Source organism: Protopterus annectens, chromosome 17.part0, assembly GCF_019279795.1.
Source record: "Protopterus annectens isolate FY-2018-M chromosome 17.part0, PAN1.0, whole genome shotgun sequence".
Taxonomy (NCBI): Eukaryota; Metazoa; Chordata; order Ceratodontiformes; family Protopteridae; genus Protopterus; species Protopterus annectens.
In genome coordinates this window covers 314,907,302-315,051,480 of record NC_056751.1, presented here as the reverse complement: position 1 = coordinate 315,051,480, position 144,179 = coordinate 314,907,302, and the positions used below count along the sequence as shown (strand labels likewise).

At 40.3% G+C, this 144,179-nt stretch overlaps 1 protein-coding gene across 1 annotated transcript; it reads left to right on the top strand.

Annotated features, from left to right (window-relative positions):
- Positions 1-37,221: 37,221 nt before the first annotated feature.
- Positions 37,222-115,446, top strand: TEX30 (testis expressed 30). Its single transcript, XM_044059746.1, has 5 exons — positions 37,222-37,417; positions 74,639-74,869; positions 100,123-100,174; positions 110,494-110,699; positions 112,411-115,446. Exons 1-5 carry the CDS (start codon positions 37,400-37,402, stop codon positions 112,582-112,584), a joined length of 681 nt encoding a protein of 226 aa, XP_043915681.1. The 5' UTR covers positions 37,222-37,399; the 3' UTR covers positions 112,585-115,446.
- Positions 115,447-144,179: the final 28,733 nt, after the last annotated feature.

The window sequence follows — 144,179 nt, the reverse complement described above, 5'->3', positions numbered from 1 at the left end:
GTAAATCACAAAGCATTCTCTAGCTATGTCTGAAATCTAAAAGGGAAGGTCCAGCTTTGCGCTGAACTAGCTATGGAAGGTACCACTTATACTGAACCGGAGGACATCGCCAACCTGCTAGCTGACAGGTTTGGCAAAAACTTCACCCCCTGTCCCTTCCAGTCATACCCCATAACATTCCTGTCACCAGTCCTATGCCTAGTGTCTCCAGATAGCAGGTCATAGCCACACTCTCCAAGGCCAAAAACACAGCTTCTATGGAACTGGACAACATCCCAAGTTGCCTATTAAATGGTCTAAAACGGGAGTTAGTGGAACTGCTGAGCACGCTCTTCAATCTCAGTCTAAGCAGTGGGTTTGTCCTAGCTTTGTGGAAAACAGCAACCATAACCCGCTTCACAAAGAAGGTTCCTTAACCAACCCCAGGAATTACAGACCGATAAGCCTAACCAGCCTTATCTGCAAGGCCATGGACAGAATCATCATGGATCTTATCAACAAAGCTATAGGTGACCTTCAAACTCTTGACTCGGCCCAGTTTGACCTTGTTAAGGGCAGATCTTGCCTGCTAAGCCTAGTGGAATTCTTCGAGAATGTCACCAAGGCTCTGGATGAAGTCAAAATGTTTACACTGCCTATCTTGACCTAGCCAAGACCTTTGACACAATCTGTCACTCAGGCATCATTAAGAAACTCACCCAGTTGGGGATTAACCCTTATATCACTAGATGAGTTGCCAAGTGGCTCATAAACAGAACACATACAAAACTGGGATGCCAACTCTACTAGCAGACCTGTTACCAGTGGTGTTCCACAGGGATCTGTGCTAGGCCCCCTACTGTTTAGTATCTACTTTACAGAAATCCAGATGAAAATATATGACTTATGGCTTACAAAGTTTGCTGATGACTGCAAACTGGGTGCAATCATAGAATCCCCCAAAGATGTCAACATACTACAAGATGGGCTTACACAGACAAATGATTGGTGTCAAAGCCACAGACTTAAACTAAACACAAAAAAATGCATTATCATCCCCTTCAGCAAAGGAGAACCCCCTCCTAATTACAACATTAATAATATCCCCTAAGTTCAAACCCAGTGGTGAGAGATTTAGGAACACAAGTTGATAGCAGCCTTAATTTTGATCATCAGGTGTCCACAATAGTAAGGAAGGCCTTCTACATTGCAAGGATATAGCATCCAAAGCTAAGGAGGTTATAACTCCCCTGTAATTGGCTACCATCGGAACAATAATAGAGTACAATGCTCCTTTCTGTATGTACCTCAGCAGACATCTGCAGCAACTGGAGAGACCTCAGAGGTTTCTCACCAAGAAAATTCAGGGCCTACAACACAAAACCTACATAGACAGACTAAAGACTCTATCACTTTATTCAGTATCATACAGACTGCTTAGAAGTGACTTTTGCCTGACCTATAGAGCAGTCTCAGACTCTGCCTTGATGAAGTTGCTGAAATCCAATGGGACAAGATCCACTCACTCTAGGGATCTTAACCTAGCCTGCAATATTAACAGGAAATGCGGGAGAGACAGATATGTCTCTTAGAGGTTGCCACTCCTTTGGAACAAACTACCAATGCATGTAAAACAAAGCTTCTCAATGACCCTATTTAAGCATAACCTGGACAATTGGATGGGAAATCATACATTTACACTGGGGGTTTCACCTATGTCCAGCTTAGACAGGGGTGGCCAGTGCTGATCTTAGATTCCCTTCCAAATATAGACTATATATCTTGGTCCGTAAGGGAACAAAGGTATAACATGGCTAGGCTTGTAGAGGTCTTAGGGCCAATAGCCTAGTAACCTCCTATGATCATCCTGTGATGATATTCTACACTAGGATTACAACTAAAATATAAAACCTAGGAATATAGTAATAGTACAAAACATAGTATACAAACAGAAATAGAAAGAGATCAGAATAAGTAAATATTATATAGTTAAAGAATATAAATATGTCTACAAGGGTGGGAGGTTGACATAGTGGTGAAGGTGTTCACCTTATAGTCACAAGTTGCAAGGCTTGGTTCTCACATGGAGTAATTGGCTGGACTTGGAATGGTCCACAAGGAGAGTTAGCCTGGTACTAATTCATGAACTTATGATCCTATGAACAACTTTACACATAGTAAATAAAATAGAAAAACATATAAAATAATCTAACCTATAAATTAATAAATATGAAAATAACAACTGACTTCTTTCCTATAGTAGAACAGGGAGATCATGTGAGGTACAGGAAAAGATGATTGTAGAAATATTCAATTTGGTCAACTTATAATAAAGATTTTGAACACCTGTTTAACTTTTCTTATTTGTAATAACTCACTGACAGGCTTTTTTAAGATGAAGCATACTAAAAATATGAAACACATTAATATGTATCAGAAGCATGAGCTAAGCATTGTTAGTCTAATGGAGAGTTTTGAAAGGTAGTCTGTTCGTCTTTTTCAACAAACTATAAATATGTTATTCCATGGTAGAATGTTCAAGGTTATATCATTAGGTGATTTTTATTTGTTTCAAAAGTTTTGTCGATAGCTCAAAATTTCATATTGTTATATACAAAGTATATAATAAGTTCTGTATATAAATATTATTTCAGTATACCTGTTTTTCTCTCTCTTATATAAATGCCTGATTTTAAATGCATATCTATTAATATTAATGGATTGACTAATCAAGTAAAGAGGGGGAGTCTGTTCATATACTTGCAATTGCATAAAGCTCAAATAGTATTTCTACAGGAAACACACTTACTTAATAAAGATATAAATAAACTTTCATTAAAGAATTATTTTGTTTTAGCAGGTTCTGGCCTTTGAGCTAAAAGAAGAGGCACCCTCATTTTATGCAACAACTCACCAGTAATGTTTAAAGTAAAGAAACCTATTTTGATAAAAATGATTTGTTAAGAATTGTTATAATTGAGTGGAACAGAAAACTATATACAAGTTGGAGCTAAAGATACAAAAAATTACGTAAACACTATAGCCTATTACATGAAAGGTAAAGTCATAATCAGTGGTGATTTTAATTATATTTTATCAGACAAAGATTCCACTGCAGATAGAAAGCTGAGAATCATATATTCAGCCAAACACTTAAATCTAATGAAATTAAAGGATATATATGAGCTAAGGAAAGCAAACTCACTCCAATTTACCCATTATTCATATAGCTATGGAACACAAACAAATATTGATAACATTTTTGTCTCAATCTGTTATCGTATATCAGAGAAGTTTCAATAGCTTCATGTTCTTTATCTGACCATAATGTCATAATCTTAATATTATTTTAAAAACCAAAAATCTAACACATCACAGGACAGTACCAGCATACATTATTAAAATAAAAGGACTAAAGGATTGGCATATTAAAAAGATCAAAATGTTCCTAGAAACAAACATGAATGGTGAAGTATCTGATGCAGTCCTGTGGGATTCAGTAAAGACTTACCTAAATGGAAGAGGTACAAACAGGTATATTAGTAAAACAAGAAAATGAGACAAAGAACTGAATACACTACAGACCAAAATAGATATACTAAAGTTAAATCTAAAACCAAATGACATTATCAGACAGTCTGAACTCAAAAATTTAAATACAAAATATGTTGAAATTCTAAATCATAAGGTTTCAATAAACCTGGAAAAACTTAAACTTTAGGCATATTCAGTAAACCTTTTAAGCGTGCATAAACTTGCTCTTAGATCAAAGAAAATGAATAAACTAAATCATGTCAAAGAAATTATAACACATAAATAATAAAAATGAAAGAACAGACATTAAAGGTATTTTTGAGGGCTTTAAAATATTTTATGAAAATATAAATAATAATACAAATAACATAGATAATGATGATATAGTTGAAACTTTTCTAAAGGAAAGCATAAATAATAAAAATAACAAGTGATCAACTAAAAAATTGATAGACCATTCACTTTAACAGAAATAAAAGATCAAATAAAAAAGTAAAAAAAATAATAAAGAGCTGGGCTTAGATGGCCTTATACCAGAACTAAATAAAATACTACTGGATGATGCAGTTAAAATATTACACAAGGTCTATAGAGAAATAAAAACAACTGCTGACGTCCTCCCATCATAGAAATATTCCCTTATATCACTTATTTTAAAACAAGATAAAGATCATACAAAGTACTCATCATACAGACCCATTTCACTTTTAAATGTGGACAATAAGATGTTCATGTCCATTTTAGCTAACAGAATTAATCTACTTATACCTAACCTAATTAACAATGATCACACTGGGTTTATTTTAAATAGACAAGTACAGGATAATATAATAAGAATACATACATTAATAAACTATGCAAATAAAAATAAAAAAAACTTTCTATCATTAGTCTTGATTTAGATAAGGCCTTTGACTCAGTTAATTGGTTGTACCTGGTGAAAATCCACACAAACTGCACCCGAACTGACACAAAAGTTACCAACTTGGCTGGAACACAGTAATGAAGGCACCCGCAATCCTTAGGAAGTTGTTTTAATAAATTCCACACGATAATACACGACAGCAAGTAGAGTATACAAAACTGTTGAAAATAGATCACAAAATACACATGTAACACCCTCCGATGTTAAGCGCTTTCATTTGCTATAGGCAAACTTCATCAGAACACATTCAGTGTTACACATAATTGTATTTAAACACATTTTGGCGCCAATCTGGATGATAAACTTAAAGGAACATTGCATGCTATTAATGACCATGATAAAGATAAAACCTACTAAAATAAAAACAACTCTGGACATGTATGTATATATCCAAAACTATTATATCCAAGTATAAAACTACAATAAAACATGTGCGATAAATATATTCCACATCTTTCAATAAAAAGTAAAAAAGTGCTAATACAATGCCATAATGAAAAATCACTGCTACTGTGTGCAAATTATGGAAATGACTGAGGGACTAGCCCTAAACATCTATCCTCTGTCTATAGTGGATGACAGCTGATAATTACTGTCAACCAGTGGAATATAATTAACTAACTATAAGACAAACAATAATGGATGTACATAATAACTACTTACCGTGTCAAGGGTAAGTTGAATAAGTATTTACAATTTTAGAAACGGTTTGATACTAATGAAATCATTTAATCCTGGGGTTCTTGTGGCATCAACCAACATCTGCCATTTGCTCTCCCTACATGATAGCTTGTTTTTCCAGTCACCCCCTAAAGGATTAATGATTTCTTGATCAATGATAATAAATGTAAATACATGTTGTTCATTAGTGTCCTTGATATGTCTATATAAAGCATTCTTTAGGTCTTTGTTTTTGATTTTGTAATAATGTTCATAGATACGTTTCTTCAATTGCCTCTCCGTCTTTCCTATATAGAAAGCGGGGCAAATATTACATTTGGCTAAATAAACCACTTGTTTCGTATAACAGAAACCTCCTATGCTCTTAATTTTTGTATGATTGATATCTTCCAAAATAATGTGGGCTGAGGTGTTGATGTATCTACATTGTTTACATTGTCCACACTTCTTGGTATGTGTGAGTCTGTCATTAATAATATTTACATTGTTGCCTGCTCTTTCCAACAATTTTTTGATATTTGGGGCTGTCCTATAAACAACAATTGGATGTGAGCCCAACTTGTTTCTACATTCATCTGTAACCATTAAAAAGTCCCAATATCTGGTCAATATTTCCTTGATGTAGTGAACAAAGGGTGTATAGGTTAGCACGCAAACTCTACCTCCCTTGAATATGTTGGCTGTATGTGTTTTATTTATACTTTCATATTTTCCTAACAAGGGGATATATTTGATGTTCCATTGCGAGCTAACGTAATTGATAGTGTCATCCAATAATGCCTTGGGATAACCTCTCTTTAAAAATAATTGGAAAATGAATTTCATTTCTTTCTCCATCTCTTCTTTCTCCGATGACATCCTTGCTCCCCTGATACATTGACCTTTTACAATATTTTTGAAAATATGTCTGGGATGATTACTCGAATAGAATACATAATCGTTGGAAAATGTCGTTTTTCTATGAACTTTGGATGCATATCCTTCTGTGGTTTTGTAGATATAAGTGTCAAGGTATGATATACCACTATCATTGACATTATAGGTAAATTTTAAAAAGTCTGTGGTGTTATTAATATACTCAATAAATCTTGCTACCTCATCCCTGTCACCATTCCACAAAACAAAGATGTCATCCAAAAATCTTACATAAAACTTTATATTATCTCTAAAAGAGCTATTGAATACATACTTGGACTCCCAATCTAACATGACTAAGTTTGCAAAAATGGGTGCACAAGATGCACCCATTGCAACACCTGTGTTTTGTCTAAATATTTCACCCTCGAAATATATGTAGTTGTAATCTAATACTAGGGACATCATATCAAGTATTAATACTATTTTCTCCCAGCTTAAGTTAGAGTAAGTCCTCAAACTATTACAGAAGGAATCTAAGCCTTTTTCTTTCGGAATACAAGAAAAAAGATCACAAACGTCTATAGTCACAAATATATACTCAGATTTACATGTCATCGGGGTTAATTTCCCTAAAAAATCCCAAGAGTCAATAATGAGGTGTGGAATGTTATTGTAAATATGCTTGACCCAACTATCAATAGTACGTCCTATGTTAAAGGTTTTTGATTTCGACCCTGATATTATGGGTCTGAAAGGTGGATCAAGAAAAGATTTATGAACCTTTGGAATGCCTATGATGTGGGCCAAAATGGGAAATTTGATGTAAATAAAGTCATGAATCTCCTTAGTAATTCTGTTATCTATAAGGTATTCTTCCACATAAGAATCAATACGTCTATATCCTATGTTCACCTGATTCATTGAAATAACTTCATAATATCCTGATTCGTATAAGATTTTGTGAATGGCTGCTTTATAATCATGTTAAGAAAATATAACCACACCTCCGCCCTTATCTGGTTTCATTATTCTGATATCAGGATTTTTTATCAGTTCATTTAGACATGTTCTTTCTTCAGTGGTTAAGTTGTCCTTTGGTTTATACTCTGATTTGTGATTCCATCTCACTTGTTTTTTAAACTTGTATATATCACTACATACCATCTTTTCATAACTCGTAACCATAGGGTTATTGTTTGGTATGTAACAGCTTTTATTCTTTAAAGTATTTTCCACTTGATTATTGTCATCTTCATCACTGTTAAACTGTATAGCTAAATTAAGCTTCCTACAGAATAATTTAATGTCCCTTTTATCTTTATCATGGTCATTAATAGCATGCAATGTTCCTTTAAGTTTATCATCCAGATTGGCGCCAAAATGTGTTTAAATACAATTATGTGTAACACTGAATGTGTTCTGATGAAGTTTGCCTATAGCAAATGAAAGCGCTTAACATCGGAGGGTGTTACATGTGTATTTTGTGATCTATTTTCAACAGTTTTGTATACTCTACTTGCTGTCGTGTATTATCGTGTGGAATTTATTAAAACAACTTCCTAAGGATTGCGGGTGCCTTCATTACTGTGTTCCAGCCAAGTTGGTAACTTTTGTGTACCTGGTGAAAGTTAATTGCATTAATTTTTAAGTTATACCATAACTCTTGTGTTTATGTTAAATAAGTTATTTTTTTTCTAATTCATTTAAATTACAAAAAGGCAGAAAACAAGGCTGTCCATTATCACCTTTACTTTTTGCATTATCTATAGAACCCATTGCTACTAATATTAGATCCAATAAGAATGTTAATGGTATCAAAATTAAAGAAGGTTTCAAACTAAAGATTCAACTCTTTGTGGGTAATATTTATTAACAAAAGGAAATATAGAGAATTCATTAGAGCATATAATTAGTTCTATGAGTCAGTTTGAAGAAATCTTGAACTTAAGATTTAATCATAATAAAACAAGTACTTTACTAATAAAAAATATTCTAACTTCAACTGGTATAGCAATCAAATGAAATACCTTGGTATAACCATAACCATTATGTCTAGTAGTAAAAAAATTATACAGACAAACTTTCAACAGGTTGTTGAAAACATTTTTAAGTTTAGTCGCAAATCGGAACAAATTCTTCTTTACCATGAAAGAATGAGTAATCCTTATTAAGATGGTAATTCTCCCTAAAATATTGTTTGTCTTACAATCTTTAATACTATCTCCATGAAAAAATGAGAAAGAATATAAAAAATATTCTATTTATTTATTTATTTTTTGGCATCCTAATAAACCAAGAGTTTCCTTTGATTGGCATAGAAAAGGTTGGGATAATGGTGGAATAGGATTCCCTGATATTCAATTGTATGCTACTTCAACAATTACAAAGGTTATAGCATTGTGGATGAATTCATCTTATGATGGAAAATGTAAACAAATACATCAAGAAATATTATTAGTAAATAGTAAATATATCATGACCATTTATAAACAAATAGTCCCTAATAGTTTTATCTGGTTATTAACATTGTTTTTGCATAAATGACATTATACCATCTTCTCGAATTCCCTATATAAGTAACACAATTTCCTCTTTCCAAAGGTTCACATATTCTAACCATTGTATTAAAGACTTAATATTTTTTGTCTTTCCAGTTGCTATACAAGTGACTGCTTAGAAACTCATAACTTCAACAAAATACTAGTATTGAAACAATAAAGTAACTTAATTTATTGGCATTGGTTCTTAAATGGTACTGATATATTTATATATATTGTTGAAAATGTAAGGTCCAAATACAATCAAGATTCTGAGAACTGGTTAATTTTACAAATATTTATAGACTTTGGGAACACTGAGATTAATAAGATATTTAACCAGATAAAAATTGTTTCCTAAATTATTGGAATTCTTAATATGTATCAATTATAATGCAATGAAACATAAATCATATTTGTCAGAAATTTATAAAATTCTTAAAGTTATATTTCACATATTTAGACAATTCCTATTGAAACTACACCTCCAAAATTAATAATGAAAACTTTTCTGAAGAATACAAGAAAATAATATTAAAATCTACAGATAAAACTACCAGACAGTTTCAATAAAGCCTACATGGTCCATTTACACCCACCGTTTTGGATTCAGTAAGCGTCTCTATACTGTGTGTAGAGCTGTGCATAGCCAGGCAAACAAGGTAAGCACTATGCCATGTAAATTACAGCATAAGAAGCTGAACTGTAAGCTAATCAACTAATCCAAGATGGAGGAGCTATTCAACAAGCTATAAAGCAACTGTGTAGACTCAGTGCTGTTTTTTCCTGTAAATTCCAAAAGCTATTGGAATACAGCCACAGAAAGGAGTCTACACAGAAATAATGTAGCACATATATATAAAAATAGAATGACAGTAATGTAAGCCATAGGCATCTTGCACAGCTTCTCGCACTTATTTTCAATTTTGTTTTTTTTTGGGGGGGGGAGACAAAAGGCCAAAAACCAGGGACACATTTTAAACATTGCTTGTATAATTTTGGAAAGTTGCTAGAATAAAATGTTGTATTGCCACCATGTATTTCACTGCCAAGTCTTGAACCCAGGATCCTGTGTACTACAGTCAGAGCAGCATACCACTATGCCAAATCAGCAGTTTCCAGAAAGACAGAAAAACTGCAACTTAAATGGCCATCATTTAGTGAATTCAGTTCTCACTAAGTTCTCACCATAGCTTTCAACATCTTAGCACAAAAAATGTGGACAAAGCCAGTAATGGGGGAATACAGCCCCAAAATAAGGACAAATCTCAAATACTGATCTTATAAACTTAGAAAATTGCTAGAATAAAAGGTTTTGTGTTACCATTTATTGTCTGAAAAATATGCAATCTGAAATTCAAATGCCTGTCATTATTTAGTTAATTCAATCATTCAGTGATTTGCTGCAAAAATCATGAAAACTACAGATTTAATGAGGAATACAACAAAAATATGAGGCATAAATTCATAAGTGGTGGTGGCTAGAGACTTTAGGCTCTTTTTACTTGTACCCAAGGTACAGGATTTGAGCCTGAGTACCTCTAGCCACCAGGTGTATTCAGCTGGGGGCATTTTCACACACACACACACACACACACACACACACACACCTTATTCAAAGAAGAGCAACTTTGCAAAATGGCAGTACCAGGGCAGCAAAAAGTAGTTCACATAACAAGCAAGCAGCGAGTGATAACCCCCCCTTACAATATGACCAAAGCAGCAAAAACAGCTGATTACCAGAGCAAGCAGCAAGTCTTACAATATGACCAATGGCTGTTTACCAGTAACAGAGCAATAACAAAACTGAAAATTAATATGACCAAAGCAGCGATATGCTCAATATAAGCACTGGCAGTACCTGATCCATAAGTAAGTCAGTCCAAGCAATAACAAGCAATGAGAAACTACAGTTAACAAGTTCACAAAACAAGCCGTGAGAAAATTGAAAATGAATATGACCAAAGCGGCGATATGCCCAATATAAGCACTGGCAGTACCTAATCCTTAAATAAGTCAGTCAGTTCCTTCAGTAAATGCAGTTGCAACTCAACTCCATACTCAAGCAGTAGTACCAGAGACCGAGAAAAAGAAACAGTTATTTCCTACGAGCCACACTCACAGCCAGCCAGAAATGTGTGCCCTTGAGCTCAATTCCAACAGGCTGACGTCATCGCCCACGTGGTGATGTCAGCTCCAAAAGTACGAAAAGAAAAATTTTAAAAATAAAAATCAGGAATGAAGGGGTGCCACTCAGGAATCATGGCACCCCATTAGTTGGATCCCAAAACTTGGTAAATACCGAGCAATTCGGTGCATTTGAGAGGTATGCTCACCACCTAAGGGCCACAACCTTCCTACGCACATACATATAGTAACATTGATGCCAGACAACTCTCACAACCTTTAGCTCCCCATGTATTGGCTGTATACTGCTTTCATCAGATAGAATCAGGCCTGAACTAAAACTGTTGCAAGTGCTGGCTGTACAAGGTAACTGTTGAACCTGGAGTGTATTGTGTAATATGAATGATTAGAATACCCTTGCATTTTGTTACTTGGTAGTGTAAACAAGTAAAGGTGGGATAATTGTACAGCAATTACCTTAACATGTGACAGCAGAAACTTATTTGACTTATATGTGTCCATTATTAAGTAATAGGCCTGAAGCATCCAAGATTCACAGTCATACCTCTCAAAAGTAGTGATGGTCACTGCATTTTCTCAGTTTAGCACCATATGTTTGTACTGTAAAATCATTAAAGAGAAAAGTTAGAAAGTAATGACACACATTGCAGTTTCAGACTTCACAACTCTAACAAGACTATTCACAATAAAGTTGGAAAATGTTGATGCTATCAACTTTCTAACTTTCTAAGACCAATATAAGTCAAAAGTACAATTACCAGTTCAACATCACAATTGCAGATATACTAAGCACTAAATTGGCTATATACCCTGAGCATCAGACACAAAGTTTATGTATCCCTGAATCTAAAAGATATGGCACAGTTATCATCACTTGCCCAGGGTGTTTGGGGGGCAGGAAGCATAGGCTGACACTAAAGGTCAGTGAGCGTGTGTGAGTAAGAAAGAGAAGCAGGCACACATTTGTATAAAGCAACAAATGGCCAGTGAGACAAAACGAATTTTAATATGCATAACTTAACCATGTAACTGTTGTGTGTGTGTCTGTAGGGGTCCTCTAGTTGAAATTGGTGTGTGAGTGTCTGCATGAACACAGCCAAGCTCTGTGCTGGGTGTGCATCTTGGGATGTCAGACAGGTGTGAGCCATGCATAGTAGAGGTGGCAGTTCATAGCTGTGGTCTCTGACCATGAGAACTGGCTCTGCCAGGAGTTGCACTGACATGTCCATGCCTACAGTCAGATCGGATGCACTGCTGCTACCTGAACATGACTGATGTCTGCTGGACAAGCTCCCCTCACAAGTATGCCCAGGACCATGACCCCATTGCCTGCCAAGTCTGGGTGTGGACAGCTCACACACTGATAGAGCAGTGGAAGTACTGCCACTATGGGAGCATGATTGGGCATGGCCACATTGGTTAACAGCAGATGATGTGGCTGACCTACATCCATGAGGATGCTGTTTCCCTCTCAGCTGACATTCCATCACAGACATCATTCATTCTAACTTTCATTCATCTGATCCACTGAATTGGCAACATGGTGGAGGCAGTCATGTATGTCAGCCTGTGCCACATCTACAACCCTAAGAATTTCTCTGGAGCACCTATGGGAACATGCCTGTGCCTCCATGATGGCCCTAAACATACACTGAGTGGTACAGGAAGAGACACCTGGATCAGGTGGAGGACGGACAGCAGCTCTGACCACCCCTAACAACTCTCTTGCGTGGTACCTTGCACACACTTTGGTTATGGCCAGAGTCAACAAGCACTGAAATCACAGTAAACACACTTCCCTGATCAAATGTCTCTCCCTCCATCTGTTCAATATCTGTGGGCTCACTGGAATAGTATGGAATAGGTAGATGTAGGCCTATTGGCTGTGTCCGATGGAATTTCAGGGGATGGCTGTATGTCAACTTCAGTGTCAGATTCAAACTCTGCACCCTGACTGTGCCTCTGTTTGGCCACCATCATCATTAGAATTTGCTGAAACTCTGAAATCAGTTGGTAGAAGTCCCACACTTCTACTGTCAGGATCATCTGTGATAAAAATCAAGAATCACAGGAAAAATTAATACATAATCTACTATACTACAATTTATGCTAATAAAATAAAAGTGCTGCCAATGTTAAACAGTGCAGCAATAAACGCAACAGTCCTGACATCAACATAACACATTAAAATATATTTCTTTGAATTGCTCATCACTACTGACATACAAATGTTTTGCTTACCATGTGCAGATGATGGTATCCACTGCATGCCAGATAGGAGTTAAGTAAAAGGTAAGGGCAACATCATAACAATAAACAGTAATGTGACACCCGTGCCCTGGCCCAGCAGTCAAGGGGCCTCAATCCTCACCACCAAAACCAGAGAGGGCATCTCATATGAGAGGAAAGGATAACAAATACACACATTAAAGTGCAATTTCCCTTAAGAGCACACAGAAATCACAGTCAGTCCGGGGCTGGTTGCTCCCTTGCTCCCCAGGTCCCCAATAAGACTCCCCACTGGCACAGCTATAGGGTCCAGATCTCTGCCTAGCTGGAAAGATAAAACCTCCAGTACCATCTCTGTCCAACCAGTGCTTCGTGTCCCTGCCCAAGTAGCTGACAAACACACACACACACACACACACACACACACACACACACACACACACACACACACACACACACACACTTGGAGAAAAGTATTTATACAACTTCACAGACACTCCTGGGAAAGGCTGACACAGATTCTCCAGCTGTGCCCCTATGCCCAGACTATACGGTAATAATTCCTGCCACCACCAGCTAATAATTAGCAGCTACCCAAAGGCCCTCAAAAGGGTGTCCAATTATTACTGTGCAATATTATTATCCAATGGTAAGTGTGACTAAACAGTCCTAAGGCTTATTGGAAGGGCTTATTACAGGATCACTTATAAGCATGCAATGTACTCTAGAGCTTAATTTATCTCTACATAAACCAGCCACAGTTGAAAAGGGTTTAAAAATATTTAATAATAAATACTAAAAACACAAGACAATACTACTACACCACAGTGCTATTCAATAGTTCAGAGATCACACAGAAACCTAAAATAATTCAGTAGTGCAGTTCTGACATAACAGAAAAACACTTAGTCTAATCTTTATAGTCCTAACTATTTCTACAAGAAAACACACTTCTAAGATAACTTACTTAAGACACAAACAGTGCTGATGAGTTAGATGTCCTAGATCAAAATGCTCAACAATCTCTGGTTTTCACTGTTTAAATTGAAACTCCAGTTCTGATAAACATTACATCATCTTTTTCACCCTTCCTGGAGTTCCCAGGCTACACATTAACTGCATTTACATTCTTTTACACTTAGAGCAATACAGGACATTCCACATGTAAATTCTGGTCATTAATTTTAGCCTTAAAACAATAGGCAGGAAGCCCCCATCCAGCTGGACTGGAGCCGACTTGTAAAACAACAAAGTCAGTGATGAAATAATTTTAATTTCAAAAGAAAGATTTGAAATGCTTGACTTAGTTTTCCTTACAGCAGATGGCAACGTTGCCACATCGTTTTAAGTTCAACATTTCACATTTACAAATGACAGAATTATCTGCACAATTCTATCTGGCTAGGCTGGCCGCCTTCACCCTTCTCTACCCAATCTTCACACCTCTCCCCCCTGGTGAACTCAAGCAAATTTTTCAAGTGACCCTTGAGAAATGCCGCTTGAAAGGGTTAAGTCTATCTGAGTGTACCTCACCCCATTCCCTGTCTTGAGAGCCCATCTGCATTGGCATTGCTAATCCCACTGCGGTGCTGCACTGACATATATGCTTGCAACCCCAGGCTCCATCTTAGCAACTTGGCATTTTGCTGACTGGCTCTGTTTAACCATGTTAGACAGTTGTGATCAGTCATAACAGTGAATTTCCTTCCATACAGATAAGGCTGAAGTTTCTGCAGTGCCCATACTATGGCTAGACATTCTTTTTCTACAGCTGCATAGCATTCCTCCCTGGGTTGGAGCCTATGACTGAGATAAACCACTGGGTGCTCTTCCCCCTATGAAGAAATCTGGCTAAGTACAGCCCCCACCCCATAATTTAAAGCATCCACTTGCACAACAAATTATTTGCTGTAATCTGGACTGGCTAACACAGGGGGTCCTCCCAAAGATTTTTTAAGCTTCTGGAATGCCTGCTCACATGCTGGAGTCCACACTACCTTATCTGGCCTGATCCTCCTTATCAGGTGTGTGAGGGGAGCAGCTATGGTACTATAACTAGGGACGAACTTTCTGTAGTACCCTGCTGTCCCTAAAATGCCCTTACCTGCTTTTTAGTAACAGGTGCAGGCCATGCCTGAATGGCTTCCACCTTGGCAGGTTCTGGCCTTATCTTACCATGCCTCACTCTATGTCCTAGGTAGGAGACCTCTGCCATACCCAACTGACATTTGCTTGGCTTAATGGTCAACCTTGCCCTTTGTAGTCTGCCCAGCACCTCCCTGACATGATGAAGGTGCTCTGGCCAGGAATGGCTGTAGATGACAATATCATCTAGGTAAGCAAGGGCAAACCCTCCTGCTCCTGCTAGGATATGGTCTACCAGCCTCTGAAAAGTTGCCGGGGCATTCCTCATCCCAAAGGGCATCTTTGTGAACTCATACAAGCCAAAAGGAGTCACAAAGGCTGACTTCTCTCTAGCACTGGGAGTCAAGAGCACCTGCCAGTAACCCTTGGTAAGATCAATGGTTGTAAGATACTTAGCCCCACCCAGCTGCTCTAGGGCCTCATCTGTCCTAGGCATGGGGTAAGCATCCAACTCTGTGTGACCATTTCATTTCCTGCAATCTACATAGAACCTGGTGCTGCCATCCTTCTTTGGCACCAGCACCACTGGGGAGGCCCAAGGACTGTTGGACTCTTGAATCACCCCTAGTTCCAACATCTCATGTACCTCCTCCCTCAGAGTCTGTCTGACTCTCTCAGCACCCTATAAGGGGCCTGCCTAATAGGCCTTTGGGGTCCTGTATCCACCTGGTGCTGCACCAGGTGGGTGCACCCTGGTTTCCCAGTGAACATGTCCCCAAATTCCTGCAACACTGCTCAGATTTCTCAAAACTGGGTAAGAGATAGCTCCTGGGACATTGCTACCCCTTCCATTGAGGTGTCAGCCTGAGCCTCACTGAGGAGATCAGTCCCCAGATCTCCCTCAGACTCCTCCTGCAATGCACTGCAAATGCTCAGCAGAAGGGTCTTCCTATCATGGTAAGGTTTCATCATGTTAACATGGTACAATTTGTGCCCCTGCCATCTGCCTAGCAGTTCCACCATGTAGTTAACATCACTTACCTTTCTTACTACCTTGTAGGGTCCCTCCCAAGCTGCTTGCAGTTTGTTGTGGCTGGCAGGAATGAGAAGCATTACCTGTTGCCCCACAGAATACTCTCTAGCTCGGGCAATCCTGTCATACCACACCTTTTTCTGTTGTTGGGCTTCTGCCAGGTTCTCCTGGGCCAAGCCCATGAGTGCCCTGAGCCTTGTCCTGAGGTTTAGGATGTATGCCACAACAGACTCCTTGTGAGACTCACACTCACCTTCCCACCCATCTTGAATTAAATTTAGAGTCCCCTCTCCCTATGCCCATACAGCAACTCAAAGGGTGAACAACCTGTGAATTCCTGGGGAACCTCTCTGTAAGCAAACAACAGACGGGGCAAATATTTGTCCCACTCCCTCTTAAACTGATCTGCAAATGCCCGTAGCATGGACTTGATTTAGAGTTTAACCTCTCAACAAGACCATTAGTCTTGGGATGGTAGGGGGTGGTCTTCATGTGCTTCACCCCACAGGACTTCCACAGACAAGCCAGCAGGTCTGACATGAAATCGGCACCTCTGTCAGACAGTATTTCTTTTGGGAAACCTACCCTGCTGAAAATCTCTAACAAAGCATTTGCCACCTTCTCAGCCTCAATGGAGGATAAAGCCACTGCCTCAGGATATTGTGTAGCATAATCCACTACCATTAGGATATACTTTTTCCCTGTGGAACTTGGGGTACTCAGAGGACCCACAATATCCATAGCTACCATCTGAAATGGCTCCTCAATCACAGGCAAAGGCATCAAAGGAGGTCTCACATTGTCTCCTGCCTTGCTTACCTTTTAGCACTTCTCACAGGTCCTGCAGTACCCTGTTACATCTCTGGAAATTCCAGGCCAATAGAACTTTTGCATAATATGCCTCTTTGTACATTTTATGCCCATATGACCTGCAAAGGGAATATCATGGGCTATGGGTAGAAGTGCCAGATGGTAGGCTCTAGGCACTACCAACTGCTGTACACTCTCATCTTCTAGCCCTCCCTCAGTGCTCCACTCTCTGTATAGTAACCCTTTGTCCCAGTATACAGATTCCCCTCTTCCTTGAGAATCAGGAGCCTCCCTAGATATCTGCCTCAGGCCTTGCAATGTAGGGTCTGAGAGCTGAGCCTGTCTCAACTTTCTCCTTGTAACCCTTCCCAGCTCCCCTTCCACAGGAAGTCTGGCATCCTCTGACAGTGGTGCCTCACTGTCAGCCTAGGTACTACTACTCACCTTTACCTTTGCAGTTACCCTGTCCAAGAGAACATCAATACCCACAAGCAGCTGTGGCTCACATTCAGTCTCACTTCTTCAAAGTAGCTCCCTTCCTGAAGTAACCACCTCACCAGTCCTGGCTGCACGTATGCAGTCTGTCTGGGTCTCTCCCAGGCTACCAGACCCACATGCTTGCCTCTTAGCCTGACTGTGTGTAACTGCATAAGTACATGGTATTGCCTCATCCAAATCCTTCCCTCTCAGGACATCTGCAGGATGGTAGTTTAGTACCCCTATTGTTTCAAGACAACCTACTATTGGCATTTTGTCTTTCCCACTTACTGGCTCCTTCACCTTTGGTTCTCCACCTTGCCTCCGTGGACACCTGTATGCCACATGGCCCCACTGGTTGAATTCAAAACATTTAACCCTAGCTCCTGGATGTGTACCTGGACTAGTGGCTTCCCCTGCTACTGGCAGATTCTGTTGTGGCAGTCTGTGCTGCCCACCATGGGTTCCATTAGACCCATGAGCAGTACTGGGGGTCTCCTTCCTGTGCTGGTCTGCCCTGCTCGACAGGTATAGGTCTTCCTTCTTCCCCAACTCATCTGAAGTAGCACATTGTCTATCAGCTAACCAGATCCTCATGTCCTCAGGCAAAGTGCTAAGGGCTTGCTCCCTCACCAAAAGGTCTGCCAGCCCTTCAAAAGTGGTGACCTGACATCCACTCACCCAGCTATGAAAATAAGTGCTCAGTTCAGCAACATATTCACACACACTTTCATCTGCCTTGCGTCTATACTCACGAAACTTTTTTCTATAAATTTCAGGTGTTAGCTTAAAACATTCTAAAATACATTTTTTACAGCAGTATAATCAAAACAGACAGAGTTGGGCATTTTAGCCAATGCATTTACAGCTTTACCATGGAGTAAGGGGGTCAGGAACTGTACCCAGAGCCTTTGGTCAACACTATACTGCTTGCATACCCTCTCAAACATATGACTGAAACTATCAAAATTATACCCCTCTTTAAATTGCGGAAGAATTTTACTGACCTGTTGTGCTTCTGGTGTCCAGTTACTACCTTCCCCATTACCTCCATGACTCTGGTGAAGAGTCAGAATTTCCCTCTCATGCCTCCTCTGATGCTCCTTTTCTTTGGCTTCTATCTCCAAACACCTGACCTCCAACTCAAGTCTCTTTAGCTCCAGCTGGATTTTTAAGTCCACTGCAGAAAGGTTGAGCTGTCCATTCTCCAAGGATATTGTATCGCCACTGCCAGTCTAATTGTCCTCCTGGATGCTGTTTTCTGATGCAGCTGTAACCAAGGCTGCAATCAGGTCTGCCTTAGTCAGGTTTCCATGCACCAGTCCCATAGCCTGGCACATCACCAGCGGGCTCCTTGTCAGCTTTCCGTACTCCTGTGCTGACATGCTGCCTGCTCACCCTGACTAACTAAGCTAACAAAAGAAATAAAACAATTGTGATCTGAACTCTGAGTATTCACTGTGTGGCTGTTTTAGAGTACAAAACATCTTCAGAGATCACTGAACATAAGCTACAGGATTCACTCTACCCACACCACTACAAGCCAATTAGTATTTGCCAACTACTTAATATGTGGTGTGGATATCCCAACCACTGCAAAGCACATGTGATGCCCGTGCCCTGGCCCAGCAATCAAGGAGCCTCAATCCTCACCACCAACACCAGAGAGGGCATCTCACATGAGAGGAAATGATAACAAATACACACAGTAAAGTGCAATTTCCCTTAAGAGCACACAGATCACAGTCAGTCTGGGGCTTGTTGCTCCCTTGCTCGCCAGGTCCCCAATAAGACTCCCCACTGGCGCAGCTATAGGGTCCAGATCTCAGCCTAGCTGGCAAGCTAAAACCTCTAGTACCCTCTCTATCCAACCAGTGCTTTGTGTCCCTGCCCAAGTAGCTGACACACACACACACACACACACACACACACACACACACACACACACACACACACACACACACACACACACACACACACATATATTTATACAACTTCACAGACACTCCTGGGAAAGGCTGACACAGATTCCCCAGCTGTGCCCCTATGCCCAGACTATACGGTAGTAATTCCTGCCACCACTAGCTAATAATTATCAGCTACCCAAAGGCCCTTAAAAGGGTGTCCAATTATTACTGTGCAATATTATTATCCAATGGTAAGTGTGACTAAACAGTCTTAAGGCTTATTGGAAGGGCTTATTACAGGATCACTTATAAGCATGCAATGTACTCTAGAGTTTAATTTATCTCTACATAAACCAGCCACAGTTGAAAAGGGTTTAAAAATATTTAATAATAAATACTAAAAACACAAGACAATACTACTACACCACAGTGCTATTCAAGAGTTCAGAGATCACACAGAAACTTAAAATAATTCTGTAGTACAGTTCTGACATAACAGAACAACACTTAGTCTAATCTTTATAGTCCTATCTATTTCTACAAGAAAACACACTTCTAAGATAACTTACTTAAGACACAGGCAGTGCTGATGAGTTAGATGTCCAAGATCAAAATGCTCAACAATCTCTGGTTCTCACTGTTTAAATTGAAACTCCAGTTCTGATAAACATTACATCATATTTTTCACCCTTCCTGGAGTTCCCAGGCTACATATTAACTGCATTTACATTATTTTACACTTAGAGCAATAAAGGACATTCCACATGTAAATTCTGGCCATTAACTTCAGCCTTAAAACAACATGCAGGAAGCCCCCATCCAGCCTGACTGGAGCCGACTTGTAAAACATCAAAGGCAGAGATTAAATAATTTTAATTTCAAAAGAAAGATTTGAAATGCTTGACTTAGTTTTCCTTACAGCAGATGGCAATGTTGCCACATTGTTTTAAGTTCAACATTTCACATTTACAAATGATAGCATTATCTGCAGAATTCTATCTGGCTAGGCTGGCAGCCTTCACCCTTCTCTACCCAATCTTCACAAGTAATACAGGCGGTAATACTTTTTCCCCTTTATATGTCCATTAACTATACTTTCAACAAGAACTTGGATGACAACTCCAACATAAGTTAATAAATCAGAATGTGTTGTTAACTGTAGCAATCTTCAATCTACCCACAAAAAAATTCTTGTGAAACTGAAATAACGTGTTGATTTAAATTGCTTTACTACAACAACTGAGATACAAAAGCCTACCTGGAAGCTCCTCCTGGGACATGCTTGCTGTCCCTGAAACAGTAGCACCAGTGTCAAGGACATGCTGTTCTGCATTTTTCTGGGAGCTGTCTGTTTCCCTGACAGTGGACAGGAGCTCTTCATTAGCTGTTAGTGGTGGCTCTGTAGCAAGCCCCCTGGTACCCATCTGATCATGACCCACTGCAGCTGCTATCCTCTGTGCAGATGAGATCATGTCAGTGTCCCTATGGCACACCTAGTCATATCTCCTGCTGTGGCCACCCACTGCATTAAAGTCTGTGATTATCTGCTGCCAAATCTGCATTCTGACTGAGATATCTCTACATCCACTCTCAAGCAGGAAGGCACCATGTTGCCTAAAAGTGTCAATAATGACTTGATTCTCAGGGTCAGTGAAGGGTGGTTTTTGAGGACTAAGACAACTGTGTGGCATAGTCCTAGGTGTCCTAAAAGACAACAGAAGGATAATACACATAAGTATTACCTAACTACAAAATAACTGTTCCCAGGTAAAACAGAAAAGGTAGCATTTCAGTATTTCCCACTGGAGAAACATAAAACTGTCTGGAGATTTGAAATACAGACAACAGGCTAGATGCAAAAAAGGACAGTAACAATAGCAACATATCCTTGTTTGTGCCATAACAGAATTGCAGACACATGACTCATTTTGCTAACAAACCATCTTTGAAATGCTAAAAGTGCTATCAAATGAACTGTCCCTGAAACATGTCTACAGGTTTAACACAGAACATTGGCTAGGCTTGCTTTGGCCCTCGGGCCGATAGCCTAGTACATACCTATGAACCTATGTTAAGGTACTGCCAATCATGTATACCTGTGAAATGCCTTGACACACATGCTCATACCATCAGTACACTTCTAACTAATGCATACAGATAAAAGTGTAAAAGCCTTTGCTAATCAATACACATATATATATATATAAAAAAAAAAAATATATATATATATATATATATATATATATATATATATATACTAACTAATGCATACAGATAAAAGTGTAAAAGCCTTTGCTAATCAATACACATACATATATATATATATATATTAAACTATTATACATATTTTTCTTAATTACATACTGCGGTGGTGGTGCTGCGGTAGTGTTGTCGCCTCACAGTATGACGTTGTCCTGTTCGATTTGCAGCCAGAGTGTCTTCTGTGTGGAGACATGCGTGAATGGGTGCACCTTCGTTGAAGGTTGTGCGCCACAGCTGGCAACTCGGCACGTAAATATCTACTGCCAATCATTAGCGGACCGGAGTTCCGCTGTGGTGACCCCTAACTGGGAAAAGCCAAAAGACACAACAACATACATATTTTTCTTAATTACATTTCCGCATATGCAGTATGTAACTGACAAAATGCAAGCATACCTTCTCAAGTTCAGTAATCCTTTGTGCAGATATATCTGAAGTAATAGCCTCTTTTCTGTGTTCTACACATAAACAAGTCTCTTTGACTTCAGTTTCCCTAGCTATATGGTTGCCTTTTTATGGTGTAGATTCTGGGCTGTCAGCACGATGAAGATGCATATCAGATGTGAACTCATTAGAATTGCTGAATCACAAATACTTGGCTCCATGTATCAGATGTAATCATAAAGCAGGCCCTCCCTTAGTGATTGTTTTTAATGGATTGCAACTGTGAATGATTACTGGTTGAGAGAAGGAAAACACAATAGAACTGCAGGCTGCCTATATCCAGTGGGTATGTCAAGTTAGATTTACAAAGTGTTAGGTGTAATTTTGTCAAGGTTGGAAATATAAATAAGCAGCACACAATTCACACATTCTTTTCATTAACATCTAATCTCCACTTCATTTTTAGCAACGGCATATTATATTATTGCCATGTAATATCCTCACACATATTAAGGACAATGATATAGAGTGCCTTACAGACTGCATGCCTCAGATTACTGGTCAGATAAGAGAATGATCATCAAACGCAGAGAGGCAAGACAGAGCTGCATATTGCAAGCAGCACTCATAACTGGTTGTGCTATCACTTAGTGCACTACATCCAAAAATAATAAATGTACAATAAACAGCTGTATGATGTTGCAGTTGGTTGCATGCAGAATGATTTCAGTTCCTTGCTGCAAAGCTGTTTGTGTGACAAAGAGGGAGAAGGCACCCTTTCTGTGTACTGAAGGGTCATTGGAGTGAGAGTACAAATCCAGACCTCTGTAGAAATATCTCATGTGTAGTAACATTTTTAGTGTGTATCCATACATTGCTTTTCCTCATTTCAACTACTTGTTCCTTGTTTTTCTTTTCTTTTTTGGGGGGGGGGCAGTGTTTGTGTGATGCGCTGCTTAGTGCAAACACGGGAAACAGAGAAAATGATTATCAGGTTTGGCTCTGCTTATCCCATTTGTACAAAGTGTGCAAACTGGACTAGTGTGCCACCCAGAAAACAGATAGAACACCTGCAAAAGACTTGCAAACAGGGTGTCTTTAAAAGGGCAAAGGTCAAAAACAATAAATTTTTACAATTTCTGTATTTCACTGTGCAACTGCACTTAACAGATACATTCAATTAATTCTGTTGGGCACTGCACAAACACGCTAAGCAGCATTGTGCAGCAGTTAACACAGAAACCTTAGGAATGATTAGGAAATTAGGGAGTGTCATGTAACTAGTCCTGTGGCAGCAGGTGTAAGTGTAGGGCTAGAGTATAGATGGTCCTGGGTTCTAATACATGGTGTGCAACCTTTTGTCACTGTTGTGATAGTGCAGTTTATAGTAATGAATTGAAAAATAGATAAGTGTTATTTCAACATTCTTGTGGCAACAGGTGTAAGTGTAGAACTGCCATACACATGGTCCTGTCTTCTAATTCAGAATATTCCATACACTTTTACTGTTGTTCCACTTCCCATTAAATTCAATTTCACTTAATACACTTTAGATAGTGAAGCTGATAAAAATTATATGTATGAGGGATAGGACACCATTATTGTGTTTTCAGATGCTTGATTGAGAGTATGCTGTCGACTATATTTCTGTAAGTATAATTCTGCTATCTAAACTTGCACAGCCTTCACAAATACATAAGATACATACACAACTGCATCTATATACAATAACCTTGTCAGGTCACACACAGTAACACCTGTCATTTGTATTTATGTATAATTCCTGACTATGTCTGAGCAGCACTTCTTCTTTGGCAAAGATGGAAAATCAATGCTGTGGAAGAAAATGTTTTGTTCCTTATGCCTGGGCTTGAATCCCACAATGTAAAAATCAACTTTATCAGTGCATAAAGTCAAAAACAAACTTAACACACCTACCAGTTAACTTAAAATTTCCAATATATATTTCCAGGCTACATCAGTAGACACTCCTTAAACAAAGGTCAAGTGTCAGATTAACTTCCAATTTAAAATATCTCTTTCCTCCCTGCTTGACAATACTGCTCTCTGCTTAACATCACCCAATAACAGTTGGCATTATTGCTCAGGTTTGTGCACTAACAGTAAATGTGATAACTGGAATTTTCAGGAAAGCATCAGTTTCCATTGCTCTAGTTCATCTGGTAGACATGGCTGGCATTGGAGAGGAAGGTGCCAAGTTTAGGGCACAGAGGTGGGGTGTTCAGGAGTCCAGGATATTTATTGGGCTCCTGGTAAAGCATCACAGCCAAAGGCTTCTGCAGGGAGACTATTCTGGCTCCCAGTACAAATCTGAGGCATGGGATACTTTGGTCCAGGGTTTATCCAGTGCCACTGGTATCCCACACACTAGAGAGCAATGCAGGCACCATTTCAATGACCTATGTAAGAGAAAAATGGATACTCTCAACCATTGGTTGGATGAGTTTCAAATTGCAGACATCCCACAGCTTTATGACTACAAAAGAGTACTTGGAAGACTTAGAAAGCTAAATATAGGCAAGACCGGTATGCATAATGCTTTCCTTTTCTTTTCTGTTCTTTTCTCAGCTTCCAGTGAATGTGAGTTCAATTGGCAGGCTTGTGTTGCTCGACTGGAGAGACTGAGGAAAACAAATGGTATGTATGCAGTAGAAGAGAAGTGTTATTGTAGCTTTAAATGCTGAAGATAGCTTTTTGGGGCTTTTATACAGTTATATCAAATCGAGCATGCATATCCCAACTCTAAAGCAAGTATGCATACATTAGTATATATCACAAACCAAATGTAAGAGTCCAATATTAGACTGTAGTCAGAGGTTGTGGGTTCAAATACCATGATTTCCAATTATACAATACTGTTATTTCTTCAATAATATTTACATTAAATTAAAAATTCTATACCAATGGTACAAATGCCCTGCTGTAAACTGTAATCTATAAAATTGGAAAATGCATATGTGCAATATATGCATATTTCAAGGATTACTTTCAGCAGTCTGTAGTATAGTGTGTATCTGTTAGGACGTACAGTTAAATATTATACATTAGATAAAAAAATTGTATAATTGTGTTAATGCATTGTATGTCACATATGATGGTGCTAATTTTATCTCTTTTTTTCCCTCTCACCCCAACCCTTAGCTCTCTTTTTTATTTTCTATTGTGTGTCATCAAAATGTCTCCATGTCAACCATGTGTACCACATCACTAAATGCTACACAGCCCAGTGAGGTAGGCCATCCCAAGTAGATGAGCCTGCCCCAGCTCCACCGGCTCCAGCACCGATGCCCAGCACATCTGGGAGCTATCCTGGTAATACTGCCTCTACTGCCCCTCCACTACCTTTGCCCTCAGGTAGTACTGCCCTGGAAGCTGGTGCAGTGGTACTCTCTGGGAGCAGTGGTGGAGATGCTGATTTCATCACTCACAGTGAGATGCCAGGGATGGTGCGCAGGGTCATGTACCACAACACTATATGTGCACTACGCCAGATGAAGAGGCTGCTCGCCCTCATGATCTGTAGGAGGAGAAGATGTCAAGCACTCAAGATACCAGCGGAGTAAGGAGACAGTGATGACAGTCTAGTGGGTGAGGACTTGATTCTCACTGTCTCCAAGCTTGATGTCCATGAGCCTGCGTTGTCCCCTCCCTCACCCTAATCATGGTGTCCTCCAATCTTTTGTGTCCATCACCATCCCTGCCTCTTGTCTTGTTTGTTTGCATTTGCTTCCTCAACTACCCAACTTAACTGACACAGACATACCTATGTCCCTTACTCAGCAATCCTCTCTTAATGAATTAAAAATAAAATGGGCAGCAGTCCCACAAAAATTAAAATTGCCCCATACATAGCTCTCTATTTCGCACACGTCTTCTTGACACACTTGATTCAATCCAATTGGCTATACAACATAATTATCTTGTTGTCACCTTTGTCTCTGGAGGTAACAGTCCAAATTCAGGTAATATTCTGCACATATGGTCAGTTTTTCTGTTGAAGAAATGGATAGCTATGGTTCTTTCCTACTTCCCTCCTGCACATTCCTGTATTGCTTTCCTTTTGTTCTTCCCATCTGCTTGCTCCCCATTTCATCAATTTCCTATCTACCCAATCTTAGCACATATAATCTGGTCAAAAAATAGAATCACACACAACACACATAAGTAGCAGAAAAAGCAATGGATCCCTTCACTTTTTGGCTGCTATGTTGCCTGGAGTTTCAAATTGTGCACCAATGAGCAGGGAAGGTGAGCAGCAGTATAATGCTGTGGTTATCTCCACGCAATGCCATTTAACCTCACTGCACTATGCAAACACAGAGCAAGACATGTACTATACAAAATTCATGTCATTGCATTATCACTGTTTATTTAAAATCTTTAAAATGATTAGATACACCTGGATTCGACCCCAGTATCATCTGGGCTCAAAAAATGTGTCAGTGCATATACACCTGCCGCCACAGAGTCAGTTAAGCAGCAGGTATGTTTCATAGACTGAATACTAATTCTCAGACTTTAGCAATGTGGCTCATGTTTGCACACTGCAGAACTATGCACAAACATGGAAAGTATTGAAAATGTGTATCACTCATGCTCACTTTGTCAACTGCTGCACAAGCCTGCTGTTCGCTGCGTTATGTAAAAGTAAATATTATTATGTATTGCTGCTTACTGTCCATTTCCTGTCTCTGACACAAAATTAGATGTGTCACCATAACAAACTGAAGGCCCTATCTAATAATATGTCACATATTTAAAATACAGCTATGTGTTACCTCCCCCAAGCACTGCAACCTCTGTCTCTGTCTCAGTATTTTTTTTCACACATTTATCACCCACACTACAGAAATTAATATCAAAACTTGTGTGTTATGCAATGCACATCAATCTGTTAACACGTGGAACTAGAACTATTGACCCATAAGCCTAAAAAGTCTTATCTGCAAGGCTAGGGAAGGGATCAGCATGGACCTTATCCACAGAGACATAGGTGACCTTCAACACACTTGACTCCACCCATTTTGGTTTTGTCAAAGGTAGATCTTGCTTATTAAACCTACTGGACTTCTCTGATAAGACCCAAAGACCTGGATGAGGGATAACAGGACATACCGCTATGTTGCGTTATCCAAGGCCTTTGACACTATCCCTCATTCAGGTATCATAGAGAAACTTTCCCATCTGGGGATTAACCCATACATTACTAGATGGACAGCCAACTGGCTCACTGATAGAATGCTGTCAAAGTTGGGGACTGCACCTCCACCACTACACCACTTACCAGTGGAATACCACAAGAATTTGTGCTGGGCCCTTAACTGTTTGGAAATATTTCTATAAAGTTCAGCCAAATGTAAATGGCCTGTGGCTTACCAAGTTTGCAGATGACTGTCAACTGGATGCAGTCATATAGAGCCCCCAGCTATGTTAACAAATCACAGAAGGGGCTGACACAAACAAATGATTGGTGCCAAACTCACGGACTGAATCTTAAAGCAAAAAATGCTTCATTGCCCCCTTCGGCACTGAAGTACCCTTGCTAATTATGAAATACATAGCAGCCTTCTAAGTTCAAACACAGTGTTGTGAGACTTGGGAACACATGTTGACAAAAATTTACACTTCAATCACTCAATCACTACGTGTCCATAGTGGTAAGACACACATTCTACATTGCGCACCAGCAATAAATAGGGCCATCACATCCAAGACCAGGGAGGTCATAGCTCTGCTGTACTCCACCTGTATCAGACCACTAATTGAGTACAATGCTCCCTTCTGTCTGTACCTCATCAGACACCTGTAGCAACTGGAGAAAACAAAGATGTTTTTGACTAAGAGAATCCAGGGCCTCCAAAACATGACAAACTTAGAAAGGCTGAAAGACTTGTCATTATACTCAGTATCATGCAGGCTGCTGAGAGGTGACCTATGCCTGGCCTACAGAGCAATCTCAGACCCTGCCCTACTGGAAATGCTGGACATCTGCAAATCAAATGGGACAAGAATAACTTGCTCCAGGGATCTCATCCTAGCCTTTGACATAAACAGAAAATGCTGAGGCGACAGATATACCTCTCAGTGATTGCCACTCCTCTGTAATAGGCTCCCACTGTATGTGAAGCAGTGATCCTCAATGACCCTATTCAAGCACAACCTTGACAACTGGATGGTTGATTGTAAACTCACCCCTGGGGTGGCACCTATGTCCCTCATGGACAGGGCCAGTCAGTGCTGATCATAAAATCACTCTGCTAACAATGACCAATTAACTATGACTTGTAAACACCGAAGGGCCATTAGGCTAGTAACTCCTATGAGCCTATGAAGCTTTGAATCTATGCAGGGCTCCCATCATCTTCTCTCCAACATGACCTGCTGATGTCATCCACTATATGTTGACCTGCAGTCTTATAGAAATCAGACTTGTGCTGTGGCATTTGTGTAAAGTACTGATTCTGCATTGTGTGTATTTAGATAGGTAGGGGTTCTGTTCTCAATGTAGTCAAGTGTGTGTGTGTGTGTGTGTGTGTGTGTGTGTGTGTGTGTGTGTGTGTGTGTGTGTGTGTGTGTCTAGCCTGAAGAGCAGAAATGTGTGTCCTACAGTTACTGCTCCAATCCCATGGATTGACAGTATTTTGATACTTGCATGTGCCTACACATCCATTTCATGCAGGCCTCCCAACATCTTCTCTCCAACATGCCCTGCTGATGTCATCCAATATAAGCTGACCTGCAGTCTTGTAGATGTCAGACTTGTGCCATGGCATTTCTGTAAAGTACTGAGTTCTGTAGTATGTATACCTAGATAGATAGAGGTTCTGTGCTCACTGTGGTCAACTGGGTGTGTGTTTGTGTGTCTGTGCTCTTGGCTGACATTAGAGACAGTCTTTTACACCAGCATGTGGTACACAGTTATTACCATATTCTCCTCAGCAGGCACTGCTGATGTCATCATTTATAAAGTGTTGTCTGAGACACTCCATGTTAGACTTGAGCAGTGCCACTTGCCTGAAATACAAAGTTCTGTAGTCTGTCTACTTAGGTAGGGGTTCTATTTTCATTGCAGTCAACTGGGTGCGTATGCGTGTTTGTGTTTGTGCACTTGCTTGACATTACAGAGAACCTTTTACACCAGCACATGGGACGCCATTATTACCATATTCAACTCAACAGACACTGCTGATGTCATCAGCTATAAAGTATTGTCTGAAACACTACAAGTTAGACTTGAGCTGTGGTGCTAGCCTTAAATACAGAGGTCTGTAGTCTGTGTATTTACAACAACATGTGGAATACTGTTATTACCATTTTCTCCTCAACAGACACTGCTGATATCATCAGCTATATCTGATTGGCAGATGTGCACTATTCCCACCAGGGCAGGGTCTGAGACTGGCATGGAGGTCAGGCAGAAGTCACCTCATCCTATATGATACAAATTATTGTGACATGGCTTTCAGTCTATCCATATACATCATGGCATGGTTTGTAGCCCTGTGTTTTCTTGGTGAGAAACCCCATAAGGTCTGCCCAGTTGCTGACTGTGTCTGGGAAGGTACATGCAAAAGAGAGCATTATACTCTATTAGTGTTCTGATGAGGTTTGACTACAGTACTGTGATATAATCCTAACATCTGAATACAATAGTGTGAGTTATGATGTGCACAACATATGCTTTCAATACCAGTGAGGACACTTGGCGGTTGAAGTTCAGATTGCTATTTACATGTGTTTTCAGTGCTTGCATCACTGGGTTTCAGCAAAACAGGACTGTTGTCAATGCTGTAATTAGCATGGAATTCCACTTTTCAGAAGGACAAAATAAAGACACATCTCTGCATTTATTTGTGGACTGTGTGGCTTTTTCAACAATCATTTGTCTTTGAAAGCCCCTTCTGTAGTATGTTATCTTCATAGGTGGACTCAATGATTGCACCCATTATGCAAAAATTAGCAAACGTAGTAAGCCAAGGGCCAAATACTTTAGCCTGAACTGTCAGAAAATATATTTAAAACAGTAACGGGCCAAGCACAGATCTCTTGAGTACACCAATGGTGACAGCTCTACTGGTACAGGTTGATTCACCAACCTTCACAGTATGTGTTCTGTCAGTGAGCCAGTTGGTTACCCATCTAGTGACATGAAGTTTAATCACCAGCTGGGAGACTTTCTCAATGAGCCTTGTGTGGGGGATTGTGTTCAAACCCTAAGCCAGTTGAGGATAGCCAGTATCCACTGTCTTATCTACATCTAGGCTTATCACACAGAATTAATGGGCTGTGACAACATCACAGATCACTTATCACATAACTTATCACATATATCTTCCTCACATGGTTTAATACACACTTCAAAACAGCCTCCACACAGACTATGTTGCTGTAGAAGGGTATTTTCAACATGCATCTGTGTGAGTGGGGGGAAAGCACCCGATGCATACATGTATAGACACATCCTGACTTTCCTCATCTGTGAGGAAGACCAACATGTCATCACGGACCTTTTCTAAATGGACACTAGTGATAACGCAGCTGTGTGCAACAGACCTGTATGAGTTGTTAGTGCTACCTCATGTCTGTTACATCTCTTAGATGTCCTCAAAGAGATCATCAAGGGCATGCATGATGACAACACTATCAACCTTTTGAACTTGACAAGCCCAACGCATTTGACACAAATCTGCACTAAGGTAGTCACTCAACACTGTCAGATGTGGCCGTATACACCTACATCACCAAGTTTATAGACCAGTGTGTATCACATACATGGCATCTGAATATGGTGACATCTGTAAAGTGACCTATATCTCAGGTCCAGTGATCAGGTTTGTACATCAGGGATGTCTGCTAGGTGTTTCTTGTCCATCATCACAGATGACATACACATCCTGAATCCAAACAGCTGCCTGAAGAACTACAGATTGTGGGCAATCATTGATTCCAACTGTGATTTTAGTGTAATAGAGACAGTATCAAAGCACACCAAAGATTGTTGCCACAGCCATGACAACACCTGCAATGACAAGAAAACATGGGGGATTTGTTACATCAGGAAAACAAACACACAACCCAAGTATAATATGGACATTACACCCTATAATCAGACCAATAGGCATGTGACCTGTGTCCTATGGTAGAAGTGGAACTAGCATATGGTCACAGTGCTGACTACTCCCTTGTATGCAACACAAGTACTGAGTATATGACAAACATCCACATCAGAGAAAATAATACCTCCACAGTTCCTATTCTTCATCACACCAATAACTGAGTATAATGCACCCTTAATGCACCTCCCTACACATCTTCCACTGATGTGTAGCTGAAGTGTACCACATTTGTCACAGTGAGCTGTCACACATCTTATTCGCCATACCTAGGTATTCTTTTTGTGGCATAAATATTACTGTCTGATGGTGTGGAACCCCCAACACGATGTTGCACCAGATGTATATGTACTACCTGTTCTGGTGATGCAAACAGTACATACATGGGTGTTTTGCAACATTAATATCATGGATAACATTTGTGGCAGTGTGTATTGTGCCATAGATATATGTCATGAACACCACTCAACTAGCCTGCATTGATCATAATGTTGCATACAGGTATAACAGTGTCCCTCTTAACACCTCCAGCAGATGTTATGGTGCCAGGACAGTGTGCATGATTACCCTCATAGAGTGTGGACATATCATAATAGCTGTACAAGTATGTTTGTGAAGAATCATCTCTGACCACTGTAAATCACATATTTTATGTCATAGACATGGGATTACTGATGGTATTATCGCAATATTGTCCATGATTGTGGTTGCTTCTTTTAATGTTGTCCATGAGCCTTTACTTATGTCCCACTTGCTGGAGACCTCTGCTGAGATTACACTCATATTTGGGCAAATCAGTTTGGACAGCTTCACAATATGCACCTTACCCCAACTGTATGTCACATCTCTGATAAATGTACTCTGCATTATTCATGTAAGGATGCTTATCTTACAAAGACATCATCCCCATTGTTATGTCACCTTGTGTGACAGTCACATAATACACATTTTCAATGTGCAGTCCCTACTGTACCAGACTGACATGTGATTGGTGTTTCTGCTTCAACCGTCTTCCACTGACATGCCATCATCTGCTGTACATTAGGTTGTTGCACCTGTCCTCTTTCCCTGTGTTCATTCCTACAATTCGTCTGTGTGTCCCTATTCAATACACACACTTTCCCTGAGTGTGTATTTTACATGGCAGTCGATGTACCCTTACAGATCATTTACACAACTTCAGTACAGAATGCCAGGAATGGGATTTCATGATAATCTGGACTGTAGATACACTGTTCTGTACTGTGTTTGGACCATATACTTAACAATCATACCTCTCAACTGGCCAGATATTCACAGAATGTTCAGATGTGTTCCTTATCAAATTTGTGGTTTTCTGCCATATCACTGGCATGATCTCAGGGCTGATGTGACTCAATAATTATATACATTTGAGTTTCTGACTTCAAATCCTTCAGAACATATATGTTAACACAAACTTGTGGTTATTCTAGCATATTTCTATAGAGCAAATATGTAAAATATGTCCCTCTTTCTGGGTCATTGTCACCTCATTATGTTGCCTTTGTCCAGATGTCTTGCACTAAGAGATTGAGAGCTATCTGCAAAGCCTTGGTGATCACTGTGGCACTCCGCACAAAACCGTGAACCTTCAGTGCTTTGATGTAAACAGGAGGGCTATCCATGTTCACTTACATGATTTCTGTTGCCCACCACAAAACCTTGCATATTTACTTTTAAATATGGTGTGCGGTATGGATATGCAATGTGTGCTTCGTGCAAAGCCTACACAGAGTTTATTGAATCCCAGGGTACATCTTCATTATATTGGAAATTTTTCACTTGGAAATTACACAGAGCTTTTGTCACTCCTAACAAAATTACAATTATGAATAACTCAAATAGAATTAAATGCTGGCGATGTGATTCTTTAATAATAGCTGATTGGGTACATATGTTATATGAATGTGAAGTCATCTCCCCTTTTTGAAAAGAAATTAATAACTTCATTCAAGCTCTATGGTCAGATAGATGTAACATTTCTAAATCTTTAATTTTATTTAATGCTCCAGTGCCTGTGATAATTCCAAAAAACCCAAGTGCCTCTTCTTTGGTCTATTCTTGCTATAGCCAGAAAAGTACTTACTAAAAACTGGAAAAGTAAAGTTACCCTCTCTAGTGTTGAATTTATTAGTATGGCAAAAATCGTTTCCAGTAGACTATTACATACTATAAAGATGAGAACTTCTAATATTATACATTTGTATAAATCTTGGCTTAAACTTAAAGACTTGCTTGAAAAATATTAATTGTTAACATGTATAACTTTGTTGTATTGATCAGCTGTGCACCTATGTAAATAGTTGTTTAAGCAATAACCCATGGATGGGTGTGGGTAATGCTAGATTTACCCATGGTTGGTGTGGTTTGGTCATGAGGGCGAAGGCCGAGTGACCAAACAAAGCCAATCATGGGTAAATCCAGCATTGCCCACACCCAGCCATGGGTTATTGCTATTATACAATAACATTATTTAGGAAAAAAACTTACCTTTCTTAAATAATGTCGTTGCATAATGCCTCCGTGCTACCCTTCCGCAGGTATCCTGGGGCATTTCTGATGTATTGCGCATGCGTAAGGGTCATATTCCCACACTTACGCAGTACATCAGTGCTGTGCAGAGGTAGCAACGGAGAAAGGAAGATCTCCGTTGCTTTTTTAAAGCTATCTCGCTATGTTAAACGGGTTTAACATAGTGAGATAGCTTTAAAAAAAGCGATGGAGAAAGGAAGATCTCCGTTCCCTTTTTTTAAGCTACCTCGCTATGTTAAACAATTTTAAAAACATAGCGAAATATCTTTAAAAAAAGCAATGGAGAAAGGAAGATCTCCATTGCTTTTTTTTTAAAGATATCTCGCTATGTTAAATGTATAACATAGTGAGATTAAAGCAACGGAGATATTCCTTTCTCCGTTGCTTTTTTTTAAGATATCTCGCTATGTTAAACATATAACATAGCGAGATTAAAGCAATGGAGAGCTTCCTTTCTCCATTGCTACCTGAGCGCGCGCGCGCACACACACACATACACACACACACACACACACACACACACACACACACACACACACACAAAAAATCAGGAGATATACTAACGGAAAAAGTCCAGGCGACCGGATCTTTTTCTGTAAGTATATGTCGGCTTTACAACAGGCACACTGGTTGGGCTGGCCAATCAGCGTGCTCGTTTTTGAATGTTTATGGCCCATCATTGTATATTTTTTATAATCGATTTATTTGTTTTAAAACCAAATAAAAATAAAAAAAAAAAAAAAGAAAATACATGGTAATGCAAAACCTGTTATTCTACAAATTTTCTTAGTTTATATGAGAGTAATATTTAAAAAATGTCCCTATTTTTGGGCCTTTGTCCCCCCATTATTCTTGGCTAAGTCCAGATTTCTTGCACTAAGTTTGAGAGGTGTGCCCGTGGGTTTGGGGGTGGGAAATGGAGATTCATCTTTAGTAACTGTTTTAGGGTAGGACAAGGGCAGAGACGGAGGTCTGGATAAGTGCCTTCTACAGTCCAAATAAAAAAAAATGTTATCATGGGTCAGAAGAACAGACAAAAAAGTAGCCCAAAAAAGAAGTCAGGATTTAAAAGGGAATTGGCAACAGATGTATGATGAGGGAGTTCATGTCAGATTTATGCAGAAGAACATCATCTTCATGCAGTGTATAGACAAATACCTTTCAACTGTCCATATTTTCTACTCATATTTTTGTATGTGTCTCATAAAAATGCGCATTTTTGTCAAATCATTGAGGACTGAATTCAGAAAATAGTAACACATTTGAGTTTCAGACTTCATACCCTTCAGAATATTCATGTTAATGTAAACCCCATTATTCTATTAACTTTTTAAGTTTGTAAGAGCAATATTTAAAAAATTGTCCTTATTTTGGGGCCGTTGTCCCTCCATTGCTTATGGCTTTGTCCAGATTTCTTGCTCTAAGTGGTTGAGAGGTATGTATAGACAGCATGATTGCTCTCTCATTTTCAGTGGGCAGATTTCAGATACTGGCACCCAATGCAGGCAAGAGACCACATAAGATTCCATTACGGTAGTGGGTCTGATGGTAAACTATTCTGAGATGTCACTGAAGCAAAATCTGCTATCCTAGCAACTTTCAGTGTTTACTGGAACAGTATTTAAAACTTGTCCCAATTTTTTGGCTTTTGCACCCCCCCCCCCCATTTTTTCTGGCTTTGCCCAGATTTCTTGTGCTAAGAAGTTGAAAATTATGTTGCTCTGTTCCTCCTAAAATTGATTTAGGGAGAAAAGGCAGTGGATTACACTAGTTAGAGTTGCAGTCTTCTCGCATTGTCATATTCTGTCAGCGTCTCAAGTTAATAGTAATAATATTTTAAAAAGTGCACGATTACGTCTGGATTTATCCCTAATTCTGGATTTAAGCAGCCGAGAGCTATTGCGCCACATGTGTATAAATAACTGGCTACATCTCAAAGAAACACCTCATGGGATACCGGATGATCCACAGCAGCAAATCTCACCTGTGCACCGCCCATCTAGATATACCAAACAGGTGCTTAGTTCAGGTATCACCAAATAATTTAACCGTGGTACTTCTTCATGCTAAGTCGGTTTTGAAAAGAAGTTTACTGTTGCCCATGCTAAATCTGTTTTCAGTTTGGGCCTGGCCCATTACTCTGCCTTGGACCCCATTTGATCACGATTTGGCTCTGCTTGTATGTTCACAAGTCAAACAATCCCACAAATACCAGCTAAAGAAATCTAAACCTGACAGGGAAGATCAATAAAGCATGGTGGAGAGACAGACTCATTAGTTAGTCTCCCTTACCTATGGAATAGATTGCCCCACATTTAAAGCAGGATTGTACACTATCTTCTTCAAAATGGAACCTGAATATTTGGATGGGTATTCAATCGTATATTCACCTTGGGGTTGATTAACATAGCATTCCTGGAGAGGGGACATACACTTCAGGGTGGTGAATAGCAGGTGTAACGGTCTCAAGACTCAATAGCCTTGAAATTCCTATTTCTCATATTATTCGTGTTCTTCTCTGATATAGAAGACTATTCTCTTGTATAACCCTCTCAGCTAAAAAATGCTGCAGTATATACAGTTATTAGGCAGACAATGTCGAGCAGACTAGGCGGATACTTAAAATTACACCTCATATGCCTTTTCTTTGACCTCATTTCCTCACTGGCTAAAAAGGTTAGTATGGGCCTGCTCAGGTAACTAGAGAGGTGCCTGCCTTGTTCACCAGAGGCAGGCATCCTGTTTTTACCAGGAACCCTCATATGAGTCCCCAGTCAGGCTGCTCCAGGTAGTTTCTTTGCATCAGTAAAAGGATGATCTTGCTTTCTTTGCTTCACAGCCAGAGCCAGTGGGCCCTGCTACACTCAGTTCCCTTGGAAGCAATGGCCATTCGCCTGGTCTTAATCCAGAGAACTATATCAAACATCTCATGATCATGGCTGATTGATTGCATAAACTCAGATATTACAAGCTTTCTAGCACAAAACAAAGTCGCAGAAAAAGACTAAAGGGAGTTTTGTGCTGTAGTTATTGCAAATCTACACTTTGTTGTTGTTTGGCTTTTCCCGGTTAAGGGTCACCACAGCGGAACTCCGGTCCGCTAATGATTGGCAGTCGATTTTTTAATGGGGCCGAGTTGCCAGCTCGACGCCCAACCTTCAGCGAAGGCACACCCATTCACACATGTCTTTCGGAGGCCACTCAACTGCCGGGAGGACATGCAGACTCCACATAGAAAGCACTCCCAGCCGTGAATCGAACAGGAAAACCTCTTGCTGTGAGGCAACAACGCTACCGCTGTACCGCAGTGGCTTATCATTGCAAATCTACACTCATATACGTAAAAACACGCGGCCGTAATGCTAATTTACATCTTTAAAGCGTAGCATGTTTGCTAAATTGTTTCTTAGGTCTAAATAATTCTTTTAAAGTTTCTGCTTACTGTTATATATTTTACTGGATGCAATTTATATTTTAAAATCTGCTTAGCGCCTAATTGAAGACATTGCACTGCATCTTTAATTGTTTATTGTCATTATTTTTATTTAACAGATCTCAATAGTCGTGTATTGTTTCACCTTATATTAATTTTCAAATCACAGTTAAAACACAGATTTAAGTAACCTACTGAATAGTGCCGAATATTTCATTAACAGACCTCTACATTAAGTATTCAGATACGTCACAGATCGGGTAGCTTTGAGCGGGGTTTGCTACTGTGGCTGAATCGGGAAGTAAAAGATTCCAAACCACTCAATTTGTAACAAAAGCGCCTAAAGGCGCATGCGTAGTAAGCATCAAACTTTAAAACGAGTAGGTCTTTACCTATGTTTTTAAAACTGAATTGATTAAGCGCCAGGAAAATGACTTCATTCTCAGAGGTAGAAGCTTTGAAAAACATTTTCTCTTCCTTGTCCTAGCTTTTTTTTGAGGGATGCAAAGCATTTACATGGTATTTTTCCACGTAATGTTGTGTATTTTCACTGCTTTTAATTCGCAACGTTTGCATTTCATTCTTTAGGTGTCTCACTTGCTGCTCGGCATTTTATCAAACTAAAATCATTTCATGCGTTTGTCCGTTCTTAAGTATTTCACGCACAACTGTCATGCGCAGGAGTGCTTTTCGCCAATTATTTTTTTGGGAGATTTTAACATTATAGGTGTCTATCATGTCAGTTTTTCCAACCAGCAGGTATGTTTGAAATGTCTGTAAACAACCTCGCCGCGTCTTTTATATATTAAAAAAAAATGATTTAGTAAATCGGTAATGCCGGGCATTCTCAGGGTTCCTCATTATGAAGATTTTTTTGGCAATAACCAACGGCTGGGTGTGGTATATTAAAGATTTAATTAAAGCCAACTGTGGGTAAACTTCAGTGTACCACACCCATAAGTGGTTATTTGGCATTGTTGTAGAACAGTACCTCCCAGGTAGGGCTGTGCAGAAGTGAGTGTGGCTTGTGTGAGTGACATGCCAAATGGCTGTTATGTTGTATGCAAATAATGCATCATTGACTGTCATGCAGATTTGACAGTGACATCATACATACCATACATTGGTTGTTGGTTTACATATCTCAGTCAAAATCGGTCACATACATTTGTGAGTGTTTAATGAATTAAATGCTGCAGGTGTTCTTGTAAGTTGTAAGGGATCTCTATCAGATGACTGAAGTATCAAAACTTTGATATTCATATGGTCAGGACCATATGATCAAAGTTTTGAATGGAGATTGCAGTACAGCTCGGAACAGGAAATTTACCCTTTTTTCTCAATGTAGTGTGATCTTGGAGTTGGTATGTTTAATTTGCAGGGGTGTGGGGGCGCATGGGGGCTCGTAAAAAAAAAAATATTGGGCGTTATACAGCTGCTCATTAGCATTAGATAATTGTAGTGCCCCCCTCGAGCAAATGTGATGAATACCCAATGAATGTGAATGTGGCTGATGAAGACATAAACATGAATATTCATTAGTTGGGTGTTGGTTGGTGGCAGGGTTTAGACGGGACTTGATACTGCCCACCCGGGAGGTACCGGTCTCCAACATCACTGGTTATTGTTATTATACAATTACATTATCCAAAAGAAAAATTACTTTTCTTAAATAATGTCTTTGCATAACTGTGCCGTGGTGTTCTTTTGCATTTTGTCCTGATTTGTTGATGTACTGCTGCTGCGCATGTGTATGGGACTTTTGTTCCCATGTTTACCCAGTACAGTACATCAGTACTTTGGAAAGCAAACAGTAGAGACAGGAAGATCTCCATTGCTTTTGGAAAAGAAAAAACTTTAACCTCCGGACAGTTTAGATGCACAAAAGAGACGAGGAAAATACAAGGAAAGAAATCGGGTATGTTTCTTTATTTTTGCAGAATGTACCTGATTTTTCTTGTATTTTTCTCTACTCTTGTAAGTACCTCTCCATCTCTTATTTTAAGAAATGTGTTGCTGTTATAAACTTAAAGTTTTGATAAAAGATTTGCATTGTTTGAAGGAAAGTCTGAAACTTGAATGCATGTGATTATTTAATGACTTAGTTACTCATTGATTTGTCAGAAAACCCCAAATTTTAGAGGAATGAAGTCACTAAATAATGACACACATTCTTTCCGTCATGCTACCAATAGATTAAAAAAAGTCTGGCCGCTCAATGATACTTTAGCGGCCGGACTTTTACCGTTGGTATATTCTTGATTTACAGTGGGCATGCTGGTTGGGCTGACCAATTATTGCTCGTTTTTGAATGTTAATGGACAGTTATTATATAATCTTCGTTTTGAGTCTGTGTCCCTCACAGTTTCACATTGGAAGAGTCTGTCACACAATTAGTGTTAAGAGTTTTTAAGTGCAGTCCATGGTAAATAATGTTGAATCATACAAATTCATTAAAAATAGCTTAACACATTTTAGCTATCGTGAACTTCCTGGTTGCAATCTTTAGCAAAGTGTTAGTGTTCCAAATGGATGTTGTAGAAATTCCGTTGTTTTGTTTTGTGCCAGTGCCATAATGAGGAGTTTCGAATACAAAGTGACATTTGTTTGCAAGACCTTAGAAGAAAGAAAATAACACTCTGGAACTGTTAAGATGTTGTACATTTTTACGACCCAGTTGCCCAGTAAAAAACTTACTTGCAAAAATTTTTAGGACCCAATTGCCCAGTAAAAAACTTGCTTGCAAAAAGAGGGGCATGTTGAAATTTTAGCACAGACATAAGTCTTTACATACAGGTGACTGTCCAGAATTTTGCAGAACGTCCAGATTTTTGCCTTGTATTTTTTGTCCGTCCTTCATAAAAGTTGTGGCTTTCTTTCAAAATTGTTGAAGATTGTTCTTTGTCTTTTTGGCTTTTCCCGGTTAGGGGTCGCCACAGTGGAACTCTGGTCTGCTAATGATTGGCAGTAGATTTTTATGGTGCCGCGCTGCCAGCCAGACACCCGACCTTCAGCGAAGGCACACCTATTTACGCATGTCTTTCTGAGGCCACTCGACTGCGGGGAGGACATGCAGACCACACAGAAGGCACTCCAGCCAAGAATCGAACAAGAGAACCTCTTGCTGTGAGGCAACAACGCTACCGCTGTACCACTGCAGCATAATAAATTGTTGGTGCAGTCATTAAATAATATATATTCAAGTTTCAGACTTCATATCTTTCTGAAAATACATGCTAATGCAAAGCTTGTTACTCTAGCAAGCTACTAAGAGGATTTTTTTTAATCTGCCCTTATTTTTGGGCCTTTTTCCACCTCATATTTTTGACTTTGTTTCTGATTCTTGCAATACCAGGATAAGAGCCGAAACCATCCAAGACTGTCTAAGCTAAAGCTGACATTTGTTATGATGGTTAAGATGCGTCACCCTCCCTTACAAGTATTAGAAAACATTGGTGGAATGTAATATATGTGCACAAATGAGGACTTGAGGCTGTCCCCATATAAACATGCCTGTCAACTGTACAGATTATGAGGACTATTCCTCATTTTAAGCTATAAAAATTAAATGTTCCACATTGACAGGGTCTGTCACACACTTTTATTAAGATTTTTTAGCAAATATCCATGGTAAATAATAGTGAATCATACTAATTCTAATTCATCAAAATACATTTTTATAATTATGAAGAAAGTTTTTTTAGCTTTATACTGAACAATTGATTAATTTTGTTTCTGTGTTAAATATATTCTAGTGCTTCAGCTGAGCATGTGTTTTGACTGAAAAGGGGTTAATTGACCAGTCCACTCACCTTGTTATAAAGCTGAAATAAATACGACAGTGAGTAGGAGCAATGAACACCACCATGACGAGTGAACAGGCCTGTTATAGTAAATGCAGACAATTCACTTGTCAAAGACAACCATTGAGCTGGAATGTGAAAAAATAAATGATCAAGTGACAGTAAGTAGGGACATGGAATCATCATGTGAACATTGGATAGCTGCTTTTTTCCAGCAGTAGTGACAACTGCTGATCCAGAGCCCTTTGTCTGATTTGGTTTAGTGCCAAATACAGGCCTTCTGGCAGAAATGCAAAACAACATAAGCAGTGACTATAGAGTACACTTGATCCAGCTTATGTGCTGGGCCAAAAATGCAATGACTTATATCCAAACAAAGTTGTCGGTTGCTGGTGTATGTGTGTGTGTGTGTGTGTGTGTGTGTGTGTGTGTGTGTGTGTGTGTGTGTGTGTGAGTGAGGGTGGGGGTGGGGGTGGGTGGGCTTGTAAGCCACCATACCAAAAAAAAAAAAAAAATTTGCGAAGTCAAACACATTTTGGTCAGATTCTTGAATGCCTACACTAAGTGCTGCTGTTGTGTACTCAGTGATGCGCACCTCACACACAATAGTGAGCTGTTTTGTATTCATTAAGTGGGATAAATGCCAGAATATGCTAATGAAAGCAATAGTAGGTGAATTACATGCTAATTAACCAATCCACCTTGGGTGAGCTCTTCAGGAGCCAATAAACTAATCGTACACTTACTGTTGCTATTTGTTCTAAAAAAACTCTTTGGAATGCAACCATGGTTACATTTAGAAAAAAGTATTGGGGGTTGCTGCTGCCATCATTATCCTGCATGTGCACCAGGCATTAATTCAAGGTGCTGCTGCTATACCTCAGCCGAGAAGAAGGATGCTTAGACCTTGTCTGACCTATCATGGACTGCATGACACAGAAACTGTAGAGCAATACCAGCTGCTCAGGGAAGCACTAGAGGAAATATACAACCTCTGCCGTCCTCACTTAAGGCCTCAGTAAAATTATGGAGAACCCATTCTAGTGGGAACAAAGGTATGTATGCCATTACATGTACTAGCTACAGGCACTTTTCAAAGATCCTCAGGTGATATATTAGGGGTGTCCCAGGCCTCAGCTTCTGGAATATTACATATTTTTTTAAATGCAGTGCTGTAACATGCAAGGGAGCATATCTGTTTCCCACCTACCCTAGAGGAGAAAGCAAGAAACATGCTGGAATTTTATGTATTAGCACAATTCCCTGAAGTTTTGAGGGCCATAGATTTCACACACACACACAAATAAAAGCTCTATCCGGTGCACATGGAAGGAAATACATTAACAGGAAAGGATACAACGAGAAAACCACACAACCCCAGTGAACAAAGATACAGCGATGCCTATGCTCAAAGTATGGATATCCTAGAAAGTGTATTTGGTGTATTCAAATCAAGGTTCAGCTGTCTAGACATATCAAGAGATTCTTTGCAGTATGACCCAGCAACTTCTGCCTAAATGCTCACAGTCTGTGTTCTGTTGCACATTATAATTCTCAGGAAACAGCTTGAACTAGGACAACAAGGGGCAGGAATGCAGTTCTCATGACCACAGGCAGGGCCGGCAACTCCCAACAGATACAGATGGGGAGTCTGAGGGAGAGCCACCAGCTGCAGATTGTACTGGCGGATGTAGGCATGCACAATATGCCATGGCTCTGGTAAACCGGATATAGCACTCACACTGACTACATAAGTGAAAACTTAAGATCCTAAGCACATGCTAGTATTAAAACTGATTCCTGCAAAAGTGTATAACCTTTAGTTAACCATGTAATGGTTGTGTTCTGTTAGCATCAGACAGAGACAACCCCCAAGGACACATCCTAAGGACACATCTTGTCGCTGCAGCATTAACAACGTACGTTTATGGAAAAAAAGAGGTATGTAACTGATTACCTTCATATACAAATACTTATATGTCCCTAAGCTGGAGTACGTCTCAGGTACAGTAATGTCAGGAATGGCTTATGTCTGATGTTTGCAATAAACAGCTATGGATTTTGCCCATTACTGTGCATCAAGCATTTTAGTTGATCACACTAAACAAAGCATTGAGCAAGTCAGTGGTAATAACATTTGCACAAGTGTACCACTAAGCAATAATTAAATATTTGACTGCGTTACTGAGAATGCTAACAGAAATACAATTAGGGTTAATAATTACATAACCATCATTCAAAACTGAGTAGGCACAATCAATAAAAAACATTTATTCTACAGTACAAGTACATTAAAGCAAGCTTCTGCATAAGCAAGCATTATCTATGCACTCTATGCATTAGACATATATGCAGCCCTAAGTTACAAAGAAATGTGCAACGAGAAGGGCAGAGTCATCATCATTGCATAGGCTGGGGGTTGGGGGATACAGGAGGGTAAGCATCACATCAAATAAGTGAGTGTGTGCAAATAAACAAAAATATTAAGTGTTCAATTGTCAGGACCAGTAGCAGATATGTATAAAAGTCAACAGTAGTGTTCATGTGAAGTAGTATGGGCAAGTTTTTGTTCAATGTGTATCTGTCTCTGCATGAACACAGTCAAGCACTGCACTAGCACTGCGCCCTAGCATTTTGGATATGTGTGAGCTGTGCATGGTAGAGTAGTCACTTCAGGGTCATCTCCTCTGACCATGAGAACTATTTCTGCCAGGAGATGCACTGCTAGTTCCATGGCCTTGGCTAAAAGTTGGGGTGCAACCTGAATGTGAGCGATGTCTGCTGGATGAGCTGTCATCATGACTACGTTCAGGACCATGGACACATGGCCTACCATGTCTGGGTGTGGACAACTCAATCACTGACTGAGTAGTGTCACTACTGGAGTGTGATGTTGCATAGCTGCTTTGGCTGACACCAGATGATACAGTGGCTGTCTGGCCACATGGATGCCAACCCTCCCCAGCAGACATTACATTAAAGACATTGTCCATCTTTTAATTTCTCCAATACGTTTGGGTTTCTAATACCATGATGGGAATGGACCCCATTCCTAAGTCAAAGTATGATTAAAGTTCATGAAATTAATATTGTTGCAGTCTTTGATGTTAGCCAAAAGTGATTTTCCTTTTATTCATATTTGTTTATTTTTATTTATTTATATTTGTTGACTGGGAGTGTCCGACTGGACGTAGGTCCATTTTCAGCAGAGGCCCGGGGAGAAAAGCTCCACAGTTAAAATAAACAGACAGTAGTTACATTGGATTACATAGTGATTAACAATTTACATAGCAATAACTTACAACATATTTACAGATGAAGAACATAGTACATCAGTAGACAACTAGAATCTTTATCTGTGAAGTACATAACAGACATTAACAAATGTTACAATAAGAAGTTCTTGCTGTATAATAAGTACTAGGCTTATGAGCATATGAGCTTGCTATAATCAAAGTAGTTAGTGGAGTGGAAAGAAAGGTAGTGGTTGGATGGGTGGGTGATATTAGAGTGGGAGTTGCAAGGGCATAGCCAGCATGTTTTTAGGTGTGCTTTTAGTAAAGTTTTGAATTGGGTGCATGATGGTACGGAGGTAATTGTGGGTGGGAGGGAGTTCCATAATTTGGCTATGGCGCAAGAGAATAGTGCTTCACCAGCAGAGTTATTGGCTTTAGTGATCTGCAAGTGATTTTTGTTGCTGGATCTTAGTGGTCTGGTAGTGCGATAGGGTTGGAGTAGATTCTGGAGGGATGGGACATTTAGTGGATGGTTTACTAGTTTGTGGGCGAGTGAGAGTTGATACCATTGAAGGAGGCGAGGGAGTTCAAGCCAGCCCAGTTCAGCAAGTGAGAGACAGTGGTGACTATGGTAGGATGCCCCTGTGGCGAATTTGGCGATTTTGTTGTAACAGGTCTCTAGCCTGTTTAGATCGCATTGCCTTAGGTTGGTATATATTGGAGAAGCTTAAAGTACGGTGGAGATAAGGTGGAATTTGCTATTGAAATCTTTGCTGCTTTGGTGAGAAGTTGCTTATTTCTGTATAACGCTCCTAGTTTTTTGTGGACTTTTTTTATGGTCATGGATATGTGAATGTCAAATTTTAGTTTGCCTGTTTCCACTCCTAGCAATTTGGTGTGTTCAGTTGGGTATATAGTGGTGTTGTCTTTTGCTGTGATGTTAAAGTGAGAGTTGTTTTGAGTATGTTTGGTGGGTTGGAAGATGAGTAGTTTAGTTTTGTTTAGGTTGAGTATTAATTGGGCATCGGATAACCAAGTTTCAACAGAGGAAAAGGCTTCCTGTGTGACTTTTTGCAGTTTGGGTAGGGACTGGGTTGAGCAGATGATGGTTGAGTCATCTGCGTATTGTATGAGTGTGCCATGTTTGGTGGCAGAGGCTAGATTATTAATGAAAACAGAGAAGAGTAGGGGTCCAAGGATGGATCCTTGGGGAACCCCTATGGAGACAAGTAGTTGGGGAGATATGTCATTCTGCCATACAACGGATTGTTGGCGGTCAGACAGGTAACTCTGAAGCCAGTTGGTGACTGATTGTGAGGATGATAGGTTATTGAGGACATAGATAAGTTGTTTGTGTGGGACCATGTCAAATGCTTTAGATAGGTCTAGGAAAGTAGCAGAGGAGAGATAGCCATTGTTTTTATGCTGAAGGATAGTGTTAGTAAAGGAGAGTAAGGCAGTGGTGGTGCTATGGTTTGGTCGGAAAGCATGCTGAGTATTGGAAAGGAGGTTGTTGGTAAGGAGGTAGTCTGAGATCTGAGAGTGTATGCATCTCTCTAGTATTTTGGAGAGTGGAGAGAGAATAGCTATGGGGCAGTAATTGGTTAGCTCTGTGGAGGGTCCGCCTTTGTGGAGGGGAATTATATGTGATAATTTCCACAGTGTGGGAACGTAACTTTCTGACAGATATCGGTTAATCAAGATGGATACAGTGTAGGCCAGAGCATCAGCTGCAATTTGTAGGTATTAACTTGGGAGGTTGTCTCCTGCTAATTTGGTGGACTTAAGTTTAGTTAAGAGTTTCTTTATGTTGGAGGTAGGTACAGGAGAAAAAGAGAAGGCAGTGGGGAAATTACTAGTTGAAGGTGTGGGTTGGAGGGGAAGGGGGGGTTGTGTTGTTTAGCTAGTGATAGTATGGTTTGTGTGAATGTGTTGAATGAGGTAGCAATATTTTCTGAGGAGTGAGGGATGTTAGGAGGAGGGGTACTGACTTTACCTGGGTGGAGGATGGAGTTTATGGAGGACCAGAATTGTTTGGGGCTGTGTTGGGAGGAGTCTAGGGCAGACTGGTAGTATTGGAATTTGTCCTGTGTTTTATTAGCTTTTTGACTCTGTTGCGTAGTTCTAGGAATTTCTGTCTGGTTGAGGGGGTTTTGGTTTTGTGCCATTGCTCCCAGGCTTTATCCCTTTTTTTCATTTCTGACTTAGTGGTTTTCTGTAGCCATGGGGAGGGTTGTGCTTTGATTCTGGAAATTCTTATGGGGGCATGGTAATTAAGGATGTTCAGGAAGGTAGTATTAAATTCAACTGCGTCATCAAGACTGAGGTACTTTAGAGGATGCCAGTTACATTCTTTGAGGGATGAGATGAATGTGAGTGGGTTAAAGTTTATTTTTTTATGTATTTGACGGTAGGTGACAGGTTTAACTTGGTATAGGTATTTTTTGAGTAGGAATGTTGGGGAGTGATCACTGAGGCTATCTGATAAGCAGCCTGTTATGTATGACTGTTTGTGATGTGATACAATCCCTCTTTATCAAATTCTTTTATGTCACATTCCTGTCCCAGACTGATATTTTCTTGGTGTTGTAGCTTTCTTGTTTTAAAGGTTGCTTCTGCACATTTACTAAGACCAAATGACATTCTTATATCATCTGAGAATGTTTTGACCATTTGGAGTTGTTCTTTCAGTTCCTCATCTGATGAACTATGCAGTTATAAATCCACAAATAGAATACAAAGTTTTTACACTTTGCTGTTTTCTGGGAGCTAACCTGTAGCCCTGACCTAATCTGTTAAGTAGACAGCAGAATGGGTTAAGGGCAAGACAAAAGAGCAGTAGTGACAGAGTCACAGTGGAATTTGTTCTATTGCCATGATTGAGTTTCCTTCTAAATGACTGCAAACTTTATCGCCATCAATTCCAGTATATAATTTATACATTGTTGGAAGGCAGGTTATTGGTCTATAGTTTTTAGGATCTCTTGCAGGTTCTCTCTTTAGGAGGAGTATCGTTTTTTTCTGTTGTTAACCAGGTTGGCATCTATTTGGGGTGCACGTATAAATAGTTCATAGGTAGGTACTAGGCTGTCGGCCCAAGGGCCTACGTAAGCTTAGCCAACAAGGTTCCCTGGCTTACGCCACCCAAGAAAATTATTTTCTTGTGCCACTGTCGAGCAGAGACATAGAAGTGATCCCCAGGGTGTATTTCCTATTTCCCATCCACTCATCAAGATTTTTCTTGAAGAGTGTTAACGAAGAACTTTGCTTGACATAGATGGGTAGACTGTTCTAGAGTATGGTAAGTCTCTGGGGTAGAATCTATCCCTCCAGCATGTCCTGTTTATTGCAGTGACAAGGTTTATGTCCCTAGAGCATGTAGCTCGGAAGGATTGGGATTTCTTTAGGTGTAGCATGTCCGACAGCTCTGGGTTTGACATAGCTTAATATGTTAGGCAGAGATCACTTCGGAGTAGGTGATATGCTATGGAGTAAAGCTGGAGTTATTTGAGGCGGTCAGTTTAGGGCATTTATTTGAGGCCAGTAATCCTCTTTGTGAGGTACGTCTGTGGCCTTTCCAGTTGCTGCAGATGTCTTGTGAGGTACATTCCAAAAGGAGCATTGTACTCTATAATGGGTCTAATGAGTGTCAAGTAGAGGGGAACAATGACATCTTTTTTCTTGGATGAGAACCCTTTTATGATGAGGTGTGCCTCGTAGAAGGAATTCCTGACTACTGTGGCAATGTGACTATTAAAGGAGAGACTTCTGTCCACCTGGGTCCCAAGGGCTGTTATCACACATTCGGTGTTAAGTAGATTGCTGCCTATGTGGTAGTTCATGGGTACAGAGTTTTTACCAAAGGGGATGACACTGCACTTTTTGACATTGAGCTTGAGGCCATGGCTCTGACACCAGGCATCTGTCTCAGCGAGGCCCTTCTGTAGGATGTCCACATCATTTGGGGACTTGACTATGGCTCCTAGTTTGCAGTCATCTGTGAACTTCGTTAGCTAGAGGCCTTCTGTGTTAGCCTGTACTTCAGAGAAGTAGATACCAAACAGGAGAGGTCCCAGGACGGAATCCTGTGGTACTCCACTTGTCACTGCTTTGAGGTCAGATTTGGAGTCTGCAACTTTTACAGTGTGGGTCTGTCAGTGAGCCAGTTGGCAACCCATCTTGTGATGTAGGGATTTATACCTAGTTTATTGAGTTTAGCTATAATTCCAGAATGGGGGATGGTGTCGAAAGCCTTGGCGAGGTCAAGATAGGCTGTGTGAACCGCCTTACCCTCGTCTACGGCTTTGGTGACTGCCTAAAAGAAGTTGATCAGGTTCAGGAGGCATGATCTGCCTTTCACAAACCCGAACTGGGTGGGATCGAGAGATTGGAGGTTACCAATGTCTTTGTTTATGAGTTCCATGATGATACGTTCCATGGCCTTGCAGACCAGGCTCATCAGGCTAATAGGTCGATAGTTCCCGGGATCAGTGGTGGCTCCCCCTTTGTGGAGTGGGATGACTGTTGCTGTGCACCATTCAGTGGGCACAAAGCCTGATGCGAGGCTATTATTGAACATGGTGCTTAAGTGGGGAGCCAGTTCATTCTGAAGTGCATGTAAAACGCAGCCTGGGATGTTGTCCGGTCCCATGGATGCTGTGTTTTTGGCTTTAGAGAGTGCAACTTTTACCTGCATAGTTGTGATTACCGGGACTCTTCATTCTTCCTGTATAGATATGGGTCCTTTAGGGGGTGGGGAGGTAAAGTTAGCACTGAACCTGTCTGCCAGGATGTTGGCAATATCAGTTGGTTCTGTAATTTTCTTGCCGTTATGCTGTAACTCAGAGCAGATCTGGGTGTTGCCATCGAGATTCTTGACATAGCTGTAGAATGCTTTGTGGTTGTCATTAGAATTTTGTTTTCGTAGCTAGCTTTGGAGGATCTTATAAGGAATCTCAGCTTCTTACTGAGGCTGACCAGGGAGCTCCTCTACTCATGGGATTTTACTCTCTTTTGCAACAGTTTCTTCCTTCTGTTTTACAGTTTGTTTATGGCAGGGGACTACCAGATTGGCTTCCTTTTTTTTGGAGGATGGCGTCTTGGTTCTGTTTGTGATAGCACGATCCATGCACTCGTGTAAGTGCATATAGAGTGTATTTGTGTAGGATTCAGCATTTGTAACTGTATTGTCCATCTGCATGGGTGTCATGCAGTTCACCACTTCTGTCTGAAGAAGCATGAAGTTGGTGTTGTAGAAATTTTTTACCGTGGTTTCCTTAATGGGGGGTGGGGGCGGGATGTGGATATCAAGGGTGATTAGCTTATGGTCGGATTGGACCAACGAGGAGTTGACTTCAGGTGTGGAACACCGGTCACTCATGTTGGTAATAACTAGGTCTAGGATATAGTTGCCCCTGGTGGGGGTGTGGATAAATTGATCCAGGGCATTGGAGTTTATGAATTCCAGAAAGTGTTGAGCTAAGGAGATGGTACACGAGTAGTTTTCCCAGTTAATGGTGGGATAGTTGAAGTCACCCATTATTAGGGAGTCTGGTTGAAGCCTAATATTTTCCAGTACATCAAGAAAAGAGGAGTGGGAATCCTGGGGCATGGTGGGGGATCTGTAGCAAGCTACAATTTGGATTGCAGTTTTGCCCAGAGTTACTTGCACTTGGATAACCTTGGATGCATTATGCTGAGCAACTAGCCTGGAGGTGTGGATATCCTTAATGAATATGGACACACCTCCACCTTTGGTGTTTCAGTCCAGGTTACATGGCCAAAAAGGGTGGTATGAGTTATAGCTGGTAGTGCAGGGGTGCTCTCTGGAGCCTTGAATCAGGTCTCAGTCACTGCACAGATATTGATGTTCTCCATTTTAAGGAGTGCCTCGAGTGAGTGCATTTTGAGATTTAGACTTCTAGCATTGAGTAGCATTACCCTCAGTTTTTGCTTGCCTGTTCCTGTTACGGTGGTGAGTTTGTTATTTGAACCTTGCCTAAAAAAGGCACTATAGGAGCAGCAAGAGCCTTAGCCAGTATCCGGAATCCCAGGGGCGACAGGTGCAGGCCATCTGTGGCAAAGCATCGTGGTCTGTTGACCATGTCATCCCAAGCAGACAGATACTGGATCCCCTTAGAATGACACCAGAAGCTTAGCCAATTGTTGAAGTCAATAATTTTGTCCTTGTACTGCGGTATAATTCTGGGTGATGGCAGAATGCTACTCAGGGTTAGGGTCATACCTGCCTGGGCTACAAGATCGGAGAGCTCTTCCATGTCTCTTTTCATGTAGTCCAGGGAGGTACATCTCAGATCATTCACACCAACATGGACAATGATAGTTGTATTTGTACTTGTTGTGGAGTGACCTGAGTGCATGGGTTATGTGGCGGATCCTGGCACCCGACAGGCAGCTGACAGTAACTTTCTCCTTGTTTAGCCTGGTCAGCGGGACGTCAGTATGCCTGACTATAGAGTCACCTATGACTAATGTGTTGGGTACATTATTTTGCCTTATTGGCAGTGGTTGAGTGGCACACTGAGTCTGTGGGCTATGTGTCATTTGGATTGTGTTGGGGGGGTGGAGGTTGCTTGCCTTTCTGCTTTGGAGGTCTCTGTTGCTTGAGCAGATTATTACTGAGAGCCTTTGCGAATGTTTTTTTGTTTCTATGTGTGGGTTTTGGTGGTGTAGGTTTAGTGGGACTATGTGATGAGTGTGGTGTGGTCCAAGTGTTTACCTTCTCCTCTTGACTGTCAAGTTCAGTCTTGGTTGGAGAGAGCTTTACCTCCAGTTTGGCTAGATAAGTGCATCTCTCACAGGTTGTAGTGTTGGGTGGTAGGAGGTGAGCATTGTCTGTGTACATGAGGCAATTGCTACATTGCCTCAAGATGCCCAGATTCATCAGATAGACAGGAAAGAACACTGGGAGCTGACCCTTGGACATGCCTGAATAAAAAACTATTTTCCTCTAGATAAGTAGGGAAAGTGAGTACAGGAGCTGTTTTTCTCTAAGCAAGTGAGAAAAGTAAGTACAAAAACTGTTTTCCTCTAGGTAATGAGGAAGGTTGAGTGCTATAGTAATTAGTAGCTTATTTAGTGCTTACAAGTGCTGAGCACGAATAAGCAAATTTAGGTGCTAAAACTAAGAATCTGTATCTGCACTAGACTAGTTACAAGACAAAAACAAGTGCAAATGCAGGCTTTCAAATCAGAAAGTTAAGAGAGATGGAAGAGATTGCCCAAACAGCCAATAACTACAATTTCTGGGCCAGAACCACTTCTTATGTGGTAGACAGGTTACCTAGTGCTTACCACTCCCACTGATAAGCTAGAAGGCTTCCCTCCAAAACAGAAAGGCTTGGGGGGCTCAGAAGCTTGCATAAGGTCCTGGATACAGCAGATCTGTATCTGGAACACTAGTTACAGGAAAGGTAGGAAACAGGCTTACAGTTTTTTTTTTTTACAGAAAAGTAGCAAAAACAGTAGTAAAAACAGTTCACATGCAGTGCAAGGTAACACACTTGAGTATGTATCAATATTAGACCAGACACAGTTTAAAAAATGCAATTAAATTAAAAAGGATTAAAAGCAAGTGTTTTTATTCATGGCTAAATCTTCATGTAAAGATGTTAGTACTTTTAGCCAGAAGTTGGGTACTGCATCTGGTCTTGTGGTTTTCTAATTAAGAGCTTTCCTTAATTTTTTTTTTTGTTTCGCCGGCTGTTACTTCATCCCATTTCATATCCTGTACATTTGAACTTTATTCTTTCTTTTACTTCCGCATTTTTATTATGTTTCACATGATCTTCATAGATATTTCTCCAAAATGTGTCTATTTTTTTCTTTTTTGGTGGTGTTTCTATTTGTTTTAATTTGTTTCCGAATTCTCTTTAAAACTTTTTTGGGTCATCAATAAATTGCTTATTTTGTACTTTTCCTTTATATTTATCTGCATATCTTTTAAGTTTATCAGCCATTGCTGATATGTTTAGTGTATTATTTGCAGTAGTGTACGATAGATCCTGGTTTGTTCTTATACTAAACATTGCTTTTATCATTTATATCTTTGAGTATTTTTGTTGACCTGTTCCCTCTTCTGTACTCTTCTAACAGCGACACTTGTTGTCTTAATTGATTTATGTTTTTATTCAGTACTTCCATGATGGCATTTGATTTCTCCCCTTCCATTCCCTTATTGTCCCGTTCTTTTGTGGTAAGAACAACAAAGATAAACCACAGTCCACAGAGACTCCAACAGATATCATGACCAATAAACAAGCAATATACCAAATGATGCAAACACTGAGTTTTATCTGATGAAGTTTATACTTAATAAAAGCACTAATCCACTACTTTTGCATCGTTTCTGTCGGAGTCTCTGTGGCCTGCAGTTTATCATTGTTGGTTTACAGTTTTTGTGTGTGTGTTTTTTTTTTTTTAATTTTTGTGGTAAGACTTTATCTGTTATTAATTTGGCTGCACAGTAATATATCTTATTTACTTCTGTTATATAGCATGAATTTCTTTGAAAAGTTTTGATTACTGTGTTCATTTGTTTTATCAAACTTCTAATATTTTGGGTCTTATTGACTTTCTGTAGTCCATTTCTTTCATTGATCTTAATATGTCTATCCATTTCTATTAAATTAAGCAACTCTTCCGTTAGATCATTTTCTTCTAAACTAATGGCACATTTTTTGTTCTCCGCTTCTTTCGGGCATTCTACAGAAAATTCCTGAACATCTTCCCATACCATATTTTTTTCAGCTTTATCCTGTGTCATCTTTTGCTGTTTCATATGGGAACTCACTGGCGTATCACTCCACAACATTGACAGCATCAGAGTTGCCACATTTTCCTGTTCTTCCCTTGCTGTGAAACTCCAGTTGAACTTTTGTACTGGTTTCCTAATGAAGGCTATAAAGTATCTTCAGGTGGCAACTGATCAAATGCCTCCCACTCTTCTGGTTTCTCCTTAATTTGGGAATTCATTATTCTATCATGCTGTGATGTTGTCAGAGTTAGATGTTCTGCACTATATCCTTCAGTTTGCAGGTATTCCATAACTTCTGCTTCTATTTTTTAACTTCTACTTTACTAATCTTTTGTTCTACATTCCCTGTTTGTGATCTTATTTTTTTTATATTGTGAAATTTTCCATGTCTGGGTGCCTCTGCCTGTATTTCTCTTTGAATATCTTTGGAGCTTCTTTTCTTTATTGATTAATTTGACTTTCTCCTTTGCATAAGTATTACCCATATCAGATCTCTCTTTCCCTTGTCTATGTTTCACTTTATACTTTTCCAAAATGTATAGATTTTGTTCTTTATATTTTCACACTTCCTCATTCGCTTCTTTTTCCAAACGGCCCAAGGTTTCTTGGTTGATATAATGTTTTTCATGAATTTGTTGTGTTAATGCACACAAATTTGCATTTGACAGTTTCGTCTGCAAGTATTTTTCTTTCCTCTAATTTCTCTCTTAATCTTTTTGTATATCTCCTATCTGGAAATTCTGGGCTTCTTGCATAATATTAATAGTGCATAGTTTGCTTTTTATCCACAGTAGTCCACTCTAGGATCTTTATGGCTCTTTTTTGGCCTGTCAGTTTTTGTGGACTTATACTTCCTTCTACAACAGCGGGCTGTCCTCCCCTTGAGCCTGCCTAACCCCATGGTAGGAATGCTTACATGTCTTGAGGATTATATATTGTCATTTTTTCCAGTCATGGCACCAGTGTGCCTACCAGGATTGGGTACTTTTTTATCCTGGAACTTGTGCACCCAGCTATCTATTTTATTTTTTAACCTACATCTGTTCATAGTATATGCTATATAAAATACAGTCTATATATCAGTGTTGTCTTGGCGAGATTTTATAAAAACAGATTTCACCTCGTGAAGGTACTCACCAAGACTTCAACATGAATTCAGTTCCACCAATACTACACTTCCTTTGCTTGCTGATTTTATTCTCTCTCTCCATTTGGACCCCTCATCCATGATCCAGTGTGTCATTCTTCCTGTTGTAGCAGTCACTCACATGATTCAGGCACTCCCATAGGTCAGAATGCACATTTAGTATTTGTACTGTCTCTTTTGCGGCCCTGCTGGAACATGCCTGTGTCTCTGTGATGATATTACACATACACAGTGTGGTAGCTACTGATGCACCAACATCAGGAGGAGAGAGGACTGCAGGCCTCCCTTAGAGCACTTGTAACAACCGCCTGTGTATTTCACCCCTACGGTGGATTCAGGAGGAATCAACCAGTTCTGCAGCTGTGTAACCAGACTACCCTGATCACTTGTGTCACTATCAACCTCTCCTATGTCTGAGGTCTTTGTATCATGGGTATTTGTAGTCATACTGACTGTGTCTGAAGTATGGGGAGGGGATGTTGGAGGCACAACCTCAGTAACAGACTAACCCTCTGCACTCCCAGACTGTCGCTTTTCATTTCCACCATCATCATCAGATGCCATAGATACTCTGACATTGGACAGTAGGAGTTCAACAGTGCCACTGTTGGGATCAAATGATAACAAGTAATCACACAAAGACAGAAACAAATACAAACTGATCAAACATATATTATGTAACATATATATTAAAAAATAATCAATGCTAATGCAGTGCAAAAATGACTTTCATGTATACATACATCTATCTAAAATACACTAATAAGAATAAAAAAGGAATGCTTGTGTGCGTGGTTGTGCAGTCTCTGAATCAGATGTGCCTATATACAAGAATGGGAGATGAGACATAGCTGATAAGCATGACAATGCAAATAACACAAGAAACCGAAAACAATCCCCTTGACAGCTGCAGAATAAAACATCTCATAAAAGTGTACTTTCCAGTGTACTCCCACTGCTGTCTCTCTATCTCTATCTATGTCATAGTGTCTCTTGTACCCTGGCTCTACATGCACACACATAGACACATATAATGGAGCACAGTGGCACAGCAGATAGTGTTGTCACCTAACAGCAAGGGGCTGTATGGGTCAGTTCTCCACTGGGGTTCCTTCTGTACAGAGTCTGTATATCCTCCTGTTGCGTGTGTATGTGTGTGTGTGTGTGTGTGTGTGTGTGTGTGTATATATATATATATATATATATATATATATATATATATATATCTGTATGTATACGTCTACTTTTGAAGCTCGAAGTTTCAAAACTTTGAACTTCATGTGGTCGAGACCATAAGATCGAAGTTTTGAAATTTCAAAAGGTTTAAATGGAGATCACTGTACAGTGTGGAATGGGAAATTTACAGTATGATCTCTGAGTTGGTATATTTAATTGGCAAGGGGTGTGGGGGTTTCAGGGGGCTGCTCCCCTGCATTAATATAAAAAATGATTGAAGTTTCAAACTTTCAAAACATTAATGTTATGGTCTCGAGCATATGAAGTTCTAAGTTTTGAAAGTTTGAGCTTACAAAGTAGAGCTGTACATATATAAAATATATACGTGAAATGTATGTAGCATACCTGTCAACCTCTTAGAGCAACAAATCTGGACAAAGCCATTAATACTGGAGAGACAAAGGCCCAAAAATAAGGACACTTTTTATTTAAGTATTACTCTTACAAACATAGAAACAGGTGTTGCACTACCGTGAATTTTCTCAAGGGTATGACGTTATAAACACAAATGTCTGTCATTATTTTCTGATTCAACCCTCAATGATTTCCAGAAAACCACAATTTTATGAGAAACAGACCAAAAACATGAGGCAAAAATCTGTACAGTTGAGAGATATGATTTATATTGTAATAGTTTGAACACTGAAGTAAAAAAAAGAAAAAACAAAATTAGCCCCCCTGCACCCTCCACACCCCCTTACTTAAATATACCAACTCCGAGATCGCACTACATTGCGGAAAAGGGAAATCTTCCTGTTCCGCACTGTGTGGAGATCTCTATTCAGTCCAATCGGACATTTACAAGTTCGATCATATGGTCTCGGCTATATGAGGTTTGATCTTGTTATATGTTCGATCTACTGAAGGGGACCCATATATACATGTAAATATATATATATATATATATATATATATATATATATATATATATATATATATATATATATATATACACACACACACACATACATACATGCATACACACATTTAAAGATATATATGCACACACACACACACACACACACACACACACACACACACACACACACACACACATAAAAGAGAGAGAGAGAGAATTATTTAATTATATTGCATACCTGGAAGTTCTGCAGCAGACACACTTGAGTTGTTCTTCACATCAGCCTAAACATGAGTGATTCTGTATGAATCCTGGCTATGTTGTATGGATCTCTGACAGTGGATAGGAACTGCTCTGTTTCAGTCCTTCATGGTTCAGTAGCAGGACCTCCCCACCATAGCCATATGTTCTTGGGCAATTGCAACTGCCCTACGTCTTGCCTGTGTTATGCCTTTTGCCTTATGTCTTATTTTTGGATAGGTATAGCAGTGCCCTCCTACTGCATTAACATTGTCGCCCACCTGCTCCCAGGTATGGTCACGGGAAGACTTGCCACCTCTGCCTCTCTGTTAATAGGAATGACCCATGTTGATGGTAGCCCCTGGATGATCACTTCATTCTCTGTATCACTGTATGACAGTTTCCAGGGTGCAGATGTCTTGGGTACCATAGCCCTGTATGAGCGGAAATATAAAAGGAAAAACATGTAAGCCATAACTGATTGATACCTAAAGAAATATGTGTGAATGCATTTATCCACCATGCATAAAATATGCACAAAATAATTGAAAAAGTAAGGCTCCACATGAGTACACACAAGTTAATACAGAACCCTCCCCCAAAAAGAAAGGAATTTAAAAACAATGCTAAAAAGTATGTCAGGAGGACAGTAGTTGTGTAACTCTGTAGTACATTGCAGTACAAACAAAAATTAATTTACACTTACCAACTGAAAATGTATTAAACCTTCATGGGATATTCACTTTTGTGGAGAGCAGGTGGGTTTTTATCACAGGCTTAACACAATTTGACGGGTAGTAATGCAAACATTTTGATAAGTAATAATGCAAACCCCACTGACCTTGCTAATAAGTAATACAACTCTCTTCTGCAGTAACTGGTCAGCTTCCCAGATAAAAGTTTTCATACATGTCAGGTAGCATTCTTTACAAACCTTTTTAATGGACAGTAAATAACTGCTGTACGTGGCCATGTCAACAGCAAGGGCGAAAAATGCAGACAGTAAACCAATGGGTATATTGTGAAATGCAGTTGATAATGCTAAAAGCAATTTGTGAAAAAAAAGCAACATATGTTTGCAGCAAGACAGTTGTTAAACTACAGATAGGTTTGGAAAGTGAATATCGGTATTGAAGTTTCTGGATCCAGACAGTTTGCCCTACTATAATAGAAGCTTCAGACCTACATATTTACTTCTATATAGTACAAATTCTGCCCTCTGAGCACATTGTATACACAGAGGAGGTATAAACTCAATAGCATTCATGAATTCCACAATTTTCACTAAGTGCAGGACAGACAAATATGGTGTAAGGATGTACATGCTTACATCTACATGCCCTAACACTGCATGGATGAGCATTGAGAAGTTTTACCTCCTAAGATTTTGTGAGCGTGAATAATCAGTTTTGACTGTAGGAGCAATCTGGGTTTCATGGTCAGTGTTCTTTGTACACTTGCCAAGGGTGTGTCAGGGTGAAGAGACATAAGGAAAGGCTGTTAGTGTATTGGAAGTAGGAGAGAAAGAATCCCAACAATTGTGTGAATTGTTTAAGATCACACTTTGTGCCTTGAGTAAAATTTGTCTGCAATCCTAAGAAAGTACATTACTTATTGAAACAGACATCAGAAGCAGTGCAAATCACAATGCAGTTTTCTTAGAAAGGCATAGATAAGGGAATGATGCACATGAAATAAAGAGAAGAAAATGTATTTGTTTTATATTGTGTGATGAAATTTAACTTAACTGCTGTCGATGTCACATTCATCCATACATCTAAGGGCAAATTATAAAGGATAACTTTCAGAACTTGTTTCTGTTGCACCTGTAATGTGAAGCGATACAGTGTCACATCCTGGGTGTATGTATATATATATATATATATATATATATGTCTGGGTCTGTGGCAAATAGTGATGATAATCTTAAATGCGTGTTGTTAATGCCTTAGTGTGATGGTTCAAATCCAGAGGGGGTGCTGTTTGTGTGAATGTAGTGATGTTTAAGGAGCATATGTTCATTTTGCAAGACAAAGTTGAGGAATCATCACAAATGTACACTTTAACTACTGGTTTTATGTTTCCTTTATTTAAATTTGTTTCACTCTCCATCCTTTGTGCACAGTTTGGCATTGAGCACTCTTGACTGGCAGCAGTCCTTAGCAGTGAGTAGCATTCTACTTTCTAAGGTAAAAAACTGACAAATTTAATTTGGAAAGCTATCAGTTGCACAACTGAGACTGGAGCTGGTGTGCTTTCGTCAGCACTCTGGGCAGTACTGAGTGAAGAAATTCCACTTGTCAGCTAACTGGCAGTGTGGCACAAGGTCTAAGTGAAATGAGCTTAGAGAAAGAGGCCACATAATGCAGGGTTCAAATCCAGTTAACATATATTTTTATGATTGGATTCAGAATAAATATCGACACCCAACGAATTGGCCAAAGTCTGTGATAAATACTAAAAAGTCTTACTGTACTCTATGTGAATTGATGTTTCAGAGGAGGTGGTGGTGTAAACTCACCTCTTCTCATTATTAACAGTATGTGCTATGAATGTTGTCACATATGACATTTTGTAAAGTGTGATAACAAAAGCAGTAACCTGAATAATGTGAACATGTGTGTCATATTTGCTGGAGAACTTGTCCATATCTCACAAGTATTCATTATGACAGTAATACATTCTGTTGTGAAATTTGATGTTATTTGTAATTACTTTGGAAAGAGTGAGGACCTATTATTTTCTGTGTGTCCCCTTTCAAACAGTTGCCATTTCATGAAATCCTGATGTTGTCTAACCTAAAAACTACTTTTGACATGGCAAACAGATGTGAAAAGGTTGAATGAGTCATGCTAATGCTTTAACTCCACACAGCAAAAACACAAGCTAGACCAAGAACTTCAAAAAAACACTCTAGTCAGGGAGTACAGCCACACTGTAAAACTTCATTGAATAGACAAACACTTTCATTATTAAAGAATAACTTCTTCAGATCCCTGTCAGTATCTGATGATAACTGATTTTATTACAGAATATGCTGTTATACTATAAATATCTGTTTTCCTTTGTTGTGGGAGATGAAGACAAAGTTACTTGTTCTGCTATAATTATGCATAACTCCTATGATTATGTATAATAAAGATGTTCGAGTCCTGGGTTTTGTGTTACTGGTTTACACCGCTGTGCTGCTAATGCTATTATGTATGAAACAGACAATGGCCAATTATGTAGTTCAAGTTTCCACTGTGCAGTTAGGATTTTATTTCAATTTATGCACCCTCCATTGTCCAGAATGGATGTCACTATATTTGGTCCATGTAACTGAGTTTTCTACTCCAGCAGGGAATTTTTATGAATTCCAACCTTTACTCTTTAATATTTGATAAATGGAAAATGCATGCTATATGTAACTTACTGAAGAGTGACAATCTAGAGAGACCACAAGACTTATCCATTTTATTAGTTTATGATTCCTCAGAGCCATTTTCAAAGTTTAAGGGGCTGTTAGGCAGAACACCTACATTTCTATTTTTTTAATAGGGAATGTTGAAGAAAGATTAAGGGTACAGTGTGTGTGAGAGAGGGTTAGGGAAGAGTTAAGGATTTTTAAAGGCATACATGTAAAAGACAGACACGACAGAGACGCTGTGGTGGGCTGCCATTTGATTGGAGGGAGACTAGACATACAGATGGCATTCAAATACAAAGGGTAGATGAAATCCGTGAGACAGCCATCAGCCCAGTTCAGAGGACCTTAATTATCCTCCTCCCTGATTGGACCAACAAGAAGGTACCATGATGGTGTGGGGGGTGGAAGCCTCTGTCAGCTTGATGTATGGAGTTGACTGGGTCAGGTAGTGTTATACCTGTTGAACTGAAATGGATTTCTTTCCACAGCATTATTAGCAACCTCACCCAGGTCTTGAAGGTCACAGTGCTGGATTCCCAGGCTGCCTTGTGCCAGGAGGCCTGCAGGGGTGAAGCCATTTTTCTCACTTTGTGGAGATGTCCCCCAGGAAGACGGGAGGAGGTGATAATCTTTCCCACACCTGGGAGGCTTGCATCTAAACTAACCTGGATGCTATTGGACCTTTAAAAAAAGATTACATAAAAGGGAGGGGACAAAAAGGCAAATGGGGACAAGAAATGGACTTATAAGTGTTCAAAAGCATTTGTGTTTATTTTAATAACAGAAAATTAACCATTTCATCATTGAATCAGAAATTGCCATAAATATGTAACATATTTTGCAGGTACTAATGGAATGACTGTCTGATAAGTACTTCTTGATGGTAATTATTGCTGTTTCTTGTGTGACATTAATGAATAACTACTTTAAGTTGTGAAATGACATGCATCCAATCTGCAGTGAAGTACTGCAGCAGATAAATACTAAGAAGTAATATTTCACTAATGAGTAATGCTTTCACAACCAAGTATTCATAGTACATTTCTTTCCACATCACTGGTTTAGTATATTTATATTAGAATCAATGATTTTATGCACTGTTTACTGATGCTCTACAATACTCTGACAAAATGAAATGTGGTACTGAATTAATCAATGGTACCATATTTTTAGCATTGCATGCCTTTATATTATTTTATTTTATTCAGTATTTGGTGCTGTGGTAGGGTTGTCGCCTCACAGTAAGACGTTGCCCTGTTCGATTCTCAGCTAAAGCGTCTTCTGTGTAGAGATATGCATGAATGGGCGTACCTTCGTTGAAGGTTGTGCGTCAGAACTGGCAACTCGGCATGTAAAAATCTACTGCCAATTATTAGCGGACCGGAGTTCCACTGTGGTGACCCCTAACCGGGAAAAGCCGAAAGACACAACAACATTCAGTATTTGTCATACTTGCGCATTGCAGTAGCCAGGCCATTCTGTGCTTCTGCTCCTCACTATTATAGATGATCTTCCCCGAGGCTGTTGAGATATGAGAAAAAAACAGTAGAAAAAGCCAGTTGCTTACTCACTCTGTATGTGTGTGCATTCTGGCTAGAAGTAATGTAATATCTGTAACTTCTGTTATCTTTATTAGTAAAGCCTAATCACCTCCCACCCCTTCCATGCTTCATTTTCTAAAGTGTTCCAGTGTCTTGTTCTGAAGATGTGCAGCATGTTACTGTGTAAATGTATGCTGGGCCTTGGGAAAGTCGTCGTTGTAAAACTATAGTTTTAAAGTTGAGAAGGTAGCCATCCTGGGGGGAAAACTATTGTGTTGTATGCCTTTGTCTTTTGGATTCCGAATGCAGAGGCTCCCGTAAGAACTAACACACATGTGCAATCAGTACTGAACATTCCTGAGTTGATACATTGAGGCACCAGACACCATAGTGGTGGTAATTTATCTTTTGATATATTTCCTTCTGAAAGGTACTATGGCATCCTCAGAAGATAGCCAATTTCAGAAAAGTCACATTCTTGTAGGTGTTGCTAAGCTTGCAAACAATTCAGACTGACCACTCTAATTGCAAGGAATTATTGAAATTAATGTTTAACTGTGTATATATGTTTCTCTAACTGGCATTCGTTAATGTGCTGTGGCAGTGATATCCTTATTATTTCTTTGTTACTATGCATGGTCTAAAGTGTTGTAATTTGCATGTAGGTAAACCTTATGGGTATGTTGTCTTAGTGTATGTAGGCATTGCTTTAGTGGAGGAAAGTTCTGGAAATCTCTAAATAGATTAACTAATAGTAGTTTCCATGGTGGTTCAGCATAATGCTAATTTATTTCAAAAGTACTTCACGTGGTTGTGCAGCATAACGCTTATATATTTTAAAATACAAGTTGCATAACGCTTATATATTTTAAAATACAAGTTGCATAATGCTTATATATTTTAAAATACAAGTTGAAGTTTAACAATAGATAATCAGTTAATCTTTTATGAACCTATATACCTCTCAACTGTACAGATTTTCGCAGAATGTCCAGATTTTGGCCTCATAAGTTTGGTACTTTTTTCATAAAACTGTGGTTTTCTGGCAAATTAGGGTAAATCATTAAAGACTGAAGTTAGAAAATATTGAGTTTTAGACTTCATATCCTTCAGAAAAGTTCATGCTAATGCAAAACCTGTCATTCTATCAAGTTTCTAAGTTTGTAAGAGCAATATTTAAAAACTGCCCCTATTTTTGGGCTTTTGTCCCACTTTTATATATGGCAAGAGGTTGAGAGGTATGGAACCTATTAATACAGCACAATCATTAACATCATTAGAAGAATGAGCTGTCTGACAGAACTCCAATGTATACCAAACACAACAAATTAACATTTCTTAAGAAAGTACTTGAAATATGATTTTGAGATGGCAGCAGTACTTCTTTTTTTTGACAAAAGCCATGACCCATTGCATTGTTAGTGTCTTCATAAAACATAAAAAGGTCAATTCTTCCATACACATGGATGGTATATATACATCTTTGTATTTGTATGTGTAATATGTCTAATACATGTATGCATACACACATGTACACAAGTACAGAAATGGTAAGCTAAATATTTATACAGTCCAGTATATGTTACTGTAAGAGATATAGTACTTGCTGTAGAACTCTGTCCTGTGGTCCTGTACCTCTGAAATCCTTCTGGCTAGCTGAATTTTCCTCCACCTCTTCAGGTTAATTTACCTGTAGTGGCATTGCTCCCTGGAGTGGGGGGATCCCTGTCAACAAGGAGAGGACATCCCTAGCTCCTGCCAGATATATATTTTTTCTATTTTCTACCAGTTGTGGCTGGTTAAGCTGCTGCAGGTATGACTCTTGCAGCAGGTAGAGGAGTATTTTGTTCTGTTTATTGAACCAGTTTTGGTCCAAACCCTAGGATTTACTGGATTCCATAGCCATGAAGTACCATATTCAGAATTAAGTTTATAACTCTGAGGCAATAACTGCTAGGGTGTAACCACACCCACTGGTTTGTGACATAATTCTGCCCGGCCAATACACCCATATAGGATTGCTACCAACTAACTGATAAGAGTGGAAAAATTTGGTATAACGAGGACATTTATCACAACAGGCCATACCTCTATGCATTTCAAAGGAGTGATTTTTATTTAATTTTGTTTTTAAATTGCAGCCTTTGTGGAATATGATATTCTTGTGTTTTACATGTCTTGAAGGGTGTTCACATATAACAAAATTTTTCCCTGTAGTAGTAGTAACAGGGAGTTCACACAAAAATTTCTGGATGAACATTTTAGGGAATACCTCATTTGTATATCTGTGTGACATGATACAGGTTTTCTACATAGGAACTCTGCAAGATAAATAAGGACAGTTGATATCACAACAGTCTGAGAGGGTGAGTTTGGGACACTGGCCATCTTATAAATGTATTATAACATCCTGGAGCTCTGCTGAGGTGCGTATAGTACTCACTAATGTACACGAACAGAGTGCAGGTCACCCACAGCATTCCGAATTTCCGAATGCAGAGGCTCCCATAAGAACTAACACACATGTTCACTGCAGTGTGGTTCAGCGAGCTTAGCATGGTTTAGCCTCATTTACATAAGAACTTCTTAAGTCAGGCAGCTACGGGCACGAGCCTTTGTTGATCCCTTGAGATTTTTCACAAAAAAAGCTGTTTGTCTTCTATTTCAAGCATTTCTGCTTTCTGTGCTTCTGCAACAGTCAATAGAAAAATCCAAGCAAACTAAATATTAACAACAGAAATATCTTGGAATTATTGGGAAAAAGCAGTTATCAGTGTAATTTAGTGTAATCCATTCAAAATTAGCTTGTATTTACTGGCAAGACTTGAAATTTTACAGCATTTCTCTGTTTACTCATGAAATGCTTGAGAATGTGTAAGGTGCCATTTTCAGTAAACATCTGTCAATTGGTTTACTGCAGACATTGGCTTTGACAATGAGTAATGCCCAGGGCCATACTGTAGGCCAGTTTCATTAAACTAAGGAGTGGCATACATGACCAGTTATTTAATCCACATTGTAGCACACCCTACCAACGCCTAACATACATATATAACAAATATATTTTACAATTACAGCAGAGAATATATAGCTCAGACAGTATTGAAGAATCAGTGCTTTACTTCATAGACAGTATTGTGGAATCATTGCTTTACTTCGGATACTTTTTTTTATTATACACCGTCATGTATGATCCATAATTAAAGTGTCGTACATATAATGCAAGTGTAATTTTGGCCCAAGATGTACTTGCAGGTTCTAAAACAGCTTCAGTCCTGAGGAGAATTGCATCCTCATGTATGCTCTGTGGACATCTGGAAAATATCTTTTGGAAAAAGTGGGGGAATGGGGCAAAGGTGTGAAATCATGTAGTGGTTAATGTACATGCTATAGAGTAAGGAAGTGCTCCCTTGGCACAGTATAGGAAAATAATGCATAACATGGTGGGACATGCTAGGACAAAAGCTTTCGATACTCTAACCTTTAACGACAGGTGAGGAGTACCTTCTCTCTGTAGGGGCTGTTGACATTTGATGCAGATGAGGATGCAGCTGGAATCCTTAGAAGTGGTGTGGACTCTAGTGCTTTCAGACCACTGCAGCAACCACAGTCGGGCAGAGTGTGGACAATTAGTTTGTAGTTGATTTTACTATAATATGCTGAGTTGTTTTGGGCATAACACTTATGTGTGTATCACCCTTGCATGTTGATCGCCAAATAAGCAGTCAGTGTCATGTACAGCACAAAGTCTGTAGACACTGCATGATAAGTGTGTTCATCCTACCTTTGTATAAAACTTATTCCACGTACCTCAGGTCATTTAATCACATTTTGACATATTTTTCCACAGGGTCAATAGCAGAACCAACCACATCCCTTTCTTCAAGTGTATTGGTCACATTTGGAACCATATTTGTTTTACATTTAATTTAATTTCCTCAAAAAAAAAAAAAACACCAAATAAAACATGACATGATGGAACTTTTCAGAAATTTTCTGAAGAAGTCTTTTAGACAAAAGTATTATTAAACTGTTTTGATCACTGATGTTCTGTCGTTTCCTGTTTTATTTGGTGTTTTTTTTTTCTGGTGTTTTTGTTTAATTACCATTACATCAGAGTTTAAGAAAAATATGAAGATTATACTGTGTTTGACTTTTTGCTGTGTATTCAGGTTTTCTGTAAAACAACAACCATAAAATGATGTCATAGTAGGTAGTTTACAGTGATTTATATATGACTGCAAAGCATTATTGGTAATCAAAACATGTTACCTCTTTAGAGGAGCAGCTTCTTACTTACATTGTGGTTTCACTACTACATCATCACACATATTAATTGTCAATGTAAGGTGTTCCACCTCCAGGAACTAGTTGATAAATTATCTTCCAGTCAAGTAACTCCTGCTGATGCATTTTCTACAGAAATACAATAGCCTGTACATTAACTTAGGTAATGAGGCATAATGAGCTCAGTCTTTCATGATGTCATGGTAGGGGTTTTCAGCCCTGAGGAAAAAGAAAAAGAGAAACTCATGGGACAGTCCTTATCAACAAACTAAAATGTGAAAACAAGACACTTTTTGCATCAAAAACTGCATAATGTAGTATGTGTATGTGGAAAGGAATTTATATTCCAACTCTAAAGGTTTGTTACTTCAACTTGCTGCAGAACATGATAAATACCCTTCCAGCAGAGCAGCCTGATGACAGCAGAATGGCTGTTGACAGTGATGCCATAACCCTCATACATTTGTTAACCTGGATAGTCCAACTGGATATGGGTCAATTTTCAGCGCTCATGGCACAGCTTGAGAACCAGGATAGTCCGACTGGATATAGGTCCAATTTCAGCGCTCATGGCACAGCTTGAGAACAGAGGCACACATTCATAGAGTGTATGGGCAAGGCCCCCTTACCTATGTAGGTGGTAACACAGGCTCACACATACACACAGCAGAATGAGGACATGGCATTACAGCAGGAGGGGAAACACCACACAGCTCAACATTTGCATCTTGTATACAAGCTAAAACTACCATTTTTGAGATAGCAGTACTCATGGTCTCACCTGTACAAAGGGTGTCCTTCAAGGACATATTTCACAGTTAGCTCCAGAGACATTTAAGGCCTTGGCTGCCCAGCATCAGGTGTGCTGTGACACAGCTCAGACCCTGGCTACTGCCACTGAGAGTCAGGTAGAAATGAGTATTCCAGAGTAGACGTGAGGAATTTCAGTAGTTACATGGGAATGGTAAAGGCCAGTGGCAATGCCATGATCTCATGAGCAGTACAGTTGCACCAACACTATCCATGACATGCCAGCTTCCTTGTGCACACTTTAAATAGTCGAAACATATTAGGAACACAGCTGGATGTAGATGAGGGGCTGTCTGCAGGAGTAGTAGAGGAGTAGGCTGGACACTGTATATCTCAAGAAAGTGCTACACACTCGTGGATTTGCCCAATAAGGCAGCCAGGATGTACCAAGCATTCCACAATATTTGGTAGAGCCTCTGTCCATATCTGGGTCCTGCAGCATAGTCAGGCAATGTCAAGAGGCTCTGCTGTGTCTAGTAGATCCTGACATTAGAGTAACTCAGCATTAAGCTCATGTGCCTGTACTTGCTTACAGTCTACGTGACCACCACCCACACTATCCTTAGGGTACATTGTGAAAGACACTTTCCAAATACAAGTTACATTTTTAACATTGAGGCAGTACTCACCCAGAATTCACTTTCCAGACAGGGCCAATGCTGCAATTCTTCCTTGTACCGAAAAACAGTAAATAGACAATACCAGAGGGGAAATTAAAATATACACTTCTTGTTTTCATGGCAGGTAATTTGTGCACAATTAAATTCATCATACAATGTTCTAGACACTGCAATAAAAAAAATCTCAGTGTAGCCCTGAACTTATGTAACACCTGCTCTTTGACACTTCATTCAAAACCTACCAGTATATTTGGCACTTGTACCCCTTACCCCTCAACACTGTACAAATGACTTAATATGTAGAGAAATGCCTGGTGTACACTCTAAGCTGACCACGGACCACTCAGCATAACCCACAAGTAGCACTATATGCATCAAATATTACCTTTGTGAAGTTTTTCGACTTTTGCGAACTCGCCTCTTCACCTGTGCAGCCATATACTGTACACCTGTTTCAAGTGTTAACATGCTATTGCCTTAGGCTGGCCAACATTGCTGTTTTCACTTTTGGTAGGAATGATAGAGGGAGGCTGTCTATCAGTGACTGGCTGTGGTGGTTGCCCACCAGACCGATGTATGATCATGTTGTTTAGAATGCAGCAAGTGGTAAGCATCCTGCATGAAGTAGCAGAATCATACTAAATGGCACCCTCAGACTTCTCCGGGGAACAGAAACAGGTTTTCAGATGGCCAAACAGTTGCAAAATGACTATCTATATTTTGGACAGGTTCATGTGGAAAAGCTGCTCAACACTTCCCTGGGAATTATAGACTAGTGTCATTAGCCAGGGTTCCAGAGGGTAGCCTGCGCCACCTGGAAAACAAAACAGGGAGGGTACACACAACAAAAAATGGGATGATTATTCACTAGTACCTTTGTCACTGTGCAGCTAAAAGAATAAATGTAGTTAGAAGCAGTATTAATAGTTTGCACTTACCAACTAGGTGAACATGAAAAATCCTACTATGCAGGAAGAGGTGGTACAATGAGCTTGCATGCCTGACATGGGAATTGTGGGAACATGCAGGATGTTGAGGTGACACATTGGTGATTCCCTCCATGCTTTACATACTACTTGGCAGTTGATGGAAGGGTAGCTCCTCTTTCTGGTACTACTTCCCCACTGGTCCGGTAGGGCCCTAATAGCAACATGGGTACACTCTATTACACCAATCACCTCAGGAAAGCTTGCCATCCTTTAGAAGGCAAGTATGGTCCTGAGGTGACACTGGAAAATAGATGTACTGATCCATATATGTCAGGAGTATGTCAAGAGACTGCTGAAGTGTCCTTAAAACAGAAGCCTGTGAGGTAACCCTACATCTCCCCAATTTGTATGTAGAAGGTTGCTGTGGCATGTATGATGAGGGGCTATACATTCCATGGTATTCACAGGTATAGGAAGGCCACATATCCCCCAAATCCTCATCTGAGAGCCACACAAACTCTCTAAAGCATGTAGTATATCCCTGACATCTCTAAACCTGTCCAAGATTTATTTAGCAAAGTTCAGATTAGTTAGCCTTTGCCTATTTCTTTGTCTTCTTGAGAGTTGATTGTAGCTGGGAATGTATGATGAGACCCAGATGAGCATTTCACAACTTGAGACAGATAAGCTGACAGCAATTGAAAACATCTTTGAGAATTGCAAAGTGGATGGAAAGTGCAAGGCTTATGTGCACGGCACAGAAGTCCATTTAAAGGTGACCATAAATCATGCAAAGGTGGTAAAAGCTCCTAATTTACATAGGATACTCCTAGATTTTCATATATTCCTCATTTACATCTTATTTCATTTGTGTAAGACCATCTTAGACTGACTGAAACCGTTCTGCCTAAGTCCGGCTATTTTATCTGAATTGTGCCTTAGATGTGCTCAATACATCCTGCACAAATACCCACTGTGTGGCGCCTACGAATAGTGACTGTGAAACCCAATGTGACAACACCTACTTTTTATTGATTGGTAATCACTTTCTAAAGATGAATGAGTAAATCATTTCGGATGTACTGATTATAATGAACTTATGCCTTTTAACTCATTTAAGCCTATAATGCCTTTTTGTATGCTTCCAGTTCACCCTCTTTCCTCCTTATGGCATCCAGAACTTTTTTGAGTCTGGCTTCTTTAACTGAGTGACTTACTAGCTAATAATCGGGAGTAGTAGAAAGGGCAAGGAGTAATTAACAAAGTGATACTAAGAATGTTAGTCTAGGATGTTTTGCACTGGAGAAATTAATCTTTGTTTGCCGCTTGTTCATATTTCTGTATTTATGCTCATATTTTCAGAACCAAGAGACCTATATTTTATTGAGGTCCATGGTGTGAAAAAAAACAGAATGTGGGTGACAGGGCACCTCACTAAAAATGTTGGTTTGTATTACACTATACTGGAAATATTGTTTTAGTAATAATTAAAATAAGATTTCCATATGTACTTAATACTTCAATGAGTGACTTACAAACCATCCTATGACATTAGGGGAAACCTTAAATGTTGTTGAAGAAAACTGCCTTTGATATTTGCACTGCAAGCTTCACATCTTGAAAGATATCCAATATTATTTGTATTGCAAATTATACAATTAAACATATGTTTTCATGTTGCTGTAAATATCTCAGTAAACATACACTTTTAGAGGAATTTCTTGTTGTCATGTGAAAGCGTATGCCTGCTTAACAAAAATATCCTAAAAATATATGCCTGGATTGTACAGTTTTCAAGATCTGTGAAAATTTAGAAAAATTACATTTGGGGTGTGTATGCATTGTAAGATATTAGAGTATTGAAAGAAAATTCTATGAATGCACTGACTATTATCACTGTAAAATGTCTTGCTTAGTAAAGTTTTAACAGCTTTTATTTATTTATCTATCTATTTATTGTGAGGTTGGGGCAGACCAACACTTTTTTTAAATACAAAATTGAGTTATTTCTTATGAATTAGACAATCATATGTTTATATAAAAGAAATCAAACCATCAACATTTCAGTTGCAGACATTATATATAACATAAATTCTTCTAATCTATACAGTCATTGCCAATCCAATATTACATAGCTCATTCAGTTCCTGCCTTCCCTTAAACCTCATTCCTCATCTAAAACATTATTCCCCGTGTATTGCTCCCACAATTATTGTTCACAAAATATTTAAATTTATCTTATGCTGTTTGTTTATATTTCATAAAATGTACTGGAATGCAAAATATGTGTAGGGTGCTAAAGGTGTTGCATTCCACACCACATGGTTGTTAATGAGTTAAATAATATCAGAAAGCAGTGGAGCTAACATTTGGTATGATATAACGGCTTATCTATTTAATACTAAAATGTATGTTTTGGTCTTATTTGTTACAAAAGGGAATGACTGTGTAGAAACCTGTTTATATGCTAAACTTACCAAGTATCTAAAACTGTTTTGCAGGCATACTGCTGTCAGACTTGCCAATAAGAGCATTCTTAGGAAACAGTTTAGCGGATTAAAGACTAGTATGTTAAATACTGATTGCAGTGTTAGAAATGGGTAGCATGTTGCTGTTTGGTTTTGCTTTACCACACTTGGACTCCTGGTTTGATTCTCCACTGGTATGCTTCCATTTTGGAGTTTTCACATTCTTCTTGTGTTCTTGAGTTTCCTCCCATACTTAATAGAGCTGACGGGTTGACCGACAGCACAAAAATGTCAGTAATGTGAATGCATATGTGTATATATTATTTATTTCCAGTTTGATTACCAGGGAAGTCCACTGGGCCCTGATGACCCGTTTTCAGTGGAGGCCCGGGGAAAAAAAGCTTCAAGATACATAATACATTAAGGATACAAAAGATACAAAAGTATAAAAGATACATTATATAGAACAGTACATTCAATGGCATGCATAATCAGCAAAATTCAGTGTGGTTGTTCTTAAGGGTTATACTATACAGATTCATTTGAGCAAACACTCATGTTGTAGGTGTGGAAACACTTTACATACACACATTTAAAGTAAATGTGGAAACACTTTACATGTACTCATTTAAAGTGAGATGCTATTTACAAAGTTGAATCTTGTGATAAGTAGCTATAGGAGTTGCACAGAGCTTAGATGCACTCCTAGGAAAATAGCTATGGGAGTTATAGAGAGCTTAGGAACCTGGGAGAAAACCTCCTGGGGGCATATACTTAGAATTAGGTAGAGTGAAGGCAGGCACATTTCCATTTAGTGGACAGGTGTTTGAAAAGCTGGGTTTTGAAGATTTCTGCGTTAGATATAGTTCTTAGAGTGGAAGGGAGAGAATTCCATTTCGTGCCTAGTGAGAAAGAGAGAAGAAGTTGGCCAGCAGGACGTTTGGGTTTATGGATAGAAATTAAGTTTTGATGTTCAGATTTGAGAATTCTGTTTGGGGTGTAAGGGGGAAGGATATTTGTTACAGCTGGACATTTTGTTGAGTGAAATACAACAAGTCTGTGTGCAGTGGTAAGTTGGAGGTAGTCTAGGTAGTTTGTGAGTTCTAGCCAGTTCAGAGATTGTAGGGTAAGGCAATGATGGGTAGAATTTTTGGAATTGGTGGCAAATTTAGAGATTTTTATTGTAGCAGTTTTCTAGTTTGGAGGTGATGGAGGAGGACAGGTTAGTTAGGAGAGGGATTCCGTATAATAAGGAAGGAATAAGATAAGTAGTGGCCATAGTATGTTTAGTAGAGTTGGAGAGAAAGAGATTGTTCCTGTACAGCATACCTAGCTTTTGGTGGGTTTTCTTTATATTTTGTTGAATATGGATATCAAACTTGAGGTGTTCGTCAATAGTAATGCCAAGTAGTTTAGCAGAAAGAACCACTTCTGTAGGAGAGTTGGTCTGACTAAGGACTTTGAAAACATTTTTGTCATAGGAGTAAGTGTTTGCGGGAGGGAATAGTAGAATTTTTGATTTATTTGCATTGAGAGAGAGGTGGTTTTGGCACATCCAATTTTCAGTAGTTGAAAAAGCAGTTTGGGTTTTAGTCAGCAATTCATAAAGGTTTGAGGCAGAGCAGACTAAGGTTGAATCATCTGCATATTGAATGATTTTGGCATCAGGAATAGCAGTGTGAAAATTATTGATAAAGATGTTAAAAAGCATAGGCCCAAGGATGGATCCCTGTGGTACGCCATTTGAGGTAGGTAAGAAGGAAGAGGTGGAGTTCTTCCATTTGACTGCCTGAGATCTGTCTGATAGGTAACTGGAGAACCAGGATAAAGTGTTTGGTGAGAAATGGAGGTTTGAGAGACAAAAGAGAAGGTGTTTGTGGGAAACAGTATCAAACGTTTTAGACAGATCGTGCAACAGTAGAAACTAAGTGTCCTGAATCTCGGGCTTGATTGACAGTTTCTAGGAAAGAGAGTAGAGCGGTTATAGTGCTATGGCCTGGGTGGAAGCCATAGTAGGTGTATGAAGATGGTTTTGGGTCAGGAAAGGCATAAGTTGGAGGTGGATACATTTTTCTAGGATTTTAGAGATTGGTGAGAGCAGAGCAATTGGGCAGACATATGCCCTGCAGTGAACTGATATTATGTCCAGGATTGTTTTCTGTCATGACCCTTTTATTCGCTAGGGTAGGTGCTGGAATTTCTGATTATGAACTGGATGAAAACGGGTATAGAAATTGTTGTATGGGCATTTGCTTGAGATGGTGAAACCGTGATCAGCAGAATTTTATGCAATAGATTTTAATGAAAATTCAGTTGCTTACCTATATGCACGGGTAACGGAAGATAATGAATGATACTTGTTTTACTGTCCTACATGGATCCAATAATCACTTAAATACCACCAAATTTATTATGTATAATATAGTGCTGATGTTTGGCATCTGCCAGCAAGTAGTAAAGTTGGAAGATTTTCTTTCCTAACACTACACCTTTGGGAATAATTTATAAGTATAGCTTGTCAGAAATTTTGCTTTTTTTTTTTTTGAAGCATACCTCTTCATGATTTCTTTTAAAAGAAACTAGATTATCTGAATATGGATTTCCATTTCAGTTTGATGAACTTGCATGTTTAGTGTTAATATTAAAAGTCAAAATTTGTCAGACTATTTTTTTTTTTTTTTTTTTTTTTTAGAAAATTTAGATCTTGTGTTGTGAAGCACCAGTAATTTGTCTTAAACAAGAAGTACAACAACTTTCTGTGAAATTGTTTGCTTTCTGAATTAAGTTTATACAGTTAGGATTTTTCCACCCATCATTCTAGGGCATAGCTCAGACTTGCCAAAGGTTCTTTGTTGTGATACCTTTTTTAGTTCTTCTCTGTTTTTGGTATTTTGTTTGCAACTTGCCATTGAGGGTAATAACTGGCTCATATTTGTCATTTTACAGACTAATAAGCATGGTCTTGTAGAAAAATATTTTAGGAAGGGAGAGCATTGATGTGTTTTTCTCTCTCTCTCTCTCTATTAAGTGAACACGGATGGCTGGAGATTAAAGCTGGGCACTGTTCAGTTGGTAACATTCTTGTTAAAGAGTATCTCTCCTTAAATTTCAGCTAGTACCAGTAAGTAAGAGAATGTAAAATCATTATTAATCTAATAGTCATATTCCTTCATTGTCCTTTCCAAAAATGTCATGGCCTAGTCAAGAATTTAAAGATAATAAATAAATGTACAACATGCTTTGCATAGGTGGCATTAAGATGCAAACTGAGGTACTTGGAGAAACAAAGAGAAGATTTTATTGACATGATAAGTGGGAATGTTGCAGTTCCCCATGGAGTTAGTAATTTTTGGCAATTACACACTTTAAAAAGTCATTTAAGGTGTTGCTATATGCCTCCTTTTATTCAATTTGCTGATGCAGCTTATTCTTCACACATAGAAGGCTTCCATCTCAATTTACATCTTCACTACCGTGGACAGTACACTTTTGTAAGGTCTTTGTGAGTTAATCTTTCTTATCCTGATAAAATGTGTATGCACATAATGAGGTTCTACTTGTTCAAAATATGGGATCTGTGGGTAACAAAAGTTGACAACTGCCACTTGAGCAAACAGTGAGCTATTTAATGTTCTTCTCCTATGAAGGTGGGTTTAATTTTGCTTTTGCAATTTCACATTACCTCAAAAAAACCTTTTCTTTGCTTCTGTTTTATTTTTTAACTTACTCCGCATATCTGTCTGCCTGTAAATGTCATCTCTGTCTGTTAAAACAGTATGTGTAAGACTGTGTCCCTAACCTTCAGCTCTGTTCTGGTAACTAAAATGTTTTCTTAACCCTAGTTACTGATATTGATGAAGAAATCCAGTGTGCCACAGTGTTGACAGGTCCTTTAGCTTGTCTTAACTGCGTTATAGGCACTTCTTTTCATGATGCAATGCAGTTAAGTCATAGGTTGTATAGTTTTTATCTCTGGGACACTGCTCTTAAAGATATATAAAAATACTGTCTTTGTAAGTTTTTGTAATTTAATTTCACTTTCTTGCATCGTAGTTAACGGAGTTTAGTGTGGCTGTTCTTAAGTTTTTATTGCAGTTTTCATGTTTTTGATTACATTTATTTTAGAGGGAGCACATGATTTATATAGACTTAACGTTTCAAATTAAAACCTTTTCTTGTCTTTGCCAAGCAATAGTTGATAAGCTGCAAATTAATTTCATATGAGTTTTGAAAATTCACCAATAACAAAAGTATTTTGTTAGCAGTATATAACACAGTGATGTGGAATCTGCTTGCATTTGTTTTTAGGTGAAAGTGAAGATACCATTTGGGGATAAACATCTGGATGGAATGATTTCTCTCCCAATCAAAACTTTTACTTATGGAGTTATACTTACCCATGGAGCGGGAGGAGATATGAATTTTTCTCACCTGGTATCGGTGGCATCTTACCTTGCTTCTCATGGAATTCTTTGTCTACGATTCACATGTAAAGGACTCAATCTCGTTTACAGAGTGAAAGCTTATAATGCTGTTTTGGTAAGACTTAATATATTGTTTGCAAAATCCATGGTGAAATGAACTCAGTATGCCAGTCAGTAGTTTAGTTAAATACTAAGTCATGTATTTCAATATGTAAAGTCATAAATTCTTTAGGCACTGAGTACTGCTTTTAGGCTGAGGAGAATGGTTGCACATTTTGAAACTGGTTAGATATATTTTATACAAGAAATATATCACCTTCCCTATCTTTTCATGTGTTTGTTGACAATGAAAATAGGTTTCTAAACTTCTTAGTGAAGATACTCAAAATTGCCATTGTAAATCCTGTACTAATCTTCATCTTTGGCTTCTTTTGTATATATTGTTTTCTGGATTAGTAACCAGACTACATATATTTATTCATTAGAACATTTTCCACGTTGTATATTTTTTTTATATGAAGATTTTTAAATGTTGTCTAATTGCATTTAGTACACACCATTTTTCTTTATTTTTATACATTTCTCTGCATATTCTTCTATATGTATTCATATGTGAGGATGCAGATTTTCACAGACCGTATCTCATACCCATTTTATTGAAATGGACCAATAACTCTTCAGCTATGGTATGTATGTCAAGAAACTGGAGTTGCAACCAGATTCCAAATGTCTCATAATTATTGAAGTGACTCTTTGTGGTTTGACAGGGGCTGGGAAAGGTACTAAGCAGCTGTGTGTGACATTGGGAGATCAACCAGGAGCAGTAGTAAGCCCCAGATTCCTCTTCCAGCTTGACGTCCTTCAACAACTGATTTCATTTTAAAGACCCGACTGTGACAAACAGAATGCAGCAAAACAATGTAAAGCAGAGTAATTACTCGGAATCCCAATGACAGAACCACCTGGTTATATGTATAAACTGTGAAAAATATGTCATTATGAAATGATTACAACTGTGTTTCTTTGTGCTTTACCAAAAAGTGGATCCTGAAAACACATACAGTGACAGCAAAGAAACATACTCCTTTCAAGCGCTGACATTTTCTGTCTATTCCCTTCCCAGAAATGTTTTAAAGCTTGACGGTTCCGAAATCATCCAAAAGGGGGAAAAACAACGTCTACAAACGTGAATCTTTTAAGAGTATACCTATATGTCACTTGACACACACACACACACACACACACACACACGCATGAAAGGATACCACTCCCGGAGACCAACATAGTATGTGAAGGATGTAAAGAAAGAGCTCACAAACTGCATTTCTGTTTCTTCGCAACCGACTATCACAACAAGCCAGTACATTTTGTTCACATGGTGCTCATCTCATCTCAACTCTGAATAACAGAGCAGTAAAATAGCGCATCCAGGTTATTAATCAGTCAAAATTCATGACATTAAAGACAATGACTCTTTTGTCCATAATTTCAACAGTTATGACTTATTGGTTGTGATAATACGCAAGTACCCCACATGTATCTTATAGGACTCTGCAACAGTAAATTTCTGGTGAAAATTTGCAAATCATATCTCTCCTCACAACTTGAAGAACACTGTGAATAAAGTCAAGACCAGTACTGGCTATGAGCTCATACCATCCAAAGTCTGACAGATATCAAAATGGCATCTCAAAAGTGATGAATTAAATTTGGGTCTTCCGCACTCATTTCTTCTTTAAGAATGTTTCTTAATGGATTGAAAACATGTTGAAGATGTTGTGCACTTTGCTTAAACTGTAATGGATTTTAGCTACAAAAACAGTGGAGGGTAAAATTTTCATTTTTTCATATTCTTATTCTCTCTATATTATTTTTATCAGAATGTGTAGCATTATCCAAAAAGCTTATTTTTCACTCATTTTTCTCAATAATTATCAGGATTCTATATTGATGTAGCAAATTCTTTTTAGTCAGAGGCTCTATATTCTGGAATGATATTCTAAGCTTTGCAACATCAGGCCTTCACTCATACCACCCAGAATTGCCCCAGGAGGTGTAATTCTGAGCTCATTAAGCCTTAGTCTTATATGCATAAATATACTGTTATAGCTGATTGTTGAAACAATTAAAACCACCTAGCAATCCTAGTACTGTTTGTCAGATTTAGTTCAACTGAGTTCATTAAACTTAGAGCAAATTCATTAGCTATTTCGGTAATTTATGTGATAAACAGCAATCAGCTCTTTCAGCTTATGACAAGACACTTTGAAAACTACCGTTGGAATGGCAAAGTGTCGTAATTTAGTACACCTAGGTGATCTCAACCTAGACTGGAAAGGGTAGCATAACATTTTACAAGATTTCTGTTGCCATGTAGTCTTCCACATGTCATCACTGATGACAATCCTCCCTACTAACTACAAACAAGATTCATTCTGCTCTCAAAATTGGCATCTTCTAACTCCGTTGCTGACTAATACAATATTGCAAGTATCTGTCCACTTGTCAAAAGTGTGGAAAAAATTATTTGTAGTCAGATATTTGAATAAAGTCTTTCAGCTTTTCTGGTTAGGGGTTGCCACAGCAGATCACGATTGACATTAGATTTTACGGTGTCGAGTTGCCAGTCCAGCGCCAAACCTTCAGAGAAGGCACTCATGCACCTACCTGCATGTCTTTTTAAAGTTTAGTCGATCGGACACAGAACATGCAGACTCCGCACAGAAAGCACTCCAGCCAAGAATCTAACCGGAAAGCCTCTTGCTGTGAGGTGACAATGCTAATCACTGCACCACTGAGACTGAGGCCGAAGTAGTCAGAAATTTGAATATATATATCCAAAATTCCAATCTGCTCTCAAACAGACAAAGATTTAGGCCAATACACACTACAGTTAGCAATTTATTCACTGACAGTTGGCATACTTTCAAATATGGAAGAAGGCTCACTTACAGGTGCATTTCTGTTAACACAGAGAGAGCCATTAGTCCTGCATTACTGTGTAATATACATAGATGATGATTTTCTAGTGAATTAATAAAGCAGTTTGGCAACTATCTTTCATATGTGGCTTTTATAGTTATTAGTATCATTACCAAAGAATGGGCGGCCACAGTGGTGCAGCGGTTAGCATTGCTGCCTCACAGCAAGAGGTTCTCTGGTTCGATCCTCGGCTGGGGTGCCTTCTGTGTGGAGTCTGCATGTCCTCCCTGTGGTCGCGCGGGTTTCCTCCCACATCCCAAAGACATGCTGTAGGTAGATTGGACACTCTAAATTGGCCCTAGATGTGAGTGTGTGCATGTGTGCGCCTTCTCTGGAAGATTGGGTGCCGGGCTGGCAACTTGACACCGTAAAACTCCACTGCCAATCATGAGTGGACAGGTGATCCACTGTGGCAACCTCTAACAGGGAAAAAGACAAAAAAAGAAGTATCATTACCAAAGAATATCCAGAAAACTGTGGACTTAGCCTAATAATATTCTCCATTTTTATTAATGACCTTTCTTGAGACTTTCCAGGTAGCAGATGCCTCATGCATGCAAATTATACTGTTGTTATAAGGGCAGGCAAATCCTACCAAGAAGTAAGCATTCAAAAAAAAATACTTTAGCATTTTGGCATAATCTAGACTGAGCTAGAGACTGTTGATATTCAGAAATCCAGACTTGTGCTATTTGGCACCCCCAAAACAAGTTAATGTGCAGGCATCTCTTTTTTCCTTTGGTGACCCATCAAAAGTGTTGAGGAAGTATAGATTATAGCATTAGTTGGGAAGAGTGTTTAGGTTTAGGGATCAGGAAAGAAATCTTGTGGTTATGGAGCAAGAAGGAAGTCTTTGTTTTAGGGTGGTGGACGGGAGTTTTACGGTTATGAGGTTAGAAGGGAGTTTTTAGGTTGGGGAGAGTAGGAATTCTTTAGGTTAGAGAGTGGGAGGAGGATTTTAGGGGAGGGAGGAGGATTTTTAGGCTTAGCAAGCAGGAAGGAAGTTTTAGGGTTAGAATTATGGTTAGGGTTCTGGTAGGGCTATTCAGTTTTATGGGATCAGGTGTGGAGACGGTTAAGTAGTTATGACATTTCTAGTTAGCAGGAGTGTGACAAAGAGGGATATTGCCAGCATAGCTGTTTGGAATTTTGTAAATAATATGTCATTTGTGAATATCAACATGATGTATACAAGATGATTGTGTTACAAATGTATTAGAACTGTATGTCATGTGTATATCAAACTGCTTGAAGGTATTTGCAAAGTGCTGTTTGAAATGTAACTACAGTGTAGCCTACTGGAAAAGAACAGAAATGTACATGCACTATTGTAACTGTTTAAATATAAATATTTTAACAGTGGAAACTGGGATACAGGAGGTTAACCTCAGTCTAGTATATTTTATAAAAATAACTGAAATTAAATTACTTTATAGGCTACGCCAGAGAGTTTGTGACGAGAGATTTTCTGTATTGTCTTGGAAGTGTTTTATTGTTTTATGACTTCCAGCATCTGCCAAAGATCTGAGGAAAAACCCTTATCTATGTATTTTTACCGGTAGATGCTAAATATTGCCAGCTTCCAGCAGTGGGTTTTCACCCTGGGATAGAGTCAGATCACAAGAAATGTCATTCTGCAAGCTATCCCAGCAGTAATATTTGAGATATTAATTTGAGAGGTCTCTGAGACACAGCATTCTGTAGTCTGTCTTTGACCTGACAACAACTAGAATTTCATTCACCACATTTGTCTTGCTCTTATTAACTAAGTTAACTAGGTTATATTAATTCTCTTAGATACATTCAGGAATATAGTAAAGCTTAGTTTAGATATTTTTTCTGTATTTGAGACTATCCTGCAATGTTGTTTTAAAAACACAGGAAATATTTAACTCTGTCACTGTGAATGCATGTTTTAGTATTGTCTTGTTCTTTTATTATTTATTATTAAATATATTTAAACGTTTTATTTGTGGTTGATTTGTGTAGAGATATTAGTTCTGAGAGTACTTTCATATTTATTTGGTGATACTGTGTAGGCCACTCCTAATAGCTATGTTCTTGGTCAAGCTACCATTTGTATTAATAGTAACATTACACAGTAAGATTGGACAAGTAACTGGCCTTAGGCTGCCTAGGGCGCCGCTGTAGCAGGGGCATTTTTCCAGTATTTATTTGGTGTAGGTAGACCAGGATGTGTGCACCAGATGGTGTATTAAGGGGCACCGTGGAGCCCTTTTGCCTAGGGCACCAGTTGACCTAAGGCTGCTCCTGACTGGACACCCTTTGTTAAGTGCCTTAAAGTAGCTGATAAGGAGCTGGCTGGTGGCAGTGAAAACTACCGTATAGTCTGGGCAAAAGGGGTCATAGCTGGTAAACTTGTGCCAGCCTTTCCCAGGTGTGTGTGTATAAATTAAACCTCAAAGTGTGTGTGTGTGTGTGTGTGTGTGTGTGTGTGTGTGTGTGTGTGTGTGTGTGAGCTAATTGGGCAGGGACACAAAGCACTGGTTGGACAGAGAGGGAGCTGGAGGTCTTGGCTTAGCCAGTCAGCTGAGATCTCAACTCTATACCTGTGCCAGTGGGAGTCTTATTGGGGATCTGGAGAAAGAGGGAGAAACCAGCCCTGGACTGATTGCGGTCTGTGTGTGCTCTTAAGGGAAATAAAACAAGTGGCAGCAAGCAAGTATATCATGAGCAAATAGCATGAGAGCATTTGCAGCAGACTCATGCATTCTGTAACAGTTTGTGCATATATTGCATAATATAATACCATATATAAAAAAAAAACCTTGTGCATTTATATTATATGTACCATAACTCAGAAAATGTTATCGATATTGGGTTTAGCATCTATACAACAGTGTGATTGCCTTATTATTTTATGTTATTTTGTGTTGTACTGTCATTTGTTTAGTTGTATGATTCTCCTCTGTTGATATTTTTACTATGATATGTACTGCTCTGTGATATTTTTACTATGATATGTACTGCTCTGTGATCTTTACTGTTTTATTTTGTACATGTCTAGAGGCTTGGATTGTGGCTGAAAAAGTCTTAGGATCAGATCACGTATCTGTTAACAAATGTTAAATAAGTAAATCATAGAAAGCAGCATAATATTCATATTTCTGAATGTCAGTTAATACTCACCTCTGAAACAACTATTACTCTTAATAAACCCACTATACAGTTTAAGAAATCAAACCAGTGTACAGAGACATTCATTTACCTTATCCATTACAGAGAAAGCATTTTACATTTGACCCCTGCACAAGGGAATACACTTCCCACAGCACTGTATGACATAAACAAAATTGCCTCACTTCAGAGAACATAGGCATCTGATAAACCCATTTAAGTAGAGTTGTTTTGATGATGTACAGGATATGTTTGCTTTGAATGACTAAGTATGCATCACTCAAAGGTACAGAAATTTACATTATTAATTAACAATAGACGATGGATATAATATTTATAAATGTTACTTTCTGGCATAGAATAAGCAGTATACATAATCTGTAAATAGGTTATTAATTTAAAATATTCCTAAAAGAACTGTAAACATCCACATTCTTTGTATAACTGGCTTAGACAGATTTGTACGATTGAGTGTATAAATGTGTTGCACATACATTTATAAACAAAAGGCTAGCTATGTTTAAATGTTGTATGTTAAATGTAGTAAATGTTTTGTCTATTTTCAGTCATTGTCATTGTCTTTTGCCTCTGGTCATGACTGAAAAAGGTCTACTGACTAGCTCACTTATTAAAAATCTTAGTACTTCAACATAAAGGCGCCCACTGCTGTCCTAACCATTTGCCATCCTTGCACCAGTCTATGAAACCCTTGAAAAAGTAATGTACAAGAAACTCCCATAGCTCATAACAGATGTTTCTAACAGACACTTAACATGGATTTTGCCCTCGGCATAGTGTAAAAGAAATGACTACCATCCCTTTCACTACATTAAGAGCTAGTCTTAACCAGGGTAGTTATCTAGGTTAATGTTCACCGAATTTTATAAAGATTTTGATACCACTTGACCAGCTCATATTAACTTCCTGACTAGCCATTTTTTTTTACATATGTCAGCGTACATAATACATGTTCACAAACTGCCTACTGCAATAATTCCTACTTACCAGTTTTAGCTGTAAAATCATGGAATGTATTATTATGGAACTAATCAGTAAGGACTTGCAAGATCTGCAGGTCATACCATTTTTGCCTTGTTAGCATCTTTATAAAAGTCACCCAAAGCCCAAAATGAAGGATTTCACAGCACACTTGTTATGTGATCATGGGCAAAGCATTTGATGCTATTCCCCATTATAGAATCATAAATAAGCTAATCCGGCTAAACATTTATTGCATTTGTAGTTCACTGAATTGGTAACTGGCTGTCAAATAGAACCCACTTAATGAGTATAAATGGTGCCCTCTGGGGGGAAAAAAAAGCAAATGATAGCTAGCTACACCACCCTTGAGGTTCTGTCCTAAGTCCTTTTCTGTTTGCATTCTATTTCTACCTATTTATTTAGGTAAATGCTAATAACGTTTTGCTAATTAAAATGATAGATGACTACAAGCTAGGAATTAACTTAAATTCCCCCCTCAGGTGTGCTGCCACTTCAGCAAGGCCATGTTCCCATTAATAAGCAGTGCTTTAATCTAGGCCTCACCCTAAACACCAAGAAGTGTAGTATAAAGCTTCTACTCCTACCAGGATCACATGCATGGAATTCACCTTGAGAATAACCCTATGACCCATGATTTAGAAACTTCCATAGATAAGGTGTGTTTAAGTATGCTTATGCCACTATTGTCGGAGAATCCTTCAACATTTCTCATCTCTTGTGGGTTCTTTCCAGATCCCAATCCTTCCTAATTTCCCATTACACAGCCCTTATTTGCCCCATTACAGAATACAGTGCTCCATTTGAAAGGACTACTGCTAAACAACTTTCCCATCTAGAAAGACCCTGGCATTTTATAATACAAACAGTTATTAAGGAGGCATTCTTATTCAGATATACTAATAACCTTGTCTGTATCTTTGTCTTTTCTTCCAAGCTATGTCAGACTTTGCTGTCTTAGACCTCTTTTTCCTGAAAAGGAGAAAGTCCTCAGTTAATACCTAGTTCTATAATAAAATATAAGCAAGTCCTGATGCAGGGATAAGTTCATTACCCAGCAGCTTTCTTGCTCATACAGCAGGCTTCCTATACATATTAGGCAGCGTAAAACTCTAGTAGCATCCACATTTCATTTAGATGAATGGAGGGAATCCTATAAATTAATTCCAAGAGTCACTGGCTACAAATGACTTGCTCTGCCAAACTAAACATCATCTTATCCCAGTCCTGCCTGTTTCTTCTTTGTTCCTTTTTTCCTTCTTTTCAAAAACTATTTTCTATTTTCTTCCTATGTAGTGTAATCCATGCTAAAAATATTGTATATTTATCTTACAAATTAACATATCCTCCTACCATTATCTTCTGAACTATCAACCCACAATTAAGAGTTCTTTGTTGGCAAGGCCTGTAGTGGTTAATATAGTGCTGGCTTGGTATAAACTTATAAGCCTGTGAATCCGTGCTAACACGGGTTGTTTTTTCTTTCTATCAGATATGTTTTTGCATTACTTTACAGTTTAAAAGTTTTTATCCCACATTCTCTTTTTGCCTGCAATTGAAGTTAAGCTGTGAACCTCCCTCAAATGTTTACAAGTCAAACAGAAAGAATACCTTACCTGCACAGGAACAATCAGTAAGTCCAAAGCATATAAACATGTCAGTATGGTACTACACTGTAGTGTACTGTATAGTTTAAAATAATGAAAAATGGGCCATGAAGTCAAAACACTGAGTGTATAAACTTATGATATTTAAAGTTTATATAGAAAAGGCTTGTGTTTGTATTAAAATTGATGTTTTGCCTTTCTTGTCCTCTGCCTTAAAGCTTTCTTTGCTTTAACCTTTCTAAGCTTTGTCATAACTTGGGACAGGGGTTGGTAATATTGTATGTGCATTATAGACTCCCTTGGTCAGATGTGTATTCATGGTAGCAAGAGAAGGTCCCCCCTCCCTTTTCTTCATCAGTTGCTTTTTCCACCCAGGCTCATTCCTGGTTTCCAGGAGTTTAAGAGCCTACGATTATGTCATCGGTCCCTGCTTTGGTCCTAAGTTTAACTATGTCTTCAGCACCATTGCGTCCTTCAGCTCTGGTGGCCTTGGTGTTGAACCTCTCAGTGGTGAAAATCACTAGGGACCAGATTCCCAGCAATTTGTGGGTCAGCACTGATGTCTGCTCCAGAGCTCACTGGAAAGTTGTCAGTATTAACTACTTCATTGTTTGAGTTTCCTACACCAAAGGTGTCTTCGATGGCTGTGCTGTGAATGCTGTGGTGCATATTCTTGATAAGTCCTCTCATGTCCACGACCTTTGACATCAATTACTGAAAGCTCAGATGCAGTGTGGAAACAACTTTGAAGGTTGATAGATGTCAGGAGTTGGCAATGAATCTTTTGCTTCCAAGGATGCCTATCAATCTGATACCTTGACCTTTTTATCTCCATCCTAGAAGGGCAAAATGGTAGAAAGCTGCTGCATTGATAGGCTGATGGTATCCAGAGCCAGATCCTATGCTTCACACATGGACAAGGCCTCTCTGAGTATTCCCAAAAGAGATAATACAAAATGCAATATCTAGAGTCCCTTAAAGAGTCCCACACCCCAGATACTTATCTGGTAAAGGGGAGTCTTCCTCCCTGATAGTCCCAAGTTTGAGAACTCCTGGAATTAATGCATCAAAAGGGAACATGGTCTGTTGGCCCCCATCTCCCTTGAAGAAAGTATACTGCAGGAGGCTTTCAATTCCACTCTGCCTATCCCTTGGGTTGTTAGTTCTGCTGCCAGCATGGTCTCTGTCATAGGTTCACAAGTACTTACCAGACTGTTGACCTGTGAGAATCGTAAGCCTAGCCTTAGATTCCCATGGTAGTTTTAGCCCATATATTTTGCATACAAATAGCCTAGAAGTGGACCAAATGGCTTGGCAAGAACTCTACATGACAGTGTCTATTAAAAAGAAACTGGTCACCTAAAGACCAGGAATGTTGGAGTAAGTCTACCTTGACTGACTCCACTGTGGTAGTCGCTGCCCTAAAGAAATAACTCTTGGATGATTCCCCCCCCTGTCAAGGAGGTCAAGGCATTATCCACTTTGTGAAGCACATGTACATGTCAGGTACCTATTCTTTGTGCACTCTGAACTATATGACACATGTGACTTGATTACACTGCAGCTTAGGATATCAGAACCTAGAAATGCTGAAGAGGATATCACACACGGATCAGAGATGTAAATTCATATCCCAAGTTGCAGATGTGGCCAACATGTGTAAACTAGCCATATGACCCCATACATAATACAGTCTATAGAATGTCCTACAGAGACTGGTCTAGAATTGCTATACAGTATCATGCATAGTCCCAGTACTGTAACTTTGTGTTCAGCTTCAAGGCATCTTTCACCAATTCCCTCTATGATGATTCCTCAATTTTAAGACCACAGGTAAAAGAGAAGGTGCAGGAGAGTGAGCAGGAGGGGTAGATGCTTACTGCTGTTGGAGCTAACTTCTCCACTCTGCATAAAATGTTCTACCATAACTAGGAGAGGGTCTAAAACGTATGGTTTTAAGTAGCACATCTGCAGCCAATTCAGCATAGCTCTGACAGAAACTAATGTGGGCAAAGCGGTTTGCAGAAATGATAGTGCCCCAGGGGCAGAGGTAGCGTGCAAAAATCAGGGATTTCTGCAGTCCTCTTTCTTTGGGGCCCACTGCAGAATTCCTGAGGTCTTGCTCAACTCTCCCACTGTGGAAGACATTAAGGGTTGAACCCCCTGCATTTTCTTGTATAGCAGGCCATCATGTGGGTCAGACAAACTAGTGTCCAGAGGCTAAACTATTTCCTTTGCGTCTTTCCCCCAAGACCAGTTTAATTTTTCCTTATTTACACACCACCCTCTTAAATGTTTGTGGCTAAACTGGATTTGTTAAACTTCCTAAAAAAAAAAAATCCAAGAATTCCATCAAAGTAGAGTGAGTCTGAAATGTATTCAGGTTCATAGGTACTTTCTAGGCTAGTGATCTGTAAAGATTGTAAGAGGCCTAGCCTTACATTCTCATGATAGTTTTTAGTCCTTATATTTTGTACATGAATAACCCAGAGACGGACTAAACAAGGATATGGTAAGGCATTCACATGTTTCTCCTACCTGATATGCAAATGGCTTGGTAAAAACTCTACATGATATTGTCTATTAAAAACAGACTGGACAGATTCTTGTGGCCATCCACGGATCAAGAATGTAAGATTAATGGTCTATGTTAAATGTTTGAACAAACAAAATGTCGAACATTACATGGTGGAGACCAAATGTTCGACATTTGGATGTTCGAACATCAAAAAAAAAAAAAAAAAAAATGATAAAAACACTTTTAACAGTGTAGGAAGGGGGGCAAGCCCCCCTGCACCCCACATCCCCCCTACTTAAATATACCAACTCCGAGACCGCACTTCAGTGCAGAAAAGGGAAATTCTCCTTATCTGCACCATATGGCACCATTGAAAGTCTGTCTTCAAGCACTCAAAATTTCGAACATTTGGTCTTGACCATGTAACATTTGAAATTTTGAACGTTCGAAGATTTGACAGGTACCCAAGAGTAAGGCTACCCTCCCCTACCTTCAGGATTCATTTTGGTCTGCAAGAAAACCCATGACCTCAGGCCAGTCTAAGAGCTGAGAGGCCTAAACCAGTGCATGGCAAAGACAAAATTGTTGATGGTCAAAAAGCCATCCTTTCTTTCTTAGAGAAGGGGGTCTGCATGTGATGTATAGATCTCCAGGATGCCTTTTTTCCATATCAAGATAGCCAGACCATTTGGGGAACTTCTTCATTTCAGGGTAGAGAAGGGTCACTGTCAGTTCAGGGCCCTTCCATCTGGCTTCACCACATACCCTGTAGTGTTCACTAAATGAATGATGGTTGCAGAAGTGCATTGTAAACTGCTAGGAATAAAAGTGTTCCCCATTCTGGATGCGTGGCCGCTAGCTCTTCCCACAAAAAAGTTGCGGATTTGAGTGAAGGACTACTTGTTGCAACTCTCCCAGTCCTTGGGAATACCAGCAAACACTATGAAGTCCCAAATGAAGTTTTTGAAAGTTCAGATTTTCACCGGATTCCACCTGTATGAATTGATCTTTATGCTACTGTCCTGGGTGAGACCGATATCATTTCTGCAAGTCAAAATTCTGTCTCTTCTGTCTTTTGCTTGGCCATGGCAGCTTTGTGTCTGAGTTATAGCAGCGAAAATATTTCCTGGTCCCCTTTGTGCGGTACTGTATATAGGATCTTTACAGGGCTTTGAGGGTGAAGTGGCATCAAAATGTCATCCCTTTGTCTGCTCCAGTCTAAATTTCTTGGGGTATGGACTCAGCAACTACAACAGTGGTTACACTGTTACAGTTTTTGTCAGGTTGTCTCTTTCATCTTTCCTTGCACAAAGTGGCTGTCCTCACAGATGCATCTGCCTTGGAGGGGGGCATTGTTTAGGACAGATAATCCAAGGGACTTGTTCACAACAAAAAGCCTCTTTGGACATAAATGTCTTGGAGATGAGCATGGTCCTCATACCATTACAGGACCTCCTCAGGGAGGTACTGCCACCCACTCAGTATAGCAATGGTTTGTTATATCAGCAAGCAGGGAAACACACACTTTTTCTCTGTGTCAGGACACTGTTTAGCTGTTGTAGTGGGTCATGATGCTAAATGTGTTCTGAAGGCAGCACATGTCCCTGGTCAAGCCAGTTTGCAAACAGGTTCAGTTGGTGTCTGCTGATGTCTCAAGGGTGGTCAGTCTGTGGTAAGTGCCAATTTTTTGCCACTGGAGGAAGCCTTGGGTAATTTGGATTTCTTCAGAATCTTTGTCAAAAGGGAAAATGGAGGAAAAATGAGATGCCCTGAAGCTCACTTGTGGACTAAAACATCCAAAGGTGTCTGAGGAGCAACTGCAGCAGCTATTGCTTTCTCATCCCTCCTCAGACAGTCACCTTTGGATGTTGTAGTCCACAAGTGAGCTTCAGGACATCTCATTTTTCCTCAATTTTCCCTTTTGACAAAGAATCTGTAGAAACCCAAGTTACCCAAGGCCACGGCCATTCTTGTAGCTGTGTTTTGGCTCAGACAGGTCTGTTTCTCTAGAAGTCTTCTACCCCATCCATCCACCAGGCATTACTTAGAACATCAGATGCTGAAGTTATCCTCATGGTTTCTTCATTTCCACTAATGGAGACCCTGATTATCCTTCCAGTATGGTCTAGATGTTTGCTGCAAAACAAATAGTTTCATGTAGGGAGGTTTGTAAAAGTAAATGGATGAAGTTTTATGTATGTTTCCACAGTAAAGGGCTTAGACCTTCTTAGTTTCCAGCTGTTTTGCAATTTATAGCTCAAATATTTTGATAAGGGTGAAACTATTTCACACTCTGGGTACATTTAGCAGCAGTTTCAGATTTTGATCAGGGAATTAACTCTACTTTGCTAGCATCTTTAAAAGTCTGTAAAGATTCCCTAAGATGTGATGTTTTCTTAAGACCTCCTCTTAGAGAACCTGTACTTCTGTGGAACCTTAACTTTTCTGCTGGAGAAACTGATGTTGACTCCCTTAGAACAAGCAACCAAAGTTTTAACTTCCCCCAGGAAAAAGCCCAGTGACCCATTTTTCCACTTGAGTTGTTAGCTGGGCATTCCCAGCTAAGACAAGAGCCCTACAGCCCATTTGTTCATGCCCAGGAATCCTAATTGGCCCTCAGTTGCCCAACAAGATTTGGGTGGTAAGGAGTGGGCTAGCTTGTTGGTTGTGAGGGCAGCTTTCCCTCTGTCAATGGGAGCATCCCCAGCAGCTTCTCTAAGCACATGGAGTCCCCCTTTGTTACGTGTATGAAAGCACCATGACAGCATGGGCTCAATAAGTACCCCCAAGTGCTCCCACTAGATGTCAGATTTTTGGTGAACTAGATCCTTCACCCCCCCCCCCCACCCCCACTCGAGGGTTAGCCAGCAGTGGTTCTGTGGGCACTTGTGCCACTTTTTGACCTCAGGTCACATGCACCCTAGTCAAGGCTTTATCCCTGTTTGTCACAGTGCTAGCTACCAAACCAGTATCCAAAGTTGATTTGAAATTCTTAGCTTGGGAAACCTTATTTTTAGTAGCACTGACATCCTTTAAGGAGGATTTCAGAACTTTAGGCTCTTTGCTCAAAACCTCCATATATCAGTTTTCATAAAGATTCTATATGTCTTTGTGCTAATCCAACCTTTATGCCCAAGTTAACTTCAGAAATTAATCTTAATAAGTTGGTTACTCTCCCAGAGTTTCCCCCCAGCATTTCAACAAAGGAAAATATTTGTTACACTGACTTGATGTACACTATTAGAAAATATTTTATCTACACAGAACTGTAGATAATAGAAAGGATGATTAACTTTTTTTTCCTTTGCACTAGGTGAAATAGATCAGAAAGTACCTGCCACCTTCTCCATGTGGCTTTCAGGTTGTATTGCCTCTTGCTTTACAAAATAATAACAAAATATTTCCTAAGGCATTAGAGACCCAATCTGCTATGGCATTAGCTACCTCCTTTTTCTTTTTTTAAGAACCTTTCTTTTTATGATGCCTGTGCATCTGCAACTTGGGATCCTGGATGTCATCTGAAGGTGTAGGTAAGCATTCAAGGCTACTGTCCATTATATTCTGTTATGATGTCACCCAAGAAGAGAAATTAAGGACTCTGTCTTACGTGATTGAGTCCATTCACTTTAAAAGTACAGTGGATATAAAAAGTGTACACACCCCTGTTAAAATGCCAGGTTTTTGTGATATAAAAATGAGACCGCAATAACTTAAACAAAGTATTAGTTTAAGGGTGTGCACACTTATGCAACCAGCTTATTCTACATTTTTTATTTTTTATTTTTTTTTCCCTAACAGATTTGTTTTTCAATTGAATTGTACAGGTTATAGGTCACATTAAAGGTGGGAAAAGTTTTGAAATGATTTATTGTGGTCTCATTCTTTATATGTCACAAAAACCTGGCATTTTAACACTTTTTATATCCACTGTAAGATACAACAGGTAATTTACTTACCATAATGTTAGATTTTCATGATCCATGTCCATTCAGTTGAACATCTCCCACCATCCACCATTCCAGTGCAGATTTTCCCTTGTGAAGAAATCTGCAGAATTGGGCTGAGGACTGTATGTATGCCAAGATTCTTAGCTATGTTTATAGCAGAGTACATGATGAGATTAGGGGAGGTGTGGTGCATCAATACAAACAGAAAATGATTGACTTTAACAATTGGCTTAGTTTCTGGTGTCATTCCAGGGGGATACAGTACCTGACAGCTTGGGAAGACATGATCGATGGACCACAATGTTTTGCCTGAGATGGCCTGCATCTACCTCACATGGGCTTCAGGCTTCTGACTTCTGGCAAAGGCTCTTGCCTCCCCTATAGTGCCTTTTTCTAGGAAAAGTGATGAGGTTAAAACTACCAACATAAAAATTTAAACAAAACACAAATTAAAGGTCATGCTGCTAAATGCTAGGAGTCTAAACATGAAACTGCACTCATTGAAAGCATTCCTAACCCTAGAAATGCTGACATCTGTGCAGTCACAGAAACCTGGTTCAAAGCTACAGAGAGCACCCCACCCTTACCTGGTTACTCATACTATCATACATTCAGACCCCAAAATGTGGGCAGTAAAGCCAAACGAGGTGGAGTTTCAATATACATTAAAGACATACACACCTCCAGGCTGGTCAAACAGTATGACCTACAGGGGATACTCCAGGTGACAAAGACCCCTATTCAAATCATAGCTAGCTACCGGCCCCCAAATCTGACTCAAGATGCCCAATCTGCCTATTTGGACCTGTTCAGATCTGTCAAGATTCAACCCTTTACCCTGATCCTGGGTGACCTTAACTTCCCAAACATAGATTGGATGAACTACTCGTGCCAGAGCACAAATACCCAGAGATTCCTTGATTTTGTTAATGCAAATCCCTTGGAACAGCTAGTTGATACCCCCACAAGAGGCGATAATATCTTGAACTTGGTATTAACCAACATGAGTAACCACTGCAGCATCCTTGTTGGAGCATTTTTCCCCAGGACTCTATTGAAAATGGGCTCCTTTGGCCCAGTGGTCTATCCTGGTAAACAAACTGTAAAAAAAAAAAAAATTATAGTATCATCCTCCCTGGTCACCATCTCTCCCAACCCCCCCCCCAGCTAGGATCAGACATAAAAACTTCCCCAAAGCTGATTACAGCCTCCTGAAGCATGGTATAAATAACTTCATAGCCCCCTCCCCCTCTGTAGGAACTGGCACCAATATCCAAAACTACACCAAAGCACTATACAAGCATTTATATAGATGCATGGAATCAGGAATACCCAACAGGACTAAATCATCCTCCGCAAAGAAGAATAAACCTGTCTGGTGGACATCTGCAATAAATAAACTCTCTAACAAAAGGAAAAAAATGCTGACCAAGAAGAAGCAGGTGCCCTATTGGAAGCAATGTCTCCTTAGCCTGAACAAGCAAATAAGAGTACTAGTGAAATCCTCCAAAGCAAACTTTGAGTCCAAATTGGCCACCTTTACTAGAGACGATCATAAGGCCTTCTTCACATATGTCTGCAACCTCAAAGGAAGCAGCTAGATCTGTTCAGAACTGGTGGTCAAGGACACCACATATACAAATGCTGTAGATATAGCAAACTTGCTGGCTGACAGATTCAGCGAAAACTTTACCCCTCTGTCCCCTATCAGTAAATCAGGACATCCCCAGTACCTTCCCCCTTCCCCTTATTTATTGGGAACAGGTCATCATTGCTGTCTCAAAGGCAAAAAATACAGCCTCTATGGAATCTGATAAGATCCCAGGCTGCATCCTATGTGAACTCAGGCAGGAACTTGCAGCACCATTAGGCACCCTAGTCAACCAAAGAAAACAACTGCCAGTATATCCAAACAATTTATTCCAAATAGCTTCTCTCTCTCTAGCGCCTCGGCTTCAAAAAGCCTTCAAGGAGTCTAGGAGGCGCTAGAGAGAGAGAAGCTATTTGGAATAAATCGTTTGGATATACTGGCAGTTGTTTTCTTTCCTTGTTGGATATATTTTGCATTTTGGTGCTTGTGTTGTTTTCACCCTAGTCAACCAAGCCTGAGCACTGGCTTCATCCCAGCTGAGTGGAGGACAGCCAGTGTCATCCCTTTACACAAAGGTGGAGTGTTCACTGATCTGGGAAATTATAGACCCATCAGCCTAACTAACCTAATCTGCAAGGCCATGGAATGGATTACCATGGACCTCATTAACAAGGACATTGACAACCTCCAAACACTTGATCCCATAGAGTTTGGCTTCGTCAAGGGGCGGTCATGTCTGCTAAATTTGGTTGACTTCTTTGAGACAGTCACCAAAGCCATGGATGAGGAGGAAGATGGTGCACACTGCCTACCTTGAACTGGCCAAAGCCTTTGACAAAATTCCCCACTCGGGTATAATAGATAAACTCTCTCAACTAGGCATCAGTCCATATATTACCAGATGGGTAGCAAACTGGCTCACTGATAGGACTCACGTAGTCAAAATAGGGGAAGCCACCTCAAGCAGTAAGCGTACTCAAGGGTTCGGTCTTGGGGCATCTGTTATTTGGAATATACTTTTCTGAAGTGCAGGCCAAAACCAGTGGGCTATGGCTGATCAAGTTTGCAGATGACTGCAGACTGGGTGCTGTCATCAGTTCTCCTAATGATGTGGACATCCTCCAAGAGGATCTCACTCAGACAGATGACTGGTGCCAGAAACATGGCCTCAAGCTGAATACCAAAAAATATATCATCATCCCCTTTGGGGAGAGTGACGTCCCCACAAATTATCACATTAATAATGTCCTTAACACGCAATCAGTTGCGAGGGATTTGGGCACCCAGGTTGATAGCAACCAGACTTTTGATCACCATGTTGCTTCTGTTGTATGGAAAGCCTTCTATATGGCCCACCTCATAAGTAAGGGTATCTCATCCAGGGACAGGGTGGTCATAACATCCCTGCATTCTTCCCTTATAAGCCTCATTATTGAGTTAAACACCCCTTTCATCATGTACCTTGCAAAGCACATGCAGCAGCTGGAGAGACCACAGAGGTTCCTCACCAAGAGAATCCAGGGCCTCAAACACCTACCATACACAGGCTAAAAGCTCTATCCCTGTACTCAGTTTCATACAGACTCCTCAGAGGAGACTTCTGTCTGGCATACAAGGCTATCATGGACCCCACCTTGATGGGACTGCTGCATATCCGCAAGTCAAGCTCCACTAGAGTAATCCACATGCTCAGCCTGAACCTGGTCTGTGACAGCAATAAGATTTGTTGGCGGGACATATTTGCATCCCAGAGACTCCCCATCTATGAATAGACTCCCTCTCCACATCAAGCAGAGTACCTCTTTACCCCTTTTTATGTGCAACCTGGATAACTGGATGGGAAACAGAAAATATACCCCTGGGATTCCACCCGTGTCCCTGCTGGACAGGCGTATCGGGTGCTGATTTGTCTAAACATGGACTAAACTCTTGGCTAGGCTTACAAGGGCCTCAAAGCCAATAGCCTAGTAACCTCCTATGATCCTATTACAGAAGGGATGAGATGAATTATGAGCCAAGGAATGTCTCAAAAGTGCCAAACAGCTGCTGCCTGCAATACTGTTGATGTGAATGGACATGAATCAAAAAGATTTAACATTATCTTAAATGCATAACTTTATTTATACTTTACTGTTACATTTTGCCTTGAAGGTCTATTTTTATGGAGTGTACACTTGTACACATACTTTCTGTACATGTACTTTTTGTTTAGTTTAGAATATTTAGCTGGTAGGGGAAGTTCTAGTTTTTTATACATTTAACATGGTCTGTCACAGAAGCATTTCTAAATAAATATCTGCTTTCTAAATGTAAGTAATTTGTAGTATTGTTGTATAACCAAAGACAGTAGGGGAGCAAAGGCTTTTTTGAGCCAAGGCATTGGAGTATTTTGTTTTGTTATAATAAATTTGTTTGATTTGATTTAAAAATATTTTTTTATTTTTTTGTTTGTGACAGTAGGGTAAAATTAGAAGTTATGTACTCACCATAACGTTCCATCTGAGTAGGTGTATTCATTTGTCTGCAACCTGTGGGTTATGGATCCGATATCGGATCCGAACCGGCATGGTTTACCAGCTATGGATCCGAGCTCTCAGCTTCTCCCCTCACCCATAATGCCCTGCTCTCCCTACATGACCTCAGATCGAGTTTGCCAACAGCATGAACACCCTGAAAAGGGTAACACATCATATGCAGGAAACTGAAAAGGCCAGGGGGATAGGAGGGCGGGATGTTTGCAGACAAATGAATACACCTACTCAGATGGAACGTTATGGTGAGTACATAACTTCTAAATCTGAAGTAGGAGATTCATTTGTCTGCAACCTGTGGGACAGAGTCCCCAGCTACCTGAATCTTGGGCGGCCATCATGGAAGGATATTCCGGAGCACCGCGGAGCCAAAGGATGCTCTACCCCTAGATGTAAGATCCAACTTGTAGTGGGAAATAAAGGTATGAGATGAAGCCCAAGTGGCTGCTGCACAAATATCATCTAGAGGAATCCTAGCCTTAAAGGCGGTCGAGGTAGAGACTGACTGGGTTGAATGGGCATGTACACCCTCTGGTGCGGGCCTTCCAGAAGCTTGATAAGCCAATAAGATGCATTGTGAAATCCAGCGAGATAATGAGACTTTAGAAATTGGTTTGCCCAAATTAAATTTAGCAAAGGAAATGAACAACTGGTCGGATTGCCTATGACCAGCCGTCCTGTTTAGATAAAATCTAAGTTGCCTGTGAACATCTAAGGAATGAAGCTTGTATTCACCCTTGTTTTGATATTTAGGAAAGAAAACAGGGAGGTTAATGGATTGATTAATGTTTGCTTCAGAAGCTACCTTAGGAAGAAAGGACAGGTTGGTCCTGAGGTAAACACGGTCCGGATGAAAGACCAAGTAAGGAGGTTTGGCTGATAATGCTTGAAGTTCTGAGACTCTCTTGGCCGAGGTAATGGCTACTAAAAAGGCGGTCTTGAAAGATAAGAATTTCAGATCTACCGTAGCCGCCGGTTCGAAGGGGGGGGGGCGGTCAAGGCCTGGAGGACCAAAGAAAGGTCCCAAGGAGGAACCACTTGCTTTACAGGGGGCCTGAGAAGGAAAGTACCTTTTAGGAAAATTTTACACAGTTTGGCCGACAGAGTCATGACCAATATGATAATGAGAAATTGCCGCAAGTTGTACTTTGACCGTGGAACTGCTGGCACCATCATTAAAAAGAGTGGTTAAGAAGTCAAGCACCAGAGGAAGGGGAACTGTGAAGGGGTTTAGGCCTTGCTGCTCCGCCCATAAGGAGAACCATTTCCACTTACTGCGGTAGACTTTCCTAGTGGATGGCTTATGAGCTGCCACCAGGATGGCCTTAACAGGGGACAAAATACCAGGGGTCCTGATCAAGGGTGGAACTGGAGCAGCCAAGCGGTCAGCTTCAGGTTGTCCAGGTTCGGGGGAGATAAGCGGGATGGATGAGATATCAGATCCGGAATGGGATCTAGAATCCAAGAAGGATTCACTGAGTGAGACCTTAGGAAAGGGAACCAGATCTGTCGAGGCCAAAATGGAGCAATGAGAATCATTCTGCACCCCAACCGAGAGGCTTTCTGAAGAACTTGGAGCATCAGAGGCAAGGGGGGATAAGCATAAAGAAGACTGGGTGGCCAAGCATGCACCAGAGCGTCTCTTGGGGCACCTCCGGGAGGAGGTATTAGAGCGAAAAAACTGTCGCACTTGGTGTTTGAGGGAGACGCAAAAAGATCGCAACAAGGAGTTCCCCACCGTGCGAAGATGCGTTCCGCTACCTGAGTATTGAGAGACCACTCGTAAGGGGTGAGAATGGTGCGACTGAGTTTGTCCGCCAGGATGTTGGACCGACACGGAATATGCGTTGCTATGAGAAAGCGGTTGGTGGAGATTGCCCATTCCCACACTCTCATGGCTTCTCGACAAAGAGGGTAAGACCTGGTTCCTCCTTGTTTGTTGATATACCAGACAACAGACATGTTGTCCGATTGAATCGCAATTGTTCCCAAGGGAAGAAAGGCCTGAAGTGCTAGCAACGCTAAGAGCACTGCTCTCATCTCTAGAACGTTGATATGCAGTGAGGTCTCTGAATCGTTCCACGTGCCTTGGACCGTCCGGCCTGCAAAATGCCCCCCCCACCCGAGGCGGGAGGCGTCCGTGGTCACCGTGGCGAGAGGGGGAGAAGCACAAAAGGGGCGGCCTCCGTGGAGATCTGGAGAGTGTAGCCACCACAAGAGGGACCGCTTGCAAGCCTTGCTGATCGCAATGGGATGATGCATAGGAAGAGCAAGATACGACCACTGAACTAGGAGTGTCCATTGAAGGATGCGCATATTGAACCTGGCGAGAGGAAGAAGCGCTATTGCTGCCGCCATGGACCCTAGGGCCCTCAAGACCAACTCCGCCGGAACTGAGCTTGAGTGGAGAATGGCCCGCACCTGGAGCTGCAGATTTTGAACTCTGTCTGCAGTGAGGAAGGCTCTCAATCTCCTCGTGTCTAACCTGGCACCTATAAAATCTATGAACTGCATGGGTGCTAGGTTGGATTTTTTTGTGTTTATTGTGATGCCCAGACGAGGAGCAAGATGGAGAAAGGAGTCTCGCGCCAAGAGAAGTAGATGCCTTGTTGGGGCGGTGAGAAGCCAGTCGTCCAGGTAGGGAAAGACCTGCACCCCCTGAAGCCTCAGGTGGGCCGCTACCACTGCTAATACTTTGGTGAACACACTGGGGGCTGTGGTGAGACCAAAGGGTAGGACCCGGAATTGGTAGTGACTGGCTCCCAGCCGGAAGCGGAGAAACCTCCTGGAGCGCCTGTCCATTAGTATATGGTAGTACGCATCCTTGAGGTCTATAGAGCACATCCAGTGGTTTTCTCCCAGAAGGGGGAGAATAGACTGCAACGTAACCATTCGGAATTTCTCCTTGGGAACTGCCAGGTTCAAGAGTGAAAGTTCTAAAATTGGTCTTAGATCCCCCGTCTTTTTTGGCACTAAAAAGAACCTGGAGTAGAACCCTGATCCGATCTGGTCTGGGGGGACGGGCTGGATGGCTCTTTTCTTTAGCAGATGGCCAATTTCTGCCAAAGCGGCCTCCCACTGACCGGGTGGAACGTCGGGGAGGGACTTCAATTTTGGCATGTGACGAAAAGGGATACGGTATCCTCTGGATATGATCTGGAGGACCCAGCAGTCTGATGTTATGGACTCCCATGCTGCTAGGTGCTCCAAAAAACGTCCCCCGACTGCCTCCAGAGTGGAGCAGCCGGGCAACCCTTCAGGGCTGCTGCGCGGGCCGTTCAGAGAAGGGTTCTCTGGACCCGAAGTTCCTGGGAGCCCCTCTGCCCCTGGGGCGGCGTCCTCCCTGTCCTCCTCTGCCACGGAAGGACTGGTTGTCCGGAGCAGGCTGGGATTGCTGCGACTTCCGGAACCACATCTTCTTCTGACCCTTTTGGTTCCTAGTATAGGGCCTCTGGGGTACAGAGAAGCGGATTCCGACGGCAGACAGCGTCTTCCCGTCCTTTTCGCTCTGGGTCAAAGTGTCACGAACAGTTTTGCCAAAGAGGGCAGAACCATCGAAAGGGGCGTTCGCAAATGACGCCTTGAAGGGCTCCGTGAAATCACAATGACGGAGCCAGGCCTGACGTCTGGTAACTAGGCCTGCCCCTGCGGCTCTAGCGGCACCTTCCGTAGCATGGGACAGTAGCCGCATAGAGGTATTAGTGACGGACCTGAGAGTGGCCATACGGGTGGAGTGCAGCACTTTGTCCTCCTCCGACATGGACTCTGGGGGGGATGCAGCATATTCTTTTATAAGATCGCGCTGCATCCTAATCACGTGTGCCAGGTAGTTCAGCGCCCTCACTGAGAAGGTCGCTGAACTAAACATCCGCTTCCCCAAGCGGTCCATCATCCGAGACTCCTTGCTCGGGGGATGGACTGAGGGACTCTCCTGAGCAAGTTCCCTCTTGGTGGCAGCCGCCGTCAACATGGCATCTACCGGAGGCCCCTTACTCCAATGGGCACGGTCAGCCGGGGGACTGAGAATACGGTCGGGCCTTTTTGGGATTGGCTCCACGGTGTCCGGTTCCTTCCACGCCCTGGTGGTAATGAGGTCCACCAGGGGGTCGGCAGGAGGGGACACCCAAGAGGTAGACGGGCCCGCTTCAAATGCCTCCAAGAACATGGACTCGTCTGAGGAAGACTTGGGGGCAGACCACCCCCCCCTTATGCGGAGCATTTCCATGATGTCTCCAAATGAGACATCCTCAGGGGGTGATCTTGGGGAGCCTTCCCCTTCCTCCAAGTCCGTGTCTTCTGTGAGAGACTTGGGGGAGTCAATGTGCCTCCTTTTGCACGTATGTTTGCGGGGAACATCCTCCGGGGGGCTGTCAGAGGACTCCTCGCAAACAGTGACCTGTTCCAAGGGAACAACTTGGGGCAAAGGAGCGGGCTGTCCCAAGGGCCGGATGGTGGAAGCCTGACCCAGTACAGATGGAGCGCGGGACGGAGCCGAAGCAAGTGCCGGGGGTCCGGAGACCCTCAACAGGGCCCTCTCCACTACATCAAACGCCGAAGGGGAGCCGACCTCGACCAAAGGATCCGACAATCGGCTCCCCCTCGGATCCGAGGAGTGGATCGGAGCCGGCGCCGAAGCGCTCGGATCCGAGGGGACAGTGCACTCCGACACAGACGGCGCTGAAGGAGCACTGATCCCCCCAGATCCGAAGCTCGGATCCAGGCTCCGAGAGGTCGGATCCGAAGCACTCGAGGGCAGGGACGGATCCGAAGTACCGAGTACTATCGGCGCCGACCCACCCCCGGCTCCGAAGCTGCTCGGCTCCAACTGCTCCGAACCCGGGTAGCGGGTCGGAGAAGGAGCAATAGGTTTAAAGAAAGGGGTCGAGCTCCCCCCCAGAGGGGGGGGAGGCAAGAGCACTCCCATCTGCATCTGGGCCTGGATGAACCTTCTCATCATCCGGTCCAAATCAGCGTCTGACAAGCTATAGGTCGATCTCGACGAGGCTACCGAGGTAGGCCTGGAGTGCCTCCTGGATAGCCTCGACGGAGATCGGGTCTCCTCCTCCTCAGGTCCCGGTGAAAAGCACACGGGTGACCGGAGCTGAGGAGGGGGAGAACCAGCAGACAAGGAGGCCGGAGGAGAAGCCCGCTTGGCAGGTGGGGCCGAAACAGAGGTCTCGGCCCGCCGCTTATGGTGCTTCTCCCTCCGGTCCTTCTTTCTAGCTTCCCTCTCCTCCGAACCACTACAGGGAGGTTGAGTCCCAGGAGGAGGAGGGGGAGCCGGAGAGGAGGTAACCGTCAAAACGGTTCCCCCCGAAGGAGCGGAGGCCGGAGCCAAATCCGGGGGCAAAAGTCCCGCCAGGACCAGCTTAGACCTCTGCTCCTTCAATGCCCTGGGGTTGAACCCTGCACAAATGGAACATCCAGAAGTGAGGTGTTCAACCCCAAGGCATCTAACGCACCGAGTGTGGCCATCAGCAGGGGAAAGCTTATGGCCACACTCGGAGCACTTAGAAAAAACAGCCTTAGGTTGTTCTGACATCCTAAGAGCTAAAAAGTTACTTAAACTAAAGGAAAAAAGTAAAAGTAACTAAACACACACAACAGGCCCAAACACACACTACACTACCAGCGAGGGGAGGGAAACTAAGTAAAAATATATTAAATCACTAAACAAGTATAACTATCAAAAAGGGAATCCTAAACTTTCACTCAACTTTCAAAAACAATTAAATTTTAACAGTATAAGAACTTTATAAAACCACTTAGCTGAAGAGCTCAAGAACACCAATCTGGTCACCAGCGTGGCAAACTAGATCTGCGGTCATGTAGGGAGAGCAGGGCATTATGGGTGAGGGGAGGAGCTGAGAGCTCGGATCCATAGCTGGTAAACCATGCCGGTTCGGATCCGATATCGGATCCATAACTCACAGGTTGCAGACAAATGAATCTCCTACTTCAGATCCCTTTTTTTTACAGTTTTGTTGAATTTTGCTAGCTGTATGTCACTTGTTAGTTTTAGTTTTGCTGAATTTTGTTTCTTGCCTTCATTCAGGAATATATAAGCTCCTCAAAAGACTATCCATTAGATGGTGTTTTTCTTGGTGGTAAGTTGATGATTTTTACCTTTTAAGATTTGCATTATTTTTCATATTCAAATGTATATATTTAAAAATGTATGTATTTTTAAATAGTTTGGTTTTCTTTAAAGGCAAGCAGAGTACATGATGCTGAGAAACTATTTGAGATTGTTGGTTACTGAGAAGTACCGTGACACTAATCCATGTGTACTAAGGCATTATTTCAGAAAGTTAGTCTGCTGCTGCTGAATTGTCCTATTTGTTTTTTATTCCATTTTGATTTAAGACTTGGTAATTTAATACTAATCCATAACTGAGTGTGGGTATCCATAACTGGGTGTGGGCATCACAGGATTTGCCTAAGGTTGGCACAGTTTGATCCTGATGACGAAGCTTGAGTGGTTAAACAAAGACAACAAAAAAAAAAATGCACAAGATAAAAGATCAGAGGTGAAGGTAGCTTTACGAAATGCAGTATACTGTGGAATAAAACGGTCAGTTTAGAAGCTTTTTTTCTACTTGGGAAGCTAATAGCATATTTACAATTATTGAAACATTGTTTCATGTTACAAAGTAAATATCACAAGTTTCAGGGTATACATCCTTTCATTGTTGCAGGTCTTGTGGGTAGATGGTAGTATCTTACTTTTGCTTTTTGGCCCCTTTGGACAGGATGACCATCAGCAGGAGGTCAGTGGCACTCCTTCCCTCCAACCCTGAATAGATAAACTAGTTTGACCCAGGGCTGGAACTGCTAACCTGGGCTTACAGTTGATGAAGTGTCCAACTGTCTTTGTGGGGAGAGCTAAAGGTGTTCTGACCCTGTGCCATCCATTCCTAACCTCCAGGATTTTTTATGCCTTAAACTTTCCCAGGGGAAGTGGCATGCAGTGATATAAACATGTACTCATGGGTATTTCCACCCATGAAACATTGACATTTCATAGGTTCATAGGTGTGTACTAGGTTAATGGCCCTGGAGCCTTTACAAGCCTAGTCCCCAAAAAATTGCCCAGATACCGTGCCACCCGATGTTAGTTCACAGTGCCCATATCCAGTAGTACAACTGGAATGATCCCTGGAGTGAACTTTCTGTTGCACATCCACTCGTTAAGATTTCTCTTGAAGAGGGCCAGTGAGGTGTTCTGCTTGACATGAATGGGAAGCTTATTCCAGAGTATGCAGTCTGGGAGATGAACCTGTCCCTTCAGCATGTTCTGCTAATTGTGGTAATGAGGCTGTGATCTCTGGAGCATGTGGCACAGGAGATTGGGATTTCTTTAGGTGTAACATTTCAAGTAGGGCTGGGCCAGACATGGCTTTGTAGGTCAAGCAGAGATCACCTCTAAGTAGACAATAAGAGACTGAGAACAGCTGAAGTTTCTTGAGTCTGTCCATGTAAGACGTGTTTAAGGCCTAGGATTCTTTTTTTGTGGTGTTAAATGTATTTACTGTAATTTACTTTCTGTATACCTGCAGTGCATCATAATTTCCTGACTGGAATTTAAAAGTCAATTAATTTACAAGTTTTACTGAGGATTTTAAACTACTTAACATTAAATAAATATGTCCAAGTATTAATTGACTATGTTAATCAAAACTATTTAGACCAAATAATATAAAGTCCATCTGGGGATAGCGAGCATCTTGGTTATTCCCTTTGTGATTAATGCAGCTTTAGACCAAATAATATGAAGTCCATCTAGGGATAGCGAGCATCTTGGTTATTCCCTTTGTGATTAATGCAGCTCCTCATTGTCCGTCTAAGACTGAAATCAAACTCTGTCATAAGTAAATAATATTGCCTAGTATTTACAGTGGAATCTGTGATGTAATAAATGGCATACTTATGAAAGTAAACTGGGATACTACACTTAGTGACCAAAACAAGTCTGTTCAAGATACTGTCAGTGAGTTTTATGACATTAACTTCTGCATTCATGTACAAAATGATAAGGCATACATATAGAGGTAAATTAAATCTTAACATATACAACTTTAAATTCAGCTGTGTCCCAAATGTTGAAATCAATAATTACCTGATAGTTAATATATTGGAAAAATGAAAGGGAAACTCTGAATGTATCAAATTGTCAATTAACAATGAAATGATCATCTAGCCATTGAATATAGCAAATGTACTTGCAGAAACTCTTTGGGCAGACTTCACAGTAAACAAAAAGAACATCAAAGTGCTAAGGAAACAGGAAATGACACAACTGCATGCAATTGCTATTGCAAGTAAAATCAAGACCTCCAGTTACATGGGACCAGAGCATACCTTGTTTCCCAAACATTGTCAAGGAAAACATAATTAAACTCATCAGACATATTAAACAAAGTTAGTATACAGATACTTTATTGACCAATGGCAATATGATGTAGTTGTAGCAGTTCAAAAAAAGGGGGAGGTTACTTCAGACCCAAGTAATTTTAGATTCTTTATTGCCAGCTGTGAAATTGGATGGGATTTGTAAGGGAGGATCTTGTCTGTACATTTAGAATCATGTAGCATTCTTTGAAGAGTTAATAGCAGCATTTAGTGAAGTACTGATAGAGCATACTGCTCATCTTGAATTTGCTAAGGCTGTTAAGCACCATTCCACAACATGGTATAGTTGAGAAGTTAGAGGCATTAAATGTTCTGGATGCCATTATTTAGGTCACAATCCGTGAAGATCCACAAAATCAACTTCCCAAAGGAGACAGTGGTGCAGTGGGTCCTTTACTGAATCTCACTGTCTTTGTTCACTGTTAGAGTAATGCGTTCACTGCATTAGGAGAAATGCTGACTATCCCTTCAGGGTAATTTGCAAGGCCTTGAACCAACTTATTGGTCACCATGGTCTTCTTGAGGTTGTGTGACTGTAGTAAGTTTCATGTGTATACACCCTGGTGGCCAGTCCTGGTGTCTGCATGAATGGCAAAGTCAGTAGCTTACTTAAGTGCTACGATGGATGCATTGAAATCTTTGGTCACTGAATGTAGGTGGCCAGAATGTATAGATGGCTAAACATTGAAAAACCTTTCTTCCATTATATGTTCTCTGTTATTCCCACTGGGAAGGTGGTCTTTGATGGGGATTTGACTGATTGCTGGTAAGACAAAGGACAAGCTGGGGCAGTAGCACATGCATGTTTGATCCTAGTTTGTGAGTAGACCTGATCATGCTGAGGGCACTGGATGTTGTATAATCTTTTAGCATCTCTACTGCCACCAAGACTTTACAACTGATGGAGTCCGTGATCTTGCCATACAAGTGAAAGACACACTCAAATGCTGAAGCTCTCAGTACTTTTCATCAGTCAGTCTTACACTGAAAATCGTATATGTCCTGTGGGAGGGTCTGAATCAATACCAAAATTCAAGCTAGGACCTGTTCTGCAAAAGGAAAGAGAATGTTTAGACAGGTACAAGTTAAGATTGTCACTTTAATGGAGATAAAGGTAGTAACTTGATTATTTCTTCCTTCTTAAAAATGATAGCAGCATTAGCAATCTTCATTCTGTTGGAATATTTTGTCCCATATTCAAAGAATGCATTTCTGGAGCTTCAATCCCACTTTCTTGCATCATGTCTGAAAACCTTTAACCACTGTACTCACCGATTTTGCATTTTTTTTTTTTTGTCTGTTTGAAGATATATCACATTACTTCAGCAACCAAAGGGTGAACAAGTGATTCCTTTCTAGGATGTTGAGAGGAGTCATTGGACAGTGCTTTTCTAATGTAGGAATCTTACATTAAGTGTAGCGGACCTCCTTTAAGGGTCCTAAGGCCGGGTCACTACTTTCCACCATTCATAATGTGTTGTCTTTTTGTTGGAATTCCTCATGTTTGTGGATATATGCATGCCTGTGTTGACATAAAATAATGGTATAACATGTCTTTTTCATAAGTGCATCCATCCTGCATGCTGTCCTATTTTGTTTTTCATCTACACAGTTAACAATCCTTGCTGTTGCTAGTAAAATATCCCACATTTGTATGGTCTTTGCTTTAAAGTTCTCTGTAGCAGATGAAAGTCATAATCTTGGCCCAATTCATTTGGATTGGTAGAAAGAAGCTTCTAGTGGGACTGGCAAAAAAGGTGCCTATCATGAAACAAGGAAGAGGACTGAACTCTGCCACTGGGAACTTTAGTTTAGAGATAAGTCTGCATATTGCACTTATCTCATGGTCTTTGCAGAGACAGAGGTCATCTTCAATTACCAGAAAACTTAACTCATTCTGCCACCCCCGTGGTGAAGATGGGCCAAAAGGCTGTGATGGTCATGTCCTGGCCTCTCCGATGGAGGCAAGTACATTCTGTGTTGGTTTTGCCATATAACTCCGGACTGATCATCTAGACCTGGAGCTGTCACTAGTGGTTTCGGATCAGCATCTCAAGTACTCTGTCATGGAGTGGCAGAACTTGGTTTCATGGCATCTTTTCCCCGAGTTCCCCCTCCCTGCAAGACTCAGGGTTCGTTAGTTCTGGTTGAGGTATGGCCAGTGGGTGAGCCCATGCCAGGTAGTAATTCAGTCATGCAATACTGAATGCTTTTTTGATGTGTGTTAGAGCCTTGATTCAGGGATATTGAATTTCACCCTTTGAGATTTGGAGTTTGCTGTAAGCTGCAGATGTGACACTGACTTCTTCCATCATGTACCACCTAGGCAGGCACGTAGTCCTATTCAGGCCCTGATTTGCTTGACTTCAGTTTACCTCCTTGCCATCTGGGCTATTTAATGCTCACAAGGTGTATGTCAGATGTTTGCCTCCATTGTTTCTCTAATGTAGATTGAAGGGCATTCAGGTTTACCCATATCTCATTCTGATTGTCCTGCATAGACATTATTTCAAGAAGAGTTGTGGGAGCCCCAAAATAAATTGTCTATTGTTTGACAAGTCTAAGGATCTCCCTTAGCTAGCAGGAGTCCAGACTACCCTCAACCATGAGGATAACATTTTTTTGGGGGGGGAGCAGTGTTAGACAGCAGGTTGTTTCTTCTCTAGGAGAAGATCACACTGCTGCACTCCTTCACCAAGACTGCAAGGAAGAGTTATGTGACTGCAAGATCCCTCCTCAGAGCAGTGGAATGCTTGTCTTTTTCCAGCTTATGGTATCTTTAGGAAAAATGCACATAAAGGCCGGCTGGAACCTGAGAAACCTATGGTAGCTGCTACTCCACTCACTGAAGACGGTTCTCTCTGATTTCTTTTGATCAGAGAATCCTCAAGTGGTAGACAAAACAAGTGCAAGACAATCCAGAGAGTCCTTCTTTTTTCATAACTTCTGATTGCTTACATCAACAGCTGTGTTTGTGGAGCTCACTCAGGCTATCTGAAAGCAGAAAGTAGGTGGGACATTCAGTACTGAGCTAAATACATCAGTGCCATTCACATAGTAGCCCCAGTCTGTGTTCTTCAGATGTTTGTGCCATGGTGGCTGGTAGCATACCACTCAAATATCCAGAATTTTGCAGAATATCAATTTTTTGCTGCATATTTTTTTGTCTGTTCTTCATAAAATTTGTGACTTACTGTGAAATCATTGAGGATTGAAGTCACTAAATAATGACAGACCTTTCAGCTTCAGACTTCATGTACTTCAGAAAATACATGCTGCGGAAAAACACTGTTATTGTAGCAAGTTTCTACTTTAATAAGAGCAGTATTTAAAATCTGTCCCTATTTTTGGGTCTTTGCCTCCCCTCATTATTTTTGTCATTGTTTATTTTTATTGTGCTAAAAGGTTGAGAGGTATGGCTGATAGGAGTCTATAACGTGATAACAGACAGCAGCTTAGTAAGATAATACATTGAGAAAATGCTGACTCTACTATTATCAACCTTGCAGAAGGTTAAGTATTTGGCTAGCTGCCTTTACGGGTCACTTTAAGCCTAGCTAGTTTCCCTTTTGGTGCCAGAATTAACTCATCCTGTTTTTTTTTAGATTGGTCTTAGACATCCCAAGGTTTATTTAATTATAGATTACCCCTAGTGAGAATAACTGGGATCATACCACAGATAATGTGAGGGGACCTACACATGGGATAAAGCATTTAGTAGCTGTGTGTGTCCATTAGCAGTACAGGGGCAGTCCTGGAGTAAATTTTCTGTTACCCATCCATTGATCCAAGTTGCAGTTGAAGATGGATGGGGTTGAACTTTGTTTTACATGAATGGGGAGGCTGTTACAGAGCAGTCGCATTCTCTGAGAGGTATACCTGTTCCTCCAAACTGTTATTTTGATGTTGCAGAAGAGATTTGGATACCTAGACCAAGTATTTTTGATGCCATTTGACTTGCTGATATGCAGAAGGTCCATCAATATTGGGTTTGAGAATGGCTTCTATGCCAAACACAGGTCACCTCTTACCAGTATGTAGGATACTGATTATAGTGACAGGACCTTGAGTTGATTTATGTAGGAGATATTGTTTAGGCCTTGTATCCCTTTAATAAGGTATCTCTGTGGACGTTCCAGTTGTTGCTTGTGTCTGGACAGATACATGCCAAAGGGGGCATTATACTCAATGACTGGCCTAATAAGGGCTGAGTAAGGGGGGGTGATATCTCTAGAGCTAGACACAGTTCCTTTGTTTATAAGCTGAGCAATATAGGAGGACTTTCTGATGGCAGTGGACACATTTTGGTTGAAGATTAGATCACTGTTCACATAAGTTCCGAAATCTTGAATAACTGAGTCAACTTTTTGGGGGGTATTGTCAATATGGTGGTTCCCTGAGGTTTTAATATATTTAGTTTCAGTTCATGGGTCGGGCAACAGGAATAAAGAAGGAGAAGCTATTCTACACTTCTGTCTGGCAAATGGCTTGATAGTAGCCAACACATGGTTCAGAAAGAGAGATGGTCACAAGATCACAAACAAGAGTAGCCAAGATGCAACTGGGGTAGACTTCCTCCTAGTAAGGAAAAGGCACTGAGATAGAATCCATGATTGCGAAGTCATCCCCAGTGAAACAGTCAGCCCACAGCATAAACCATTAGTTGCTACAATCTGCTGCAAGCAGTGGTCAGAGAAGGCTCTAAGGTTAACAGAGACCAGGCTGAAAGACCTGGAAGTTGACTGGAGAGAAATTACAACAGTTCAAGGAATTACTCAGGGCTCTAGCACCCCAAGAAGAGTAGGAAATAGGTGTAGTTGAAGAAGAGTGGCAGTGCCTAAAAACAGCATGTGCTAGGACTGCAGAAAAGATATGTGGCCGAGCCAGGTATGGAAATAAGGTACGGAAGGAAAGCTGGTGGTGGAATGCAGAAGTCCAGGAACTCATCAAAATAAAGAAGGAGTGGGAGATAGAAAAGACTGACCAGGCTAGGAAGGACTACTGGTTGGCTAACAAAGAAGCTAACAAAGAAGTTGCAATAGCAAAGAATAGGGCATCGGAGGCACTCTACCATCTTCTAGAAAGTGACTCAGTAAGGGGCACAAAGAAACTATATCAGGTTGCAAGGCAAAGACAGAAAGATAAAGAAGATAGACACCCTTCATAAGGGATGCCAGCAGCAACCTGCTCACCAGTCCACAGGACATCAAAAGCAGATGGAAGGAGTATTTCCAGCTGCTTCTGAATGAAGAAAACCCGACAGAAGCTGTACTGCCCTAGAAACAGCCTACAATGAGAGAAGAAGAGGAGCCCACCTTATAAAAAGTAAGAACAGCACCAAAGAAGATGAAGTCAGGGAAAGCAGCAGGCTCAGATGAGGTCACAGCAGATATGATAAGGATGATGGGTGAGATAGGGGAGAAATGGCTCCTGAGGGTACTAACAGCAGTGTGGAGAGAAAGGCACAATCCAGATGACTGGAGAATGCGCATAGTCATGACAGTGTACAAGAACAAAGGGGGCATCCACAACTGTGGGCAGTTGAGAGGCATCAAACTCCTTCCACATTGCATGAAAGTTCTGGAGAGGGGGATTGATAAATGGATACGCAGAGTAGTAGAATGTAAGATGGGAGATGAGCAGTTCGGATTCAGATCAGGATGCAGCACAATTGATCTGATGTTTGCAATGAGACAGATGCTTGAGAAGAAGCTAGAGATGAGGAGAGAGTCCAGCTGGGCATTCCTAGACTTGGAGAAAGCATATGACAAGGTCCGAAGAAAGATGTTCTGGGCAGTACTTTTGTGATATGAAGTCCCAGAAACATTGGTAGAATTAGTGCAGGCTATGTACAAGGACCCAGTGACTCAAGTACTTATAGTGTTGGGCCTCACAGAGGGGTTCCCAGTGGGAGTGGGTGTACACCAGGGTTCAGCTCTGAGCCCACCTCTGTTCATACTGGTGATGGACTACATTAGCAAACAGGTTGGAGGGGACAGATCAACAAAGTTGCTGTATGCAGACGATGTAGCAGTACAGGCAGACTCTGAGCTAGAACTTCAGCAAAGGATAGGAAAATGGAATGCAAATCTGAAGGCACATGGGTGAAATTAAGCACAGATAAGATGGTGGTAATGCAGCAAATTGGGGAAATGAGAAGAAGCTGAGAATAGATAGAAGGGAAGATAGTGGAACAGGTAAATAGCTTCAAGTATCTGGGAGGGGTGGTTGAGGAGAAGGGTAGGCTGAATGAAGAGGTCAAAGCTATTATCAGAGGGGCTGCAGCCCACTAGCATAGAGTATCAGGTGTAGTCTGATAGACGAATGCCAAAGAAGCTGAAAAGTAAGGTGTACAAGACAGTGGTGCAGCTAGTACTACTGTATGGTACAGAAACCGGAGCAGTAAAGGCAGAACAGTTGTAGAAGTTAGAGGTGATGAAAACAAAGTGCCTGAGAAAGGTGGTAGGATGCACACAGTGGGACAGACGAAGAAGTGGGACAGAAGAAGAAGCCAATGTAGCTCCAATTGCAGAAAAGATCAAAGAGAACAGATTATGGTGGTTTGGGCACATGTGTAGAAAAGCAGAAGACAATCTGGTGAGGAAGATTTGGGACAGACAGGAAGAAGGTAAGGGGAAGTGAGGACGTCCAGCAAAGAGGTGGATGGATTGTGTGAAAGAAGATCTGCGACAGTCAGGCAAGAGTATTGAAGAAGACAGGAATGTGGCACTGAATTGAGAGAGTTGGCGACAGTTAACACAATACCCCGACCCCATGTAGAAAAAATGTGAAAAAGGGGCTGATGGTGATGAGGAGGAAGAGTTTTAGTTCATGATTTTGGCACCAGCTAACTATTAAAAAAATCTTTATGCCAACAAAATTTTTTAAGAAGAACTTGGCACCTTGGCAGATTTACTTCTGGAGTTAGTTATTTGGCAACCAGGGGTGGAATCTAAGTTGTTCAAAAAATCTGCTACATTTAATTTGTTAAAATTTCTGACTTAAAAACAGTTGTCTACACCCCTCTAAGCTTGGGAGCTTCATGCTTGCACCCTAAACCTCTAAACTGCCTAACTCAGAAGTTGCATCATTTAACGTTAAAGGAAAAAAGGCATGAAAATTATGCAGCCCTGCATTTAGTATATTTAAAAAAATTGGCTGTGTGGGGGTGAAGAGTATGCAAGGTGCAGAGGGGGCACAGCTTTATTTTTGATAATGTGTAATTTCTAGTTTTGTTTTTGATGGTAGTACTCTATATAGTTCATTCTCACTTTTTGACTTATGATGTTTTGTAACTTATTGAATCATTATGGTCATCTCTGGGCTTTGCTGTGGTCAACTATACTGCTGTAGTATCAGACCAGTTTTTGTAATCTGGTGAAATTTCTTTTGATTTCTGAAAGATGTTTTGCATAGTTTAAGGTTAGTTTTTGAACAGTACAAGCTGATTTGGTATTTAAAACAACAATTCTGAGTTATTTGTTGTAGCTTACTGCATGTCAAGTGAGTTTTCATTAAAATAGTTTTAAGCAAATTTGTTAAAACATTCTTAGCCGAAACAAAATGTGGAGGCAGCAGCAAATAGAAACCTACTTGATTCATGTTGCCTGTCATGTTCCTTGCCTAGCAGCACTGTGAAATGTTGTCAGTGCTGCTATCTTCATATTTATCAGACTAGTGGGTTCTTCTCTTTATTTTCATCTATCCTGAGTTTACTTTAGGCAGTTTTTCCAACTATAAAGTGTTAATGGATGCTGGCCGGATAGTTCATTGTGCGTTTTGCATCTTCCCACCACCTTCACCACTACAGATTGATTGATTATGCTACGACCATAAAAAGATTAGGTTAGTTTTTAAGCATGTGTATTGCTTTGTCATGAAAAGTGAATCACCATTAACCTTCTTTTCTAGTAAACTATAGATATTCTGTTTAAGTAATATGCTTCTTTTCAGTAGGAAATATTTTAAAGGAAAGGCAGTTTAAGTAAGTGATTCATTTAACCTTGTTCTATAGGACGTTCTATGGGTGCAAGGGCAGCTAGTAGTGTTGTCCAACAGAGCTGTCAAAACATATATGATGGCTTCATTCAAGGTCTGCTTTGCCTGTCATATCCTCTTCATCCTCCTAAGCAGAAGAACAAACTTCGGAGTGAAGAGTTACTTCTCATCAAGCACCCTGTACTTTTTGTGTCAGGATCAGCTGATGAAATGTGCGAAAAGGTAAAGTAATCATTTTTGTAACCACCTATTCACTGACTTTTGATTATCTTCAAGGCGAGTTATGTGGAAAAAGGCTTAATTTGCTACTACAGTGACCTGTTTTTAAGAAGAGCACCTGTTATTGTCACATGAGCAAGCAAATGATGGCTTGCAGGTGCACTGATTGTTTATTATTTTGTATAATGCTTGCTTAAATTGAGGGATGTTAGCAAATATTTCCTATTTATTGCTCTGTCCTAAAACCCGATACCTGTCTTCCCCCAGGTCAAGAAAGTAAAGGGGAGCTGATGGTGGAATCATTTTCCTTCTATTGGCATAGAAGATTTATGTATACTTTTCCATCTTTAATAACACCTGAATAATAAATGAACTAAGGTGGATATATTTACAGCCATGTAGTATATTGTCGTGGATAAAATCACAGACTTAATAATCTACTTAATAATCTGGTTAAATAAGAGGTACCACATCATTATAAATTTTATTTAAAGTACATAAGGGTTATATATTATTATGACAGCTACTAAGTAGGGCAGGACCAGCTCGAATGTCGCACTGATGGGGGAAGGGATGTGAATTTAACATGTGTACCAATAACACTTTGATTTACAGCACAATAAACCACTCCCAAGCCTGATAAAAAGTCTATATATATTTAGAAAGCTTGTGAGGAAATTATTACTCTATTTTTGTTTTACTTGGATCGCTTGTCTGTGTACTTAATAAAGGATTTTTGACTGGAAAGAGACTCCCTGCCTTGCTCGGATTACTTTCGAATACTTAGTAATGCTGTACAATTATATATTTTCTGTTATTATTTTTTGTTTTGTTTTGTTTTGACTTGAGACCAGTTTAAATTCGCTACTACTACTATTGTCTGATCTGATTAATATATAGTGATTAACTATAAATATATGGACTGAAAATCTTCCACACAGAGAAGGTTCCTTACACTGTTTTATTTTTGGACCCACTACACTTTAGTGGGTTGTTTTGAGACTTTGGGGATACTACGGAGATTACTTGTTTTTTAAATAAGAATCAAAACATAGTGTTTTCAACTGAAAAACTGTGACAAACTCAACACACACTTGCCCCTGTCCCCAAAAACAATTAATAAAACTGTTAGCAATGCAAATTAGAGTGAACATTAGAAAAAAGGTTTACAATAAAAGTAATAAAAGAATCAAAGTTTTTTTTAATTTACAAAGTCACACGGCCATACAAAAAATAATAAATTTGTAGCAAAAAGTTTTTAGTTGGAAAAGTACTGTTTCAAATATAAAATTAATTGTAAAAGGCTTTATGCTGGACATCACCTTATTTGCCCAGCAATGGAGAAATACTAGCCAGCTGTCAATACCACAAAGCCTGCAAGAGGATAGCTCTTAAGCTACAGGATAGTTGTGAAGGGTTTGACTCTGTACGTCTTATTTTATATAACTCTGCTCAAGCTGTCAACAGTCTGGGCATATGGAATGTGCCTTAAGCTTCGTAAGCTCAGCTGTTATGTTCCAGGCAGAGATGAACATTTGTTACTTAGGATACAGCTACTGGCAAAGCTTAATTTATTGTCCTACTTTATTGTTTGTTGTGGTTGGATCTATGAATGGTCATTCTAGACCTTTTTATTTTATTAATTAATTTATTGATGTTTTATATTTGAATCTGCATGACCTGATTAAATCACTTTTTTTTCTGTACGAGTTAGAGTCTGCTAGAAGATGCAATAGGAAGAATGCAAGGACCTACAGAAGTTCATTGGATTGAAGGAGCAAGTCATGGGATGGAAGTGAAAGGACGCAAAGCAGAGGACGTTCTCTCTGAAATAAATGCACAAGTTTTGTCATGGATTGAAAAACTTGTAAGGCCAATGAAAAACTGAGAAGAGATATGTACTGTGGCAGTAGCAGAGTTGTTAGCTTCTCCTTGAATTAAACTAAAAAAATACTATTATATCAAGCAGTCCTAGAGTATATTAATATTTCTGACTGAAGCACGTTCAGAGATTCCCCTGACAATGGTTTTGTGAAGAAGAATCCTTAAATTCTCATGCCACATCAGAGCTAACACTATTGGTTCAGTTATTATGATTGTGACTGCTGATGTGTTCTCTGCTGTAGAAACATAAATCCATCTGGACTTCTGCCTACCATGTATCCTTATAATGACTGACAGTCCTTAAGTGTTGCCTTACATGAAACAAAATTCTGACATATTAGTTTCTGTTTATGTGTAATTCATTATGTTAATCTGGTGCCTCTAGCTTTCGCTGTGATAATGCCATATCTGTTGTTTTGCAGATTTGTTTTCAGCTGCAGTATCGTACCATGTTGGTAATAGGTGTGTAACTGCTTGTAAGTAATGGTGGTCCTTATCAGAGATATCTTTAGTCCCAACAAATGCTGTTTTTATACTTATTTTATCCTTCTTTCCAGTGAAAGTGAGCTTTCAGGCCTATGAAGTTACCTAGCTAATGTTTTACATAAGTAAGCAACAGATAGGTGGTGGAAAATATTGTAGTAGTATTTTTGCACTCATTTTGGCTCTTCACAGCTCCCAGGACCTCTCCTCATCCACTGAGTCTACCAAACCTGCCTTAGCCTTCGTCAGGCTATTCCCAGTCCATGTTTAGGGCTGGTGAAGGGTACCTGAGGCAGTATCATACTGTTGCTGGGGAGTGTTTTTTCCTAACATTCCACACCTTACTCACACTTGCCCCATCCCCAGGGGCTGATGTGCTGTGGGCTGTGCAGCATTTTGTCCATGCCTCTGAGTGTGACTCAACCTGAGCCGTGCCCCCCCCCCCAGTACAAAACTGTGTGCAAGTTCCTGACCTCTGCCAGAAGTCTTGAGTGGTGCTGTGTCTGAGTGCACCTTCCGAGGATGGGCATGCCTATCTGCCCTGCCTGTGCTGTCAAGCTGCCAAGCTCTTGAGCCAGTAATTCAACCTGGGTCACATGGGCCATAATTAGGGCTTTATCCCTGTATGTCATTAGCACAGGCTGGTATTGTAGAAGCATTTTAAGGTAAAATGAGCTTGAGACTCAGCTGCAAGTCTATACTGGGTTCCCACCCTGGCATTACCAGCATAACCTGATTTTTTACGACACTTTTGCTGTCTTAAAATGACCAGGTTTGTATATCATTTGGTCTCTCTACTTCATATTCTTTGGATTTCATTTTAATTTCACTTATTTATAATTTTAAAACTTGTAGTCATAAAACCTGTTTTCAAAGTAAAAACTTTGTGTTACAGAGACATAAACAGTCAATGTAACACACCCTAAAATATGAATGACTTTTTAAAACTTATACTATTGCAGTTAAAAGATACATATCTAAAAAATATTCTGAGAAAATAAAACAGTTCCTTATACTAATTTTTGGCACAGTGTAACCAGCCAAGGAGACTTTTAAACCACTTCTACTGTTTCCATTTCTGAGGAGAGAATGTAACTTGAGGAGCAGTGGGTAAAAAATAATTTGACATTTTATAAAGATTTGTTTTTATATAAATCCTGGTTATGCAAGAATAATTCATTAGAATTTTTATATAAGCAGTGGCAAGCTAGCTAATTTCTATTAGTCATAAAATGCTGGATGAAAAGGGTAAACTGCACTTAATATGCCAGCCATACTTTGAATACAGACAGATTAGATTAGTAAATTGTAAGTCAGTAATCTAAAATAACAGAGATTTGCCTAGAAGATTTTTTTGTATTTCCAAACACCATTTTAAAGGGTTACACTGTGCTAACTTCATGTACATCTTTTTGCTAACAAGGTCCATGTGATTAGAAAGTGTAAGTTAACAATTCATTTGCGCACCTAAGTAGGAAATTACCTCTTTCTGTTTCATAGTTCATTGTCTTTACCCACATTATTTAATTCTGACAGTTATAAAAAGCAAAACATTCATTTGTTTTGTTTAAAAATTAACGTGTCTATCAGCTGGTTCATACAAGTGGACTGTAATATTCTGAAAACTTTCTGTTCATCAGAATGACTAATGAATAATATGATGTCATGTATGTAAACACATTCATTTGCTTTAAGGCATCCTTATTACTAATAAATACAAAAATAAAAAAAAATGCTACTACTACTGTTAATAATAATAATAATCATAATAATAATAATAATAATGGGACCTAAAAGTGACCTGTCATGTGTTTACGTTTTATTGTTTTTCAGAAAAAAAAGATTGCCATAATTTTAGTGACGCTTTTCATGGCATACATATACAAGGAAATCCTGTTGAAGACATACTTAGTTGCAGATCTTATAAGGACATTATGATATCACTTTATATAACTAAAGTAAAAGCTTTTATCAAATCAGTAATATTGTTGCTTCTGTTTCAGAGTCGCATGATTATATGTAAATGTAGGAGAGTGATCAGTACTATTTCACTACTATAGTCTGTTTTAAATCTGTGATGAAAATCATGCTAAAGTGAATGCTTCTGTTAATACTCATTTAACTGACTTGACATAATCTACTTTTGTATTTTAGCTAAAGGATGAATTATATTCTAATGCTGTCTGTAAATTATCTTAATTTCACTTTCAGAGTTTGTCATCATACATCTTGCTTGAGCATCCTATGTATAATTTTCTTTAGCTTTTCTGATGCTTTAAACTACAAACAAATTTTGAGTTGATGGGTTGGGGAACTTCTGTAGTGAGTCCAGACAGGGGGTTTATCTTGTCTTCTGTTGACTGCAGTGTTGTATGCATGAGACTAATAGTTCATTTAGTTCACATTTGCATCCCTATGCTTACATTAGGGGGCATAATAAAAACTGCAGCGCTTAGCTGCTTCTTGCCACTTTGACCACCTGAATTTCCTCTTAACATCTTTGACAGAAGAGTACCTGCATTAAGCCCTCCAAGCCAAATTAAGTGCCAGTATAGTTGTCAGATATCATAACAGGACCATTACTGCCATTTTCTGTATAACCTCTGGTATCCACATGATAGTGACATTTTCATAGATTTCGGTACTGTAGGAATACTACTTACCCCAACATCATTCAAGATCTGGCACATTTTTTCTTCCTCATCACTTTGTTTCCATGAAATAAAGTGGTGTTTAAGGAAAAAACATCACTCAGAGAACCATTTAGAGGGTCTGACATCAAAGGGTATATGGTTTAAAGCTGGTAAGTATGAGGTGATGAAACGAGTTCAGGACTAAGCCTGTAGGTCTGGCTTCCCTTAAAAGTCTGCAATTTTCATTTCTGTTCATTCATTAATTAATTTTTTGATTTAATTAAGTTTGATAACCAGGTAAGTGAACTGATCTAGAGAGGATTTTGTCAAACATGGTCCAGATGCAAAAAAATATAGTATATGACACAGGTGAGATAATACGAGAGATAAAACCTGAAGTTTAATTTATGCAGCATATTTACTTTGGGCATATTTGATCTGAGAAAACAAAGACAGTTAAATACTTGTAGTAAAACACACACACAGGTTCATATGTACTTACTAGGTATTTGATCTGTGCAGATCTTAAGAAGCCTAGCTTAACATTTCAATAGTAGTTTATAGCCATTATATTTTATATATGAATAATGCAGAGATGGACCAAGCAAGGATATTTTGGGACATTTACTGTTTCTCCTATCCATGAAAGACAAAGGTGTTAAATTAGTTGCAGTTACCCATCTGTTTGTCCATGCCATTCTTACACATGTTAAAATTTTTATATTAAAAAGTGTCCAATACTTTTGGTCAGCACCTTGGCTTAGAAGAATAAAATCCTGGCAATGATCCTGCATTCTGGGTTTGTTTGGGGACCCCCCCCCCCCCCAGCCGTGACAACCCTCTTCTCCTAGCATATAATTCTTTCACCTGGAAGAAATGCATGTACATCAATAACCTGGAGTCCATGCTCTCTTGTTCCACAGTCAGTAATCCTGACAAAGAGGAGAGTGCCAGCACAAAGACTACACCACTCACATCACATAGCCAAGCACAACACACACACTTATGCAAAGGTCCTCAATAAAAACTTACCTAAACAGCAGAGACCTCTAAAATACACTCAAACATTCCACACACAACACCAAATACATAACACACAGCAGACAACATACCAGTGTCTGACAAACACAGCTCATAAGGCACAGCAATAAACCATCACAGCCCACAAGACATGACAGTAAACCAAATGCACTAGTCATTGGTGACTCAGTTATGAGACACACCGATATCCCCCTCACCGGGCTCAGCAAGGAGAAGGTCATGGTCAATTGTCTGTCTGGTGCCAGAATCTGCCACATCATGCATGCACTTAAGTCTCTGCACAACAAGTACAAGTACGACTCTGTCACTGTACATGTTAGTGTGAATGACTTAAGACGTACCTCCCTGGACTATATGAAGAGAGACATGATTGAACTCTCAGAGTATGTGTTCCAGGCAAGTATGACCCTAGCCCTAAGCAGCATCCAACCTTCACCATGAATGATACCACAATACCAACAAAAAATAATTGACTTCAACAAATGGCTTTCTGGTGTCATTCCAAGGGGCTCCAGCATCTGTCTGTCTGGGATGACACGGTCGACAGGCCTCGATGCTTTTCCAGAGATGGCCTTCACCTGTCACCACTGGGTTTCTGGATCCTGGCCAAGGCTCTCGCCTCTCCCATTGTGCCTTTTTTAGGCAATGTCCCAAAGACAAACCTTCTAACATAAAAGATCTGTCAAAAAGCAAATTGAAGGTCATGCTGCTTAACGCTAGGAGCCTAATCCTGAAAATGGACTCACTGGTAGCCCTCCTTGCGCTGGAAGATGCTGATGTCTGTGTGGCCATGGAAACTTGGTTCAGGGCTGCAGAGAGCACCCCTGCCTTACCAGGCTATGCCTCATTCCACACATTCTGACCCCAAAATGAGGTCAGGAAGACTAAGGGTGGTGGAGTCTCTATCTTCATTAAGGACAGGCACACCTCCAGACTGCTTTGCCAGCATGACACACTGTTACTACTCCAGGTACAACTGACAGTTTGCAAGACACCCATCCAAGTTAATGCTAGCTATAGACCCCCTCCATGACTCAGGACACCCACTCCTCTTACCTGGATCTTCTAGACTCCATTAAGGTACCCCCTAACACCCTGATCCTTGGTGACTTCAACTACCTCACCATAGACTGGGTGAACTATTCTTGCACTAATGCACTGTCTCAATGATTCCTCAACTTCATCAGTTCTAACACACTAGACCAGCTCGTCTCATCCCCCACAAGGGGAGATAACATTCTGGACTTGATTCTCAGCAGCATGGGTGACCGCTGCACCACTCCCATAGTATGTCCTTCCCTGGTTAGATCAGATCATTAGACTGTCTCGTTTGAAGTTTCTATCCCACCCAACCCCCTCCCCCAGCTGAAATCAAGCTAAAAAACTTCTTAAAAGCTGACTACAACCTCCAAGGGGAGGGTATCTGTAGCTTCACCCCCCCCCCCCAGAGGATGCAGACAACTATGCTGAACAGTACACCAGTGCAGTTTACAAGCATCTGTACAACTGCATGGACTTAGCCATACCTAATAGAACTAAAACCTGCTCCTCAAGGAAATGCAAATCTGTTTGGTGGACATCCTCTATCAACAGGCTTTAGAACTAAAGGAAAAAAACATTGTCCAAGGGTAAAAGGGAACAGATTCCAAATTGGAAAACCTCCCTCCTTAGCCTCAACAAGCAAATTAGATCACTAGTGAAAACCTCCAAGCCCAATTATGAACCAAAACTAGCCTCCATAACAAAGGAAAACCATAAAGTCTTCTTCAATTATGTCAGGAACCTCCGTGGCAAAGCCTAGGTTCATTCTAAATTAGTACTTAACAATATCACTTACACTGATTCTGTTGACTTAGCCAACCTGCTAGCAGATAGGTTCAGTGCAAACGTCACCCCCCTGCCCCCCCAAAGGCCCTTTCGACATCCCCAATGCTTGTCCCACACCTCACATCTCTATAGATCAAGTGTTACAGGCCCTATCCAAGGCAAAAAAACACAGCTTGCATGGGACCCAATAGTACCCCAGGATGTACTCTGCACCATCTCCAGCAAGAACTGGCTTCGCTGTTGAGCACCCTATTCAACCACAGCCTAAGTACTGGCTTCATTTCAGCAGAGTGGAGAACCGCCATTGTCATCCCCTTGCACAAAAGTGGTACCACTACTGACCTGGAAACTGTCATCCCATTAGCTTGACAAGTCTGATCTGTAAAGCCATGGAGCATATTATTATGGATCTCATAAACAAGGACATAGGCAATATCCAAGCACTTGACTTCACCCAGTTTGGATTCGTCAAGGGCAGATCTTGTCTGTTGAACCCGGCTGATTTCTCTGAGACTGTCACCAAGGCCCTGTATGAGGGAAAGTCAGTGCATACAGCTTACCTTGACTTGGCCAATGCCTTTGGCACAATCTCCCACACGGGCATCCTCGAAAAGTTAACACAACTTGGTGTAAATCCCTATCTCATCAGGTGGGTGGCCAACTGGCTCACTAGCAGGACCCTCAAATTCAAAATAGGCACCTCCACCTCTGATAGCAGACCTATCACTAGTGGAGTTTCCCAGGGATCTGTCCTGAGACCCCTACTGTTTGGCATCTATTTCTTGGAGGTGCAGGCAAAGACAAAAGACCTGTGTCTGACCAAGTTTGTTGACAGCTGTAAATTGGGTGCTGTCATTGACTCCCCAAATGATGTCAACATACTGCAAGAGGGTCTCACAGCAACTAATGACTGGTGCCAAAGTCATGGCCTCCAGCTAAATGCAAAACAGTGTAACATCATACTATTCAGCAAAAACACAACCCCTACTGATTACCACATCAATAGCAACCCCCTAAGCACACAACCTGTGGTAATAGACTTGGGCACTCAGGTTGATAACAACCTCACATTCGACCATCATGTAGCGGCCGTGGTCAGAAAAGCCTTTTACTTGGTTCATCTCATATGTAAAGGGATTGCATCCAGAAAAAAGGAGGTTATTACCTCTCTATACTCCTCCCTCATTAGACCAATAATTGAGTATAATGCTCCATTTGGGATGTACCTTTCCAAACATCTGCACCAACTGGAAAGGCCACTGAAATACCTCACAAAGAGAATCCATGGTCTCCAACACCTGTCCTATGCAGACAGGCTCAAATCACTATCACTGTACTCAGTATCATACAGATTGCTCAGGGGTGATCAGTGTGTCTCGCCTACTAGGCAATCTCGGACCCTGCCCTACTAGAGATGCTCTACATCCATAAGTCTAACTCCTAATGCACTACCCGCTCAAAAGGCCTGAACCTAATATATGACATTAACAAAACCTGCTGGAGAGACAGATTTGTCTCCCAGAGGCTGCCCCATCTCTGGAATAGACTTCCCATACATGTCAAACAGAGCACCTCTCTGACTCTCTTCAAGCGCAACCTTGATGAGTGGATGGGAAACCACAAATTCATCCCAGGGGATCCACCTGTGTCCCTCATTGACAGGGGGCGACCGGTGCTGACCGAGGTTTCTTTGTGGGGCTAAACTTTTGACTAGGCTTGTAAAGTTCCCAGGGCCATTAGCCTAGTAACCTCCTATGATCCAGTGTGTTATGCTTCCTCCATTTCTTATTAATTTATTAGAATTCTGTGGCTGAAGAAACATTATGCAAGCAGAAACTTTGAGGAAAACATTTGGTGGGGAGAGAAGCCCTTGACAAAATATCTTATGTCCCTCTCCTCTAACATGCACACTGTTCTCACATTAGGAACACCATATCTGCATGTTGTTTATGCATGGATTCATAAAAGTGAAAAGAATATTGGACTGCAGCCTATCATTTTTTATCTGGTTGGCAGGAATTCAGGATTTGTTACTTCTGGATTTGACTAATTGTTTCAGAATGCATGTTTTTACTACAGTCAGGAGGAATCATTATGTCAACCACTCAGCTTTGCACAGGAGATAGGGAGTGAGGGGGATTGGTAAGCCTAATTGCATGAGGGACACATCAAAGGGCCCTTGGACATTAAGGCAGCTCTTCTAATACATCAGCATCAGCAGTGACTGAGGAAGATATAGAGTAAGGCTTAGTGTGTTGTTTATTTTGATGATATTTTTGCTTTGGTTAATTGCCTATTTTGCAAGGGTTGGGATGGTCCATTCACATATCACAAATGGATTATAAGCAGAAAGACCACAGATGAAGACTACAAGTAACTGAGAAGCAGTTCATGTGCTAGTTAATGAAACACTCACGGCTTACTGTTTTTAATGCTTCTCTACATTTAATAGATTATCAGTGTTATAAACATAACACACTGTTTAGATGGAAGGTAGTAACACAGTTTTCAGTAGATGAACAATATGCTAATCACATTTTTGTGGATTTGTCTCAAACATCTAAAGGCATATTTTCTTCAGAATTGACACAAGTGCGCAAGGCAGATGTAAGTATGTATTCATGTGGAGTAGTCACATCACAGTATGAAGTGTTACAAACTGAGTTTCAGATTCAGGTTGTACCTACAGGTCATCACCTAGCTAAAAAGGAAGTGCTGAAATGGGAGGACTGGTATCCATGAAGTTTCAGTTTACTTATGTACATGCTTTTAATCTGTCTCAGTGGTGGATTTGTGCCCTGTCCATGTGCCAGTAATGGGGAAAGGGATTCCTCTAGTGTCAGTTTGTTAGCCTTCAGGATATAGCTGTCATACTTGACAAGTTATATAATGAGAAAGGAAATGGGCTAGACAGTACAATTTTTGAAGAAATCAATATTGGTAACACTCAGTATTTAAAGCTGTAGACATCAAGAGAAGGTTTCATCTGTTAGAAGGGAGAGATGTCATGATATAAGCAGACAACAGTCTCAAAGGTAGAAAATATAGGTAATAGTCAGTGTAATTTTACTATTATAGCACACAGAAATCTAGAAGGAAAATATGATTAAGTTGAATGGAGATTCACAGAAACAAACTGATATGGTCTATATTTTCTTTATGTTAATTCTGGAACAGTAGGACTGAAATGGTAATTATGTCTTGAAGTACATGTATTATGTGTGTGGGAAAAGAGCTTATAAATGGCTACCACTAAATTGGTATGGCTGGTACTGTGAAGGGTATGTAATACGAGCCATGAGACATTTTAAAGAATTGTCTGGTCCAATAGGTTTTAGGAACGACAAAGTTAAAGAGGACTTGAGCACTGATTTTCAGAATAATATGCTGGTTTTATACACATTGCATGTAGATCAGAATTTGGATTTAAGGACACTAATGTTTGTGGATCTAGGTGATGGGGTAATTGCTGAAGCAGGCATATTTGGACAATACAGTTATGACTGCTGAATCCTACACAAATGCACTCTATAAGCACTTACACGAGTGCATGGATCGTGCTATCCCAAACAGAACCAAGATGATGTCCTCCAAAAAAGGAAGCCAATCTGATGGTCCCCGGCCATAAACAAACTCTACAACAGAAGGATGAAACTGTTGCAAAAGAGTAAAATCCCATGAGTGGATAAGCTTCCTGGTCAGCCTCAGTAAGAAGCTGAGATCCCTTATAAGATCCTCCAAAGCTAGCTATGAAAACAAAATTGCCACTGATTCTAAGGGCAACCACAGCACATTCTGCAGTAATGTCAAGAATCTCAATGGCAACACCCAGATCTGCTCTGAGTTACAGCACAACGGAATGTAAATTACAGAACCAACTGATATTGCCAACATCTTTGCAGATAGGTTCAGTGCTAACTTTACCTCCCTCTCACCCCCTAAAGGGCTCATATCTATACAGGAAGAATGCAGAGTCCCTGTAATCACATCTATGCAGGTAAAAGCTGCACTCTCTATAGCATCCATGGGACCGAACAACATCTCAGGCTGCATTTTACACGAACTTCAGAACAAACTGGCTCCCCACCTAAGCACCATGTTCAAGTCATAGTCTCACATCAGGCTTTGTACCCACTGAATGGCACACAGCAACAATTATTCCACTCCACAAAGGGGGAGCCACCACTGATCCTGGGAACTATCGCCCTATTAGCCTGACGAGCCTGGTCTGCAAGGCCATGGAATGTATCATCATGGAACTCATAAACAAAGACACTGGTAACCTTCAAACTCTGGACCTCACACAGTTCGGGTTTGTGAAAGGCAGATCATGCCTTTTGAACCTGTTAGACTTTGAGGCAGTCATCAAAGCCGTAGACGAGGGTAAGGTAGCGCACACATCCTAGCATGACCTCGCCAAGGCTTTTGTCACTATCCCCAATTCTGAAATTATAACTAAACTCACTAAACTAGATATAAATCCCTACATCACAAGATGGGTTGCCAACTGGCTCACTGACAGAACCCACACTGTAAAAGTTGCAGACTCCAAATCTGACTTCAAACCAGTGACAAGTGGAGTACCACGGGGTTCAGTCCTGGGACCTCTCCTGTTTGGTATATACTTCTCTGAAGTACAGGCTAACACAGAAGGACTCTGGCTAATGAAGTTCACAGATGACTGCAAACTAGGAGCCATAGTGAAGTCCCCAAATGATGTGGACATCCTACAGAAGGGCCTCACTGAGACAGATGCCTGGTGTCAGAGGCATGGCCTGAAGCACAATGCCAAAAAGTGCATTGTCATCTCCTTTAGTAAAAACTCTGTACCCAAGAACTACCACATAAACAGCAGTCTACTTAACGCCGAATGTGTGATAAGAGACCTTAGGACCCAGGTGGACAGCAGTCTCTCCTTTGATAATCACATCTCCACAGTAGTTAGGAAATCCCTCTATGTGGTACACCTCATCACAAAAGGGTTCTCATCCAGGAAAAAAGAGGTCATTGTTCCCCTCTACTCGGCACTCATTAGACCCATTATAGAGTACAACGCCCCTTTTGGAATGTACCTCACAAGACATCTGCAGCAGCTGGAAAGGCCACAGAAGTACCTCACAAAGAGGATTACTGGCCTCAAACAGATGCCCTACACTGACAGTCTCAAAGACTCCAGCATTACTCTGTAGCATATCGCCTACTCCAAGGAGATCTCTGCCTAACATATAAAGCTATGTTAAACCCAGAGCTGTTGGACATGCTAAACCTAAAGAAATCCCAATCCCTCCGGGACCTAAACATTGTCACCACAGTAAACAGGACATGCTGGAGGGATAGATTCCTGTCCCAGAGACTTCATATACTCTGGAACAAGCTACCCATCTATGTCAAGCAAAGTTCCTCATTACCACTCTTCAAGAAAAATCTTGATGAGTGGATGGGAAATAGGAAATATACCCCAGGGATCACTTTTGTTGCTCTGCTCGACAAGAGCACAGGAAATTAACTTTCTTGGGTGGCGTAAGCCAGATAACCTTGTTGGCTAGACTTACTTAGGCCGATAGCCTAGTACCTACCCATGAACCTATATGGAGCTGTCAAAGCTGTTTGTAAACTATGTAAATTATCCACGTTGCTAGAGGCATTAGCCAGTAGTACCTTGGATCCCATTAAAGACATTACTTTGGAAATAACCATGATGCGCATGGTAGTTCTCCAGAACCACACCCATCACTCACACTGCCACTGACTGCACAACACTGAACTGTTTCTGCAGGGCTGGTATCATTTCCTACAGTCTGTTTCCCCACCAGTACAATGTTTGCACCCTCTTCAGAAAACAATAGATCTGTCTCAACAACATGCTTTGCTTCATATGCATCTGAAATCATACTAATATTAGGAGCTGAGGGAACTGCCGGTATGGTGCGTGTTTTAGACTTGAAGCATTCTAAGCGAGGATACAATGATTCACACTGAGAATAATGAGGTGGTCTGTCATTGATTCACTCACTGCAGTGTATTCTGGTTTCTAAGCCTGCCTGTTTTTACTGGAAATGACTGTGAGTGGTTCATTGATACTAGTTTCAACATGTTTGTTTTTCCACATCCAGTATTTAGGACATTGCTTTTTGACCTGTCCTGACTTTCAAAAAAAAAAAAATCAACTACAGATCTGTTTTCTGCTGTAGCTGCATTGCCTGTATTCTACCTAACAGCTGTGACTTTTGTATATTACTTGCATCTGATGCTTGCAGAATCTGTTTTGTCTCTGCAGGTCTTCCCTGTGGTCGCGTGGGTTTCCTCTGGGTGCTCCGGTTTCCTCCCACATCCCAAAGACATGCAGTAGATGGATTGGACACTAAATTGGCCCTAGGTGTGTGTGTGTGTGTGTGTGTGCATGTGTGTGCCTTCTGTGGAAGGTTGGGCGCTGGGCTGGCAACTTGACACCGTAAAACTCCACTGCCAATTATGAGCAGACAGATGATCTGCTGTGGCAACCCCTAACCGGGAAAAGCCGGAAGAAGAAGAAGACCTAACATACTGCTTCCTATGTTTTTGTTGCCACAGGCACATTTAGTTTGGTAGCTGTATCTAGTCCTTGAACTCTGCAAAAATACTTCAATCACATGTTTTTGTACTTCATCCTGTTCCATTTGTCTCTCAGAATAGTTAGGCACTTCTGCATATGCTAAAGAAAACAAAATTGCGGTTTCCATAAGTTATCTTGAATTGATTTTCTAGCCTGGGATCAAAACATGTTCAAGGTAGCATGCATTCTTTCCCGTATGCTTTCAAATGGTAGCTCATGCAATTCAATAGAAGTCTTAATGATTTTGGGAAGGAAAGCTTTGAAACATTTTGACAATTCCTGGTCCCCAAGTTACTCCCATATTACTGTCTCAGTCTTCAAATACCATAAGATTCTGAAATGACTCTTTTGTCATCCCATTTGGGTAGCACTTGTAACAGTTTTGATATATGATCCAGCTTTTGGGCTGCTGTCACAAACATTGATTCTGCATCCAAACTTTCTGATTGTTGTGCACTATGTTCTTAATCCCTCACATATCTTGCACTTGATTTTAATAACTGTTTATTACTTTTAAGAAACGGTCTTATTCCACTTACTACCTCCCCTGCATTCTAAGTCTTGTAGTTGTCTGAGCCTTTTCTTCAAGCTTTTCTTTATATCTTTGTACCAGTTTTCCTTGCTCTCCCTTATTGCCATCTGTATTATTCCATTTGGACAAAAACATATCAAAATCAGTTAACAAATCTGGATGAACCTTTTTCCGTGAAGCCTCTAGTTTTCCTGCAAAGTCTGCAATTCATCTATTGTTGTCATTGCATTTACTGGTGACACACTGATGTCTGAATAACATTAACACTGCTGAATTCACTGCTTGTTTTTCGGTAGAACACATAAATATGCACACCTAGGATGGTTTTAGCAATAATTTGAAATTTAGCAGTTTGCCTGGAGAATAATTTGCTATCACATTGTTTACAGTGTTTTATAACTCAGTCCACAATTTTTAACCACACCTGATCTGGTGATTCTGCTGTAGAATTATCTAGACTTTCTGAACATTTACTGGCTGATTTAGTTATGAAATCCATGGTAAGAAAAAAATGAATGCTTACGCAATGAATAACTGTTGTGTTGTTTCGCAGCTTCCGTCTTCTGTATGGAGTTCCTCACATCTCTAACGTCAGTGGTGCCCTTCTAAGAAGCCTTTTTCATCGAAGATGCTCATACAGTTTTCCTACCAAAATTTAATAATACCATGTTAGTGTTAATAATAGTCTGCAACAAATTTCTCTCCTTGAACATTTCAAAAAAGGCAGAGTATGCTGCAGTTTTCTAATATACAGACATACCTCTCAACCTTTCAGAGCAAAAATCTAGACAAAGCCATAAATAAAAGTGGGATAAAGGCTCAAAAATAGGGCCAATTTTTAAATATTGCTCTTATAAACTTAAAAAGTTGACAAAGTAACAGATTTTGCATTAGCATGAATTTTTTGAAGGGTATGAAGTCTGAAACTCAAATATATATATATATATATATATATATATATATATATATATGGGTTCACTACACATTACCGCAAACCCATAATCCCGATGCCTAGAATACTGAGCCCACAATACTTAATGCCCACACGCCCGAGATTTCACAATACAAATGCCCACAATATCGAGTGCCCAAAATCTCGAAATCCACGTCACAACAGCAATGACGAGCAGTTCATGTGATAAGCAAACACCACACCACATTCCTATGTGCACAACAACACCCTGAGATGTCATACGACAGAAAAACGATAATTACAACAAACCCACATCACTGTAACATCTAAACACCATCCCTTGACCCTAACATACTTTACTGTAACACTGACGTAACATAACAACAGACTTATACAGTGTAATAACATCACAAAATGCAAATGGATACTACAACAACGGCAGTATAATGCCTTATATGCAGCTGTAACATCTCACATTTTAAGTACCCTTGCAAAACATCTCACAAACTCTAGGGTTGAATAATCAGCTTTGTTGTCTAATAACCATTGAAACTTTTCCTGTCTTTATACAACTAGCCTATGTTTAGGAGAGGGTGGACATCCAGCTGCTAATTGCTCACGAAGGCTATCCACTCTATTCTATTCTCTACTAAGGCATGTCATTAATACAGAAAGATCTGTAGCCCTATCCCCAAGTAAACATGTCAACCGCAGGTGCCACGCCTCCACCGAGTTCTGGGTTCGCGGCAGAAGGAGTCTATTCAACTCAGACACGTTCCATAATGTCACACGGAATTAGGGTGGAAACCTACTAATGGCAGTTGACCTAGTAGTAAATTTCCTGACTCGACCGAGTACATACCAGTCTGTAAAATACTTTATTAATTCTCTACCCTCTTCAGGAAATGATCCCTTCAACTCGGTGAACTTTGGTATTCCTTCCAACTCATCAAGGAATGCGAGTCCAACCAAAGACTTAACAGATAACTGGAACCCATGGCATCTGTTGTAAAGTGATTCTAACCCTAGCTGTTGCATTTTTCGCCACACATTCATGCCGAAGTGAAAAAGGCAACCCTTTGCAGTAACATCATAATCACACAAGATATATTTTAGTGACAGGTTTAATTCCTGGCAAGCAAACAAATGTAATACACAGTGCTACAACATATTATATGCATGGAGTGACTTTTTGGACATTAGAGCATAAATAAGCGGGACAGATTTACTATAGCCACAACACTTAACTATGCCATGAATACTGTATACTTGACGACATATAGCACCCTTACAGAAGTACGTTCCGTCCATCATCCAAATTGTTGCTACACTTAGATCGTTTAGATTGTTAACTGTACTAAACACAATGACATGTGTATCTGAGCCTGTGTCACTAGCCTGTTTGACAACAAATTCACCGGTTTGTAAGGGGAATTTACTTGCATCTAGTGTCTCCAGTGTCAAATTCGGTGTGTGAACCACACCTGCAGTCTTACACCTAACTCGCTGTATTTGCTAAAGCATTGCTTTCCTATTTGGAAGGCTTGGAACACAAGCTAGCGAGGTGGAAGCTACCGCATCCTCCACTAGTAAACAGGGAGTATCCCTGGATATAGCAGCCTTCTCGCGGAGTGATCCACAAATGCTGTAGCGTTCTACTTCGAACGGATCACCCGCATGATTATGAGGCATAGATTTCTTCAACAATTCACCCTCAGAGAGTGAATCAGTGACCATTTGACCCTTGCATGTGTTGCTTCTTTTAAATTTACAACACCAGTAACACTTGCTACCGGTCTTGCGTTCTAAGTGATAAACGTACCCATCTATAATGAGCACCTCCTTACATTTTTGTGATCTGAGGCATGGATGAAGCACACCAACACTACCAGGCTCATCATAGGTTGGGTCCATCCCTGCAACGTCAGCCGTTGAACAGCTTACATTCTGTTACACCCACTTTTATACTTCCAGGTCTGTTGACATATAAATAACATTGTTAATATATTTGGTAGTGCACTATTTTCCTGACTTACTAACTTTTACTGAATTACTAACGACATATGTACGGTACTGTTATACTTCAGCAGTTGTAGTCAGTGTATCACCATTATGGTATTGTGGGCGTCAGTATTGTGAAATCTCGGGGTTGTGGGCATTAGGTATTGTGGGCATCGGGATTATGGGTTTTCGGTAATGTGTAGTTAACCCATATATATATATATATATATATATATATATATATATATATATATATATATATATATATAATTATTTTATAACTTCAGTCTTTAATGATTTGCCACTATTTTGCCAGAAAAGCACAATTTTATGAAAAATGGTCCAAAAATATAAGGCAAAAATCTGGACATTCTGCGAAAATCTGCACAGCTGAGAGGTATGAGTCACAGAACTCAAAACATGCTGCTGTACATTAAACTGTATCATATGCTTACTACAGGTTTTCCTGATGTTTGATCTCCAGAGTTGCTGCAGGTTTCCATTTATCTGCCTGCAGGTAGCCCTCAGTCAGCTCGAATACTAGAGACTTAGTATTACTGTGTCGGTTGCTGTCGCTCCAGGACTGAAGTCAGGTAGTCAGGCATATAAAAACAGGCAGCCAACGCCATTACATCAGTCTTTCTTGCCGAGGAGCCTGTAGCAGAGGCAATTTGCATGAGTGCCTGCCGGCCGCTACATGAGTTTTTTGTTTATGAAATGAATCATCCTGAAGTCTTCTAAAGCTAAGTACTCCGTTGGAGATCCTTTTTTCTTGCTCTAACCAATGTCAGAAAAAGTTAACAATTGTCTTGCCTGTGGAAAGCAAATACCACACCAAGATTTTCATTCTTACTGCGTCACCTGACATACCTCGCTGTCGGTTTTGTACCTTGTTCAATGCCCAAAGCATCTGTCAGGCCTTTTTTGTCACTAAATACGTTCTCAGTCTCCGTATTCCGAAATGGCTTCAGTAAGCTATTCGACTACCGATATTCCAAAAAAAACATAAGGATAAAGACAGAGACAGACTGCATAGGTCCAAAGCTGCCGACGACACTTCGTTAAGCTAGTCACCAGTCTGCTGGTACTCAGTAAGGTGTTTTCACAGCCCCTGATGCCCGCTTCAGTGGATTTGCAGGCCTCTACCGAGACCCGTTCGGAATCCGGTATGCCTTGAGACTCTTCTTCGACTGTGAAACCTGCAGATGTCTCTACCTTGGATAGGTCCAGAGCCACTGAGCAGGCACCAGCTTCTGAGTAAGTACTTCACATTACCGATGTTCGACAACTTCTTTCGCGTCTTCAGTTCTGTCTAAAACTACCGAGTTTCTAAGGCCAAGAGTACACACTACGCCTAGAAAACCGAAGACCAAAGCGCATGCACCTGCTCCCTTGCTACAACTTCAAATGCTTAAAATGGCAGAAGACCTTATTATGCTGATTAGGGGAAGCCAGCCTTCCCCTGCTAAGAGGAAAAGAGACCAGTCCCCAGCAGCCTCAACAGACCAAGAGTCTGACGACTCTGAGACATCTGATTATGAAGACATGCCCTTGTCTGCTTATGAGAATTCAGATGCAGAGGAATCCATTCCCTCTGCCTCTCCTTCAGAGGACTTTTCTTTTGGTGAGACCCCACATACTTTAAGAGAGCATTTCCATTGGGAATGCCAAGACTATCCTCAATCCAAAAGAGACTCAGAGAATTTCTAGATTTGCCACAACATAGGCCTTTAGCAATACCCCCAGTCCTGGATGTTGTGGATGATGTCTTTATGGAATCCAGTTTAACTCCTGATACTTTACCCCCCTGCTCCTAGGAAACCAGACAGGTACTGCAGAGTACCTGACTGTCACAAATTCCTTTTCAAAAATCCTACTGCTGACCCGGAGGTCATCTCCCAGGGGCCTAAAGGTATCAAAGCAACAACAGCTAAGAAACCCACCACTTCAAACAGGGATTCCAGAGCTTTGGACAGATTGGGTAAGAAAGTATATACCTCTGCAACTCTCGCCATTAGGGCTTTGAATATTCAATTTCACATGCTAAAGTACCAACAACATGTTATGGAACTTATTAAGCAAAAAATAGCTACCTTTACAGACTGTGCAGTAAATAAAGAATTGCAAGAGCTTATGCATTCTGCAAGCCAAGTCAGCAAGCATACATTTGCAGTGTGGTTTTGACATCCTAGAAGCTTCTTGCAGGGTAGCAGTCACTGGTTCTGTACTGAGAAGGCATGCCTGGCTTAAGGAGCAGACCTTGCCAGACCCTGTCAAATGATGCTCCTTTGAACAAGGACAATCTGTTTGGCACCAAAGCAGAAGAGGTTCTAAAAAAGAAGGAAGAAAAAGCTAAATTTATGCAGACAGTCAAATAATTTTTGCAAGTACAGCCTCCTAGATTCAGTAGGCATTGCCCATTGAAACATTGATCCTTTCCAGCCCCCTCAAGGCCATCTCAAACTAGACCCAGTGGAAACAGACCCCCCCAGACTACAGTCTCAGGGTATGCAGAGATCTAAGCAATGGAGTGCCGCCACCCCCTTACAGAAAGAATTCCCAATGACTTCTCTATTGCATTCCCCACCTCTGCCCAACTGCTCATGCCCCTAGGAGGAATACTTACCCATCATGCAAAAAACTGGACCTCCATCACCAAAGGCCGAAGGGTCCTCAACATTGTATCCCAGGGGTACAAATTTTACTTCCACTCACTGCAACCCCAAAAGGTTTCCCAGACCTTCCCCCAAACCAGTGGGCAAAGGCCCAAAACCAAGATCAATCTCTGCTCTCTATAAGGGCAATTCATCCTGTCCCTGCAGAACAAATAGGTCAAGGGTTCTATTCCAGACTTTTCCTGGTGCCCAGAAAAGATGGCACTTTGCACCCAATCCTAGATCTTTCCATTCTAAACACCTTCCTGGTGGTACCAAAATTCAAAATGCTCACCCTTCAGCAGCTTCTTCCTATGATGTCCAAAGATGCCAGGTTAGCCACCCTAGACCTAAAAGAAGCCTATCTGCACATTACTATCAGGGACTCATGCGGGAAATACCTACGTTTCAGAGCAGGATCTATGCATTATCAGTTCTCTGCACTTCCCTTTGGCTTATCTACTACTCCCAGAGTATTCACAAAATGCCTGGCTCCAGCCATTGCCTATTGCAGACAGAAAAAAATTCAAATTTACCTGTACTTGGACGATTGCCTGATTCAAGTAGACAGTCAGGAGCAGCTGTTGCAGCACCTGACATTTGTAAAGAACCTTCTAACCTCCCTGGGGACACTATCAACAAAAAGAAATCAAAACTAGTCCCCAGTCAAAAGATTGTAGTCCTGGGAGCAAGCTTGGACACAGCATCCCAGATGGCATTTCTTACTCCAGAAAAACAAGCCTATCTGACAGGCTACTTCACTCAAATGGCCACAAGAACCCAGCTACCTGCATGGAAAATCCTGCAGGCCCTAAAGTTCATGGCCTCTTGCATCCTCCTAATTCCATATGCCAGACTGCATATGAGGAAACTTCATTGGTACTTAAAAAGTCTTTGGTGCCAACATTCTCAGGACCTGGAAACCATCATACCTATCATACCTTGTCTAAGGACAGAGTTTCTCTGATGGGCAGCAGCATGCAACCACAACAAGGCACTTCCCTTTACTCAATCCTTCGCTGCCCAGACACTAACCACAGATGCATCAGACTATGCCTGGGGGGCATACCTGGATGACAGGTGCATTCAGGGCCACTGGAGCCCAAGTCAAATTTATCTGCACATCAACCAAAAAGGGATGCTAGCTGTTCAGCACACTCTGACAGCTTTCTGGTCCCTACTCTCACCAGGACCCTTGCTAATAAAAACAGACAACACCACAGTTTTGTGGTACATCAACAAGCAGGGGGGAACCCACTCTTACCCACTTTGCAGGCTAGCCATGGCCTTGTGGAACATGGCCCTGGACATGCATATTCATCCACAAGCTCAATTCCTGCCAGGCAAGCAAAACTGTCTGGCAGACGATTTAAGCAGAATTCTCCTAGACCCACATGAGTGGCAATTAGACCCCAGCACCTTCAGACTTCTAATCTAGAAATAGGGGACCCCGGAGGTGGATCTCTTTGCCTCCCCCTGCAATCACCAAGTCAGCAAATTCTGCACCAGGACACCTCACAGCAGGGCCTGGAATGTGGATGCTCTATCCTTCCAGTGGAAAAATCTCTCAATCTATGCATTACCCCCTCTGCCTCTTCTCTCAAGAATATTACTCAAGATAGGATAGACCAAGGACAATCCTGATTGCCCCGGACTGGCCACGCCAGCACTGGTACTCACTGCTGTGCAGCCTGTCACCGATGCCACCCTGGCACCTACCCCAGATCCCAACCCTCCTCACTCAGCAGGGTGGGGGCAGATCTTGCATCCACAACTGCAAATCTTGCAGCCTGGCATATTCCTTAAATTATCCCCCCAGGGACCAGCCTAAGCAAGCAGGTGTTGGACGTCATTCTTGAAGCCAGAAGACCCAGTACAAGGAAATCCTATGCTGATAAGTGGAAAAGGTATTGTTCCTGGATTCTTTCTAAAGGAGAGGACACAGCACTGCCCTCCTTACCTCTAATCCCAGATTACCTAGCAGATATACTCCACAGAGGCCTATCCTTCTCCTCCATTAAGATCCATGCCTCTGCCATTTTGGCTCATTACAGCACTGAGCCACCTCTCTTCACTCACCCTCTCATCAAACAGTTCCTGAGAGGGGCAAACTACTTAAGGCCACCAAGGAGAGCTCACACCCCTGCTTGGGACCTTAACTTTGTACTGAAAAAACAAATACTACCCCCCTTTGAGCCTGCAGCATCAGCAGAGTTAAAATTCCTCTCTTGGAAAACAGCCTTGCTTCTGGCCATCACTTCAGCTAGAAGAGTGTCTGAGCTAAAGCACTTATGGCTGTGGAACCCTTCATTATTTTTCATGCTGACAGGGTTTCCCTCAGGACTAACGCTTCCTTTATGCCTAAAGTGGTGTCCACTGTGGATCTCAACCAATCTATCTGTTTGCCAACCTTCTTCCCTAATCCTCAAAATAAAGGGGAAAGGATCCTGCACTCCTTGGACGTGCACAGACAGCTCAGATTCTAACTTGATAAGACTAAGCCCTTCAGGAAATCTGACCAGTTACTAGTCAGCTTTGCACCAGGGGCAGAGGGCAAGGCCATTTCAAAACAAACAATTTCCAAATGGATAGCACACTGTATCTATTTCTGCTACAAGCACCATGGGAAACCAACTCCTCAGAAGTCAGAATACATTCCACTAGTTTCACGTCTACCTCTACAGCATTCCTCAGGGGAATCCCTACCAGGGACATTCTGGAAGCTGCTACCTGGAGTTCCGTACACACCTTCACCAAGCATTACCACCTGCTTATCTTTTCCAAATCCAGGGCAGGTTTTGCAACAGCAGTCCTGCAGGGCATACTAACCAGCCCCAAATTTCTTGACTGCCTCCACCCTTTCTTCAGCTTTGGGAATCAACCCAAGTGTGATGACTGCAACAGTGAAACACGAAGAACATAGTACAGTTGTGTACACTTACCATAAATGTAGCTGTTCGAGTGTATTCACTGTTGCAGTCCTGGTTTTCCTCCCTCCAGCCCCCTTGTCTCTCTCTCTGCTCTCTGTCTACTACTCACCCCTTACAGGGGTATCGGTATTGGTATTTACTTTTTACTGGTGGTGTTTTCCCCACCATAACTTAGCTCCCTATTTTGGGGGGTTCCTGACATTTGGAGCAAGAAAAACTGAAGTAATGGTGTAGGCTGCCTGTTTTTATACCCCTGACGACCTGACGTCAGTCCTGGAGCGACAGCAACCGATGCAGAAATACTAAGTCTCTGGTATTCGGGCTGACTGAGGGCTACCTGCAGGCAGATAACCCAAGTGTGATGACTGCAACAGTGAAGACACTCTAACATCTACATTTATGGTAAGTATACACAACTGCACTTTTATTTCATAGTAATATAGTGAGCAGCATATAATTCCAGTTTACATATATGTGACTGGTATATAGCAGCATAATATGTCAAATGACTATCCAACAATATCTGAACAAGTCTTGAACTGAAATTTAACTGAGAGCTCTGTTCTCAAACATGCATATTATATTACTTCTTGTTCAGTAAGTTTTCTCTGGTAGCTCTATCCAGCCCTTCAGCCTCGATTTCCAGGTCTTATAACATCCAAACAGTATTTATTATTTCAAGTGCCTAACTGTCTGTTCTCTATCTCTGCAAAGGATTCACATTCCATTGACAAGGCATATAACATTCCCTTGAGAAAAGCAAATCTCATAGTTTTCCCTTAAGAGCTGTTATTCCTGCACATCTCATGCTTAGCCTGAAGGTTGTCTCACAAAACTTTCCTTTTTACTGAAACTGTATGTATAAAATGAATACACAGATCTGACTTTACATTTTCAGACTTACACAAAGTTTATTGTACTATAGTTATATAAAGGCTGTTCTACCTTATGTCTAGCACCTGCATTTAAGTGAAAAGCCTCAGTCTTACAGTGATTAAGTCATACATCTGAATAAATGTTAAATAAAAGTCTTCATGTCTGAGAAATCTGACTCTGAATTCTTTGATGACATTTCTTTTTGTGCAAATGAGCTAGTCTTTTAAGGAGTTAGAATTGTACATCTCCCACCTGAAACCTTACCTTGAAAGTCTACCAGGACATAAATGCCCCATTCTCTTCAGACTCTGCCAATATCCAACCTCTAAGTATTCAGTTAGCCATCTCAAGATGGAGCCCGATTTCTGCCTTCCCTGTAAACTTACTTTTATTGGGGCCATCCTATTGATCCTTTCTTTTGAATTAATATGTTTCATCATCCGTCATACTGCCCAGTAATACATTTCCACAGGCTGTCGAGGTCTGTATCACCCCATCCCCAGAAGACTGTCTCAGGGTAAGTGAATGATCTCTTGATTATTGCCCTGCCAAACTCATCCCATTTCGGAACTTCACTCTATTATTGCCATGTCACAAAGATTTTTAATTGTGCTGCTTTCCAGTAGGACCAGAAATCGGGTAATGCCAGACCACTTAACTCTTTTGATTTTATTAATTTCTCCCAGGCTACCCATGGTTTCACTGATCCCAGATAAAGTTTGAAAGCATGTTATTCAGATACCTAATGAATGATATCTCTGAGTCCATTGAAATATCCTGAAGACAATACAACAGAAGAGGTAGTACAAACATCTGTATCGCTTGAATTTTTTTGATCTAGATCTAAATCTAACAATTTTCAGGGTGTAAGCCAAAAAGTGATCTTGATTTTTTTGGCTATTGTAAGAGTCACAGTATCCTTCAAGGTGGGTGGCACAGTCGTGAAGCAGTTAGTGTTGTCAGTTCACAGCAAGAGGTTCTTTGGTTTGATTCTTGGCTGGGGTGCTTTCTGTGTGGAGTCTGCATGTCCTCCCTGTGTTCATGTGGGTTTCCTCCGGGTGCTCCGGTTTCCTCCCACATCCTCAAGACAGGTTTCAGGTGGATTTGATGCTGTAAACTGGCCCTAGGTTTGAGTGCGTGTGCATGTGTATGTGTGCGTGTGTGTGTGTATGTATGTGTCTGCCTTCTGAGGGAGATTGGGTGCCAGGCTGGAAACTTAACACCATAAAACTCTACTGCCACTCATTCTGCAGACCATTGATTTACTGTGGCGATGCCTAATTAGAGCAGCCAAAAGGAGAAGAAGAAGACACACAATATTCTTCAAGGTAGGACCCAGCAGTATGCCCAAATAATTAATTGCTTCACTTTGGTACAGGTGAGAATGTCTTTTAATTAGATCCAGGAGCGGTTAATAATTAACGTTAATTGCACGAGTTATCTTCAGATTTACTTTAAATCTTGAGATTCCCCCTAAACAGTGACATTTCCAAAATAAAAAACATGTCTGTGAGTGTCCATATCTGAAAAGATAGACCAAAAGGTCATTTACATAAATAGCAATTTTCTTTTTTCCTCCCAGCCTCATACCATGTATATCTAATTTCATCAACTTTTATGGCTTGTGGTTTGAGATATAATGTGAAGAATACTAAGGACAATGGACATCCCTACCTGGTATCACTAATCATGTTGGTATGCTAGATAACTCTATAGTCACCGTTATTCTGCCATTAGCCCTTTTATATATATTTTTCAAAAAGTTGACCATACTGTCAGGGAAGCCAAGCCACTGTAAAATCCTAAACAGAAAGTTTCAATTAATGGTATCATATGGCTTCTCTGCATAATTAGTTAAGATGAACAATTGTTTATTTTTTTTTTCTGCCTCTTGAATTATTAATAAGAATGTCATTTTATTCACAAAGTTTGCCTCCCTTTCACAAACCCACACTGATCAGTTTCAACCAACTTGAAATTTTGTCCAGATAATCTGGCCACCAGAATTGCCATAAATACTTTATAATCATGATTGAGTATTGTGATGGGCCTATATGAGCTTGGGTTGAGTGGATCCATTACGGATTTTAATAGTATAGAAATTACTGCTTCCATTCATGAAGGCAGCAGGGAGGTCAGTGACTCCATTATCAAATTCATCAATTGTAATAAGGCAGCCTTCAATTGATCCCTTTCCCTTACATATAGTTCTAATTGCATCTTATCCTTGCTGGTGAACTCCCATTGGATAACCTTTTCAACAGTTCATTAAGCTCATCACTGGTTATCAATTTCATTAGTTGGGATAATGCCTCTAACTTAAAGCTGGCCAAGAGATTTAATACAGATAACAACTCCAGTGCCTCTGATGTGGGAAGAGTATAACTTTTCTGATAAAATTCTTTAAAACTAAGAATTTTGTAAGGGTCGCCCTCCACCTCCTTGCTGTATTGCTTACCCATCTTTCTACTTTATTTTGCCTTACTCTCATGGCCAACTATCTGTGCGCCTTGGCTGGATTTCTTTAAAACAAATTTCTGTACTGCCTTACTGTTAAACTCTCTTTGTCAGTACCTTACACATTTCACCTTGCACTTCCCTAATCTCTGCAGTCAGATCTGCCTGGGACCTACTGTCTTGCTTGTGTAGCTCCTTTAATCTGTCCTGCCAAATATTAAATTGAAAATTATCCCATTTCTGTTTTTGCCTTACATATTGCTGGAGTTACACACTCTGTTTTTGTTTAATGCCGTCCCGTTTGATATATAATTTTTGTGATTTAGTCTCACTGCTTAAAATCTCTGCTACTTTTCTGTGCCAAAATTAGGAAAATGTTTACTACTGGGAAGCACCAATATTTCACTTTTACCTATCTCTCCAGACTAACCTCCATCAATAAATGTGCATGTCATATAGGACTATAGGAGCAATTCTTTTCTCTAATACTCTGAAAGAGTCTTTCTTTTGAAATATAAATCCTTTCAAGCCAGATCTCCTAACCACTGGTGACCAATAATTGTAAGTATTTAGTTCCCCATTTTCCTGGTCCCATGTATATTCTAAACTGATCAGTTTAGAGAAAGTAGCAAAACATTAAGCCTATCAATTTGGGAGTATCTCCTAACTACTAGTGACCAAAAGTGTCAAGTATTTTGTTCCCCATTTTCTTGGTCCTAAATGTTTTCCAAACCTATAAATTGAGAGAAAGTAATAAAATATTTACCTGTACTAGTCAGTGACCTAGCTCTAGGCCCTCCCTGAACATCATTACATGGTGTTAGTAAGTTAAAGTGCGCTGTCCATATTATTATTCCTTCTTGGAATAATATTAGGTTTTGACATATTTTCTTAAGTTCCTGAAGGGTATATTCATGGTGTCTGTATGTGTTTTCTAGAGTTATTAGATAATTCCCTGATACACCTTTCACTGCCACATACCTGCTCAGCGAATCTTTAAGGGCACCCAAAATTGGTAATGGAAGATTATTATTAATCAAAATAGCAGTGCCTCTTTTCCTACCTTCTGGATAAGAGGAAAATGCTATGGACACAATCCCTCCTCTTTCTGACTTTTCATGGTTAACATCAGTTAAGTGGGTCTCTGCAGTAATAGAACATGTGGAGTGACCTTTCTCATCCAACCTATCACTTTCTGTCTCTTCACAAGGTTTCCCAATCCATTAACATTCACTTTCATTAAACCCTCCTTGGAAATTCACTTTCTGAAAGTCTGCAACAAGTTGAGACATCTTTACCACAAAAAAAATTTCTAGTGATGTGCATTTCTCATAGTGAAATCTTCCATCTCTCAGCCTGACCTTATAGATGTTAGGATTTTAATTTCTCAAAGATGCCTGTTCTTTGAATAGGTTGTTCAAGTCATACAAGAATCTATGAGACTCACTACTAGAAAATCTTGCACTGCTAAATGGAAATGGTTTTCCTAATGATACCTGACAGCTATCAATGCCTGCCTTCCTCTAAGTCTTTCTCTTATGGCTAGTCTGGAGGTCAAGCTTTTCTTCAGGGGAGTCCTGTTTCTTAATCCACCAAAGAATATCTTAAATTTTAGAAAGGCTTACATTGCCTTTCTTTGAACCAACATTTCACTCTTCTCTGTAATTCTGTACTTGGAAAACCATCCTCTTATTGGCTGTCACTCTGCTGGGAGGGTAGCTGATGTACAAGCTCTTATGACCATTTGCCATTTTCTTATTTTTCAGGACAGGATGTGTCTCAGGGCTAATCCACCCTTTGTGCTTAAGGTAGTGAATGAGCTGTCCCTCAATCAGGCTGTTCATCTTCCCACTTTCTTTCCCAATCCACTAAACGGGGGGAAAGCAGCTTACATCCTCTAATCATTCACAGACAACTGAGATTTTATCTGGACAAAACAAAATCCCTCAGAAAGACTGATCAGCTGTTTATGTTATTTATGAGCCTTAAACTGGGCCAACCAGTCTCCAAATAAACTATCGCAGCTTGGAATTTAAGGCTATCACGCTCTACTGTTAGAACTGTAGAAAGGCCCTGCCTTCCTGCCCTAAAGCATGTTCCTGTAGGTCAGTGGCTGCCTCAGGGGCATTTCATGAAGGAGTAGACTCCAGGTCTATTTTACAAGTGGCTTCTTGGTCCTCTGTACACATCTTTAACAAACTCTACAAAATTGATTCTTTCTGCAGGTCCACAGCAGCCTTCGCTTGATCAGTTCTGTCCAGACTGATGGACACTTTTTGTCAGTAGCCAACCACTTTTCTTTCCTCCTTCAGCTCTGAGAATCACTCATCTGTCAGGAATACTGTAACAGTGATTTCAGTCAGGACATAGTACAGTTGTGTAAGAAATTACCATAACAGTAGATGTCTTACTGATCACTGTTGCAGTATTCCATCCCAACAACCATCCCATCTTTTCTTTATAACTTCAATCTTCATTTTCCTCTCCCCTTTTCTATAGCTTCTTCTACATGGGAGTGGGGGAGCTTTCTTACTTATTATACAGTGCTACACCCCCCCTTCTAGATGACAAGTCTCCTCTTTCAGTATTCTTCAGGGTGATAGCTTGGAGATAGTCTGAAGATCCACACTCATATGTCCATTTATATACCTAAACACATATGAGCTGAGGTTATGCATCAGATGTAGAAACTAGGGAAGGTAAAGCTGTGGTACCTCAGCTGGACATCCACAGTGACAACCCATATGACAGGAATACTGCAACAGTGATCACCTACTGTTATGATGAGCTCTTGTACAACTTTACTATACTCTTTGTCCTATTTTGTTTCATTTTTTTTTTAATCATGATCAGATAACTGATGGAATGCAGAAGTTAAATTAAATCTAACACAATTTAACTTATTTTGTAAGGCATTTTATTTTACACAGTGTTTAGCAATTTGTTACCTACTTTTGATGCCCTTGGTGCAGTGGCTAATAAATCTTAATTAGTTTTACAATGTGAATTAACATTTATTTTTAACATTGTTTTATGCATTACTAACTAGCACTTTTCACTGTTTTATAGCTTTTGGTTTATTTTACCGCATTTCCCATTCCATATCTGTTTTGCCTGTGGAATACCAGATGTCTCATGCTATTAAGTACAGTTGATTCATTGTCCGTGGCATATAAAATAATTGAAGGCAAAATGGTATCATTCTTCCAGTCAAAATAAGGTCTGTGGGAGGAAGTTCATGGAGGTTTGGCAGATTCTAGGCCTGATTCAGTTTTATAGTGCAACAGTAGTCTTCCAGGATTTAAAACACAGCTTTTTGGGATCCTCTCACAAATTTGTAACAAGTTCATAGATAAGTACTTGGCTAGCTGCACTTGTGGGCATTTTAAGCCTAGCCAGTCTCCTTTTTTGTGCTCTAATTATCCACTCCCATTTCGTTATAGATTGGCTTTATACATCCCATGGTTGACAATTATATATTAAGTTTACTACTGACATGTCAAAACCGCATCAGTTAACCATTTAAAATGTCGACTCTAAATGTAGAATTCGGCATGCCGAAAAGTAAACCAAGCCAGAAATGAATACATCGACAACCATGGTTCGATGTTTTTGACATAGCAGGAGATGACATCACTCACCTCCTGCTATGAACATTAGTGTACCATTAGACTATACAGTCAATGGTACATTAATTCTACTATTTTGCGGGGCACCCCCCCTGCATCCCCATGTGGGGGGCGGACTGTGCCTCCACGCCCCCTGCACACTAAATATACTAACTCCGAGATCACACTTCAGTGAGGAAATTGCCTAATTCCCTGTTCCTCACTGAACTGCGATCCCCCTGCACAATGTCAAACCCAAATGCTTGATTTACACTACCCGTTTGCTGTAGTGTAGTCGATCGATTTGGGGTCAACATTCTGCCCACTTGAAAACTGCAAGTCGACCATATGCGGTCGACCGATGCAGTTTCCAAGTTTTATTAGTAAACCATATATTACCTGTAATGAGAATAACTGGGATCATACCATAGTTAATTTGAGGTGAATCACACATGAGATAAAGCATGTAGGAGCTGTGAATTCAAAACAACCAAGTTCTACTAAAATATAGCATGAAGGAGACTCAAACTCGAATGAATAAATTTATTCTCTGATGAAGTTCTTAGTACAATAATAAAAAGAATGAAAGTGCTCATTTACATTCGAATTTCAGTCTCCTTTGTGCTAGTTATTTTATTAGGACTTAGTTGTTTTTAGTTCTCTGCTTCAATATTGTTCTGTGCAGAGTTTGTTTGCATTTAGGAGCTGCCTCTGTTGATTAGTAGTACAGAGACTAGTCCTGAGGTAAGTTCTCTGCTTCCCATCCATAGAACTAAATTGCACTTAAATATAGACAGGAATGAACTGTGTTTTATGTGGATAGGGAGTCTGTTCCACAGCAGTGGTATCCCCTGCAAAATATACCTGTCCCTCCAAACTGTTGATGTTACAGAAGAAGTTTAGCTCCCTAAACTGAGTATTTCTGATGCCATTTAACTTGCTAATATGCAGTAAATCCATCAGTAATGGGTCAGAGGATGCCTTGTTTGCCAGACACAGGTAACCTCTTAGCAGTCCATAGGAGACCAAGTATAGTAACTGGGTTTTGAATTGGTCCATGTAAGACATGTTGTTTAGGTCTTCTATCCTTTTAGTATGGTATCTCTGTGGGCATTCCAGTTTTTGCATGTGTCTGGACAAATACATGCCAAAGGGGGCATTATATTCAATGACTGACCTAATGAGGGCTGAATAAAGGGGGACAATGACATCCCTAGATCTAGGCACAATCATTTGTTTATAAGCTGTGCAGTATAAAAGGACTTTCTTATAACAATGGACAAAAGTTGGTCAAAAGTTGGGGCACTGTCCACATAAGTTCCCAAATCCCAAACAACTGGGTCAGCTCCTGGGGGGCCTAGTGTCAGTATAGTAGTTCCCTGGAATAAATTACTTCCCAAATGGTACACTAATGCATTTTTGGCAATTAGTTTCAGTCCAGTTTTTGGCACCAGTTATTTATGTGGGACAAAACTTCCTACAGGACAGCCAAGTCATTTAGGGATTCAATGACTGGTTCTAGCTTGCAGTTATCTGCAAACATAGTCAGCCAGAGCCCTTTGGTATTGGCTTTTACTTCAGAAAAGTGGAAACGAATTGCAGAAATGTAGCTGCAGAATAATAGATACTGCGAAGAAGTCCTGTTGATAAAGTTCAAAAATACTGGTAATTCTGCACATATAGGCAAAGGAGTACTCTGTAAAAAACTAGTATTCTATAAAGTTATGGCCCAACTTAGCAATGTTTAAGAGGCAAAAGACACTAGCTATGTTGAAGCTGCAGCATACAGAAGAGCATTTTTTAAAAGTTTAGTCACTGTGGCAGGTGTTTACGGTATCTTATTTTATTTGCAGTTGTGGGAAGATTGTGTATTACTGCAAGACTTTAGCATTGTTTCTACATTATACTGCACTTCTATCTCTGTAAGTAGAATTACTTTTAAAAAACCAGCTGCTTTGTTTTTTACCCCTGTCTGGGGCATTAATCTTGTTTCATTCACATTGGTAGCAGAATTGTAAACTACTGCCAGAATTGAGTCTCATTTAGTCATTTATTACAGCATTTTTTCCATAAACAGGGTTACTGGTAAATTTCTGCATAGTCTGGTGAATTAGTCTTTTGGGGTGTTGCTGTAGTGGCAGTATTGTGAATTCTACTCCAGGATTTGTGCTTCAGTATTTTACACCTGTTTATATTTAATTTTGATGCTAGAGTCTTATATTCTGCATACTATTTACCTATTTAAAGTTGCATTACAGTACCTTTCTGTTTAGTTTGCTACTGTTTTTTCCCCTGTTCTTTATGTCTGCCCCAGACATTAAGCTAAATATTCTGAAATTCTAACCATGGGATGAGAACTCCAATACTGACTTTATTTGATGGGAACCCTCTCTAATAAGTCTGTTTCTTGCAGACTGATTTTTCTCTAAACCTCCCAAGCTTTTCCTGTTGTTTTAAAAGGCTGTCTGTCTGTGTTCCACCTCTTATGGTGATCTGACTTCCAAAGTCCCTCCTCTCCTCTTTCATTACTATTTTATGTTGTGTAACCAATTTAAGTTCTTTCCCACCATTATTTTTAATATATCCATAATACTAAGTGCTCAGCCAGGAAACTAGTACTGCTGTTGATTAAACCTCCACTACCTGAAAATTGATTCCTGGACTTAACACAACTAAAAAAACATGAGAACTCAGAATTAGAACCATTTCACAACAAAATTGGCAATGGGAAACGGAAACAGCACAAAATTAACCAACCACTTGAGAAACCAAACAATCCAAGTTTAATAGGTTTTAGCGCTTTCGTCCAGTTTATAACAAAAACTTCTTTAGAAACACATATAAAACAAAGATCACATGTAAATACTGTCAGTAACATTTGCATGCTCACACATATCCAATAACAAATTCTCTCTCATTACCATTCACATTCATCAACAAAAATCCAATTCTAAAAGGGGAGTTGTGTTCCCATAAAACAATAAAATCATGTGTATCATCATATTAAATTACACTTTTAATGAAAAAAATTTCAAAAATACTGCTTATTGAT

Coding starts and splice junctions, on each gene's coding strand:
- TEX30 (XM_044059746.1), top strand. Junction 74,870..100,122: donor AAGCTTATAATGCTGTTTTG/GTAAGACTTAAT, acceptor GCCTTCATTCAG/GAATATATAAGCTCCTCAAA. Junction 100,175..110,493: donor AGATGGTGTTTTTCTTGGTG/GTAAGTTGATGA, acceptor CTTGTTCTATAG/GACGTTCTATGGGTGCAAGG.